The sequence below is a fragment of the Xylocopa sonorina genome, chromosome 9 (assembly GCF_050948175.1).
Source record: "Xylocopa sonorina isolate GNS202 chromosome 9, iyXylSono1_principal, whole genome shotgun sequence".
Taxonomy (NCBI): Eukaryota; Metazoa; Arthropoda; class Insecta; order Hymenoptera; family Apidae; genus Xylocopa; species Xylocopa sonorina.
Window position 1 is genome coordinate 2,993,508 of NC_135201.1, and position 114,491 is coordinate 3,107,998.

At 37.9% G+C, this 114,491-nt stretch overlaps 22 protein-coding genes, 2 long non-coding RNA genes and 1 other non-coding gene across 42 annotated transcripts; 11 read left to right on the forward strand and 14 right to left on the reverse strand.

The window, feature by feature from the left end:
- The first annotated feature begins 1,261 nt into the window (after nucleotides 1–1,261).
- Nucleotides 1,262–3,016, forward strand: Not11 (CCR4-NOT transcription complex subunit 11). The gene has a single exon (XM_076900647.1). The coding sequence runs from the start codon at nucleotides 1,540–1,542 to the stop codon at nucleotides 2,899–2,901; it is 1,362 nt and encodes a 453-aa protein (XP_076756762.1). The 5' UTR covers nucleotides 1,262–1,539; the 3' UTR covers nucleotides 2,902–3,016.
- Nucleotides 3,017–4,948: 1,932 nt separating this feature from the next.
- LOC143427105 (carboxypeptidase D) lies at nucleotides 4,949–10,182 on the reverse strand. Of its 2 annotated transcripts, none has more exons than XM_076901005.1 (9): nucleotides 10,036–10,182; nucleotides 8,331–8,575; nucleotides 7,600–7,733; nucleotides 7,275–7,411; nucleotides 6,888–7,075; nucleotides 6,152–6,447; nucleotides 5,856–6,032; nucleotides 5,622–5,714; nucleotides 4,949–5,406 (listed from the first exon to the last, which is right to left on the reverse strand). In XM_076901005.1, the coding sequence occupies exons 2-9, from the start codon at nucleotides 8,572–8,574 to the stop codon at nucleotides 5,221–5,223; spliced, it is 1,455 nt and encodes a 484-aa protein (XP_076757120.1). In that variant the 5' UTR covers nucleotide 8,575; nucleotides 10,036–10,182; the 3' UTR covers nucleotides 4,949–5,220. The 2 variants fall into 2 exon arrangements, with proteins under 2 accessions (XP_076757120.1, XP_076757121.1); XM_076901006.1 differs by lacking the exon at nucleotides 10,036–10,182 and adding an exon at nucleotides 9,069–9,194.
- Nucleotides 10,183–17,708: 7,526 nt separating this feature from the next.
- LOC143426944 (uncharacterized) lies at nucleotides 17,709–19,581 on the reverse strand. 3 transcript variants are annotated; one of them, XR_013102224.1, is made up of 3 exons: nucleotides 19,479–19,581; nucleotides 18,710–18,896; nucleotides 17,709–17,963 (listed from the first exon to the last, which is right to left on the reverse strand). It is a non-coding gene; the product is annotated as an uncharacterized LOC143426944 (long non-coding RNA). The 3 variants fall into 3 exon arrangements; XR_013102222.1 differs by lacking the exon at nucleotides 17,709–17,963 and having other exon boundaries at nucleotides 18,581–18,896; XR_013102223.1 differs by lacking the exon at nucleotides 17,709–17,963 and having other exon boundaries at nucleotides 18,581–18,896; nucleotides 19,411–19,575.
- Nucleotides 18,688–30,238, forward strand: LOC143426943 (uncharacterized). The gene is made up of 3 exons (XM_076900697.1): nucleotides 18,688–18,833; nucleotides 25,535–25,731; nucleotides 27,269–30,238. The coding sequence occupies exons 1-3, from the start codon at nucleotides 18,812–18,814 to the stop codon at nucleotides 29,177–29,179; spliced, it is 2,130 nt and encodes a 709-aa protein (XP_076756812.1). The 5' UTR covers nucleotides 18,688–18,811; the 3' UTR covers nucleotides 29,180–30,238.
- On the reverse strand, nucleotides 23,359–24,268 carry LOC143427272 (uncharacterized). The gene is made up of 2 exons (XM_076901221.1): nucleotides 23,914–24,268; nucleotides 23,359–23,582 (listed from the first exon to the last, which is right to left on the reverse strand). The coding sequence occupies exons 1-2, from the start codon at nucleotides 24,243–24,245 to the stop codon at nucleotides 23,570–23,572; spliced, it is 345 nt and encodes a 114-aa protein (XP_076757336.1). The 5' UTR covers nucleotides 24,246–24,268; the 3' UTR covers nucleotides 23,359–23,569.
- Nucleotides 24,598–27,037, reverse strand: LOC143426945 (uncharacterized). Of its 2 annotated transcripts, XR_013102226.1 has the most exons (5): nucleotides 26,751–27,037; nucleotides 26,433–26,576; nucleotides 26,007–26,349; nucleotides 24,861–25,888; nucleotides 24,598–24,707 (listed from the first exon to the last, which is right to left on the reverse strand). It is a non-coding gene; the product is annotated as an uncharacterized LOC143426945 (long non-coding RNA). The 2 variants fall into 2 exon arrangements; XR_013102225.1 differs by having other exon boundaries at nucleotides 24,622–25,888.
- Nucleotides 30,239–31,225: 987 nt separating the features above from the next.
- Nucleotides 31,226–34,254, forward strand: LOC143426805 (uncharacterized). Its single transcript, XM_076900457.1, has 4 exons — nucleotides 31,226–31,377; nucleotides 32,271–32,516; nucleotides 33,746–33,888; nucleotides 34,005–34,254. Exons 1-4 carry the CDS (start codon nucleotides 31,300–31,302, stop codon nucleotides 34,090–34,092), a joined length of 555 nt encoding a protein of 184 aa, XP_076756572.1. The 5' UTR covers nucleotides 31,226–31,299; the 3' UTR covers nucleotides 34,093–34,254.
- Nucleotides 34,255–34,496: 242 nt separating this feature from the next.
- On the reverse strand, nucleotides 34,497–36,732 carry LOC143427189 (uncharacterized). The gene is made up of 5 exons (XM_076901117.1): nucleotides 36,709–36,732; nucleotides 36,442–36,639; nucleotides 35,922–36,311; nucleotides 34,767–35,048; nucleotides 34,497–34,633 (listed from the first exon to the last, which is right to left on the reverse strand). The coding sequence occupies exons 1-5, from the start codon at nucleotides 36,730–36,732 to the stop codon at nucleotides 34,520–34,522; spliced, it is 1,008 nt and encodes a 335-aa protein (XP_076757232.1). The 3' UTR covers nucleotides 34,497–34,519.
- Nucleotides 36,733–40,857: 4,125 nt separating this feature from the next.
- Nucleotides 40,858–41,867, forward strand: LOC143427518 (large ribosomal subunit protein eL34). The gene is made up of 4 exons (XM_076901733.1): nucleotides 40,858–40,930; nucleotides 41,092–41,163; nucleotides 41,443–41,640; nucleotides 41,716–41,867. The coding sequence occupies exons 2-4, from the start codon at nucleotides 41,099–41,101 to the stop codon at nucleotides 41,807–41,809; spliced, it is 357 nt and encodes a 118-aa protein (XP_076757848.1). The 5' UTR covers nucleotides 40,858–40,930; nucleotides 41,092–41,098; the 3' UTR covers nucleotides 41,810–41,867.
- Nucleotides 41,868–42,601: 734 nt separating this feature from the next.
- Nucleotides 42,602–45,420, reverse strand: LOC143427516 (protein APCDD1). Of its 2 annotated transcripts, XM_076901730.1 has the most exons (6): nucleotides 45,263–45,420; nucleotides 45,040–45,131; nucleotides 44,507–44,648; nucleotides 44,189–44,420; nucleotides 43,680–44,102; nucleotides 42,602–43,564 (listed from the first exon to the last, which is right to left on the reverse strand). In XM_076901730.1, exons 2-6 carry the CDS (start codon nucleotides 45,080–45,082, stop codon nucleotides 42,614–42,616), a joined length of 1,791 nt encoding a protein of 596 aa, XP_076757845.1. In that variant the 5' UTR covers nucleotides 45,083–45,131; nucleotides 45,263–45,420; the 3' UTR covers nucleotides 42,602–42,613. The 2 variants fall into 2 exon arrangements, with proteins under 2 accessions (XP_076757845.1, XP_076757846.1); XM_076901731.1 differs by lacking the exon at nucleotides 45,040–45,131 and having other exon boundaries at nucleotides 45,263–45,274.
- Nucleotides 45,421–45,658: 238 nt separating this feature from the next.
- Nucleotides 45,659–48,192, forward strand: LOC143427515 (nucleolar protein 11). Its single transcript, XM_076901729.1, has 4 exons — nucleotides 45,659–46,093; nucleotides 46,178–46,709; nucleotides 46,786–47,822; nucleotides 47,909–48,192. Exons 1-4 carry the CDS (start codon nucleotides 45,962–45,964, stop codon nucleotides 48,035–48,037), a joined length of 1,830 nt encoding a protein of 609 aa, XP_076757844.1. The 5' UTR covers nucleotides 45,659–45,961; the 3' UTR covers nucleotides 48,038–48,192.
- Nucleotides 48,168–50,541, reverse strand: Uqcr-c2 (Ubiquinol-cytochrome c reductase core protein 2). The gene is made up of 7 exons (XM_076901732.1): nucleotides 50,385–50,541; nucleotides 49,903–50,039; nucleotides 49,635–49,826; nucleotides 49,342–49,558; nucleotides 48,825–49,256; nucleotides 48,519–48,740; nucleotides 48,168–48,445 (listed from the first exon to the last, which is right to left on the reverse strand). The coding sequence occupies exons 1-7, from the start codon at nucleotides 50,427–50,429 to the stop codon at nucleotides 48,359–48,361; spliced, it is 1,332 nt and encodes a 443-aa protein (XP_076757847.1). The 5' UTR covers nucleotides 50,430–50,541; the 3' UTR covers nucleotides 48,168–48,358.
- Nucleotides 50,542–50,751: 210 nt separating this feature from the next.
- Nucleotides 50,752–58,916, reverse strand: LOC143426581 (uncharacterized). Of its 3 annotated transcripts, XM_076900142.1 has the most exons (9): nucleotides 58,306–58,377; nucleotides 57,934–57,999; nucleotides 56,118–57,747; nucleotides 55,759–55,993; nucleotides 55,569–55,678; nucleotides 55,239–55,485; nucleotides 54,971–55,175; nucleotides 54,580–54,781; nucleotides 50,753–54,491 (listed from the first exon to the last, which is right to left on the reverse strand). In XM_076900142.1, the coding sequence occupies exons 3-9, from the start codon at nucleotides 57,708–57,710 to the stop codon at nucleotides 52,722–52,724; spliced, it is 4,362 nt and encodes a 1,453-aa protein (XP_076756257.1). In that variant the 5' UTR covers nucleotides 57,711–57,747; nucleotides 57,934–57,999; nucleotides 58,306–58,377; the 3' UTR covers nucleotides 50,753–52,721. The 3 variants fall into 3 exon arrangements, with proteins under 3 accessions (XP_076756255.1, XP_076756257.1, XP_076756256.1); XM_076900140.1 differs by lacking the exon at nucleotides 57,934–57,999 and having other exon boundaries at nucleotides 50,752–54,491; nucleotides 58,306–58,916; XM_076900141.1 differs by lacking the exon at nucleotides 58,306–58,377 and having other exon boundaries at nucleotides 57,934–58,302.
- Nucleotides 58,917–59,712: 796 nt separating this feature from the next.
- Nucleotides 59,713–60,911, forward strand: LOC143427406 (ATP synthase subunit d, mitochondrial). The gene is made up of 3 exons (XM_076901505.1): nucleotides 59,713–59,884; nucleotides 60,258–60,426; nucleotides 60,515–60,911. The coding sequence occupies exons 1-3, from the start codon at nucleotides 59,769–59,771 to the stop codon at nucleotides 60,746–60,748; spliced, it is 519 nt and encodes a 172-aa protein (XP_076757620.1). The 5' UTR covers nucleotides 59,713–59,768; the 3' UTR covers nucleotides 60,749–60,911.
- A 671-nt stretch (nucleotides 60,912–61,582) lies between these two features.
- On the forward strand, nucleotides 61,583–75,430 carry Nonc (serine/threonine-protein kinase Smg1). Of its 9 annotated transcripts, none has more exons than XM_076901461.1 (16): nucleotides 61,583–61,663; nucleotides 62,723–62,987; nucleotides 63,071–63,294; nucleotides 63,375–63,627; nucleotides 63,722–63,851; nucleotides 64,025–65,351; nucleotides 65,422–65,578; nucleotides 65,657–66,185; nucleotides 66,251–66,438; nucleotides 66,555–70,538; nucleotides 70,648–70,921; nucleotides 71,017–71,279; nucleotides 71,411–71,687; nucleotides 71,757–73,650; nucleotides 73,734–74,762; nucleotides 74,830–75,430. In XM_076901461.1, exons 2-16 carry the CDS (start codon nucleotides 62,752–62,754, stop codon nucleotides 75,012–75,014), a joined length of 10,950 nt encoding a protein of 3,649 aa, XP_076757576.1. In that variant the 5' UTR covers nucleotides 61,583–61,663; nucleotides 62,723–62,751; the 3' UTR covers nucleotides 75,015–75,430. The 9 variants fall into 9 exon arrangements, with proteins under 9 accessions (XP_076757576.1, XP_076757580.1, XP_076757581.1 ...); XM_076901465.1 differs by having other exon boundaries at nucleotides 61,599–61,606; XM_076901466.1 differs by having other exon boundaries at nucleotides 61,605–61,663; nucleotides 62,781–62,987.
- A 938-nt stretch (nucleotides 75,431–76,368) lies between these two features.
- On the reverse strand, nucleotides 76,369–83,257 carry Tmf (TATA element modulatory factor). 3 transcript variants are annotated; one of them, XM_076901475.1, is made up of 11 exons: nucleotides 82,724–83,257; nucleotides 80,181–82,195; nucleotides 80,017–80,124; nucleotides 79,606–79,884; nucleotides 79,195–79,533; nucleotides 78,888–79,100; nucleotides 78,671–78,817; nucleotides 78,182–78,574; nucleotides 77,873–78,110; nucleotides 77,670–77,793; nucleotides 76,369–77,589 (listed from the first exon to the last, which is right to left on the reverse strand). In XM_076901475.1, the coding sequence occupies exons 2-11, from the start codon at nucleotides 82,181–82,183 to the stop codon at nucleotides 77,303–77,305; spliced, it is 4,131 nt and encodes a 1,376-aa protein (XP_076757590.1). In that variant the 5' UTR covers nucleotides 82,184–82,195; nucleotides 82,724–83,257; the 3' UTR covers nucleotides 76,369–77,302. The 3 variants fall into 3 exon arrangements, with proteins under 3 accessions (XP_076757590.1, XP_076757592.1, XP_076757591.1); XM_076901477.1 differs by having other exon boundaries at nucleotides 80,023–80,124; nucleotides 82,724–83,256; XM_076901476.1 differs by lacking the exon at nucleotides 82,724–83,257 and adding an exon at nucleotides 82,493–82,628.
- A 122-nt stretch (nucleotides 83,258–83,379) lies between these two features.
- Nucleotides 83,380–83,472, forward strand: Trnai-uau (transfer RNA isoleucine (anticodon UAU)). The gene is given in 2 exon segments: nucleotides 83,380–83,417; nucleotides 83,437–83,472. It is a non-coding gene; the product is annotated as a tRNA-Ile (tRNA).
- A 161-nt stretch (nucleotides 83,473–83,633) lies between these two features.
- LOC143427405 (uncharacterized) lies at nucleotides 83,634–84,673 on the reverse strand. The gene is made up of 2 exons (XM_076901504.1): nucleotides 84,221–84,673; nucleotides 83,634–84,132 (listed from the first exon to the last, which is right to left on the reverse strand). The coding sequence occupies exons 1-2, from the start codon at nucleotides 84,345–84,347 to the stop codon at nucleotides 83,915–83,917; spliced, it is 345 nt and encodes a 114-aa protein (XP_076757619.1). The 5' UTR covers nucleotides 84,348–84,673; the 3' UTR covers nucleotides 83,634–83,914.
- Nucleotides 84,674–84,994: 321 nt separating this feature from the next.
- Nucleotides 84,995–85,853, forward strand: LOC143427400 (IQ domain-containing protein K). The gene is made up of 4 exons (XM_076901500.1): nucleotides 84,995–85,270; nucleotides 85,333–85,469; nucleotides 85,541–85,670; nucleotides 85,773–85,853. The coding sequence occupies exons 1-4, from the start codon at nucleotides 85,001–85,003 to the stop codon at nucleotides 85,851–85,853; spliced, it is 618 nt and encodes a 205-aa protein (XP_076757615.1). The 5' UTR covers nucleotides 84,995–85,000.
- A 257-nt stretch (nucleotides 85,854–86,110) lies between these two features.
- On the reverse strand, nucleotides 86,111–86,846 carry Mrps34 (mitochondrial ribosomal protein S34). The gene is made up of 2 exons (XM_076901501.1): nucleotides 86,593–86,846; nucleotides 86,111–86,515 (listed from the first exon to the last, which is right to left on the reverse strand). The coding sequence occupies exons 1-2, from the start codon at nucleotides 86,779–86,781 to the stop codon at nucleotides 86,114–86,116; spliced, it is 591 nt and encodes a 196-aa protein (XP_076757616.1). The 5' UTR covers nucleotides 86,782–86,846; the 3' UTR covers nucleotides 86,111–86,113.
- Nucleotides 86,847–88,524: 1,678 nt separating this feature from the next.
- LOC143426651 (uncharacterized) lies at nucleotides 88,525–92,845 on the reverse strand. The gene is made up of 7 exons (XM_076900241.1): nucleotides 92,639–92,845; nucleotides 92,387–92,557; nucleotides 91,034–92,317; nucleotides 90,019–90,711; nucleotides 89,695–89,866; nucleotides 89,256–89,613; nucleotides 88,525–88,885 (listed from the first exon to the last, which is right to left on the reverse strand). The coding sequence occupies exons 1-7, from the start codon at nucleotides 92,843–92,845 to the stop codon at nucleotides 88,525–88,527; spliced, it is 3,246 nt and encodes a 1,081-aa protein (XP_076756356.1).
- Nucleotides 92,846–100,357: 7,512 nt separating this feature from the next.
- On the reverse strand, nucleotides 100,358–102,265 carry LOC143427392 (tubulin beta chain). The gene is made up of 5 exons (XM_076901483.1): nucleotides 102,209–102,265; nucleotides 101,667–102,131; nucleotides 101,295–101,599; nucleotides 100,708–101,005; nucleotides 100,358–100,642 (listed from the first exon to the last, which is right to left on the reverse strand). The coding sequence occupies exons 1-5, from the start codon at nucleotides 102,263–102,265 to the stop codon at nucleotides 100,424–100,426; spliced, it is 1,344 nt and encodes a 447-aa protein (XP_076757598.1). The 3' UTR covers nucleotides 100,358–100,423.
- Nucleotides 102,266–102,679: 414 nt separating this feature from the next.
- LOC143427402 (uncharacterized) lies at nucleotides 102,680–103,463 on the reverse strand. Its single transcript, XM_076901502.1, has 2 exons — nucleotides 103,329–103,463; nucleotides 102,680–103,222 (listed from the first exon to the last, which is right to left on the reverse strand). Exons 1-2 carry the CDS (start codon nucleotides 103,410–103,412, stop codon nucleotides 102,992–102,994), a joined length of 315 nt encoding a protein of 104 aa, XP_076757617.1. The 5' UTR covers nucleotides 103,413–103,463; the 3' UTR covers nucleotides 102,680–102,991.
- A 3,932-nt stretch (nucleotides 103,464–107,395) lies between these two features.
- LOC143427404 (uncharacterized) lies at nucleotides 107,396–107,940 on the forward strand. The gene is made up of 2 exons (XM_076901503.1): nucleotides 107,396–107,442; nucleotides 107,548–107,940. The coding sequence occupies exons 1-2, from the start codon at nucleotides 107,431–107,433 to the stop codon at nucleotides 107,776–107,778; spliced, it is 243 nt and encodes an 80-aa protein (XP_076757618.1). The 5' UTR covers nucleotides 107,396–107,430; the 3' UTR covers nucleotides 107,779–107,940.
- A 2,877-nt stretch (nucleotides 107,941–110,817) lies between these two features.
- Nucleotides 110,818–111,667, forward strand: LOC143426866 (uncharacterized). Its single transcript, XM_076900565.1, has one exon. The coding sequence runs from the start codon at nucleotides 110,905–110,907 to the stop codon at nucleotides 111,598–111,600; it is 696 nt and encodes a 231-aa protein (XP_076756680.1). The 5' UTR covers nucleotides 110,818–110,904; the 3' UTR covers nucleotides 111,601–111,667.
- Nucleotides 111,668–114,491: the final 2,824 nt, after the last annotated feature.

The following is a 114,491-nucleotide window of genomic DNA, read 5'->3' on the forward strand; positions in this document are numbered from 1 at the left end:
AGTTATCTTACTCTAGTTTACTTATTCTAACTTAGTCTAGATGTCACCCTATGTGACTTCCGTTTGCTGGTTGCCACAAAGTTGTGGATTTTTTGTCTTGTCCACAATATTTTCTTCTAATTAACTTTCACTGAGGATGGCTTTTATATAACAAGTTTATTTATCAACAATAAGTCTTTACAATTAAGGTAATTTGAATTAGAAACTAAGAAATACAAATCTAGATTTGGCAAAGGCAAATTGTGATGTGTACTCTTTGATGGCGTAGAAATAAGTGAATAATTTGAAAAGCGTAGAAATTTGAAAGACGTCGCAAACGAGAGTCTCTTGTTTATAGATGACGTGAATTAATTTTGAAACAATTTCCTAATAAAAATGTACCCTCCGAGGAGCGGAAGTAGATGGCTGTGAATGTGTCTGCTTATATGAGGAAGTCGGTAACGTCGGTAACGTCGGTAACGCCACAAAGTTGTGGAGGTCCTTGATTACTATATTTTCTTCTAATTAACTTTCACGTCGGTTGCTTTTATATAACAATTTTATTTAACAAATAACAAGTCTTTAACAAATTAGATAAACTGAAGTAGAAGCTTAGAAATATAAATTTAGATTTTATAAAGGAAAATTTTGATGTGTTGTCTTTGATGGCGCAGAAATAAGTGAATAATAAATTTGAAAAACGTAGCGAACGAGAGTCTCTTTTTTATAGATGGCGTGAATTAATTTTGAAACAATTTCCTATCGAGAATGTACCTTCCGAGTGGCGAAAGTAGATGGCAGTGAATGTATTTGCTGAGATGCGGAAGTCTATAACGCCACAACTTTGTTATTTATATTTCTAAGCTTCTACTTCAATTTATCTAATTTGTTAAAGATTTGTTATTTGTTAAATAAAAATTGTTATATAAAAGCAAGCAACGTGAAAGTTAATTAGAAGAAATCATAGTAGCAAGGACCTTCACAAAGTAGTTTACTTCGCTGTCGGTAACGCTGTGCGATCAGTTTGAGCACTTTTTGGAGAGATGGCGTCACTAATCGCTTTATTTTAACTAAAATTTTTCCTTCATTTTTCTGAAAAATTGATAATTTTTTAATTGATTTATAATAATAAACTTTACAATAAAATTACCGTAAAATTATATTTCTTCTATAATGATAGATGTTTCTATAATAAATGTGGTGGTATAATCGACGGCACATAATATCGTCTTGTTGATGAGAGTGAAATTTTTTGTAGTCCTCGATCACGCTAATACAAGAGTGGGGTTAACAGGATTACTGTGTATCAATATAGTAGAATTTGTAAATTGCGATTAATGATTTTGTTCTAATTCTAGTCATAACCTGTAAAGTAACAACTGAAAAATGTAACGAAAATAAATATACTTCTACCAAGACGCTGTGCGTAAATGTTGCACGTAATTGTTCAATTTAAAGATCTAATCGCTCTATTTGAATCTCGATATTCATGAATATAATCGTACAGAGAAAACGTAATCGAGGTGCTATAACCTAGTTAAATCTGCAGAACCTATCATCATGACGCTAACTCCAAAAAATTTAACAAAATTATTAGATATCCTCGAAGAAGAGAACTTGGATACAAGTTTAGAAAACCTCTGCAATCAGTTGCATCAAGTGTTCTCAAAAGAAGACCGATTCAAAGTAGGGATGACGTTGGTTCTCCTGTTACAGCATATAGACTTATTGCCAAAAAATGTTCAACGTATAATAGCAGTGGCGTTGTTATTCGATCTTTATAGAGGAGAACCGCTGGCCTCGACACCGTTCGCATCTGTTTTTGTTCAGGTTTTGAAGCCCCAGGATGATACGAACGGAGTGCAGAAGACCAACTTTTCTGGACATATACCGGTTTTGTCGCAATGCGAGAAAAATCTTTTGATTAATCTATTGGGGTACAATCAAAAGGATATTTTAAAGAAAACACCAAGACAAATTATGGACGAGTTGTACTTTGTTTCTGTACCACCTGTTGATTTGAGTAATTTACAAGTACAATTGGCAGAACGTCATTCAGAATTACCATCTATAGCCAAATGTGGAAATCCAGTTATAATACCTGACATGGATCATTCGAAAGTGACAGAGATTGATAAAAATGCAATGAAAAGTATGACAGAACTTTTAATTTCCAACGATTCACCTTTATGCAGTCAAAGTTATCAGCCAGAGTTTTTAAGATTGGCACCGCCTCTCTATCGTTCGGTTGATGAATTACCATGGTTCAATGTTACGGAACCATCTCAGTTCACAATTGAATATGATACTAACATGTGTGTGTCGAATTGTGCTGGTGCAGAAGCTCGTAGATTAATGGGCAAGGCATTTAAAAGTGTATTAACGTTACAACAGCAACAGCATCTTGTTAACGAATTGGAGAGAGATCCAAAATTGGTATATCACATTGGCCTTACTCCGGGCAAGCTACCGGATTTAGTAGAGAACAATCCATTGATTGCGATCGAAGTTCTACTGAAGTTGATGCAATCAAGCCAAATAACGGAATATTTTAGTGTATTAGTAAATATGGAAATGTCCCTTCATTCAATGGAAGTGGTTAATAGATTGACCACCACCGTGGATTTGCCAACAGAATTTGTTCACTTATACATTAGTAACTGCATTTCTACCTGTGAAACTATAAAAGATCGTTATATGCAGAATCGTTTGGTACGGTTGGTTTGCGTTTTTCTACAGTCCTTAATTAGAAATAAAATCATAAACGTGAAGGAGCTTTTTATCGAAGTACAAGCATTTTGTATAGAGTTTAGCCGCATTAGGGAAGCAGCAGCTCTCTTCCGACTTCTTAAGCAACTTGAATCTGGTGATATTGGTGGATTAAATGCACCACCTGCTAACAACAAATTGGACATGTGTTAATGGAATTAATATTATATTTTTCAACTATTTTATATGGAAATTAAATACTGTCCTTGTCTAAAATGTCCTATTTCACAATTTTATGCCAATGCGATTAAAAATAGTTAGAGTCACAGGTGCTTTTTTATTCCTTATATCTCTCTATCTCCAATAAGAAAGGAAAACAGGAAAAGCACAAAGAAAAAAAATCTCATTTTTTTTCATTAAGATAATTGAATTAAGCAGGGCAGAATAATTAAATTTTTAATTATTTTTATAATAATTCGATTTCAATTAAAGTATATATAGGTCATAAATTCAATTAAATTTTATCTATATAATTTTGATAGTTGAAAATAAATTATTGGCTATAATACGTTTATTTTTAATTAATTATAGAAATACCGGCACGATAATTTCATTTCAAGAATCAAAAGAAGAAATGTTTTTATAGTAATATATGTATAAAGTGTATTTATTTACGCGACGTAATTTTTTTGTTACTAAAGCTACATGAGAAATACATGTGTACTATTATTGTGGGTGTATTACACTTGTCATGAAGAATAATGTAAATTATTTTCTAAAAATAATAAATTGTAAAAAATTGTTCTTAGAAAAGAATAAAATATACTATTTGGATTCAAATGAAATGTTCTTTGCGACATTAGTATTGTGAAACTTTTTCTTATGCTTTGTTTATATATTTTTCTGAAGTAACATATATTTTTACAAACTCTATATATATTTTGTATTCAAAGAACGAAGATAAAAAATAAATAAGATGTTTCATATGTATTTTAAACACAACATTCAGAGTTATCAATAAAAATAATAATTATTTCGAAACTAAAGCATTTTATATATATATATTTTATTATTACTTTATACATTTTTTGAACACATTCTTTATTTGTCACGATTATATTAATCTTGTTCAATATTTCAATGTGCAAAACTAATTTTTAGAAACGCGTTACAGGATTGTTTCTTTGGAAACCATATATTATAGGTGACTCTTATTAAATTTAAGATCTACGTATGCATTGCAATTATGAACAACTGTATTGAACACATGTTATTTCTCATTAATATATATATTCGATAATTTTCTAAACTAATTTTATGTTAAAAACTTTAGCATACTTTTACGTCGTATAATTATGGGCCCTTGGTTTGTGTATACAAGTGGTTGTGTATACTTAAATTTTAATTTTATAATTACTGTATACACTAAATGTTCTACAAAAATATTATTTCTGTACACGCAAAAACGTTGAATACTTTTTTTTTAGAATATATGTTTTCCTACACCTATAACGCAATAATTTTTCGTTTTGCATTAATTACGTCTTGCTATAAAATTAAACATTTTCGCTTTTGATACAAGTGTATATATGGTTTCTATAATAAAATATTTTATACCATGTGTGTATGTGTGTAACTATATCTATACCGTTTAAAATTCTCTCATTTAATATGTTTGTGTATTTTCTTTTAAATATTATTTATGTATGTAATTCGTGCAAAGAAAAATATATAGCAACTTCCTTGATTACGCGGATTCTTAATTCTCTAGATATTTTAATTTTATTCGTTCGGATTGTATATTGTTCGAAATTTTACACGTGGGCAACAAAGAATGTAATTGGAATAAGAAAAAATAATTTTTCTTCTTGTAATGAAAAACTACCACATAATTTTTAAGACTATTTTATGTTATCCTTAAGTTTCGAGATTGACGATGACTTTTATAAATTTTAGGCACAATATTCTAGGCACACTTTCTATGCCAGAAAAGTTTAAATAAATATGTTTTTGATATATTCAAATAATATATAGACTAACTGATCATTTTTCCTTTTTGAAATTTCATATTATAATAAACGATTCAAGTGTCCGTCAGAAGTTTATGTTAGTGTCAGACGGCACATTAAAATCGTTAGTATAGTCTTTCAGTATCTACTTATGTATACATATATACGCAAAGATAAAAAAATTATTTTAAAAATAATATAAATAAGTATTTAAATATATATAAATATATCGAGCGTGAGAATTAGAGTTAAACAAAATAAAATCACTTGTTCTTTTATAATAGTCGTTGAACTAATAATATCTACATGTCCAAATTATATACACTTAAATTTTTTAATAGAAAATAATTCTATTTTCTCATCGATATCTACTGCGATAATATATATCGTCAATTTATGGAAAAATAAAATAGCAAGTAATAATCAGCAGTTTTAGCAGCATATCATCGTTTCCATTCGCGAGTATGAGATTAGCGCGAAAGAACAGTGTTGAGAAACTAGCTGTTCGCTAACTTATATTTAATCACCCAAACCAATTACTGACGAAAGAATTGAATCCGTTACTAAGAGATGAGAAAATTCCGTTGTTCGCTTCGGCCGCAGCATTTGCACCAGAGTGAGGCCGAAAATGTATCACGTGATCCCGATTAACGTGGTCCCTGTTTCCGTTATAAAAATTGGATCCAGCTTCATCCGCGCCTGGATGTCTCTGTTAGCGAAATAAGTATTAGTTGTGTCCACATCTGCATGGGTGAATCGTATTGAATTGCAGTTGATATTATGTTTGCCTGGACTCGTTTTTTTTTATTAATCCTTCAATGTTTTTACACCTTACATGATTATTTGATTTACGTGGTATTTTCATGCAGCTAAAGAAGCGAGTACTTGCAAATGCCCAAAATAATTTTAAACAATTATACTTACAGATGCTCTGTACAAAGTTACATTGATATAAGTTGGATGTTGTTCCACTACTCTAAATTCAATATCACGTGGCAGATATCCATTTGCGTATACCTATAATATATAATCGTAATCTTAGTTGTTTCTTTCTTAATTATATACATATACTTACGTGTATTAAATTGTTATAAATCTAACGAAAAACCTATAGTAATGTAAGAGGTGTTACTACTATTTCGTTTTTTACAAAGTTACCTCTAATTTGTACATTCCTGGCAGTAAAATTCTCCAAAATTCACCGTACTTCGTAGTAAGGAAGCTAACATCTCGGGATTTCACTTTAATAGATGCCCTCTCTATGGCATTGCCATTTTCGTCAATAACAAATCCACGAATTCCCCTATGTGCTTCCGCCAAGAATTTAATGAGAGCCTAATGAAACCAAAATATACAGACATGACATCTTTAATTTAATTACAATAAATATTAATTGTTACATGCTTATTATTTACTGTAACTTCAAGAGGCATTAAATACTTAAGCACGCTTACCACGCGATTTTCATCCCAGTAAAACTGTAAATCAGACGCAGGTGGATATTTACAGCATGAAAGTTCTAATGTAATTTCCATACATCCGTTCCACACGTAATTGAAGTCTTGCATTCCCCCGGTTAGCGGATACCATTGTGCCCCATTAGTAATGCCATTTTTGAATCCTGGCTGGGATGGCGAACACGGCAAACCTTGGTACATAGATCCGTGATTCCGGGAATATATTAGCGACAGGTGTTGAAACACGTCATCGTCTGGGGAAATACTAGGCGCTGACGTATAACTCTGAAACACTAAATTGTTTGTAGAAATCTTGCATCAGTCTTGTATATAGACATAAAGACATTTTAATTGCTATAAAAATTGCATTTTCTCCTGAACACATAACATATTCTCACCCTTCTGTCACTAAAGGATATTTCCGCTCTATTCCCACGAAAATAATACGCATTGTAAAAAACACCGGTGCAGATCGTTTTCTGATTAATAAATATACTATACCTGCACACAGTGGAGCTGACCGGCATATTCCTGACAGCGTGAAAGGTTACACAATACGATCAGATTGCTTTCAGTAATGTTAATTACGTAAATAGGTACAATTCATACCGTGGTAAAAGCAATCTATTCATATATAATTACGTCAAATCATTGTATGCGCAGTTGTACTATGATGCTTTGAACAATTTATATAACGAACATAATACTTTGTAAATGCAAAAAACAAACATACGCGAGTTAGGAGTATTGTCGAATGGATAACTAGCAACCAGTGCGCCTCCGTGTAAGCTTCCAGACAAAACGAATTGTATTTTAGAAACCCACTCCTTCACAGCCTCTGTTTCCGGTTGGCTCTTCTTGTTGTTCTGTTTGAAATAATCGGGGAAATTTCGATTCAGATCGAAGCCACGTGCGTTGTATCTAGAAACGAGAATACACGTAATTATAAAAGTAAAAATCACCGTGCAATAAAATGTGATAAATACACAATTGTTAATGTTAACATAATTTTAGAAAAGATCAAATATTTTCTATATCTAAAACTATATAGTTTTATTTAAAAACATTGTTTACCCCAAGCTTTTTTTTGTTATTTAAAGTACGTTTTGAAAAATCTCACCTGCCCTGGCCACCCTCGCAATATCCCTCCTTTGAAACTTCAAATCCATCAGGATTCATTGACGGGAGTATGTGAATTCTAGTATTGTCTAAAAGCCACGTAATGTACGGATCCGACCCGTAGTTTGTAACGAGAAACTAAAAATAAGAAGCAAAAGATGATCCAACAGGAATATTACCATTTACTTAATTTTTAGACATGTGTAGAAAAATTCTATATATGGATTACAAGTGTTTTGTATGTAAATGTGTAACGCCTCTTCTTGGGGATGTTTAAAAATTCGGGATTAATGAAGTTGTGACGTGCATCATTCGAAGCTACTTACGTGAATCAGATGTAACATTAATTCACGGCCTACAGCTTCATTCCCGTGTATATTGGCTACATATTTCACATCTGGTTTACCGATCATATGTTCATAAGGTGAAGAAGAAACGACCATTACCCACAGATCACGACCTGCGAAACGAAACTCTCAAGTTATTCTATTTTACTGTAACTGAAATAAATTAAGTTTATAATATTAGTCTAAAGTCGTACTCTCATTCATCTTATCAATTATTATATACGATCCTGCATAGTAGAAATATCTTTTATATCATAACTCATTCCTAAAAATCTCGAAATTACATTTCAGGCTGTAGATGTTCTTTGTTTTTCAAGCATCTTGTTAAGCTCTAAAAATAGTTTAATTCATTTCTCTTGGCCGTTTTATAGATCGCCTCATTAATCCTAGTTTATTCAACGTGGAAGTTAAAAAATGTTGATCCGTAGAGTAGATTAAAGTTAAGGAGGGTGGTTAAGCCCTAGCGAGTGGAACTAAAAAATATTCGTACGTTACGAACATATTTGAGGAATGAAAAAAGTAGGCCAAGTGCAGCAGGTTTGAAAAACATGAATTATACAAACAAATCGTTGCTTAAGAATTGCATAATTAAGGCTATGAATGTCACGCTGCAATGCCAATGCTCCCTCAATTTGCGGCCGTTGCAATTTAACGGTCTTTTAATGAAAATGTATAACTAGAACGCGGAGAAACTTGTTAAGGACGCATACCTTTCACAGACTTCCCTATGGAATATAAGGCAGTAAGGTTTTGAAAGCGAAGAGACGTTGTCCGCAAGAAACGGCTCATTTGTTCGTAATTATGATACGTGAAGTCGATACTGTACGGCTCTTCGTAAACGTGAAAACGGGCATTGTACTGATTCGAGAGATCTTTGTTAATGTGTTGCGAGGCGGCGGTGGTTTCGTGAAACGCTCCGAGAATGGAAACGACGAGGAGAATCGGTCCATACATTCTGTGAATTAAACAAGAGAATACATTAGAAACTAAATTCCAGAACGATTGATTATATGTAGAGCATAGTAAATTGGTCTACTTATTTAGTAATCAAATAATATTATTAAGAATATTCTCCACTGTGCCTACTACATTCAGTGCTTGTAATAAAACTATTATGAATCAGCCTTAGTTTATATAAATCGCAATTTTCAATTAAATAGCTGAGTGGTGAAGAGATGAAAAGGTCAAATAAAATAATAAATAATAAAGATATTGAATTAGTTTCATACAAATCAATTCGTGCAATTCGTGTGATTGTAAATTGTGTGGCCACGTTTTAAAAAATTATGCTTTATTACTTTAGTAGTAGGTAATAGATAAAATGATTGCAAAATGGTATCATTTCACGCTCACACGATGCATAAAATCAGATCAAGGCTTTGTGTCCCTCCATGTAAATTGTAACGAACCACTAGGAACTGAAGAAAATTACAACATGTTATTTATACCTCAGCTATTTAAATTTCCTACATCTGGTTTTAACTTTTTCGTTCGCTATTTCGCCTCCTATTATCGCGTCGGGATCGATTTACGTCGAAAGGTTTAATAATTACGTATTAAATGGAGTCGTCGAGTATCTAAAGATACGCGACTTGGTAGAAAAAAAATTGGGTTACAATTATTGGACCGGGACGAAATTAGTCGTCGATCAATCAGAAAATATTTCTATCAAATCTTAGTTAAGATTGGTAGGCAGGAATATACATATACAGAGACTAAAATATACACTCTGATAAAATGTATAAAATAATGCTAAAGTTCTATTACAATTATGTTTTAAGCTCTATTATAATTATTTTAATATATAAAACCTTATCTAGAACGTTCATTACATAATATAAATTACAATTAATAGTATGTGCATACAACAATATAGTTGTTTTATTTTCTATTATATATAGATCATAGTATTTTTAGACAGAATTCTGTGCTTAAAAATATACTATAATTTAATTCTAGTAACTTTAACATTTGTCCACCATAAATTCGTAATTAAAGAAGAAACTATCAGAAATATAGCAGAGTATTAAAATAGTGTCCTCTAGAGAGCTGTCCTCACGTTTCAACTTGACCGTGTATTTTCTCCTGCAGGTACTTTTAAAACCCAAAGTGTGCTACGCGCGTAACGCTTTTCATAAAAGTATTTCCATTTTCAAACTAAAGAAAAATACATCTTTTTTATACATCTTTAAATAAAAATAATTTTAACAAAGCGATCGAATACACAAATCAATGATCAAAAGATAGGATCTTATGTTCTCGTTAATTTTTTGACAATATTGTAGAAGATAAGAAAAATAAGATATAAATTATAGATATTAATTGCATTCTTATTAATTTTTCTACAAATTTCTAAACATAAAATTGGAATGATAAATGTGGCGAATACATCTTCTTGGAGAAAATAGTGATTACCTGGTTTGCTAGTTAGGTAGGCGCAGAAATAGCACAGAAGGAACTGGCCGGACCGGTGAAACGCGCGCTTGGAGGGTCGGAAGAATTGTGAAAAATCCGAAAGATGGTAAGAAGCATGTGGCAGAAAGAAAGCTGGCGCAGGGAAATCCAATTTGCCTCGCACGTTCAGACAGCTCCTCTCAATGGCATAGTACACTGGTAACAGTAGCAAGGCCGAGGCCGTCTCTCGCGGTTGAACACATTGGATCCTCTATAAACACAGTGGTTACACGGAAATAACAGTCATACGATGAGGCAAAAACAAGAAAAGAAAGATAAATGGAGACTAATTTCGCGGTTACACGAAGAAATAGAGAGATACACTTAGATACGAAACGAAGGAGGAACAATTCACGTTTCACCTGCGAGAGTAACCCGAGGTGCGTGGTACTGTGAGAACTTACAAAAGAGAAGCGCGAAGTGTGCCGCGCGTTCACTACCACCACCTCCACCACTACTAATGAAAGCCACTTCCTTCGTCGCTAGCATCTGACACGTTCCAACACCGGCCACTACTACACTTTCGACGTTTAGTAAATACGCAGTTAACACCATTGCGCCCTACTACTACCAGTTTCGGCAAAACAATGAGTAACACATGAACGGTGTCATTCTGACCCCTTCTCTTCTTTTCTCTTCTCTCCTCTCTTCACCTCGCCATCTCCTACTCTCCACCCCCTCCCCTTCAACGCTCTCCGTCTCTTCGGACATCTCATCAACTCCTCATCCTAGCCTCCCACTTCTACCTGCCTATATCACGGTTGTTCTCCACAAAATTTTGGGAAGCTGGTCCTGCAAATATTTAGAAATACCCTTCCCTTAATTTTTACATGCCGTTGTGTGTGTAGATATACGCTAGGGAGCTTAACTTCTAAATGCATAGCGTTATTATTATATTTAGTAACATATTAATTTTCAATTTGTAACAGAATATGTTCTTGTATTATGTTTCCAAGGAAATAAATGTTTTAAATACTTTTTTCATATTCTAGTTTGTAAATTTCACTGGCGTTACGCTGATAAAAAATTGTTGAATCACTTTGACAATATTCTTTTCAATACTGCGAATCAACAGCGGTACATTTTCAATAGCACACATTGTATGCTACACGCGCTTTCTTCTACTTCCTGTATCGTGTTGGCTCCTGTGTTTCTGTGCATTCGTTTCGAATAGCAATTGAGTCCTTTGAAAAGCATACGCCAAATAAATTTTTTATTTTCTGCTCGGTATACTAGATTATTTTCATGTGTAAATTTCTTCCTATCCGTTATTTACATTATTTTTTTACACCCTAGAAAGTAATATAATAATTTAGGATTAATCTATCATTTTTCAATTTCAAAAAATGTTTATATACTTTTCCATTGAAAATTGCCCAAATTCAACTTGACCCACTGTACATACTTTCATCGTAGTATATACCTGAAAGATTAAGATCATCTACTTGTAATTTGAATGGTCGATCAATGCCTATGGATGTGTTATACTTATGAATTCCCTTTCATTAAAAATTGTTCGCTAAAGAGCCTGTTTCTTTCCCGTTTGAATTCGTTTCCGCGCGAAATGCGGTTATCCACGGTACCGTTGCTTTCCTCTTTCTCCCTTTCTCTTTCTCTTCCACTTCTTCTTCTTCATTTAGGTTCTCATGACATGGAATAAAAAAAAAAGAGATCGTGAGCATTCAGCCCTCTTTCTACGCAAGCATGTACGCGCAACGTGTTTTGGAGCATCATTCTTTAATTTTTGTAAACGGAGGCATTTCCGTTAAAATCCGGTTTCCGTATCTTAGGTAGCTTGAATATAACTTTTTTTCCACGCACATGACCGTATATACGACAAGAACTGTGGCCTAAAATAAAAAACCTACTCTACAAAATAATATGAAAATAGAGCACAACATACAAGAGACGCTTGTATGTACAAGTATGCTTCTTTTAAATAACGGTGTCGTAGGAATATATGTATGTACGGAAGAGGTATCGATTTAACGAAAGCGTTTCTTAACACTTTCATTGGAAATTTGAAAATCTCAGTGAAATCGAAGAATAAATATAGATGGTTGACCTTGTTCCAACAGTGAATGAGTACTTTTTATGTACTTATATGATTTGAACGTTGTTCCCACTTCGTTTCCTTTTCATTTCACTTTATCGCTCTTTAAATATCTACGTGCATAATATCAAAAAATTGTGAATAACATTTTATGCTATAAAAACTATATTTCCTATATAAATTCTAAATTGCTATTTTCTATACAAAACTATTTACCTTCATGCGTAATCATAAATAATGGACTGCGAAAAGGAGTCTGGTGTTCTATGATATTGGAGTCTGGATATTTCGCATATTTGCAGACATTTACACGTTATATATATTTCACGCTTCTCTACAAAAAGCATAAAAGTTCGTAGTTTAAAAACTGCATTTCAATTACCATTTGTGCAATAATTATTAGTGTACTAGCAACAATGAATTATTAAAGATTGCATCGATATATAAGCGCCGACTGTAACTGTAACTGTGATTGCAGCGCCATCGCAATGTATCGTTAACGATAAGTGGAAATCGAAAAATTGGCGGGCTACTAGGAGGAGCAGACGTTACTTTCGAAGCAGTCCTTGTACACGTTCCAAGTGCTATCGAGACCAGTGTCCTACTAGCAGTGCTTACCGAGTAACAGATCATACTCTTGGATGGATCGTTGAACCCTGAAGTGTGGAACACGTTTGAAGAAAATTCCAGTCAGAAGTGTGTCACAGCGGTGTATGATACTGACTGCTCTGAGCTGAAGTGGGAGGAAATGGGGGTGATGGCAACCTGGATAGAGTGGGGAGACAGAAGAAGAAAAACTTCTCACGGTCGATGATCTACCTTGAGATGAGATGACCACGGGACCTCATTCTTAAAGGTCAGTAGATATTTTCAGTTTCTAATTATAACGTACAGTTATTTTGTCAACTCCAATTGAAGGGTTCGATACGAAATCCAGCCGGTTTGCAAAAGTCGATGAAATATGTAACCAATGATTAAATTATATTCATTTAAAGAGGATTGATTTACGAACCAAGAAGTGGAATCCTGTTATTAACAAATATTCGTATTGCTCGATAAAAAGAGTGTCGTTTGTTAGCAAGGTAAGTTTGAGCTTTATATCGACTGAAAATTAACAAATATTGTTGTGTACTGAGAGAGATACTCTAATCAATCTATGTAACTTACAGAACTATGTATCATTTTATTATTAATCACTCTTGTTGCCATGAAACTCTTTTAGTGATAAAAATGGAATAAATCAATGCTCTGCAAAAATTGCTTAGAGATAGTCAAGGAATTATCGGATTATAGATGACACGAAAAGTATTAATTAAATATTAAATCTAAATAATTATATCGACTTTACATTGCTTTTAAACTTCGCGACTTCACTGATGAACCAATAAAACAGTCATGTAGCACGCATGCCTGGTTTAAAACGGATCACAGTTTAAAGTCGTGTAAGAAACCAATAAATGGATACAAATTAATTTAACAATTTAGTTATGAAATTAAGAATAAAAAATGATGAATAATACTATTTCAGATATCGTATTAGATTTGATCATTAATGGAATATACCTATCATCTTATAAAACTCCGTATCAGACTGAAATGTCGGTAACTCTGGAATACCGATCTGGGATACTGTACGTCCTGTTATGCCCTCTTTACTTCAGAACGGAGAATTTAGGAATTACACATACCTAAATCTGAGGTTGGTAAAGTCGAATAAAATTTTTTACAAGTATTGTGTAACATTTTCACGCTTAAGTTTTTTTACAAATATCATAAAATTAAAGTAATTCCTAAAAATTACATCATTTTTATCAACGATGTTAAATTGCTTTGTTTTAAAATCTATAATCCAACGGCAAATATAAAAATGAACTTAAATTGTATCATACCATTTGTAATTCAACATAAAGTTCTCAAATTCGGAAAAGAACTTGAAAAATTTCAAATGGATTGTAAATGACTTAAATCTAACACATAGTTCTTAGCTTGATATCGTTTCCGAGAGACCGATCTCTCGAAGACGTTACCAAGAACCTAGGTCCACCAACGGGGAGGTGACTACGCAGGGATCCACCTCTAGAACCCTAATCCCATCCACCCTTCATTACATCTATGTGTTCTCGGTACAGAAGGTACTGAGGACTGTCTCTACTTGTGAATTTAAAACCGGAATTCATAATACATTTTTCAAAAATTTTAGAAATTGCAGTATGGACTTTGGAAAAAGGATAATAAGAAATACTATTATCTTACCAGAAGTGAAATTTCTAAAATGACTCTATTAATTATATTATACTTTAGAAAAATTAAAGTGTTTTGGAAAAGGGAATACGATACGATATTCTACATTCTATTATTCTATTATAAGAAAATTTGATAAGAATTTTGATGAAAGTGGAAACAAAGTTAAATTAAAATAAAGTTAAGAAGAGAAACTGAGTTGAAACAAAAATATATAAAATTGGCGAACAAAGTTAAATTAAAATAAAGTTAAGAAGAGAAACTGAGTTGAAACAAAAATATATAAAATTGGCGATGCGAGCGAAACGAACAAATACCAATAAACCTGCATTACATTCTCACGAGAGCATTCTAACCCGATGGTTCGGCTACTAGCCACTAGGCGAACTGTACCCGACGCGAATCGCGAACAAGTTATGCCACGTCTTACGCTAAAACTGTCGAAACCACGCTCTCCCCGATGGTGAATGCGGGTACCATCAAGATCTCAGCGAGGCTTAGCAATAGGACGCGTAGCTCGTGCGTGAAGGCGAACCGTATAGACCATCTGAATCCGTTTTACAGCAGGCCCGAAGACCCTAGCGCATTGGGGTAGGAGCTATAGGGCGCGACAACACCCACGTGCGCGTCCACTGTGCTAAGCCTATACCCTGGCCGAGTACCCAACGAGCGTATCATCGAACAGGGCTGTGAAATCTCAATGGGCACCGAAAACTACATCAGTTTGATTGAGTCCCGATTGTTTCACTGTGTGATGATGGAAGACGAAATCTCGAACGAATAGAAAAAAAACAAACTGCGTGGAGCGATTTCTCGCAGCAGAAAATTAGAATGCTCAAGCGAGTATGTAATGCATTTTCATCAGTACTGACTAAACGCGAATCGACTTAAGTGAGAACAATTTATTCTATTTTAATAGACGAACGGTAACGGATTGGTGAAGTAGTTATTTCTCACTTCGGATAAGAAAATGTATTCCTTTACAATTTTATTACATAGATGAATAGGGGGAAAGGGAATAAGTAAATTACATATAACATATAAAAGTACACAAAAACACACGCATCCCTCGGTAATCTTGCAATCCAACGACAATCCAACGGCAATCCAACGGCGATCCAGTCGAGAGAACCTAGACTTAACATAATTTATATTATAACTTAACTAATAATATAATTTACAGTCTAACTAAAAGTTTAAAAGTCGTGAAAAGAACCTCTGCATCCTCCTCCACCACTGCCTCTTTTACGGTTCATCAACCTCTACTGCATTAGGCATCTCTTCTCCGCGACGGCCATCAGGCAAAATGACTGATGCTGGGACTGCGTGATCTTTATATACCGATCATCCCCACTCCCAACCACAAGTCTGCACCCCCTCTTGAAAGTCGTACTGGTTACTGTAATTGTTGTATGATTGCCTTTGCATACTAATTTATTAATTTTTATATTTTTCATGTAAATTTATGTTTTTAACAATTTCTTACAATAATGTACATACATTTTATAAAAATTAAAACCATATCTACAGTTTTATCTGATATCTATTTGTTCATTATCGAATTTTTTTACTAAAACATTACTGGTTTTACTCGATCCTCACAAAAATTGAACTAATATTGAACATATATAATTCACTTAATATCAAGAAATTGAGAAATGTACTAAAATAGGCCTTGATACATATATTGCATCTTATTTATTACAATACAAATCCTATATGGAATCATTTAGATGCGATATTCAGTGGTAACAAAATCCAGAATAGAAGAAATGGAATAAGAGAATAAAATTTAACGTTTCTTGTCACTTAATCATTTTTTAACATTTACTGATAATTTTTCTAATTTTAAAACATTGTCATCAGCACTTTCTTGCGTTTAATTCTTAATATATTCTAAATTTCTATTCATATTTTCTACCATTAGATGAAATACACATATCGAATGCAACGCCAAGAGACTATGAACATAAATTTCTATGCGCCGATTGAGTTGCAGTCTTACAGGCGTTTAGACAGCCATGCTTCAAACATAAGCTTATCACTTTAACTGAAGATAGATTTATGAAATAAATCTTCTGTAAAGACATTTCACATTGCGGTTAAATACGATATTCTATTTGTACAAATTTTTCTCCTTTTTGTTATTCTTAACAATTTATGCGAAGTATTTCTAACATGAACTCAGTTACTTTTTGTGATAAGCTTTTATAATTTGTACTACAGAACAATATGCTCTACTGTTTTATATTGCATCTAACAAAATGCATCCCACAAAGGAAACAAAATTCTATCACGAAGATAATGAATCAGTCTTTTAATATGATTTACTTAGCATATATGCAAACGTATCATTTTATCCACCCAATATTAAATGTTTGCAAATCAAAGTGATATAAATAAGAAAATAATATGATACATTTATAAACCAAATTGATAAATTAAATTTTTCTATCCTGACTGAATTATTAATTTCAATTAGTAATGCAAAGAGGTTGTTACGCGTTCACGAGGATCCAACGAATTTATATGAAAATAAGCTTTTTGGGCCTAGTAAGCATAGTTTCCGTCGCAAAATTATTTAGATCATAAAACAGGAGATTGAAAGCGAATGCCGCCCTGTACACATGTATACGCCTAGCCTGCTTTTCTTCTGACCGATTACCTTTCCCACGGCGGCTTACAGGAACATAACCGCGTTTATATTGCACTATGTCGTGCGCACTTAGTCACAGGCGAGCGTGCGCACATACACGGGTAAACTTAACATACGGTTCGCTATGAGAAATTCTCACTGCGAGGGCGATTGTCTGTTGCAATCGTAAAACATCGGCAGTGATCCAGTTTGAAAATCGAACGTGTAGAATCTCTATGCGTCACGTTAGATCATCGAAGTAACTTTCATTACGTTACGCGCATAATACACACGTGTCTGTTTCCATTCCGACGGACAATTTTCGTGTAATTAACTTAGATCCGTTTACGTAACTAAAAGGTATCGGTATCGTTAGCAATTCTAACAAGGTACGTATCCTTACAATGTTTTACACGTACTGCCTACCCTCAGAACCTTTCCACGTTATCCGGTTTTCACTGTCCGGCTTCCATCTTCCGAATGTCGACAGATCGCGAATAAGTAACCAGCGGTCGTGAAGGTGTCGCTAACAGCCTAAAGGCTCTCACGGTACGATATACTTATTGTGAGAATAAAAACGATGCAAGTTCATTACTAATTAAGAAAAGTTATTCGATAATAAATCCTAATTATAATAAAAATTCGTACTTTTTTTCGGTGGTGAGTCGGTCCCCAATGTTTACCATTACTTCTCTAATTGTTTCCTAAAAATCAGAAACGTTAATCTCAAGTTTACGAGTCGAAACGTTTGTTACTGCGAAAAAGTTTATGGTAACGTTTCGAATACTTGACGTTTATAGATTTGGAGTGTGCAAGGATTTTGATACAGTTCTGACACGTTTTCGAACGGTGGTCCAAGTCTGGGTAGTCCAATGATTGCTCTCGAATTTCTTACATTCACCATACTGCGCTCACCTGAGCACACGGAACGTCATGCTTTCCTTTCGATCAACTGTTCAGCTATATGTAACACGTACACGTTGTATATGCTACATATATATTTGCATCAATTATAGAAGTGCTTTTATCGAAAGAAGAATTCCTTGTAATAGACGACAGTATAATTAATCGATTGTATAATAAATAATATACGTAAATTGAAACACAAAGTGACCACAAAATGAAAGGCTGAGGATCACAGCTGTGTAAGTAACGAAAATACAAAATTGAGTTACGCTATGCTTTCATATTATTTCAAGTCACTGGATACAAGTTATTTCAAGATACTGTAGATACAATTTAAAGCCTGCATAATACTAAAATAAGAAAAGAGTAACTAAGCTGATTTTTGTCTAACTATTGAACTCGAGAAATAAGTTTCTCAGCACGTGTCTCATGTAGATCACTATAATTCATAGTACCAGATGTGGAGGTATTTCGGAGGCCTCAGAGATTTCAAGGTCACTCATTTCATTTCTTACAATAAAAAATTGAACAAAATTGAAAAAGAGGGAATAAAACAAAAGCCAATGAATTGACAAAAGCAAATAATTGATTCAATGAAATTTAAACCAATATGAGCAATATAAATTGTTTTTAATCGATCGAATGATAACTTAAATTGTTCATTTTACCTCCAAATTTATTGAATCAGACGCGAAATGTTCAATTGTGCATTTGCGTTAATGTCTTTGTCTTCTGCACTTCGTGTACCGGCGATGTGCACTTGGAAACAGTTCATCGCGGAAAAGTGGTAACAACCCCACCTGGTTCGCCCGGGTGCGGCCTTTCCCCTTCGTCTATAAAGCCACTTGGAGTCTACTTCTGCCGAACATTCACTCGACGCTTCGTCACTCATTTGTTGCACCATGTGGCTGTTTATCCTCGCAGGTGAGTGTGCTACATCACGCTTTTCATGGGACAAGGACGAGTATCCTGGGTGCTCATTCCGGCCTGTGATCCGTTAATACGTTTATTGGTGGAGATTAATTAAAAACTTCCGAAGAAAAAAGGAAACAGTGTACGCGCGCCAAGAAATCATGTGTGACAACATGTATCGTACGGATATTAAATCTATTAGGTACTCACAAGTGTATTTGATAATTTGGCACGTGAAAAGCATTATAAATGATTGTTCGACTGGTATTCGTTATCACCAGCAATTGCTTTGCAAATATTATCAGTAGAAAAATTAATTTTATTACAAAAGACAGAGTTTTTTTAATATATTCGAATTCGACGCAGCTCGAGTCTATTTTATATAAATTTTATGACGAAAAGTGAAATTTGAGATCCTTTAAATCATGAATAAACATTGTTTCCATTTTTCTGCTAGACTTCCGCTAACAGATAGATCCAAACGTGAAATCTTTGCATATGCGAGGCACGAGCCTGAACTGCACTTTAAAATCAAGAGCATGCGTTCGCACTTTCCTTGATTCCCCGGATAAACCGAGCACGTACGTACACAGCGTCGCATTCGTATTAGAAACTTGCTTCCCGAATAACTCGGTTCACTTTCGCGTTTCAACTTACACAAATATGTAGACTGGCCGTCGTTTACATGGAGAGATCGAAAAGTGTATTTCCTACGGAATTGCACTTCCACTATAAAGTTTCAAAATAAATCAACTCAGACGTACCTGGGGCTCACATAAATTAATTTGCGGAAATGTAATATATTCACCACAATGCGGTTTCAATCTTCCACGGCCTTCGAATTATTTTTGAGCCACTCGTGTTCACCGATTTCTGAAAAATCATTAGTATTGTCATTATATCATGAAAACTCATATCCAAAAGCATTATTGAAATTATTTTGTACAATTTTCATTGGTTTATGATAGAGAATTTAACGTAATTGCAAAAAGAGGAAGTAAACTAGGAAATTAGTGCAGCTCTGCAAAATTGAACTAATTACTACTAATTTTCAACCTTGACCTTTTGTTTGAATGAAAAGTTCTCATCCACGAATATTTTTGTAAATATTCTAGATTATCTAAGCCTAAATGACAATTGTATCATTATTCTAAAATTTAATCATGAATAAATATAACTTTCTCTATTTAGAGCAACGTAATAATTGCACTCGACGTTAGTGAAATCTATTGTGGGAATAATCCGAAAAATGGGATGGCGTTATTGTGTACGCGTGTGAATCTAATTAATAAGTTCCAAGGCGTGAGAAAAATTCCATTTCCGAATCGTTAGGTACGCGTTCAAATGAAATTTTATTAAAATCTTATTCTACCTAATTAAATGTTAAGAATATTTTGGTTGATACAACAAATGCAGTTTACATAATTCTTTTAGCGAAACATCATACCGTGTTAGAGTTTTATATTGCTCTAAAAGAATTTAAATGCAACTATGAAGACATTATAATGAAATACGTTGAAATAATATGTTTATTGCGTGTAACAAACTTTACGCTATATCATTTTGTATAATGATATAAAATGTTTCATTGGTTCGTACTTTTATATTGAGATTTGAAGTTAATCACGGGAGGACGTTCAGTAACATCAAGTAAATTGTATGTTCTCGTAAGTGCTCACCAATTTGCGTTCGAGGCTGAATCATGATGACACTTTCTATCGTCGATCGTTTCATAAGAAATGAAATCGAAATCTTTAACAAGGAACTCAGTGAATTATTTCGGTACAAAGATATTACGATGCAGCATACAGTAAATCTGAAAATTATTACATCAAATTACTCCATTGGGCACATTTTCTAAATTATTTTAATCCACTTCAGTTCATAAAAGTAACGTTTATAATTCGATTTTAAGATGCGTGAATAATAAGAGAACAAAGTCAATTAATGTTAATAATGAGAGGTAAGGATGTACAAAGCGCGTCGGATCGACAGGTTTCATTGACTTTGCAAGTCATCTTCCGATTGCATTGGCTTCCGGTAAAGCGTTTGCAACGATTGTGCAAGATTATTATTTTTCCTCATTTTGCAATGCACATAGAATTCGTATCAATTTCCATCTTAAATAATTAAATAAAACGTTCATAAGGAGATCAAATACTCGTTCAGTAACTCCTTTCGGCCCTTTCATTTGTTCAGCGATGGATAAAACTGTTAGAAGCAATTCTCTGTCCAGACAAGGTCTCGCCCCAGAAATATTTCAAATGTCCGCGACTTTTTTGAAGTCATTGTTCGCAGGCAGGACAGCGTTACCATTTTTTATGAGTTTTTTTGTTCGAACACTAGCAACTGTAACACAAATAACTTATTTCGTAAAGACGGTTTCCTAGTATTTAATTAGACAAATCTACGGTTCAAATTAATTGTTACAATTAATTATTAATAAATTCAAATTATATACTATAACTCAGCAATGTAACTAGCAAGGGATGATTTTACGTGAAACGTTTAATTCATTTTTTCTAAAATTGAACATTGTTTAAAAGCCAGAAATATTCATGCAACACATGGTGCTAATTCGCATTCTTTTTTAGATCTAAATCGATTGTAAATATAACTGCAGTCTTGGCTATTTTGCCCGTTAGAAAGGTGATATCGTACAACGTACACATATATAATGTCCGCTTATTTTACTTTCCAACGTGGATTTCCCAATCCGAAGTGACATAGACTAACAAGATTTTATACGTTCAACCTATTTTAATTCGTTCTCTTCTGAGTACTATCCTGTTAGAATAATAATCTAGAATAATATGTAGCCAATAGTAAAATTGACAAGGGGATGATTCTGTACAAAAATTAACTGCGTATGTAATAAAACATTAGCATAAAATGCAATGCAGTCATGGATCATTTTGAGAAATTCGAAGCACTTCGAGAAACCGATTTACAAGAAATTACATATGGTCGAAAACAGCAAGGATGTATCATTTTCTATATCTAAATAAAGTTAACGCTCGTTCGTTAAAAAAGCCAAGGAAGTGGCATTAGGTGAAGGAAGAAATACATTTGAGTAATGACGTTAAATGTAATCAATGTTTACGTGGCCAACTGATGCTATGATTAAAGGAAGTAATGGCGTTTCAAAACCCGGCAACACAATTTGCAGGGAGAAATCGATTCGAAGTTAATTATTATAGAACGAACTGCGAGTTCAATCAAAGGTTAAATGCAAGAGCCGGATCTTTCAAAATTACGTTACCATTCAGTACGAGAGATTCTAGCATTCGAGTAAACAATGTTCGTCTATATCGTTGACTGATTCCACTTCTGATTTTACTCTCTGATGGAAAGTTCTATCTGATTTTAAGTAACGGTAAAATTCACCACAAAAGACATCTTTTCCTGTATTATTGCTATGCAAAATCTCTTGGTAGCTGTCTACGGTCCATTGCTATTTTCCTCGTAGTTTTTCTTTACACCAAGCACAAGTAAATTTGCGCAATCGTAGCTTTGACGTTAGAGGGGCGATACTATGGTGACAATTCTTGTAATACTCTAAAAATGACGATTGTATAACATTATTTTGTTATATAAAAAACAATGTTTATATAATAAAACAGTTATACATACGTAAAAAAGTTTTACATGCGAATAGTAAATGGTGGAGCAAATTTTCGGGTGGCGTACATGTAAATATCGAGTATTGAACGCCGGCAATCAACGATATAATTAAAATTTTACAAACGCGGCAGTGTGGAAACAGAAGGCGTTAATTAAATAAGATTTGTTAACCGGAGGTTGTTACTTCACTGTCTTGCAGTTGAAGACGCTCGGCTCATTACTCAACGCGAGCAAATTGCTCGTATCCGTGTAGTTTCTTGCGTGGTAAAAAAAGGACACAAAGACTCAATGCTCAGGCTTCTTTTTCCCTTCTTAGGCGAAACAAAGATTTTCCAGGAAGGAAAAGCGTTTCAAGATCGATCTAAGGTGTACGCAAACTATGCTCACGGTTTAGCAACGTTTTCTCACCGTAGACACTAGATTGCTCATAGTTTTGCACTTTTTTTAGTACGCTCATAACTTTATGCTTTGTGGCAATATATAGATTCAGATTTTACGCCTCAGCCTCTCTTGTATATTTCATTTCTCACAAAATCATTTTCTTATGCGGCATTCAGTGGAACAGCCCAACGACTTAGCCAATGGAAGTAGATTCCAGCTAGGCGCAGCGCCTGGTCGGCCGTTCTCCTACGGATTTTTCGAGTCTGTCCGTCAACCGCGCGACTGAATCTACTTACAAATTAGCCGAGTCGCCGTATCTCCGCGTTGCACAGTAAAACCTTTGTATGGAGTACCACAAAAAGTTCTGACTGAAATGCACCGTGTCAATAGATTCATTATTTGTTCAGTTTTAACAACGGCTACGCTGTTCTATTGTTACATGGATTTTAAACACGATGCAGAGAATGTTATTCTCTTGCATGACTAATCAAATTAGGAGAATTATCAAAAATGCTTATCTTACTAACATTAATTTACGTTTCTTTACACACAATACTTGTGCTGAAGGGTATCCTATAATTGTATTCAATGGTAGACTTTCCAGTTTCCAAACTGTATCGTGCATCGTCCTTGTAATTCAATATGCAGAGAAAGTTATGATTGTAAAAACTGATATTTCTCCAGAAGTGAAAAGACCTGCATTATTCCCTTGCAAGCTTTACTTACAAGAAATTATTGTCCTTTTATACGTGCAATCTAAAAGAGAAATTATTTGTATTATATAAGATAGTCGGACAAGACGACATTGATTTAACAAGAATTAAATCACCTTGAAATTAAATGTGATAATTAAACTAGTCAAAATTATTGAATCACCCTATACAGTTTAGGGTGAGCTAGCTTAAAATGTAGTATTGGATGCATTATTGCAATTGATACGTCCTTTTGCGATAAAATTAACAATTCCTCGTATTCTTTTAATTAACAAATTTTAAGTCTTCATTGTATTATGTGTGACCATTACTGTTTAAGACAGCATGAAATAATTAAAAGAGCATCAATCTATCTACACTTGTTATAAACACACAGAATGTCTTGCAGGACTCTCATCTCCTTTCTCCTCTCCCATTTTCCCTTTTTAATTACACTTTTGTAATTATATGTCCAGCTAGTGTACCGCCATCTCCTGTTCGATATAATTATCTTTAATAGGTAGTGCGACATACATTTATAGAATAAGACCGGTTTACAGGTGCAACTATATTTTATGCGATCATTATCGTTACATTTTTCTGCACGGAAAAGGAGAAGCGTAAGAGAAACTGTTCGCAGTTTCACTTTCACAATTGTTTGACACTGATCGTTAAAACTAAGGTCATTCTTTATGTAATGACTATTCAAATGCAACGATCGCTTCATTCAGTGTCACGAACAAATAATCCAAGATCTAAAATAATTATAAAATATTAATTTGGTATTAGCAAATGTTACATTGGTCCATCTAATTTCAGATATGTTCAATTCGTAACTTTTGTCTTGATACTACTTTATGTAGAATCAGTTAACCATTCGTTTGACTGCTTCATAGACTTTCGACTCTGTTTTGTGTATTTAAATCTACTTAGGTACAATTAGCCGAATCGTTGTACCGTAGTCGTTATACGATCTTCCATAATCGCTATTTTGGAATGCCTGGAATTTTTAGTCTAGAATATTTATTGAAACATCGTGTATATGTGTTTCAGTTTATTGTGAATACATACACACCTTGAAATACTTGCATAATTCTGTTACATAATGTTATTCAGAACACGTAAGTGTAAAATGATCGCTGCACAAGGCTTTTCTTACATGTATATTGTTTCGTTGGAGATTGTTCAGCTGTAGGATTGGTTCAAAAATAGAACTATCAAGCTGGTATAGCATAGTACATATATAAAACTACATTGAAGCAAGTTTATTAATATAATATTCAGGTGTATGTAAGCACACGCATTTATATTAATGCAAATATCACACGTGGCAAATTTTTACCTGAGAAAATTTTTAACATTCTTATAACGCATCTAAAAACATCGCATAGAATCCAATCAGGCATTATAAGGATGAACGTGCTATCACGTTAATTATCCTAGCTTTTTCCCCTTTTTCGTTCAAATTAGCAGTGATGGAAGGTTTTATTAAAGACGTCGAAAGTGAATCTCGTGGGAAAAGTTTCTCAAGAGCGCGTAACTTTCTCTGCGTTAGACTGCTTTCCCAACTCATTTCCGCCTTCGTACTATACACTCTCAGTCAAGCAGAACGACATAAAAGTCACCTGCGAATTCGTCTTCCGCAATTCTATTGAATCGCATTAAAAGTGGGTCAAATAATTTTATCTGCCCTTCTTTTGCTACGGTTTTACGGATTACTGTTGTGAAATACTTTATCCAATCCTCATACACAATAAAACTGTACAACTATAATAACTGTATAATTGTCCATTTGTTATAGTTAAGCATTTGAAAAGAAACATTTCTTACTGCAATTAGAAAATGGACAAGTAATTATAAATTTCTTATTGAACTTTGTAACCAATCTCATAATTGAATGAAGCAATTGACAAATGTCTAAATATTTTCATACCTTTGCGAGCTTAATATTGCACCCAATAAAAATCACACTTATTTGTAATTGGAATTTGTATGTTACGAATTGCTTTCTGGCAGGTCTTTTAGCGGTTTCCGTGGGTGAGGAGACAATTTCAGATGCAGCTGAAAAAGCGAAAATCTCCTCAGACAATGCAGGCGACATTGTCATGCTGGAAATTGATGTCAAGGAACCTGTGAAGAGATCACCTATTTCAGCCGAGTACGGTGTCCCATCCAATCAATACATTCTTCAATCCGCCGATGGTACACAAGAGGTAATATAATTGATTATTAATAATTCATACTTCTAGCAAAGTCTTTGGAAAACGTTCGAAACAATCTTTCTGAATTCAAATAACTTGGATAATGTACGTATGTAGGTTGAAAATGAAAGTATTTGCGGATGGTAAACGGAAAGCATTAAGTAGATTCCTGTAGATAGCGAAATATAAGGTAAATCCGTTCAAGGATTTCACTTTGTGAACGATCACATAAAATAACATCAGTGTGCCTGTCCCCTTTGTTACACTTAAAGAATAAATGTAGGTACCTGGAAACAGGCAACATCATTGCTCTCGGTCAACCGTGACTATTGGCCGCCAATCACCGACGAATGTAGCGACCGGCTACACACTCTGCACAGGCATGGAACAGTACACATTTTTCCTTCCTATTCGAACGGAGGGTCCGCCTTCACGAACTAGATATTGTGTTGCAACAACAATTGCAATTGGTCTAATTCCATTAATGTCGTCACCCAGCGGTTACCATTTTTGTTCAATTCGCCGTTTCAGCGTATATTTATCAGACAATCGTCCGATCCTTACAATCAGAGAAATCGTTTCAAATATGGTAACGTTAACGTTTAATCAGATTCAGTGCACAATCCAAACCTTAGAACATACTTGTAGTTAGTTATAAATATTTATAGTTGGAAATCAGATTTTTCTGTGCAATAAAAATTGTGACAACCTACCAAACGAGCTACTGTTAGATTTCTACCATAAATTCTAGACTTGAAGTAAATGAACTGCTGAAAATTCACAAAGCTTATAGAAAAGACTGGTATTTCATGTTACTATCACGGATACGTTGATCGAATCATTCTTGGTACACATTGCTGAAACAGAGATAGGGTAAATGTACGTGGAAAGAAAAAATGGGAGAATGAATCACTGATCCGTAATGATTTTTTTATTCCTGGAGGGGAACCTTAGGTCTCCTCAACATCTACACCCACTCATGATCGTTTCGTCGTGCTAAACGCGATCATTCTCTCTTGCATAACTTTTACCTTCTAATCGGTTCGACCAGACAAAACCGGTAATACCACACCCAACGATAGAGAGTATATCCGTCTACAGTACCGCGGCAGCCAGATAGACATTCTCCGTACGATGAACACACGGCCTTGTGTGTTGCTACTATGATAAGTCGCTTTGAATGGATCTCTTTACGCTCATTTACAGATTATCCGATCATCTACAATCTTAACGATTCATTCACAGAAAAATCATTTCCAACGATTTATTCATTTCATGAGATTGCATAAAGATTAGATACATACTTATCACACTGTTTTTATCGGCTATGCATCGTGTCGTTGCCCTTTTGTGAACTATGTATAGAGTGGTGCAAAGTCACGCGTTCACTTCTTGAAAATTTCTTGCCATGTAGACTTCAATAATTCATTGCATTCGTTTGATGGTCTGTGTGTTAAAAATTGCTATCCCTCTGAAAGTATGTTAAGAAAATAATTTAGTACATGTTAAATTATTACGTTTTTACATAAGAAACTACATGAATTTTTAGCTGCCACCGGAGTACTTATCTGTATTGCAACAGTACGAAGCACCACAACCACAAGCACCGCCACCCCAACGAAGAGTACAGCCAGCATACGCAAAGCAGCAACAGGCATTGCAACAAGCTTACTACAACTACCGAAAACCGACAGTGGTTCCACCCAGGCCTCGTCCGCAGCTGCATCCTCAGGCTTTGGCTCAAGCTGAGGTAGCTGCGGAGCTCAAGGCTCAAGCTGACGCTCAATCTCGCGCGGAGGCTCTTCGAAACGCTCGTTTAGGCTCGTCATCCTATTCCCAACCAAAGTTGGGAACGTTCGAGCAAGAGTTACTGCAACTGGTCTCGGCTAATCAAGCTCAAGAATTTAAATTACTCCCAACCCAACCTAGAGGAAGCACGTCTGCTTATTCGCAACAATTAGTCAGTTACCCCGCTCAATACGCGAAACAAACCGTGGAGGCACCTCAACTGCCTGAACAATATCATATCGAAACGTCTCCGCCGAGATATCAGCAACAACAACAACAACAACAACCGATAGCCTCTTACCAATCTGTCGAGGAGCCTGTTCAATATCAAGCGGTCCAGCCTGCTAAAGCCTACAGTCCACAGCAGCAACAGCAGCAATACGATTACCTCGACGATAATGCACATCTGAAAGCACTCGAACAGGCTCAAGCTCAACTTCAGGCCCAAACGGAACAAGAAGCTTTGGCCTTCCAGAAAATCGCGCAAGCTGCCTATAAGAAACATCAACAAGATGCTTTAGAGCAGTTAAGGCTCACGAACGAACGTCACAAGCTCCAGCAGCAACAGTCCGCTCTGGAACAGATTCAGCAGGGTTCTCAAGTGAGCGATGCTGGACGTGAACATTTGGAGGAGCAGTTGAATCCGAAGAGCGCGGAAGCCGCTTATAGGGCGAAGATTAAGGCCCAAATAGCCGCTGAGGCAGCTGAAGCAAGGAAGCTGCAACAAGCCCAGGAATTTAAAGCACACGCTGATGCTATTCGTAAACACGAAGCACAACAACGGGCTCACCTGAAAGTGCAGGAACAGGTTCACAATTATGCCTTGAATTTTGAGAAAAATCAGGCGCGCGCCCAAGCCCTGGCGCAAGCTCAGGCAGAAGCTCTCTACAAGGCGCAGCAACAGGCTCGTAATCAGGTCAACAATGAGATTCTAGCCATTTCTAAGGGTCAAGTACAAGGAAAGAAAGTCGATTCCGAATCACCTGTGTATCATTACACTCTTTCAACCACTACTCCACTTCCTTTGCTCAATAGTTACTTCACCAGCGATCAACTCCAAAAATACCAAGCATCCGGCTCCTCCCACGTCCCAAGATCAGTCCCAAAGCCTGATGATGTGGGCCCTGCTGTTGAAACGGTACAAGCTCAGAAACAATCTATCATCACGCAACCCAGACAAACCCACAAGTTAAAGATTCCTTCTCCTTCTCAATCTATTTATGTATCTGAGTCAGGTTTGCTGAAGAAATCACCTATCAAGTCGATAACCATCGAAGAGGTAACGATTGAACCGGATCACGTAGGTAGTCGTCCTTTAGTGCAATCAGCTACACCCAAGGCACACGCATTAACAGAGGAAGATCTGTCGGCGTTAATCAACGCTGGATACACTGTTACCCCTGTGTCGCAACCGGCCAAGACCATTCAACAAGTATACTCAGCTGACAATGGGTTCACTGGTTACTATACAAAGAAACAAAAGGCTTCCATTCCTGAGTACGTCACTTACGAAGAAGTGATCCAGCGTCCACGTAAATTGACTAGAAAAAATAGGCCGGTTTTAAAACACGAGGAAAAGGAAGGAGCAGATGCAAGCGAAAAAATTACTTACTTGGTACCTCTCGAGCCGGCATTCGGAACGAGACAACCTTTGCTCAAACACGAAGAATAATCTGGCTCAAACTTGGCTTCCCTTTGTCATCACTGCGTCAAGTTTAAAGTAATATGACACATAGTTTAAATACTGCTTTTACCACTGTTTCACAAACAGTTCTGATCATTTCTATAGTAAATACGTAACAGAAGTGAAGCCAATATGACATCAGAAGAAGTAAGACGTACCTTCTATTTGTTATAGGTACCTTTAAAGGAAAGTTTATCAATAAGCAATTTTAGATCTTGCGAAATCCATTAATTTATTTAACTCCTTTTTGGTGAATCTTTATGCTTCTCAATACTCTAATCTTCATTTCTTCCGACGTCATATTACTTCCCAAACTAAAGTGACCGGACCTGTTTATAAGACTGTAGTTTTGCAGTTTGTCTTTCTTAAGTACTTAACTCTTCAGCTTGCAGCGCATTGCATTAAAATTTTTATGATTCTTGGATGTTATTTCATGACTTCTTCGCGGAAGCTAAAAGCATACGAATAGAACATTATTTTTTGGAACCTATTAACATAAGGTGACATTATTAGCAGAACTGAAAAATTGAATCTGTTTTAATTAAGAAACATACCGATAATATAAATATATTGACTACATGTTTCTTTTGCGAAGCACAAAAATAACAATAGCAATCTTAGATCGTAGCCATGACTTAATTTCTAGATGCAATGTGAACAGTTCTTCGTATTCCTCAACCTTTAGTTTTTCAGGTTTATATATATTGCTTTATGCATGATATTAAACCGCATCAGACACATAGACTCACTATTCTAAGCATATTAATGTTTTGCTGGTACATCATTCATTATTGAAAATTCTTAAATAATTAGTCTAAGGTCATTAAATGTACGAACATATAAATTGGGTCAAAACTGTCGAAACATGAACACTGATAGATCGTTGCAGCGTAAACGAGTACACAGAATCTGAATAGAATACTCTTTGTATGCAATATCATTTCTACACGGCGTGTGCGACGGTGCTGAGTCGGATATTCTTAATTTATACTTAATATTTGTATATATTAGATATTGACTTAATAAAATAATTCAAAACTTTTGCCCTGTCACGTACGATACCTTCTTTCTGTCTCTTAACCATTTTACAATTTCCCCATTCCTATTAGTATTCATTTTTATGGATATTTGTAATTGGTGAGTATAAAAATGAACAAAGAGACTTCATATGTCGAATAAAGTGCCAGTTTTTCCATAAAATTAACTCAAACAAATATTAATTTACAAATAATCTTATAGAAAGAAACATTGAAGATTATTGTTCATTATAGAATATTTAAAATATATCAAAGAATGTAAAAAATGTAATAGGTACTACTTAACTTTAAATTGTTCTTTTTCTATAACTATTAAAGTCAGTACACATATATATAAAGTACAAACTAAATATAGGTATATTTAAGTACAGTGCTCTGTTTGGAATGTTTAGTTGCCAGAACATTAGGAGAAAATGTTTTTAAGTAACAATGCTTCTATAATGTATAGATTATCAGAAACACATTATACAGATTATACACTGCATCCTCGCAGACATTTGCTATTCTCAAATACTGTATGATTTTGCAAATAATTTACCCTTTCACTTTCCTCTAACAATTACTTAAAAGTGTAGATCACGATTTTAAGAATTGAAATTTAAAAATTTCGTTGCTATTCTTCAATGATGGATTCTACTACTACTTATATATTAAATTAATATAACATAACATAATACCATACTATATGATATATACTTAATTATGGTTTATATTGTTGCACGTATTCGTAAAGAATGCTGGCCCTTAAATTTGGAATTTTTCGGCAGGTTTTTCTCAGTGGTTCCAGTTTGATTGATGAATTCATTGCGGTAATACCATTCATGTAATAACTGAAAGAAAGAAATAGAGGACAATACAATTGGCTTGTGAAAGTACATGTATAAAACGATATTTCGCGTAAAAGTTAAATGGTTTGTACACGTAAAATCGGAATAGTCCTTGCTCGAGTTATGTACTGCAAGACTTTCTCTCTCACGTCGTGACATAATCTTTTGAGCAGCCAGAGAGTTGGGACTGGGCTGAACATTGAAAACTAGACTAGTTTCATTTATTATTACGTACAGTACAGACATGTCAAGAAACTGTTGCAACCTCGCTATACTGCTGTTGACCATTTTTTCGGTAACAACAAACACGACCCCTATACTGGTAAGAATTATTGTTCTTTTGACATCTCTTTTAATACTGCTTATTATTAATAGTTTTCTTATTAAAATGCGATTTAGTTGTGAATTCCACGTGTTTTAACTTAGCTTCAATTTACTGCCTCGTTTAAGTTACCATTTTAGCAGAGTTTCGATACGTACTTTTATTTTCATAGAAATATCAACTGCAATTTCCTAACTAGCACCTATTTGCAAAAATTAACAGATTAAGAGCTTTTAAATGTTGCAACAATTAATGTGAATAAATTTTTTAGATTTCATAATAGTTTTAATCTGTACATATTTCTACAAAAGAAATCTACTTTACTTTTATACTGTTGCTGAAGTGAATGTGTATTATTCATTTTGTAATTCGCAAGTTAACGCACAAGTGCATGACGTTCACGAACCATGGCAGTGACATGTGAAAGATTGTTTTAGAAAATAAATTGTCTTCCGATGACTATGTAGCTTGAGATTAAATGATCCGAATCGTGAGAGTCTAAGTGCCAACTGAACTATATCAATTGCAAAATTACAATGACCATGAAATCTGCCAAAAAAGTTGGCCTTGAGGTGATTTCCTTGCCACTCAAATCAATTTAACTTCGCTTTAAACAGTTTCTTCATATAGCTTTCTTCGTGCCGTTTTTTCGTAATTAACAGAAATTAGGTGTACTCATTTACGTGCCTCTCTGAATAACATTGCGTAGAATATTTATACATATTATACATCTGAAAATATATATGCACAAAATTAATATTGTACAATAACATTACTGTTACTTATAAATGATGTTATATAATTGCAAATACTTTTTATGTGTGTAAAATAGAATTAATCAGCAATTAAGCAAAATAAATTACTTTCTTAACGATTACCTCGAATTTGTTTAGATTAAAGTAGGGGTTGAAGATTACAATCAGAATGAACACCAGAATTACCAACCAGTAATAAAATTCGATAGACCAATCGTTGTGAAAGCCATCGAGAAGCCAAAGGATCAGCAAGATTTCAGTAAAATTCCTGGTGTTCCCGGTGTAGACTATCCTTTGTATCATACCGTACCTCGAACAAGTTTTTCTTGCGCACACGTTCCATTCGTACCAGGAATGTACGCGAATGTAGAAACCGGTTGCCAGGTAATCTATTTTATTCTAATTTGGCTTACATATTGTCCAAATATTTATATTGCTTAATATGAAAATAGTAACATAATTAACATACAATTGTCATTGTGAAGAATCGTCCATCTTCAACCCAAGGCTTCAAAGTCGCCATTCCTCGTACAATTTTATTTGCCATTTTCAGTTGTGCAACAGTTAAGCTGCCTGAATGACTATACGTCAGGGATTTGTATGTCAACGCGCATTGCATACAACTAATGCAACCACGCGCTGCTCCTAACCCCTGATAGTCATTTAAGCAATTAAATTATTGAGCAACTGATAATTGCGAGTGAGTCTAGCCTTTAGAAGATTTCTCGCGCGTTCAGCATCTGCACAGCGAATCATCTGCATTGCCATTACGTCAAGATCAGTTTCTCTTTCCCTCTGAATATTTTGCGGCTGTTGGATATTTTAATGAGATATTAGATATTTCAAATATGAATGAATTGTACAATTTCTATCCTCTTTCTCCATTTGAACTATAATATTAATCTTCAACATACATATTACCTATTTATTACATAGACAATGGTACTGCACCTTATTTTAGTCAGCCAATTTGAGAATTTCTAAATGGTATGTTTGGAATGCGTTGAGTAAAACACAGGTCCTGTTCCGCATTTTTGACTTTCTCGTTCAGCGGACTTAATATTAGCAGACTTATTTCTTTGGAAAACAGTTAAAGAAACGGTTTACAATTCGGGCAAACCGTTTACATTCGTGCTACAATGGAAATATAAAATAAAAGAGCATTTTCACAGACCCCAATAAAGATCGGTTCTGTACGAAAAAAGTTCATAAGAAGTTAGAAATCAGATTACAGGAATGATTACGCAATATTGGCGACTACATAGAAGCACGTGCATAGACACGCTAGTTAAGAAATATTCATCAGAATGCTGTTATTCTATGGGTTCTAAAGAAATAGAAAGTGAAGAAATTAAATTAGAACAAATTACAAACATAATATTAAAATAAAATTTTAAAAAAGCACAAAAAAATCGATTCAATTTTTATTTTGCCATGGTATTCAAGATCATCTTGTGAATTTTTTTAAGAAAAAGTTGGAATTGCAACACATGATTCCTTTCGTTCTTTTTACCCCTGTAATAAGTACATTGCAATAAAATAAAAAAATTATTTTTTTGATTATAATACCTGTAATAAATAAGAATGGTAAATAAAACTTATTTATCTTTTAGGCTTATCACGTTTGTCACGATGGTCGCGAAGGTCATCAGGGTGCATCTTTTCTTTGCACCAATGGAACCCTCTTCAATCAACGAGAGTTTGCTTGCGATTGGTGGTATAATGTGAACTGTGCTGATGCAATATCTCTCTATAGGTATATATTTATATTTACTTCAATAAATATATATGAATTTGATTTTAACAAATTTTCGTGAAATCTCACTACTTTATTTCTACGAGTCGACGTTAATAATAATTTATTTGTTGTAGAGTAAATTTAGACCCTTTGAAGAATCCTTATATACAAAAGGAAAAACACGCGGAACTGCGAAAAAATCTGAGGATCGTTATTTTCTAAAATTTGCAATGTACGTTCAGAGCATGAACTTCCGAAAGGCCAATTGTATTTATGTAAAAATGAACTGTCGACTCGCTACTAAATGTTTCGCTGCATTTGATGAAAACTAATTTTCATGACACTCATTATGTTAACATAATGTTTTATAATAAAAAAATTACTTTTTTAAATATTATTTTATTATTTCTATGCGATGACTTTAGAAGATAAATGTATATGAAGGATATAGGTTCAAAGGAACCTCTAAGTGACTCACATCTACGTAATGGTTGAAGTTTCAATCAGTCTTTCTAAGATTAATGCACTAATCAAACAGTAACCACGGTTTCTCTCTTTCTATCACGGTTTATAATAATAAAAAACATGAACTTATTATACTGTAATTTGCGAAACTTTAGTAAAAATTAAACCACTTGTTTATTATTTTTTATTTGCAATGTACTGTAGTCCACCATTCACAACGCTTCATAACTTCACTGAATGCAGTGCCTGACGGGCAAAGAAAGGAAGTTTTTGACCAACCAGAGCAATTGTGGAAAACCTAAAATTGAAAAACAATACAATTTACCATACGATGTTCATGTGATATCTATACGATCGATTACAAAATTTATTACATCTTATACTACAAGCCACATTTTTGGAATGAAGGATGCAGAGAAACATGTACTCACTTGGCATTTGGTTTGAACATCAGAAAACATGCCTTTTCTACCATTGCATGTAAAACCAGTTTCCGGTATTCTGGTAAGATTTGTATAGCTAGAAATTGTACTGTCTACGTTTAATTTCATATTCTGATACGATGTCGCTCTCGAACTTTGACCACTATTTCTCAGTTCTTGTTTTCGAGATCGAGGAGGAAAATTCTGATTTCTATTTACAGTATGGGGTTCAATATGTCTTGAAGAGCGGTCACGGAACTTGTTCAGAAAACCTTGATAATCAGTAATGATCTACAAATAAAACAATTGGTTTTTCACATATTTTTATGCTAATAAATTGAAATATTCTGTTTTACTGCTATAGAACCAGTCCACAGTAAATTATACGTTTGTGAATAGCTTAGTACTGCAATTAATTCAAATAATGATTTTGTTAATCATCTTATATGCACAGTCAACAATTTAGATTTATAAATAAAACAGGAAATTGTGCAAGGGAGGACTCTTTAAATATAGACAGATATAGATGTAATGCAAGTGAGAGTAACGGGATTTAATAACTGTTACAGCGAAAGATGTTTACGATACTTTCCACATACGAAGATAAAGTCTATCAAGAAAGGAAAGGATGTGATAGTGCGTTATAGCGTTATTAGTAATAGTACGCCATCATTACTCCGTTAGCAATTTGCATACCACGGATGCAAGCGAGCGTGTACACAGTAGTAAATGTATTCCCTAGTGGTACTTTCATTCGCGTTTCAAATTCAAGACGACTAGATGATCTATCTTCTTGCAGCAGGTAACCCTAGAAAATTGCGGTCACCTTTAACGAAGTAGGCAAACTAGAATCTCGTGTGTCGATAGCGTTTTTCTTTTATAGACTGCGGTTTACAGTTTAGAAAGAAATAGATCATTTTATGTTTTGCTACTAGATTAGTGCTATAACAAGACATGGGTATTTGCCCTTTTCCTGTGGTGAAGTGCTTAAAGTAGTATACAAGACAGGCACGTACAAACGTTTAGCTAATTATTTAGAACACTCGTGAAATTGGAGTGTTCGTTATCAATACATTCTCCCATGTACCCATAATGATACAAGCTATTTCAAGCATGCAACAGTGGATAGACATTTTTAGGACGTCCATATTGAACTATGTATACCTGATGAGAGTTAAAAAGCGCTACGTTGTCGATGATGTAATCGCTCAGTGGTTGATAAACAGAATCCCAATCGTAATGAATGTTCCACGTTGGTATGTAAGTTTCTTCCAACAAATCGGCATTAGCAGGAATTATTAGAGGCGTTATAATAGGTTTGTATATGCCAGGCTTTGATGGTGGCATTATAGGCGCGAATTTTCTGAAACTTGTGTAGGCCTGTGATTTCAAAAAATCACGGTATTGATTATTGAAAAGATTGTTTGAATGTTTACGACCATTAAATCGAGAATGCGGCGCGCGAATAACGTAGGTGGTGTCGATTGCTTTCGCATGGTCGTAATGATATCGCCCTTCCGGTGGAACGTAACGTCCATCTGGAGTTAGGTACACCTTTAAGAACAAGACAACTTTAGTTACTTATTTCTCATTTACCATTGATGGATATGTTTTTAACTGTAATCATATTCTTATTTTTTCAGTCACATTTTCGTACGATCTAAGCTACTTCTCGCAGATGTACCTTTAATATTTCTGGCACTGTTTGAACGGGTTGAGCATGTTTATGTACATTACGAGCATGTAAAACTACACCATCAGGTATTGAAATGCCTTCTTTATTTAACCGATTTAATGCTAAACGATCGCTCCTGAAAGCTTCTTCTGGAATTTTACCACCCAGTGCTGGTAATACTTGTTCTCTAAATATTTGTCGTTTTTGCTATAATTAAAAAATAAATAGTATATAATAATTTATGGTTGCAACGTATATAGCAGCTACATCTTACACTTTACCTTTTTTGCAACAACGCATGTCAAAAATATTACAATGAATAGTAAGCGAAACCAATTTGATGTTCCAGTTTTCGTCATTATAGTAGGAATGTAGATATTTTTTTATATTAATATAATCAAAGACATCCTTCGTGTGCATACATTTATCTGAAATATTTAAGGTAAATTAATTGAATTAAAAAAGAAAATATAGTTTAGAGCTATATATAGTTCTATATATATATACAGAACTATCTAAGAGTCTATATATATATATAGTTCTATATATATATATATAACTATCAAGAGGCGTGGAAGTAATGAAGTATTTTAAGCGTCACTAATTCAAGCATAGGTGCAGCCAATAGGCATAATTATTTTCCACTGAACTTGATTCACTTTATTTAAGCAACGTAGAGCAACATACAAAGTAACATGCAATTTGCCCGCGTGGGCATGAAACGCGTGTTCAACCCTACACACGCAATTGCATGTTGCGTTACGGGTTGCATTACACTCGCCTGGTCGCGCCCTAGTGATCACTGCGTTCCTTCGCAAAGTAGTCTTTTTATAATAAATAATCGGTGCTGGCATTTGCTTAAATGCCGAGACATGTCGCTATTTATATTCTAATCATTCTATTAATTGTATTTTTAAAAATATTAATCTCGCATAACACTGTATAAAATATGCTAATTATCTAATACAAATGACTTGATTTTGCAATTTAAAAAATAAATGCACTATGTTACAAGTTTTAGATGGTAGGTGCGCACATAAAATAAAACAAAATTCGGATAAATAAAATATTTGTAGGACCGCAGAAGATCCGTTCATTCGGTACTTACTTTAATCTTCAATATATCCAAAACGAATACTGCAACACAAAATGCACAAAACAGTTAAAAAATATTAGAAAAAAAAATATTGTGATTATATATAATCGGTTAATTGTCACATAAGTATTGTTCTAGCAATTCGTTTAGTAACGCGTACACTACAACTTTCATGTACACTGCAATGGCTTAATCGAGAAGACTGAATCGAATAATCGAAGGATAGTGAAGATGATACTGAACCAGTCTATAAGAACTCATCTGGTGATATACCTGTGCGAACTGAAGCACGTGATTCGGGTTCAAAGTACTTTCACTACTCGACTGAGATAGTTCTACATCTTGCCTCTGTTCTTTCCCTTCTTCCTAAGTCGCTTCTTTCCTAGGCTCGTGGGTGTATAATAGCCTGAAACCGAGATGTTCAACGTATATAAGATCAATATTGTAGCTCAATGATAATTAACGAATTTATTTAACTATCTCGAAGAAAGACGAAGTTAATGATGATATAACAATAAAAATGGTACTAGGAGAAGATCGTGATGTTGACTCGCATAGCAAGTTATTAACCAACTTTCACCCCTTTCACATGATAAATTATATAACGATACACATCCTCATAACGGAAATACACAAGATTATCCAGAAGTATTGGAATACTTCAAAAACATTTTTAATAAATTAGTATTGTTATTATTATAATTATTATTTATCTAAACTCCTGTAGAACTTTTTTGTTGATAATTAAATAATATAATTGAAGAAATATAGAAGCAGTATAGATGAAAAATTTTAAAATATCTTTGATCTCCATGATAAGGATTGAAACAAGTAGATTAAAAGGTACGAAAGTTTTCCTTGCTACTAATAAAATTTTAATCGTTACTTGGTTGTATCCAAAAACATTGAAACGGGTGGATACGCACAGATGTTAATTTTTCCATATCGGGCATAGAATACGACGTAAATTTACAATGTTAAGAAAACATGTATACTACTATTCTCCACCTAGTTTGCGTTTTCTCACGGTTTTCACTTTCTGTGAAAGGTATTCGTGGAAACTGATACGCAAATTCGATTTCATAACGGTCCGTAACTGCAAAGTAAGAAACCATTTAGACATTGGTAATTTTATATGATGTGCAAATGATCCATGATAGTGTCAATAACGTAATACTTCAGTTTCACACTATACTATTTGATGTATTACGCCGTTTTGTAAAAGAATTAAATTTGTTTTGTGTATTATTAGTAGTTATTATTAACAACATGTTCATTACTAATATGATTTTAAATTAAATTGCTTTTAAATTGATAAAATTGCGTTTTGAAAAATGGACTTATAAATATATAATACATAATAATGTAAAATATAATAATAAGATCGTTCTATCTCGCTCTATCTTAAAAGTAACGATCATAACAGTAGATACATTAGTAATAGACAAGTTTATCAGCAAGATCTATAATGCAGTATAAAATTAACACTTGTCTTGAATTCGTGACCGTATTCTAAACGAATCGTGATCATTAAAATGTGCAATAGAACGTATATAATATACGTATATATAGTACGTGAATCTTACGAAACTAGAGCATCTACATTTTTGTTTTCCCACGGGTTGTACTACCGTACGTCTGTACCACCAGTTCCGTCGTACCTTAATCTTAATTATCTATCTCTCGATATCTGAAAAATTATTCTGAATTAAATATTAATCACTTTGACTTGAATAAATATTTATCTTTGTAACAAAAATAAATTCTCCGCATGAATCATTATCATTAATATTAATATATCATATTAACATACGATATACATTTTATTTAGAGCATATTACAATAATATACATGTATAATTTTCATAATGACTACCTGTTTCTTGAAGTATACCAAATGTGAAGAAATTATGTTTCGAGATAACCTCAATTAAAAGAAGAAAGAAGAACGAGACAATTACCCTCACTTCATAAAAGGTTATTCAACGAATGAAATTAGTTATATCAAATAGAATAGCAATGATCTCTTCCGCGCCGTTAATACATCGCGTAATTAACAGATTCAACTAATTAACTGAAAAATGTTGGAAATTTTCCCATAATATTGTATAATTAGGTTACAAAATAAATAACAATTATAGATGAAACGGTACCGTTTAGATTAAGTTATTTGAATTTAAGTCACTTGGAATAATTTATGAATGCAAAATTGTTGGTTTGCTTGACTACAGATATTTGTATATGTTTAACTTAAGAATAAATTCATTAAATTAATTTCGAGAAGAAATCGAGACAGTCAATAATTAAATTGTAGCTACAAAAGATCGTTACATTTTGTATTGCGTTAAATAAAAATGCTGAACTAATTTTATATCGAATGAAAAGACAAACGCAAAAACCAAGTATTCGAACGTGTGAAACATTAAAAAAAAAGTATTTACATACATGCTGTCACTTCCGTAATTATATAAAAAGATCCAGACAACAACAATGTCCGTTATACCTGATTTGAAGAATTGCCACATCCTGGTGAAACTAGGAAGTAAACGAACCTAGCCAGATGGCCTATTGTATAGAAGAAGATAGCCTTATGTGAAGATATGCATTCAAACTTTCATTACTGCAGTGTAATTAACAAAATTAACTACATCAGCTGATACATTTTTAGAACACCACACAAAATTGTTCTTTCGTGCAAAAACTAGAATTTCAGAGCCTTAAATTATGAAACAAAAAAGTATTACAAATAAAGTTAATGTACAAACTACTAAACAACTGGTAGCGTCATCTCTCCAAAAAGTGTTGAAACTATTCGTCGAATAGTTTCTATGCTCGCGGAAGAGATGGTAGTCGAAAAGTAGTTTACTTTGTTGTCGATAACGCTATGCGACCAGTTTGAGCACTTTACGGAGAGATGGCGCCACAAAGAATTTTTCGAAAATTAAATTTTTAAAAGTTGTATATTGTTTATTCTAACAAGTTATCCTAACATTACCTCATAACCTATAATTCGTCAGTCTACCGTCACTCTGTCCTTAATGATGCTATGATGCTGTGATAATTCATGAATGTAATTATTGATTCAATTAGCAGATCAAGTAGGTGTCCTATTACCAATTACTAGAATAGATTGCAATTGGTAGTAACAACAGAATTGACAACTATTACTGTAAAATAGAATTGCAGTAGTAACTTAATTTTAAAGTGATAATTTAAAAAATTCAAAGGGGATTCTGAAATTGCTTTCACAGCACACAGTTTCTAATGCACTTGTAGTTTATGGAGAAATGTTTTAACCTCTTCACCGCTACGAGACGTTACTGCTCGCGCCGTGACCCTACGCTTGCGTAAAATACAGTTTTTCCATTCTAGTTACTTCCTTTTCCGTTTGGCTTTACAAAAGGTTCGTCCGTATTTTATGCAATTTTTCATTATCAGAATTATTCGGCTTGATCGTCAAAGCTGAAAATGTTTTCATGATTGTTCCGAGATCTGCACCTTTTTCCGATGTAATTTATTATAATATGGATGAGTTTTCCCTTAACGAACGATTTTATATTTCAGAACCAAAATGGTACAGCGACTAACCTATCGACGACGATTGTCATATAATACCAAAAGTAACAGGAGACGCGTGTAAGTATTTTGTTTTCATAAGAACAATTGTGAAATGTCCCTGCACTTTATACTTCGATATTTGTATACACAAATTGATGCATAAGTGTTTCTATAAAATGTAAAAAGTATAAGTTCATATATTATAGAAGGTTATGTTTTGGTTTACTTTTCATACATATTACACTCACGTGTGCTTAATATTGGAAACAATTTTCTCATATTTGAATTGTACGTGTATTAGTATTGCAGTTTGTTTGCTTGTCAATATAATCTGCTTTAAAAAAATATATTTTACAGTGTTCGTACTCCTGGTGGAAAATTAGTATATCAATATCTTAAGAAACCGAAGAAGATTCCTAGATGTGGTCAGTGCAAGGAAAAGTTAAGGGGTATTCAGCCAGCTAGACCTATGGAGAGGTCACGTATGTGTAGGCGCAAGAAGACAGTGAAACGTGTATATGGTGGTGTTCTCTGTCACAAATGCGTCAAAGAAAGGTAGATTTCTGTTTTCCCATATTTTTGTAAAACGAACGCAAAATTCATCATTTCCATGAATTTTTACATTTATAGGATTGTCCGTGCTTTCCTGATCGAAGAACAAAAGATTGTTGTGAAAGTGATGAAAGCACAAGCATCTGCAAAATCGAAGAAAGCAGAAAAATAATCGTTTGCTTTTTTTATTAATTAAATAAAATATTTTTAAAAACAAAATACGACACAAAGTTTCTTTTTTGAACTATAATTATTATTGCAATATGCTTTTTGTTATAGCTCACTGCATTCATACAGGTGTTGTCCAGATTAGGGTTTGTAATTTTTCTAATATATTCCAACCATAATTTAATACATAAATGACCAGTGATCCAGATTTGGTTTGGATTACTATAAAAAAAATATAGTTGCGAACACTTCTGATCAATGAATTTTTGACTAGTTACTGAAAATATGAAAATGTAGTAAATAATTGCATATCTATTTTCAGCATATTTAAATATTTGTCTACATACTGTATAATTAATACGTACCTCTTTATTAAAAGAAATGCAGTATGTAGATACATGATAAAAGGACAAATTATTCAATATACGAAAATGTATAACTACATATGAACTACATTAAAAATCTGTAAAAGTATAAAAAACCATTAAATTTTTGTTGCAACCATTTTTTATATCAACTATTACTATAAAACTATATAGAAGGAAATAGAGTAATCCCTATTTACCTTTAAGAGATGCTTTTACACAAGAAATATCAATTTTTAAGATATCAAAGTTCTCTTATAAGTTGAAGCTACTATTGATTGCACTAAAAGACCTTTATGTGTTTGAAATTTAATTTAATAATAATTACTTTTTCAAAAAACTAAAATTATTAAATATTTTCCGTCCATACTCTAAAACACTAACTTTAATAAGTATTATTTACAGTAAAAATTAAAACAGTCTATTTTTTGTCAATTTTTTTACTACAATTCATTACAAACAAAATGTAGCCAATAAAGTAGAAGTAAAATAGTAGAATATATAAGAAAAGAATTTCTCGAAAAATAAATATTGGCTGAAGAAGGAAACCAATGCCGTCTATATCGAGTAAATCGATCGTACAGAATGCTTTTTCGAGGAAGAGACATATATCTGTGCCAGGATTCTTTAAAATGACTTTGCGAAGTTGTTATGGAACACCGACGAAGAGGGGCTTCCCAGAGATCGTTTTTCCATGATGCTAAAAGTAAAATATAATCCCCCTTCCAGTCCAGACCAATTCTTGCTTTGTATTTAAAAATTGCAGGCGCCTTGATAATCCGATGTATACAGTTTTGTGACCACAGATCCGCTCCGTTTCTTCTTATACGTCTTATTCCTCTTACTCCACTTAGAGTTGATTCGCAACTAGTTGGAACTATTTTATTAACAGGAATTAATAGGCTTTCAAGAACACGTAGATCCAATTCGGTTGTTCCGGAAGGTGGCATAGTATAATCTTTTGGGACCAAAAAAGGAATGATTCGATCAATGGATTCTAAGCCGATTTTCATCTTCTGCCGTCGATTTTCTCGTAACATAATTAAATCTTCCAAGTTATTTTGAACATTGTTCTCGAATGTCTTGATATTTGGTTGTTCAGCATCACGCGTTTGTCGAACAGCTCGCTGTATGTAAATCCCAGCTGCGTGCACTGTATACAAAGGATTCGCACACTTAGAATCGGCATAGTAAGTCCATCGCGCTGTCCACCTATTATCATGCGAGTAAATCTGGAAAAATCTCTTGGACCAAGCCCCTCCGTCAACGCTTTCGCATCTAATACTCATCCAGAAACCATTGATCACTGCTGGAAGCGATGGTGCTTGATGAAACAAGGGTGGACTATACTCAGTGGCGCGATACACGCTACCACAAATTGGACAGTCGATAGCCTACGACAATTAAACGAGAGTACAAAATGTTGGAAATTAAAATAATATTAATATGATAATAAAGATATGCAATTATGCAATGCTTAACAATTTGGTATCTGAAATGCATTTTTACCGTATCTCCACGTATTAATGGTGTAGATTGCAAACGATTCGGTCTTGATTGTGTTTTTTGGGAATGAACGTTTCGTGCAAGTCCACCAAATAATAGTTCAACCCTTTCGCGCGTCTTATTTGTGTTGCTCGTATTATGTCTCGACAAGTTTGTAGCGAAATTAAATCGTTTTATTTCGATTCGAAGTAATCTAAGTTCCGTGAAGTCAATGTCGAAGGTTTCGAGGCAATCCAACGTGTGTCGTTTTCTTGATCGCAGCAGGCGGCTTTGGAGAGAATTAGAATTCAAGTCGTGCATTTGCAAGTTTGCGTTCGATGAAAAATCTATAGGTCGTTCGTAGATAAGTTGCGGTAGGTAAGGCCGCCACTTGGACTCGATACCGCCGCAACTTACGTTCATTCTACGCCCAAATTTATGGGCAACCTGATATAGAGATAATTACGTGAAATATATTCAAATGAAGTATTCAAATGAACTATTCAAATATTACACAATAATAATATATTTACCTGTCTATTGAGTGGTATCAAATGAACCGAATCCAATTGTACCTTAGTTTCTCTAGCACCAGGAACAGTGACGGACGATGACAAAATTTCGATTGAACCTCGTGCCGTAATAGTATAAGTTGCGATACTGCATGATTCTTCGGCATAATGATATTGCAGAAGAAGGAACGTATCATTTTTAAAAAAACTATACTTCCTTATAATATATTTCGGTCCGGCTCGTACCTCGCACCTACATACAATTACAATTATGCATTCGATATCCTCCGTTCATAACGAATCTTACCATGGGAAAGAAAAGTAAAAACTGCAACTTACTCTTGCGATACCCACGTTGAATGTAATCTAACCGGTGTATTGTCCGCTAGAGTAGCTCTGTCATCGGAATCAATTCTTCTCATCATCGTCTCGCAATGATCATCCTCTTTTTCCGCTTTTAAACAAATCATATAATCAAACCCTGTAAACAAATAGGATAAAGTAACAATTAGAATTAAAGAGTGACTCCGATCGTTTCTCTGATCACGGTGAAGTCACGATCTCGTGGGAAAGGGGAGATAAAAAACGAAAGTTAAATTTTATATTCTATCGCATTCTCTTGTTTCCACACCCATCTTTTTCTGTTTGTACTTTTGCTGCCTTTTCGATTGGTATTCCAATCGAATCGACAGCAAGATGCGATAGACTTCGTGATGTTATGCAGTCACTCAAGGAACGTGTATCAATCAGAAGTAGAAGGATAGTGGGCAACATTTGAAAAAGACCGCGACGAAATAAAGCTGAACTCTTTATAATAAAAATAATGAAAATACTACAATTTACAGGCACAAAACGTACTTCAATTAACTTACCCGTGATTAGACACAAAATAGTGACCGCGACCAGTATTTTCATCCTTGATAATTATATCGAAATATTAAAATACAGGATACACAATTTATCCCTGTAAATGAATTCTGTTAGAACGAAAGCTTTTTTTACACTATACTAAATGATAGTAAAAATGAAAGTTTATTGTATCGTTTCCTTGGAACTGTGAATGATCTGGACAGACTCAACTACTGTTCAAGTTACCCTCGACGTATATAGCTTTATCCCTTCCCGATCTTCTTTCTCTCAACAGTGGTGGATGCGATGATATATCCATGGTGTAAAGTATCTAGTTTACAGTCGAAGTCGCAATAAGCAATTCCATTTAAACCGTACAATTTCGATTCGAATATCATTGACAAGATATTATCAAACATTAATATGAAATCAGTGAGACAGTTTAACGACACCAGACATAGGGGGTATTGGATAGATTTAGAACCTTATAAGAATTTGTACCTGATGAACTTAAATACCGACCGTGTCGTACGCTCTATTTTAAATAAAATATAATTAAATAGAGCATAGCTTTTTAAATTAGAAATTAGGCCTACATTTCAGAGGCGAGAGGGCGCTACAATTTGTTTCCTGTACATTTCGTGTGAATGTACTCGTAAATGCGTGGTAAAAGGAACTAACCCCATTTGAATTTCGTAGTTTACTTATCGCGATATATAAGTATTAAATTTCACTCTTTTTTTATCGTTCATCGTTGACCTAGTATAAGCATTTTAATATAAAAATAAAAATCGCGCGATATCGTTGGAAAAATATAAACAAATGTCGTCGATGAAGGTGTTAAAATTGAAACCTTCGAAGAAAAATGCCAATTATCAATGAACTATTCCATTTCGTAAATAGAGATTACACGTGACTAAAACGAGTTTGTTTGATGTGCTCGAAATGGCAAAACTTTATTCGTATTACACATTATGCCCGCTTATCGACCAACAAAATTTGTTAGGCGTCGAAAGGGATTCAGAAAGTGGATGTGCAATTGTAACATTAGGAAGAAATATTGTAATTCGATATAAGGTAAACTGTTCAACTTGTGATATTCATTCACAGTGCAAACAATAAAAATTTCCATTACTTATAGCAACGTAATTCTGTTCGCAGCTGCAAGATTTGAAGCAATTGAGCAGTTGGACAAGTAAGGATCGATTAACAACACAAGTTATTTACGATGAAACCACAGGACAATATGCTGCAATTTTTAACGAGAAAAAGATACGCCTTTGGTCTGCTGAAGAAACAGATTTAAATAGCATTAAGGGATATAAGTTTCAATGCGACTTGCATACCATTCTTACACTCGAAGGCTGTCCTCCTGTATTGGTGTGCAAAAATGGAGCTACTGCTTCACTAAGAGGAGCTATAGAAAATAGGAAAACTTGGTCTAAAGATGGAATATTAAAGATCAATGAAAAAATTTTAGATTGCCAGTTGATTCGTATTGGTGATAAAATAAGTTTGTGTATAATGACTGAAATTGAAGGAGTTAACAACTGTGTTGTAGTTAAACTTAACAATGAGACTTATTCTGAAGAGATAAGTTCTCTTAAAAGAATGGAATTAAAGAGAAGATCAGAAGAATTAGTTGGTCATACAGTATTGCAAGCAAAAAATAAAGCTTGCCTATTAACGTTATGTAAGTTAATTTTGTTTTTGAAATTTTGATTTTCTCTAGAATAATTTCTGTTTTGTCCTTTTTATCTATTTATCAGGGTCACATGGAAGATTGTACAGTCATCCTTTGATGGAAATTAATAGAGAAACTAACTTAAGTACATTAATTGGTATTATTAATAATATGAATACCAAACACCCAGTGGTTATGACATCGTTAAATGAAGCCACTGTGGCAATGTATGGAGCTGATGTCTCTGAAGAAGGGGCTGTGTTAATGATTTATAATGTACAATTTAAACTAATACAAGATGCACAAAAATTAAAATTGTATACAAAAGGTGCAAAATTATGGAAAATTGAGGACAAATTATTGCTTGCTGCCAATAGACACTTAGCAATTGCACCCTATCGACTTGCACCTCAAAAAATAGCAACATTACTTGGATCTTCGTTACGTTTTAAAAATAATGATGAGAATACAGAAGACAATGAGATCGTTGTAATACAAGAGTCAACAGTAGCTCAGTGGGAAAAGAACGGAGCAAATTTCGTTAAACAAGAAATGCAAAAACCTCCTGTAAAACTTTCGAAACAAATATCGTCTTATATAAATGAAGGATTAAGTGATGCTGCGATACAAGAAATATTGATTCCAGAATTAATAGAATCGAAAGATGTTGAAGCAATTATATGGTGCTTGAATAACTTAAAAGATTTATCGGAAAAGTTACTGATCGATCTTTTAATCTTTTCACTAAGGAGTCCTGACGAAATATTTTTACCGTTACAAAATGGTGTAACCGGTGATAATCTTCTAACTACAGAAAATTTGTATTCAAGGAATTATTTTCTTGATAAAATTTTTAGTCTTACTTATTCTGATATTTCTTTATCGTTATATCTAAAACGTGGTTTGAATTTCGATGAAATACTTAGATTATTGCAATATTTAATACAAAAATTAGATGAACAAGAAGATATTTCTCACAATATTGTACAGCAACCAAGTGATAAACAACTATATGAATGGTCTAGTCTTTTGTTAGAATCTCACTATCAACATTACATATTATCGCGAGATCCACAAGTATCGACATTACTTAATAAACTTAATTACATTTTAAACGATCATGTAAGTTTTTATACTAAACAGCGATACATTATTTTTAATAATTTTTTAAGCTTTTTCATTTGTATATTAATCATTTTTCTTTTCAGCTACAAGTATTTAAAGATATGGAAAATTTGAGGCCTATCTTAAAAAGAACAATCAATGGCAAATCGTCGAAACTGTTGCAAAAAAATCGTAATAAGTTTTATACAATAGAAGAAATAAAACTCTATTAAATTGTATTAGCTTCTATTTGTAATGCAAGCGTATAATTGCAAACACTTTCAATGTCATTTCTTTTAATATATAAGTAAAACTGTAAAGTAAGTTTTATATATATAAAAAAATGTGTAATATAGGAAAAAATTCCTGGAAATAAAGATACTTTATTTTTATTCATATCTACAGAGTTATGTTCACTGCGATGAAATGCACATAACTATTAAATATGTTGCGGCAATTTGGATTCATATACCTTAGTCTCAATTTTCATATGATAGGAGAGACCTAGTATCGAGTTCTCGCTACTTGCCATTCCAAGAAAAAGCTTATGAAACCTACTTCAGTTCATCTATGTATGGTACAGTTTTCAAATTACCAATAGCAGCCATGGATAACTTTCCTTTGGCAAGTTTATTGGCAACCTAGAGGACATTTATAATATATTATAATCTATATACTACCTAAAACATATTATAATCTACAAATGATACGTACAGCTTTAACGTCAGATGCGGAAAGTTTGTCGATGTCATTAACTAATGATGCTGGTGTAGAAACTTGACCTTTTAATATAGCTTGCTGTTGCATACTTTCTAACAAGCAAAGTTCATTATCCGCTGCATCCAAAACTTCAATTTTCAATATACTCTTGCCACGAGCGATATCATTATCAGATACATTTAATGATTTCAACCACTTGCTGGCTGCTTTTGTCACCTAAAATAAAATTGGAATTGACACTAAAATATATGGAAATAATACCTATATTACAATTACATATATAGAATTATGTTTACTGACAGGTCCACTTATATTAGGTGGTGAACATAAAACAACTCCAAAAAGTCCTGAATCAGTATAGTTAGCATTAAAAGTTTGTGCACCAAATGGTTCTGTTCCAGCAGCATTTGAAATTTCTTTATATAGCGGACTTGTACCACATCCCCACTTAACTCTTGGTACAGTACCGGATGCTCTTTGTAATACTGCACATGCTAAAGCATCTTTCTCATTTTTCAAGCTAACACCTTCAACAGCTATTACAACATTAGTTAAACTTGAGTTGGTCTCCATGCGAAGTTCTCCACCATGATATTTTGAGGCTTTATTTGCATTATCTGCTGATCCAATGGTTAAATTTGATCCTAAAGCAGCAAGTTCTGCTAATGAAACCCCAGTACCAACAACTGCGCATCTAGGTGCGGTACACCAACTGTTAAAAAAATGTTGCAACTACAAATAGACAAAATAAAATATTACTTGAACCATAAGAACATATTATTATTTATCAAAATCATTCGAGGAAGATTATACTTACAGTTTCTGAACCAATTTTACCTAATTGATGTTCTGGACAGAAAAGGGAATATCCAAGTCCATTACGGAAAGCTGCTTTGTGCAAAAGTTCGATTAATAAAGTTGTATCTGACAGACAGGTCAAATCATACTTCACTCTCTGTAATTCATCAGTTATTTCCCATGGTTTATACAGTGGCTTAGTAACAGCTGCTTCAAAATACTGAAGAACATCTGTTCTGTTGAAACAGATGGATTAATTTGTAAAAAATGTTCTTTAATGCTGCTGATACAGAATCATGAAAAGATATTTACAAATTATTTCTTGTGATTTGCAATGTGTAAGCTATACTTTCACGGTCAAGAGTAGTTAATAAACATCCACCAAGCTGTTGGATGTTTCTTGTTATGGCAAAGGAAGAGAAAGAAGATGTACTTAATCCTGCTGCTATCCTTAAATAATGTGCTGTACCTTGTGTATCATATGTTTCATTGCGTGACCCAGCTCTAGAAATAAAATACTCATATATAATAGAAATACTATCATTGGTCCTCATAAGTTAATTATTTAACTATTGATTACCTGAAAACGATGGACACCTGTGCAATTGGAGAATTAGTATCATGAGCAGCTATGGTGATTTTGTTAGCCAAAACTTTTGTTTCTGGAGCTGAAGAAGCAGAACTTTGTGCTGCCGCTGCAACCGCATAATGTCTAACCTGGTACACAATAAAAAATATTTTCAATTTTAACACATATTCGTCCCTATTTTTCCTTAAATCATCAATAGACAACTTTGAATTGTTATCACTAAATTGTCCTCAAAATGTATTTATAATGGAAGAAAAGCTTTGTAAAGAGAAAACGATGCCAGAAAACGATGTTTCATTGCAAAAAGGAGACAATTACTTAATATAAGTCAGCGTATGTAACCAATGCGATAGACATTGACAAACCGAAAAGTATCTAATCGTTTACATAACACCCAAGTAAATCATCCTTTTTTGTGAATAACAAGCGACAGTTTTTAATAATTAAAGAAAAGAAGAAAAGATAACTATTACCACAGGGTTGCGTAGCAAGGACGACCGCATAACCGACTTCACCATCTTTTCGTCTCTCGATGATTGAAAAAGCTCTTAAGAGCAGAATGCGAAACGGCACCGACGAACAACCGAAAGCCTATAGATTTTAGATAGCACAGCATATACATACGTTTCGACCAGCAGAAACAAACTCTTTCGTAACTTTGATTGAGGTCACTGCGTTGAGAGGGCGCGAAAATTTGAATTTGTTGTATACAACTGGTGCAAATAATATTCTAATTCCTATTCTCTTTTCCATAAGCTAATTCCTTTCTTTTTTATTATGATAAATACAAGAAAGGAATAGACTCGTTGTGATCTTATTATTTTTATATTTTATTCTATTAACTTCTTTTGCCATATTAAGAAATCCAATACAAATGTATTTCGTGTCATATTTGTACTTGTGAACATTGTTTAAAGTTTTGTATATATAATTATAGCTAACAATATATAAATACATAAATCAGAGGAGAATTTGTTCTTTTTCTTCACTATTTTTGCTGTTGCCTTTTTTTAAGAGAAGTAAGGTGTGTTGAAAACTAATTAAATGAGAATAGGAAGCCCTAATGATTGCGAAAATGCAATATATAATTGTTTAAAACAATAGAATAACAATGTGGATAATTTAAAAAAGTAGAAAATTAATAGAAATTTTAAAAATTAAAACTTATCGTTACGTTATCTAAAAAAGACGTGCAACATACACGTATCTATCCAATTATGTACATACTTGCATATACATATATATACATACGTACACATACGCTTGCATACATCACGCATACATACGTACACCTGTATATTTATATACCTACCGGTTATTAATGAATGCTACGAGTATTTTTATTTAATACAAAATAATCGGTAAGTTTATATTAAAAATGAACATAGAATGATAAATGTTTTATAGATTTGGCACAAGGGTTACACGATCTCTCTTTGGTTCTCACAAATGATTAATGAAGTACAATTTAGATACTGCAAATTGCGCGCACCTCAGTACATACTCTGTAAATGAGTTTGAATATGTTATCGTCGCCGACTTTAAAACGCGTCTATTTACTGAAATAATACTTTAGAGATAAACAAGTATCTTTGTGCTAATTAAACGATAATCAATTTTTGATATCAAATAATTCATTCCCAGCGCTCGACATTATAAACTAACATTTCTCTAATACGAATACAATATGACTAGAACAAAAATGAACGTTTAAGTTTCATTATCACCATGCAAATACGCTTACAACTATGTTAGGCAACTTGATTGATTTATTTTGCATACTGTAAATTGTCACGATTGACGGAAATTACGATACACAATATTTCTCGAGAGATAAACATTTGTCGTGCATTAACAATATCGCAGCTCTTTGTTCATTAATTTATCCAATTCTATGAATTTTGTTATCTAAATTTGAAGACAATGATCTATTGACTAATCGCCCGAAAAATACTATTGAAAAAATTGATAGTGATCACCATTACGCCTAACAAATTCTTGTCTACGAATAAGAAGTACAAGAATATATGAAAAAAGTTAAGTATTCACTTTGGGTGAAGTAACAGCTAGTTCAATCAAATTTACCATCAGTTAACAAAAAGCATGATCACTGCACGTGTTTCACTTTTACAAAAATGAATACGTATAGCATAAATGTGTAATCTGACAATTGTCATAACTGAAAAACTAACTAGTTTTTTTCTCCTAATCATGCGTTGCATTTCTAATTGCATAACGAATTTCTACAATTTTGCCTATATAAATAGTTTAAAAAAATAACATTCACTCCAAAAATAATAGATACATATCACTTTTTACTATACAATTTTACCACGGTCACGTTTGACCGGTTGACTAATCTGACCGTGTGCTTTTTAAATCTTTCAAAAACTAGACGGTCTAACATAACAAATTTTGTTACATTTGTGCGCATCTCTGTCCCAGAGTTGTACTTTAATTTGAAAGGTAAATTCTATAAATTCTTAAACGTGTCTAACTTTGACTTTCAATTACGTGTGTGCAATAGAGACCAAATGAATTTGACTGACATTTTCCTAAATGGTCTTCGTAGTTGATCGTATAAACGAAATTTTTTACTTCGAGTAGCTCACGGTCTTAAATGTATGGAATTCTAAATAGACGAAACTAATAATCAACGATGCAATCGATGGTTTCATGTTACGTCGCAATACTGACAAGTCACATACCGTAATCTTTGATTACTCACGACTAAGATTTCTTTATAGAAAAAAGTTACGTTAAAGGAGGATATTCAATGGACACTAAAAGGTACTGAAACTGTCTGCCAGTTAATAGTAGCCAGAATAATGGTGGTATCCTGATCTCGGTGGATGATATGGAGCAGGACTTACAGGATAACTTGGGTTGTATCCTGACAAAGAAGGTGGTGGTGGAGGAGATGATAAAATCCGTCCATCCACCGCGTCAGGTACGATATGTGGATTACCGGAACCTGCAGGTTGGGGACTCGTTATTACACGAGCACCAGAACCGTGCAAGTGGTGAGGTCTTGAAAGAGTGAGATCCACGGTATGTCGTCCGCCGGGAGTAAGATCTAAACTTACGACTCTCAAAACGTCGCTATGAGGATATGGTGGAGGAGGTGGTGGAGGCGGAGGAGGTGGCGGCGGAGGCGGAGGCGGAGGGGGTGGAGGAGCTGGAGGAGGTGGCGGAGGAGGAGGTGGTGGTGGTGGAGGTGGTGGCGGTGGTACAGCTACTGTTATTGAAGAACCGGATGATACTTGAGAGGCTACCGATAAAGGCGTGGGTGATATTGAATAACTCCCAGTTCTGCTAAGATCCACACTTTGCCTTTCTGCAATTTCGTACAAATGATGATGGTGATACCGTGGATTTTGTATTTGTACACCAAAACCATGATGAAATCCCCTGGCAGACATATCCAAACCTTGAAGCTCACCATTGAGAACCAAAGGCTCGAAACTTGATCTTTCTCTAGCAAAATCTTGCTCGAGCGAATCGTATTTATATGGTGTTGAAAGATCTAACTGCATTGATTTCTCTTTCACGGAAAGACTGAGATTTTGAGCAACCGAATCGCCTTCATCACTAGATAAATTGTCGGCGGACAGCGGATGATGGTGATGATGATGGTGATGATGATGATGGTGATGCACGTCTTGATATCGAGGATTTGGTGTTGCTGAAGGTGATACTAGATCCTCTTGCTGAATGTGCATATAACTGTTTGGCGAAGAAACACGTGGCATTTCCTCGTGATGTAAATACTGTTCGATGTTATGCGTTCTGGGTGTGCCGATGTAATCGACCGGCCGATGTAGTTGATAATCAACGTGCAAATGCGTGGGTGGTGTACTTCGACTATCCGGTGTAGGTGCAGGAGATATTAGTTCCTCTTGTTGCTGCATATAGGAATCTAAATGACTTGGTGATCTTTGAGGTAACGGAGATTGTAGCTGACTGGAAATTGAATAGAGATTTGTATCGCGATCATTGTCCTCTAATATTGGACTAGTTACCGCTCCTATATCCCTCTCGGCAGCATCAAGAGCAGCTTCGACTAATAAGCTAGCATTCGCACTTTCTGTTCTTCTATAAACACTAAGTCCCAATTTAGTATTTTCCATAATGCCTTGTGCCCTGGTATTACTACTTGTCGATGATGATACCTTTTCATCAATTTCTTTTCTAGTGTCTTCAAATTCATAAGTACTTCCGGTAACGACGTTTGTTAAATGAGGAATTGTATTAGATACTACAGTTACATCTGCAGTAATTGGAGGGTTGTATTCACCAAGCCACTTTTTACTTCCTTTACTTTGCAATCTGGAAGTACTATATATATCCGTTTCTGTGCGGACAGTTTCCATCGCCGGTTCAAGACTGCTTGATATTGATGCACCCATTGGAAGCGACGGTGTTGAAATTCGTGGATTATGCTCAACTTTATACTTGGACGTGGGACTTGTTCCAAACTCAATTATAGTTGAATGTGTAGAGTTTTTTGGCATTTCAATTTTTAACTCATTTTTAAAATTGTCATCATCTATAGATGTTTCATTACTATTATCCTCTTGCTGAAAATACAGTAGATAAAAATAAATACAAAATAATTTGATCCTATTAGTGTATGCGAAATAAAATATATTTTGTTTGAAAACTAACCTGAGATGTTTTTCTACTAGATCGTGGAGTCTTGCCGCGACCAACGTCTTCAACAAGTCCACCACTATATGCATCAAAAGTGTAAGCAACAGATCGTTCGATTTTTGGCATCATTTCTTCCGTAAGGCCATGCACTTTTTTGTAATGAAATTGCAGACATTGTTTAGTTGTAAAAGCTGCTTTGCAACCATTTTCTTTACATCTATAATTGAAGCAAACACTTATTACTAAAAATGTAGAATAAATCATATTACCTGTGCAACTGATTTTCAATGAAAATTCTTTGTATACGTTTCTGTGTATAAAATCCCATTTGGTGTGGTTTTTATTAGTATAAAACATACACGCTCCAGTTGCACAGGGCTGATATAGAAGAACATTACAATCTTACTTGAATGGTTTTACACCACTATGTGTTAACATATGTATTTTCAGATTACTCTTATTTTGGAACATTTTTCCACATCGGTCACAAGTTGCTGCACCGACTACGTCTTTATGATGAACTTCTTTCATATGACGTTGAAGTGCAGCACGTGAACCTAATAGTTTTAAACATAACTTACACTGAAACTCTCGGAGCACTTCTGACATATCTAAAAATTCATTTAAACAGTGTTAGAAACAAACTTTATTGATTATGTTACATAAGTACTTACCGCTATGCATTCTTTTAATATGCACTTTCAATTTTTGTGGTTGACAAAATTTACGGCCGCAAAAATCACATAATGGTCTTGAACGTTGTGGATTTTGCGCACATCCATAGGTACGATGCATTTCGAGATAATTGAGACGCAAAAAGAATTTCTTGCAGTATTGACATTGATATGCACCTCGACCTGCGTGCAATTCTGCTGCATGTTTCATAATATTATCTTTACCCAAAACGGCAGCTCCACATACCTAAAAGAATAAAATGTGTATAGTTTACTCGCTATAAAACGCAAAATACAATAACAAGTGATTAGTAGTAGAATATATCGTACCTTACAATGATATTTTCTTATAGTCAAACTGTAATTAGTGTCATGGAAGATGCAACAATGTAAACGATAATATATTGGATGGGCAAAATTTAAATTACATCCTCCACAGTCTAGGCAGAGCAAAAAAAGGAAATGAATGAAATGAAATAAACTTTTACTTGGTTTATAATGAAAAGAATCGATACTATACTCGTTTTGTCTACTTTATTCTTTCGTGTCCATGCAGAAGACTGTGAATCTGCCCAATAAGTCAGTTCCATTCCTAACTCAATATTTTGTGTAGTAACAAGATGTAATTCTCCATGCTTTGTTATTACAGCTACACTTCTTTCTTCTTTCGTCTCAGCTGGTCTAATATAACGGATCCAATTACTTTTTAGTGGATTAGTGGTACTTATATACGAAGTTTTACCATTATTATCTATCTAAAAAAAAAAAATAAAGAAAGAATATCATTTCATCATGGAAACTCTTAGGTGTAAAACTTATAATAATTAAAATAAATGTAACTTATACATACAAAGATTATAAATATTGCATTGATTTTACCTCCCAAATATGTCTCATGGGAAAGTCATCAGGAATGTCCATTTCTCGAACTGGTCGTCCAACGAGAGGACCTAATTTAACACGCATTGGGATAGAACTTTTTGCATATACTCCAAGACCATGTTCTGAATTGGCAATCTTTAACTCAAAACATTCAGGTAAAGATTCTCTTGCATATAATGGTCGATCTACATCTATAATTAATTGTTTTTCCTCTTTCTGAGATTTTATTTTTGTTTTACATTGATCACTTAATAAAGAATCATCATCCGATTCATTATTATCTTCTGTTACTTTTCCATATCCCTCAGACATAGGATCATCTGATTTTACGGCTTTTAAAACTTCGGAATTTTCTATATGCTTATTTAACCAATCTTCATATGACATGAAATCTGGAATAGTGTACTGAGGTGTGGTTAATGGGCAAGCATCCTGCAAATGGCGACTATTACATTCCTGACAAAGTTTTATTTTAATGGCTAATCTTTGAGGCTCGGACATTAGATTTTCAATATTTGTTTTATTTTGAAACTTTTCGACTGTAATTGAAGACGCGTCATCTACTGCAGAACAAGAATTTTTGTCTTCTTGCATAATTATTCCATCCTGCGGTGCTTTCCGTACATCATGATGTTTACGATTTTTATGTTCATTAGTATGTTTATGTTTCTTTTTCCTATGTTTGTGTATAGAATCATCTACATCTTCAGATGAATCCTCTTTTACATTCTCATCATCTTCTTCTTCAGCATTGTACTTCAATCGTTTCCGTTTCTTTTTCAATTTTCGATCTTCAATTTCTTGAACTGAGTTTACACTTGTATTCGAACAATTGGAATTTGTATTGACACCATAGTGGATATTACTCGAGATATTCTTGTAATCCTTCATATCATTTGATTGAATATGAGAAGCCATATTGTCCTTGGATGTTGAATCTGTTGTATTTGAAATTTGTTCTGCCACACTTTCATTAGTATTCTTATTAACTGAAGATGATGCTAAACTATTAGACCTTGATTGCTCGCTTTTATCACTAGTCATCATAATCCTTTCCATATCAACATCTTCTATATCATGATAAAGTACATTTTTATTAATATTTACATTTTCTATATATTCTATGCTATCTAACTGTTCAGTCTTTGTCATAACAGATTCAATTGTCTTCGTAGTAATATGAAGACTATTTTTTAAATTCGACTTGTTGTCTATCCCAGTGACCAATCTAGAGTCATCCTTTTTGATGGAAATTTGTTCCTCCTCTTCTGATTCTGCATCATTAGAAGATTGCTTCATTGATTCTAATGGTGAAATGATATTTTCAGTTTTAAGGTGCCTTTTCTTTTTCCGCTTATCTTTGTGATGTTTAGCTTTATTCTTATGATGTTTGGATCTTGAGCTGCGTCGAACATATGTTTCAACATCATTGGACAGTTTGGTTTGTGCTTTATCAACAGAAACTGTTTCAGATTCTAAAACTTTACTATTGTTTTGGTTTCTTAAACTCCGTCGAACAGAATCCCCTGCATCTTCTATCAAGTCTTCAGTCTGCATCGCTTCTTCTTTGCTCTTTTTATCCTGACCCATTTCCCTTTCTTCTTCTCCATTGCACTTAGTATTGTGTCTATAGAACAGAAACATGTAAGTGAGCAACACTAATTGAACAATATAAAATGTAGATACAAAAAGTTATTAAATCAATAGCATAAATTATTTGTTTTTAAAGATAAATAAAAGGGAATCAATTTAAAATAAGAGACGGACAACGGATACTATCATTTTTATAAATATTAGATGGAAATTGATTTACCTGAATGCATTTCGTATTTGGAGTTAAATAAAATAGACATTTCTTCTGTATTGGTCGATCCGTGTTCTCAAATAAAATCAAAATCAATGAAAATCAGTGAAATCGATAAAATTCAAGATTGTATTTTTAACGAATAAAAAATTATCGATTATTTTCACCCTCTAGCATCAACCTCACACAAGATGGCGATTTGAGGGAAAATTTGGACACGACAGAGGGGAAGTCCCGCTTCCGAATATGTACGTTCAAGTATCGATTAAAAGTTTTTACAGCATAAACAAAACAATAATGTCAGTCTAAATAATCTTTAATTAAAAATCAAAGAAAGAGGTGTGTTTATAAACTGTCAGAAGCCATCTATCGTGATCCTACCTGGAAGCAGATTCGGCAAGGTCCAGTAAATAAACTGCAACATCTTCATCTGTTGACAGACCTAAGCGTTTTTTAAGAGAAAGCCAACGTTTACCGTTGGTAAGACCAATCCGAACGCTTCGAAAGTGTTTCGTTTTTGGTTCCGGTGTCGTACCAAGATTATTGCTTTTATAATGAGAACTTTTCGTTAACCCCGACTCTCTCACATGCCTAGTACTTTTCTTCGGCATAACTACATCGTAGATCTGCCGGTATTAAAGCGGCGAACTTGAAGCTACTGCGGAGGTCGCGCACCGATATTATCCTATCCTCTTTATGCTCGCCGCCTGACCATTGCCGCCCGCTCCGCCCTCTCCGTCCATCCTCGTCACTCACCACCGGGGCAACCACGCAACTATTCGCACCCACCAAATGTCTATTTCACTCTCTCTACTCCTTCGCTATTCTACTTTCCTTTTCATACTCCATGTACCCCGTGATAACGATCTTTCTCTTCTATCGATCTTGTCGTCTGCGCTTCATTACTATGTACAAGCCTACGTGCAGTACACACAAACGTTTTACCTATGTGTTGCTGTTCTAATGCAACTTAAGCTTGCGTAGAACAAAAATATACATCTGCAAAAGCATATATATATATATATGTACACATATTAGACAATGCATATCCTTATTTGAATGTGTACAAAACAATTTCTACACACAAAGATAATTCTTTGTACGGACAAAAGCAGTGATCCTGTCATTACTATCTTACTAATACAAACGGGTTACAACGTTCGACCAATAAGAAATGATTTGCGCAAAAGGCATGCGTTCCCATCATTTTCATACAGACTTTTGAATAGTATGCATCTTACTGTGTACACTAAATATGTTGTTTCGACTATTTCGATCTCTGTCACCAATTTGTTTTATTGTCTTCAAGTTTACAGATGTACATAATGTACCAAGTCCATACAAGTTGCTACTCGATTCTTCCTATTGTAAATTTAAATTTATAGCAAATTTGAAGCAAAATAAAATGAAAACTTAATTATTTTCTTATTTTTTAATACACGTATTACTCACTTAATTGTTCTTCTGTAACATGGTATTCATTCTAGTTCAAACTATTACATTCAAAGTTAATCGAACTATTTAAAGGATTATATTAATATAATAGCAAAAATATACAGTCTACATACATCTTTTTACTTAAATATCCGTCTACGTTTGCTTTTTTAGTTATTCATTACGATATCTCGCAATTATGCGATATTTAAGTTTTGCAAAAAATAGGTATCGATAAAAGATACTTGTAAATCGAATATCATTTACAATCGATATCTCGTTTCGAGTTGAAACGACGTAGAATTCGATTAATCGATAATACTGGCAAAGTAGTACATACTGTAGTATCTGTCGGAGTCTGGGGCTGTAAAGGTTTGTGTTTCGTTTATCGGAGAAATTGTCACAAAGAAATGTCACGAAGAGCGATTAAAGCGATTAACTGGAGCGCTCTTGCTGAGCGACTCCCAGAATCCGAGAGAGCCACTTTCTCGGCTTTTAAATCTAACTCCGATAAATATTTACAGCGGTTAGTAAAATTCAGATTCGAAATTATCACTCGAACATTTATCTTGTTACATAATATTTCCACATGTACAGGTTAAATATCCCTATTAAAATGATTGTGTAAACTAACAAATACGTTATTCTGCTTTTACATACGAATATTAGTTGAATTTAGTTCTGTTTTAGTCGACTTTTGCATAAATCGATACAAAGACAAATTGTCATAACCTCCTCAGAGTTATTTCAAAGACAGTCGTGTACACGGTAGAATGGTAATCTGTTACGAAATTATTAAGAATTAACATTAATAATGATTTAATTATATTAATATATGTAAGTAATATTCAAATAGATATAAAACATCCAAGTGATTTAGTGAAAAATTTGTTTTACAGTATGATGGCTAATCCAGAAACTATGCCACAAATTGATTGGGCATATTACAGAAAAGCTGTTATAACTCCTGGCTTAGTAGATAAATTTCAAAAAGAATACGAAGCATTATCTATTCCATATCCACAAGACAAATATACAGAGAAGATTGATATTGAACAACAAGAAATGGTAATGCTATTTTGTTTTCTCTTAAGTTTTCAATATTTTATATTTAAAATTTGCATGTACTAATAATACTGTTGTGTTACTATTATAGGCTAAAAAGATAGAATCATTCAATCAACAAGCAAATGAAGCAATTGCAAAAATGAAGACTGGTTTAGATGAAGTAGCAGGTATGATACCGTTCGCAGAAATGACAATGGAGGATTATAGGGATGCATACCCAGAAGGATTCATGAGAACCGATATAGCAACAACGTGGCCACATACTGAGGAATCTCAGGAAGATCTGGATGATGATAGTCCGGATGATGAGGATGGCCATTAAGTGGATTTAACTTTGAAATGTACTATAGTGCCACTGTAACATTTATCATATTTGCTACTGAGTTATTATACTATCAGTTGTAATTTAATTACTGGTAGTAATTTCAATTTAGTAAAATTTTGAAACTATCGTAAAATATTAAATATACATGAACATAATTATATTTTGTGTTTATGGCTTTTAACCAAAAATATGTATAATGTATAAGTAAATCAAGATCATGGAAATTCATTAAACAATGAATTGTTATTTACATGATGTAAACGTTAAAATTTTGTTGAGAAAAATTGTAGTTGAACATATTCTTCATTGAAATGCGCCACCTACCGTAAAATTTCTTCCGTTGTAAAAATCCGCCTTAAAAAAGTTACAATTCTTGAAAAAACGTGTAAACTACAAGTGATATATTACATAGATAATTACAAATATTATATTGAAATTATTGAAAATAATTTTATTATTTATATTATTTATTAGTTTATTCATAATAGTAACTATATATAACTTTAAACAAAAAATCTTCCAAATGTTAAACGATATATAAGTAAATTGAGGTTACTATGAAATATACTAAGAGAATATATGTACCTACGCATATATAATACTGCTAAGAAAACACCAGTAAATATATTTACGTGTAACTTTAAACTGCAGGAGTGCAACATATCCTTTTATGAATTTTATAGGGTATACCTTTCGATAACCTCATCGATGATTCTTCGTAATGATTTTGTTGGTATTGGTCAATGCAGGCCAATGGGATATCGGAATCGTTCAGAATATTGTTCCAATGATATTTTGCATTGGTTCAAGTTTTCTTTAGTTGCTTCATCATTTCATTGACATTGTTTCATTGCAGTATGTGCAGGAGTGTATCGTAATTACACGTAATTGTAATTAACATTCTTGGCTTATGTATGTAGATATAAAACAGTTGTCCCAAATAATTTCTCCTATATGTGTAGTGCCTGTTTGCTTCGTTAAGCAATTCGTTATTGTTTAGAACGTACATAGCGTATTCATTAGCTGGTCCATAAATTTTGTTTTCTTTTACTTCTTTTATTCTTATTTCTCTTCCTTTATGTTCTATTACATACGTATGCATTATCTTTTTTCATGGTACAGCTTCCCTCAAATTTAGGAAAAAATGTTCGACTCGTAAAGATAATATCAAAATTAACTATAGATGTTTACAGAAAGAATGTCAACGAATAGTGTAGAAGGTACCATTCGTAAATGGTGTTTAACTTGTTTTAATTACGTGATGGGTTCTTGTATATCCACCTAAATTTATTCTCATAAACGGATACACGTATACATATGATTTTTGAGAAACTTAGGGGACTTTTAGTATTCGCATCAGTACAGGAATAAGATCGTTATACTATTTAATTTTTACCGATTTATAAGATCTTGAATGTACTATTTTCTTAGTGTGTTGATCGGTTGTTGTCGATACGGTGTGTATCTATAGATCGAACGCGTGTAGAATCGGTTACGATACCGTTTTACCGTTCGATACTTCTTTTCGATTATTATTAGTACGAATTATATCCCACGAGAAATCGCAGTGTGTTCCATGCGTTTACGATATTGCTTTTCGAAGCAAGCAATACTTACATGAACTGAAGTAGATATTGCGATAGTTAATCAATCTACGAATTATCGTATTTTTTACACATAAATAACTTGAACGTCGTTTTTTCAGAAATTTTCTAATTGATTTTCCATAATATTCTAAAATCTATCCCATTTCCAAATTATTAATTTTCATTTATTTCATAATCACTGGACATTTTTGTGCAACAAAAATGTGGGTGCAAATAATGTAACCTTAACAATATACGAGAGTTATGATTCAGATTTAACTATAACGTATTATTTACGACTTCGTATATATGTTTTTTTTTATTGTTCATTGATAAAAAGTATTATTCTTAGTAGTGATTAGTAAATCATTGATGCAAAGTGTAGGTCATGCAGATAGTCTGCAGAGTAATGTAATGAATAGCTGTGGGAACTCTAATATTAGCACAAAGCTACGTGGATCTAAGTGTTCGGAGATACAGGAAGAATCAGTTAGTAATAATCGAGCTGGTGTGCTGGAGAAAGGCGATGTCAATGTTTTAAGTGGATACAACTCAAATGATTTTAATGCTCCGAGAGATACTTTGGTCATTTGCCCAAGAAGCTCAAACAACTACTCATCCGATCATAACTTTTCTAGATTTAAACCGAGGTAACTTGTTCTCTTCATTGTCTTACTGAAGTGCCTGTGTTACAATTGAGGATTTTTACAATAAAACGTTTGAATTATTGCAGAATTGGTGGTGTTCCACGCAATGAATTTCGAATGGCTCGTGGAGGTAGCTCTGGAGATCGCACCAGAGGCGCTGTACGGGGTAGGGCTTTCAAAAAGACACCAATCGAACATGATTCCAATACAGAAATTAGCTACTACACTACAACTAGATCAAAATTTCAAGAATCGCTGAAAAATCAAGAAAATGCACAGGGAAAATATTACGACGACAAAAGAATAAATGGTCAGAATTTCTTTTATTTCTAAAACATCCTACATGTAAAATGTGCTTATTTCCTTTTTCGCAATTTTTATCTGTTACAGAAGATTCTAGAATTTCAAAACTTTTAAGAAGATTGTGCCGGGAAGATGATTGTGATCATTTTATAGTGCTATGCAAACAAGCACAGGAAAGTATAATAGCTCCTGAAAATCAAAGATATATAAGACGAAATTTGGATGTTATCTGTGAAAGTCTGCTAGATGTATTACATACTGGTCCAGGGCTGGATGCAAAACAGCAAGTCGTAAAATGTTTAGGTCGTGTCGGATATGCTGCTGAGCAAGATTTTAAACGGTAAACGCGTGATCTGACACAGCGTGCCGCGTTTGTAAAATGATAAATTTTCTTTCGATATAAACGAATTTTAAATATTTATAAATTCTCACAGATACATGGATTGGGTCTTTAGTAAGTGTTCATTGGAACGAAAAGATGATATAAAGTGCCTTTTGATTAAATCATTCGTTGAAGCTTTTAAATTGGACACAGAGGCACCGCGTCTAAAAGAATTTTCAATGGTACTTAAATTTTCTTTTCTGATTTTTTAATTTATATTTACGAACATTTAATATATTATGGATACGTGATTTTATCTCAATCAGTTTGGAACGAATTACATATTAAATATTTTTCATTGATTTTTTTTTACAATCAGCAATACAGAGGATACAATAAATAACATTTTTTTTAGCTAATGATGTCACAATTGCAATCGACACTAGAGAATGTTGATCGTTCGGATTTATTGGTAGCAACGGTGGATGCGATATTGCTAATAATGGAATCTTATCCTGAAACATTTTCAAATCATTTTCATGATACAGTTGACATATTAGTTGGCTGGCATATCGATTCGACTCAACAAAAAGCAGTTGCAACCTATGCTAGTCGTAGTTTGCAAAGATTGCGATCCTTTTGGATAGCGGATCTACAATTTACTTTGACGTTATTAGGTCAATTCCTAGAAGATATGGAGAGCTATGACGAAGAACTGTCTTTACCTGAGTCTGGTAGAAGTTCTCCTGGAGATGAAACATCACCAACACCTAGGGAATGTATCCGGCGTATTACATCTCTAATTTCGGTATTCAATACGGTTACGAAAAGCATATCCGAGCATCTAAATCCCAATGTTACACCAAATGTGCAATGGTCGTTTTTATCCGATTGTCTGTCAAAAATGCTGAAAACAGTTGTCAAAGCAATCGAATTAGACGACGATAATGAAGTCTGGCTTTCACATTTTACTCTTACACACGAGTATGCCGAGCAATTACTGAAACACATTAAAAATGTAGGCGTTGTTCCACCAAAAAATTCCAGTAAATCTGAAGTAAACGAAGAAGATTTTATTAACATGTTCAAATCCTTGAATCTGAACAAAAATGAATTAAAGAATTTAAAACAGAACATCGAGAAAGAAACTTCATTGAAAGAAAAGGAATCATTATTAAATATCGTACGGTGGATGGAATTAAGAGGAAAGAAAGATTTGGATCTAACTGAAGAGAAAGAGGAGCTAATAGTTGTAGCGAATGAGTGCGCATTTTTATTGTTAGGACATCTTCAAAGTCGTATAACGAAGAATCATGAGTTACTTTATAAGTTTATCGATCTCCAATTAAAAAGGATCAACGTCTTCTGGGATGATACGATAATATCCATGTTGAATACTATTTCGAAAATAATAAAAGAGGTCTCCGCAAATCTACCCTTGGAACTGGTCCACAAATTGCTTGGGAAGGACTCCGCGTTACTCAAATTGAGATTTCGTGATTCGATTTCTATTCAGAACGCCAGTCTCGGAGTGTACCATAGTCTCCTTAGTCTAAAAAATATTCCATTATTACAGGAATCGTACCGCTACATACTGTCCGATTTGGAGATCGCTTATAAACTTATCTTAGCAGATATCGAAAGTTTAGTGGCAGATAATCCATTACTGAATGATATTAAATACAAAAAGAACGACGCAGAAATTGTAGTTACTTTTCTGCTAAGAGCTCTTTCTGATATAGGTAAATACATGAATGCACTGTAAGATGAGATCAAAGATTATTAATAACTATTTTATCGCAATGTTTTTAGCGAATGCGAGCAATTCAATTATTGGCATGTGGGCATTAAAACCGAGCATTTTAGAGCTGTTAGCAGTCAAGTTAAAACCTTACGACAACAATTTATCATCAACTAGTCCGTTTTTGCAGTATAGTATTTTATATTTACTGTACGCGCATTGTTCTAGGTAGGGCTGAAGATAAATGGAGCATCCCAGGAATAATTACTTAGTAGTAGTTTATGATTGTACCTTTTTTTTCTTCAGGTATAATCATTTTGTGCCAAGTTCAAGTTTAATAACTGGAACTACTGCTTGTCGTCCGATAGATATGTTTCCAGGGGCATTAGATGTTCCAACGACATCGCCTACTAGTGGCCATCTCTCTATCATTCTAAACTTAATAGCTAAAAGTTATAACGAGCACACACCAGAGCAAACATTGTTGCTTCTATCAACGTGGATGCAAGAAATTTGTGTACAGTCCGAAAATTATATTGATATTCTGAGCAAAACGAAAGAGTACGAAAATGTTCTTGCAAGTCTTATCACTTGCGGAGCATCCATCGATCGAGATATTTCCGTTGCCGTTTGCAATCTCTTCGAAATATTAATGAACGCGAAAAATGTCACTTGGAAAGAGGAAATTTATTCCAGTATCGTTGATTTGGTGATGTTACATTTAACTTCGCGAGATGAAATTATACGAGAGAAGTATGGCTCACTATTAACACGAGTGCCTCTAAACATAGTTATACCGAAATTGAACAAAGAGTGTTTATTATCAGAAACGAAGGTAAGTTTAAAAGATTTTGCTTTTAAACTAGCGGACGATTCTTCATAGCTTTTTATTTCTTTTAGAAATATCAGGGAATCAAAAGCTATTCGACCGAATCTTTAATTCTTGCGCAAAGATTACATATGCGGGGAAACAATAACGGAGAGATGCAAGCGCAGCACTTCAGAACTTACATGGCCTTTTTGTTGCACGAGCAGTACTTAGATACTTCTGGTCTATCAGAAATATTCACATTATGTTGGCCAATTGTGTAAGTGTAACTAGTGTCTAATCATAAATGTGACACTGAAGAAATTGTATGGTTCTGTATGAACGAAAGTAGCAAATACATAATACTTTTTATTTATTTTTTCTTCACATTTATAGATCTGACAGTGAAACTACAAAAAAAATGTATCGTTTGGCACTCGCAAATCGATCCTTCTTATTCTTTTGGGCTGGCTTCGAGGCAGCTCAACACTGTGTAACAAATAAACTCCGTACCTCATTGGGAAAACCGCAGGAAACATTTACATCAATTGAGAGTGCTCTGAAAACATTAGCACGCGAGATATCGTACAACTTTGAGACAACGAAGAAAGAAAAACGAAGCTTGGATCATTTATTGAGCGAGCATACTCGTGTGCGACTATTCATTGAGTTTCTCGAACACCTTGAGAGAGTAATACATAACGCGGCAGAAGGTTGCGCGATCGCTTTGTTACCATTATCGAAACCAGTTAGAACATTTTTCCATACGAACAAGTCTACGTGTAAGGAATGGTTGAATCGCATTCGATTGGCATTGTGTGTAGTATCGTTGCATTCTGGATTAGCTAGTAGCGCATTGAGAAATAGTCAGAGGCTGTTGGAAGATTTAAGTAACAGCGATAATACACAGGGTATTGAATTTGAAAGGGCAACACTTTGTACGGCGCAAGCAATGGTAATGTTGGGCGAAGCAGAGGCATTGCAAGGTCTTTATGTTTACACCAAGGAAAAAGATCGGAAATTTCCATGGTTGAAAGCTGCCATGGAAGAAGCTGCAAATCGCTATGAATCTGCTGCTGAGGCTTACAAATTAATCATTGATGATTATATGCGTGTTGCGAACAGTCGACTAGGAAAAGATTCAGAACAAGAGGAAGAAGGAGAAGATGAAAGTGACGGTAGTTGTGCCATTGCTGTTGAAAACACTAGTGGAACTGTGGAAGTTGCTTCCGATGGAAAAGGTAAGAGCTTCAAATCAGAAGGAGATAATCAAGTTCTTTGTTTTTGTATGCAACGACTGTCTCATTGCTATGAAGCTGTAAGTGATTGGTCCCGATTAGAGGCTTGGAAGCAGCAACAGGCTGAAATTCTTGCGCGAGATAAAAACGCTGTCCTCAAAAAGGACTTCTCGATAGAAATCAGTGCTTCTCGACGAGCAAAGTGTTTGAAAAAGTTCGAGAATGATGAAAACATATGTTTAGACGATCTAACTGATTGGAACTTGTTAGATGGAAGAACAGACAAGACGGGAAATTGGAATTGCTCGAAAACGCTGGTCGAATGCAGTAACACGTTAACGAATATCGCACTTAGGATTCACGTCAATGATTACAAAGATTACTTTGACGAAGAAATCGAACGTTGCAGAAGAGTGGCCGCTAAGACTATGGAGGAGGGTCTAAGAAATGTGCCATCGGAATACTTAAATGAATCGATACTAGTACGATTTTCTGCAGACGGTTTAAAGAATTTACTGTCCGGTAGAGAAGAGAACGTGTTCGAATTGTATAAAAGCGAGAAAGTCGATCACATGGATTCGAGCGTACTAACGCGAACTTTATGGTGGTCCGAATACTTTGGTAAAACAAGAAAGAATAATAGCTCTGAAATGCGATTAGATAACAACAAAGTAACTGATTTACGATTGCATATCGTTCGAACTGCCAGGAAAGAAGGTAATTTTGAACTAGCCAAACGCGAACTTTTCAATTACTTGAGATCCGAACGAGAAATTTGTCGATTTGAACACCGCAAAGGGGGCGAACGAGATTTTATTAATCTCGATTTTGATCAAATAACGGACGATGTCCTTAATAACGTGATGCACGTGAAATGGTCAAAGAATAATATACGCGCGTTCCGTGAGTACTCAAAGTTATTACACGACATGGAACGTGCCGACAAAGCGTTGAAATTGTGCAGCGCAACTGCGCTCGGTATATCGCGAACTATTGTTGATGGAGACCAGTCGGCTGATCTGCGAGAGAACGGTACAATTCTTCTTCTCACTCTGAGTAAATGGATACAGCAAGAAGTCGGCGGAAACGAGAATGGTCAATTGAAGCAATTGCTCGAATTCGAAGCTGCTCATAACGATGGCTTGATGAACAAGCTATTCGGTCCGACTACGAATTCAATACCAATCTCGGATATGATAATCGGTAGACTGACACAGCTGGGTGTAAACCAATGTCCAGACCTGCCGCTTGCATGGTGTAGCTTCGCAAGTTGGTGTTATAAATGGGGACGTAAGATCGTGGATAGTTCGAATTCAGGACAATTGACCGACGCAGACAGGACAGCGATACGGGACTTGTTACCATTCGATACAAGTGAATCTGACTTGAACGCGATCTTCTCCATTTTGTCTCAAAGTAAAACTATCCCCGAAGACGAAGGCGAAATAGCAGACACTTCCAACGATGTCAATACTTCGGATATGATAGAGAATCAGTTGCGAAGCGTACCGATACTCAACCGTGTTAGTGTCGATCGTCTCGGAATGCTCGTAGACATTTGGAGGCAATCACAGAAGAGAATTTACTCGTATTACGAGCTATCCGCGAATGCGTATTTTAAATACTTGCAACTTGCCGCTATCAAAGAGACCAACGATTGCGCTACTATCACAGCTACGCTTAGATTACTACGACTTGTCGTGAAACACGCTCTTGAATTACAAAACGTTTTAGAATCTGGCCTCTCCTCGACACCAACTGCCCCTTGGAAAGAGATAATACCGCAGTTGTTTTCCAGACTCAGTCATCCTGAATCTTATGTACGGACACGAGTATCCGAATTGTTGTGCAGAGTCGCAGAGAATTCACCACATTTGATTACGTTCCCGGCAGTGGTTGGGGCCGTTTCCGGGCAGAAGAAGAATTGCGACAAAGTTCTGTACGAGAAAGCCGAAACCGATTCATCTCAGACCGACTTAGATTTCATCGAAGAAGAAGAAGAGATAGGCCCAGAAAGTTCTGCTGCGGCTTATCAAGACGAGCAAGAAAAGTTTATGGACTGCTATTTCGCGCAGTTGGTAGATTGCCTGTCGAACAGAATTCAGGATTCCATTGAACAGGTAAAAATACTTGTTAAGGAGTTACGTCGAATTACGTTGCTGTGGGACGAGCTGTGGTTAGCAACCCTGTGTCAGCATCATACTGAAATCTCTAAGCGGTTCGAGCAATTGGAAATGGAAGTGCAAAAAGTACAGGACAATGCTTGGTTGAGTCCTGAAGAAAAGGAAAAACTAATCGCAGAAAAACATCGAATTATATTGAAACCGATAGTTTTTATATTGGAGAACCTCTGGGCTATGACCTCTGTCCCAGCCGAGACACCGCATGAGAAGAACTTTCAAGAGAAGTTTGGCCCTTCGATAGAAGAAGCAATCAATAAACTTAACAATCCTAAGAATCCTGCAAAACCACAAATAGCTAGTATGTGTTTGAAACAGGTGGAGGGCAAGTTAGCCCAAAGAGTGCACAGACGTGCTGCTTATTCCCTTTCAATGAACGATATCAGTCCTGTATTAGCAAACCTACGAAATACATGTATCGCTATGCCAGGTGTTGCAGCAAATGATAATAGAATCGTTACTATAGAATCTGTGGATAACAATGTTCAAATATTGCCAACTAAAACAAAGCCCAAGAAGCTCGTTTTCCATGGTTCCGATGGACATGTTTACACTTACCTGTTTAAAGGCCTGGAAGATCTCCATCTTGATGAAAGAATTATGCAATTCCTAAACATATGCAACACTATGATGTCAAAAAAAGGCGATTCGAAGAAAGTGTACAGGGCGCGCCATTATTCGGTCATACCATTGGGGCCACGGTCTGGTTTAATACAATGGGTCGACGGTGTGACACCCTTGTTTGTACTGTACAAAAGGTGGCAACAGAGGGAAAGCGCAATGCTTAATAAAACTGGTAGCTCAGCAGTATTAAGACCATCTGAATTATTTTACAATAAATTAACACCGTTATTAAAAGAACGGGGAATCGGTTTGGAGAATAGGAAAGAATGGCCTATTCAAGTGTTAAAACAAGTTTTAGCCGATTTAATGGCCGAAACACCAAAGGATTTGTTAGCAAAGTTAGTTCTGTTATTTAACCAATTTTTCTCCCCACATTCTCAATTCTTATCTCTCTTTTCCATAGGAAACTTAGTAACAACATTTTCTAATCTTATTTTATCGTCACAGAGAGATTTGGTGCAACAGCATAAACGCTGGAAGTTGGTGGCAAGCAACCAAGAATTATTCCTACTCTGTCGCCGTAATGTCGATTATTGGCTACATTATTGGTCTTGGTGATAGACATTTGGACAATGTATTAGTCGATCTTAATACAGGCGAAGTTGTTCACATTGACTACAATGTTTGCTTTGAGAAAGGCAAAACTTTACGAGTCCCAGAAAAGGTGCCATTTAGAATGACTCCGAACATCAGAACAGCATTAGGAGTAACTGGAGTCGAAGTGAGACGATAACTCCTTACATCATACTTATATTGTCATATATCATTGCTATAAGCACTTTTATACAATCATAAAACGTGATGGTTTCTTCTTAGGGAATATTTCGTTTAGCCTGTGAACATACGCTCCGAGTGATGCGACGAGGAAGAGAAACATTACTCACTTTACTTGAGGCGTTTATATATGATCCGCTGGTTGACTGGCGAGCTGGCGCAGATAATAGCATTGCCAGTTATGGGGCCTGTCAAGCTAGAGCACGGTGCACAGGGATCGGAAGGAAACAATTGGAACAAGAATTGACGCGAGCAATGTTCGCTGTTCGAACAGCAGAAATGCGTGCTGAATGGTTGGCTAATAGGTTGGTTAATCAGCGATTAAACTTTATTCGTGTAAATGCTCTCGGTGCTGATATTATTCTGCAATGACGAGTCAAGTGTAGTGCAATGTCACTATATTCTTATTATATCGATCGATTTTTTTAATTTGCAGAGATGAGCTGATGAAGATTTTCCCATCCTTGTGCCATCACTTAAATTGTTGGGTAGAAGCAACTGATGCTACGCGTCAGTGTCAGGAATTATTACAAGATAGACACCAACAGCTAGCTTTAGTTAAAGAAGCACAAGCAATGGGACGCAATCATCCGTTATATACAGTCATAAAGCGTTATAACTCGTTCAAGAGAGCACGGGATGCACACGAGAAAGCAAAAGCTGGATTAAAAGAAAAGATTGAGGATTGCGAAAAACAGATAAACATGCACAACGTAAGCACTGTTTAATCTTTATATATTTCTATCAATTTAAAGAAATTTATTAATATTTTATGGTTTTAGATGGCACTCTTGGCAGTAAGAGGACCGCAATTAGGGCAATGGTTGACAGAATTGGGAACATCTACGAATCAAGAGGATCATGTAGTCTTTGATCTTGTCAAAGAATTCCTACAGAATGCCGGCCAGAGTCAAATGATTCTTCAATGCGAACAGTCAGAGAATGAGTTGACTCAGTTAGCTACGCAGCAGTCAATTTTAATACGAAGCTGTTTGGATCTCTTAAGTCAATATTCAGCGATTTGCAGTCTATATCCTTTGAGCAATATGTCACAACATCGTACGGTGCTTTATCATGATTGGGCTAACAAGCTTCTGAATTCTGGGAGCGTCGAAGCTTGTCGCGAAGTTCTGATGCAATTTGAAAATACTTTCGATCCGATAAAAAGTTCCAACAGTCAACAAGTTCAACAAATAATAAGATTTTCCTGTCAGATGCAATCCATATTAAACAAATCGAATGAAAGATTTAAGAAAGCGTATGAAAGAATGGTCTCTGAAGGTTTGCCGGAATCAATTAACAGAATAGAGAAGACATATGGGGAATCGAGGGCACAGATTCAAAACTTCTTGAGACGAGAGAAGGGAGCAGAAAAGGCACTCGAATGCGTTAATATAACTGCACTTTGTGCTCTAAATAAGAGGTATCTGATGATGGAAGGTGCCGCCAAATGTGCGGGAGACTGTCTAGTAGATCTTACATCCAGAGAAGGTGACTGGTTTCTGGATGAAATGCGTTTGATGTCATCGTTAATCGCCGAATTGGTCAGCTTGATACCCGAATGTCATAAAACGAGTAATGATTCCAAGATATCTCTTGTACTGAAGTGTTTAAGAGGATCCGATTGTATCTATAAAGGATTACAAGAGCTTAATTATAATTTCCATACCATTATTTTGCCTGAAGCTATGAAAACAATCATAACAGAAGAGCCGACTGTGATCAGAATGATTGGAGAATTAACCGAGATAATTGTATCATCTGGTATACCGCTTGGAGAGATTCTAGGCCAATTGGAGATGCATCTCAGATTTACTATTATGGAAATGAATAGTCCTCATGCAATGATACAAAGCGTTGTAAACAATATGAGATTACGATTCGAGGCGTTGTTATCTAGACCAGCCGAAAGTCAAAGCCAAGAGTCAAACCAAGATGAAGCACTGACACCTGGTCAAATGCTTTTGATGGGTTTCAATGGATTGTTCGAAAAGCTTCAAATGGAAGGTAACGCGTTGATTGCTACTTTAAGTACGCTCGATATTCCGCCATCGTGGAGGAAAATCGATCAAATCAAAGAAGCAAAGGAAATGTCAGCGCCGATATTCAATAAGACAGCTTGTCAGGTTCTAGAGGACATATTTCTAGTTAAACGTTTGCACACTATACAGGAATTTTTCATGATGTGTAGAGATATTGCAACTGCATTTAAGGGCGGTTTGGCAAATGTTTACAACGATGAGAGTCTTAACAAGCCAATTAGAATCTTTACAGCGGATTATGTGTCGAGACAACTACTCGGTGTTACTTCTCAAACGCTGGCTATCGCGCTTTGCTTCTTACTACAGAGAATGGGGCTGAGCGTTACCACAGAGATCGAGCAAAGAGATATTGGAGCTGAGAGCAAAGTTTCCATAGAAGAATTATGTCGGAAGATAGTCAATCTTTGTTTGAAGAGAGACCTCTTCTCTGAATCTGTTCTTGCTCAAGCCAGCGCGCTCAGTAGTACTCTCGAGAGTGCTTGGCGAAGAAAGCAGAGTGCCAGATTTGCTCAACAATGCGTCGAAGTTGCCAGAGCAAGTATGCAGAGGCTCCAACTGCAACTAACGGCTCACCATTGGTTGCACGAGGACAGCATAATGATGACACCAAACATCAATCTTATGAATCCTTTAAGTAAGTTGGTTTTTTAGTATTTTTCTCATTTAGATCGAGTAACACGATTTATAAACATCTATATGCGCATATTTTCGTTTTAGATCGTTCTGTATTCATGCTGGAACTCCGAAAAATAGCTGCAAAGCTTTCTACTCTACAATCTCGAGTATGCGAGGCACGAGATCAACAACAAAATCTTGTTTCTAGCGCGGTACAACGATTGAAATGGGCTGCTGGAGCAAACCCAGCACTTGGAGAAGTTATGTCTGCGTTTGATAACGCGGTACTCTCCTCTTGTGAAAAATTAACCCGGCAGCATAATCTCGCTGCCAACGTAATCAATACTTGCAACTCTATCTTGCACTACGAGGCTCTAAGGACCAGAACATCCGAAAGTGTGACACACGACACGAATTTCGTCAAACTAATCAAACATTGGGAAGAGAGCTGTATCTTGACGATAAATCTAAACATAACGGTAACAGCGATCGAGGAAAGCCTCGTTGAATTGTTGCAAATGGAAAGCAACGTTGATATGAATTGGTTAAAACAGGCCGAAAGATTCATCTCCGAGGCAATATTGGATGTTCAGAAAAGATTGCAGGAAAAACAAGAAGGTTTACTTTCGGCGCAAGAACGTTTAAGAGAACAGGTGTCAAATTTGCAAAGCGTATTAACCGAGCACCACAGATTAATGTCGGATATTAGAATTTTATTGCGAACCATGGTGAAGCAAGAGAACATCGATGGGCTCCAAGAATTTCTCTCCTCGTATAGATCTTTCACTGAAAGTATATCAGCGATTGTCAAGGAACTTGAGTCCGACAATTTGGATGCAAATAGGGGTAGAGCAATTAAAGACGAATTGGAGAATATGGTGATTACAGCACCAAATTTGTATAACGAACTGTTAGAGTTCGCCAATGAAAGGAAAACTAATTCAATAAAGGCGTTTGAGAAGGAAAAAGAGATAGATAAAGAAAAAGAAAGGGAACGAGAAAGAGAGAGTGAAAGTGAAACATCACTAGGTGGTTCGATGAAGAAGAAAGGAAAGTTGATTAGGCAGGAGGGTGTGTGTTACAGTCCTAGAAAGGAAATTCCACCGACTCGAGATCCAACTACGGGCAAAGGTAAATCTGGTTTAACGTGTCATTTTAATGGAATTATGTAAATAATTTGTTTTTATTCTCACTACAGCTGTTCAAGAGCGAAACGCGTACGCGTTGAATGTTTGGCATCGCGTACGAATGAAGTTGGAAGGATGCGATCCTCATCCGACGCGCAAGTATACAACAGCCGAACAAGTGGAATACGTGATACGCGAAGCTCAGAGCACCGACAATTTAGCCCTTCTGTATGAGGGTTGGACACCATGGGTCTGAACGAAAGGAGACTGACGCAGTTGCGTCGATGGTTCAATGCTCGTTACACACGGTACTCGAGTTCGTACCGTTCTTCGCTCTACGCTCGACGGGGCTAGCTCTCTGTCCGACCAGGTGTGAAGCACATCTTGGTTGTCACCTGGAAGAGAAAGTTCATGTCCGCAAGGATGCCGTTTAAGTTCGGCAGCGCGCAATGCACTTGCATACAAGGAAATTTTCCGCGCAATTCGCGATCGAACTTCGATTCTGGCACCGATTCTATGATTATCTCAAAAATCTCACGTTAACAACGCGTACCGTGCGATCTATCAAGATTTCTTCTTTCCTATTTTCCGTCTATGTAATCTACGTCCGTTTTCTTTCGTAAAACAATTTTGTTCACAGTAGAACGACGTGCAATAGCCATGGGACGAAAAGAAAAGCAGAATTTAAAGGAAAAGAACACGTTAATTGTTATTGTGGATAGATCGACAGTGAATGCTTCGATAAGAATCAGATTCGACGGTCTCATTACGTATAATTGCTTGTATATTTACATTTGGGAAAAACATAGAATCTGTCGCATCTTTGGTATGATGGGAAGCAATGACGGAAAATTTGGACGATGATGCGGAGGAGCTCGATGACGATTAACGCGTCGATGGTGACACGTTAACTGCCACAGATATTCGTTCGAAGGAAGAACTGTTCTTTTATCAATTTACCTTTCATTTTTTTATTTCAGCAACGTATCGGTCGGTCGAATTTTATGACCGTAAATTGATCTCGGACGAACGTATGTATGCTGTTCGTGAATGGTTCAAGATCCATTTGAAAATTTAAAGCGGGACCAAGAACGATGATGTCACTATCGAATCGCGTCTAATGTAACCGAGATTCATTATCGGGATGCTCGAAGAAAAAGCGAACGTATTTTGCGTATTCGTTATTCGGTATTATCTTAAACCATTATAATCAACGCTTTTATTTTTTTCTTTTCTAAAGTGGGAGTACATGTTTTTCCGAATTTTCAGTCGAGAATTATCAAAATTATACCAAATTTACGTGCAATTTATCGTAAGTGTAATATTTTATATTTGAAAGAATCTATATAATTCTATAATTTTGTTCTAAATATACAACGGTCGTAACAGTCGATCACCGATCTGCAGTAGTTAAAAAAAAAAGACATCAGGAAAAATATGGTAATTGCAAATCCACTAGAAAAAGATATTTGTTCCTTTTCGTATTAAAAATAAATGTATGACGGTCAAAAATGGTGCTTGAATATAGCGTTTTACTTTTTAGTTTTTTGTGAGGGAAAGGGGGGAGGGAGAGAAGGTCGCACTTTATAATCAATAAAATTTATGCTATATATAAAAATTATGAAAAAGATGTATTCCCTTCGGTTTAATTACAATTTTGAGAAACAATCGTGTCTTTCATTTTAAACCTCTATTATGGACCACCGATTGTGCTTTCCTATTCTACCTTTCCTAATTAGATAGATCACAGTCGTCTTTGGCGCCTTCTCAGAACTATTCTTTCACATTTTTATACGTTTTCCAATTTATCTTAATTACCATTGATAATTCAAGATTTGGATTATATTCAAAGTCCTCACCCCCATTTCTCTTATTTCGATCAATATTGTAAAACATCATTGTACAAGTGAAACCATAAAAAAAGACACCTTTCAATAAACGAACGTAATTTTTTTTAATAAATTACATTGTAATTCAATTCTATATTACAATATCGAAAACTTTAAAATTATATTACATTTTATATCACGTTGCTTCTCTTACTCTACTTGTATACAGTGTATGTGTACGCGTAAATACACGCATTATTATTTATGTGAATAATTAACCAGACAACCGCCCATTAGTGAACACTGCAATGTAAATAAAAATTTGCATTGCACATTTTACAATTTTACACAGAATTAAATGTTTGAGTGTGAACTAACGCGGTTCCCAACTGTCTATAATCAAGAGGTGTAAATTATCTGCAAATTTGTGGAAATAACAATTTTTAATTTCCGGAACATATATAAGCAAAACTGCACTGTTTTACTTTGTTAGGTCTGAAACTTTAAACAGCTAAATTGAAATAATTTCACATCAGTCTCTTCCATTTGTTATTATTTATCTTGTTTTAAATAACTTCGGCAAGATTGTCGCAATTACGCGGTGTATCGCCGGTAAACTTCTCCGATGTCTGTTTTCATAGATTGTTAACTTTTTCGCGGTTCTACGTCTATTGTATTGCATTAACCAATAAATAACTTTTATCCACAAAAGGTTTCAAGTATCTCGTTTTAAAAGTTGATCAATTTGTGTTTTGTACATTTCTTTCACGTCCTGGAGATCTAAACGTAACTCTTGATTTTCTTCCATTTTCTCACCGTACATTTGCAATAACGCATCATATCTAGTTTGTATTTCTCGTAAACTTTCATTTAAAACAGCAACATCCATAACTTTAGTATTCAATTCTTCAATTTTTAAAGTTAATGTGGATAATTCTGAGTTTAGCGCATCTCTTTCTATATTACGTCGTGATAATTCCCATTGAAGTTGTTGTATTTCACCTAATAATACGAACGATTAATTAATTGTCAAGTGATCGAAACGAATGTAATTTATCTTTGATGAAGATTTAAACACGTACCATCTTTTTGCTTTAATTGAGCTTGCAAATTCTCAAATATAGAAGTACTGCTAGATCCTGTTCTAATACTGTCGAATGCCATCGCATATCTTTCAGGGTTGTTCTCAGTAACAGATTTGTACAGCTAAAATAATAAAATTAAAATCTTTTAATTTACTTCCTATCAAAAAATATCGACGACAATTATCTTGTACACTTATTACCGGCCAAATGCTATCTATAGTGTTTATAGGATCTTGTTCTGTGGTAGTGTTAGGACTAAGTCGTTCATTATCTTCAATACTCTGTTGTTGCTCTGACATTGCACTATTTTTTCTCCTCTCTGCATCTGTAGCTGCTTTCTCTACGGCTAACTTATTTTCTAACGCAACAATTTCTCTTTTTAATTCCGTTACTTCTGAAGAATGAGACTGTTCAAGTGTTTCTATAGTTTGACGCTGCCTAGAAATATTTGACCATAAACTTTTTCACTTAAACCAAAATATTTCGAAAGCAAAATTAAATTCTTTTACCGTGCGTTTTGTTCAGCAAGTTTTTCTTTTTGTACCATCAACCCATCGTGCAACTCCTGTAATCGTATCTTTTCATTTTCCTTGGCAGTAAGTTTTGCTTCTAATTGAGATATTTTCGATTTTAAATTAACATTTTCTTCCTTAAGGTAACGATCTGTTTCAAGTAAATTTTCTATCTTTGTCTGCAATTCAATATTCTTTTCTGACAACAACTTTTCCTGTTTCATGAAGTTATTAGATTTATGTAGTAAATTCGCTTGAAGCTGTTCCAATTGTCTCAGTAATGGTTTCGTGGCCATAGATACAGATTCTGATAGTTCTTCGCTCCTAGCTTCGGCAGCTTCTAAGCGTTTTAATAATTCACTATTTTCATGCTTCAGAAATTCTTCCTTTCTATACAAAACAAAGGAAAGGCAAATGAACAGAGCGTTAAAATTTGTTCGAAATTAATTATCGCTTGAAGATGTTTCTAACGCTATGAATATTTACTTGACATGCGTTTCTTCGGATTCTCTCAATTTAATTTTTAATTCTTCCATTTGCGCAAGTAATTGACACGATTCACCAGCATTAGTTGTTGCTTCCTTCAATTCTGCTTCTGTCGCAGTTAGAATTTGTTTTGTTTCAGTTAATTCTCTGAAAAATAATAATAGTACAGTTGTACGATGTACTAAATGTTTATACAACAGTTAAGCATTTTGCTAACATTTTTGTAGTATCCAAGCTTTTTTTATACGTATCCGCATTTTGCACGGCATGCTCCAATTGTGTTTGCAATGTTGCTATTTCTTTTTCTAATGTTTTTGTTCGTGCGGTTAACGAGTAAACAGCATCTATCTGAGAAAGTTCAACTTCCTCTTTCGCGCGTAATGATCTTTTTAAACGTTCCAATTCTAAAGTTTGTTCTTCTATTCGTTCTCTATAAAAATGTCGTGTGAAATCTCCAGGTTATTTAATTTTTGTATTTTTCTATTGGTAGAAAACAAAAAGAAGAACGAATATTACTTACGTACTTTTGACTTTTTATCAAAGTATCATTTTCTTTTTCTTTAACGCGTAATTTTTTAATAATGTTACTATGTTGAAGTTGTTGCTTGCTCAATTTTTCTCCCTCTTCTCTAAGTTCCTTAATAATTTCATCTTTCTCGGCATTCAAAGTGGACATCTCTTGAGATGACAAACGTGTAGCTGCTTCCACTTTTAACTGTTCTAAATTCTTCCTTAACGAGTCCCGTTCGCGTATCGCTTGTTGAAATTTTCGTTCTAAGGCAGACAGCCGTTGCGTGTATTCATCGGTGATTTGATTCAAGCTTTGGCTTTGTTCTGCATGTTTCTCAAAGTTATCAAGCTGCCTATGCAAAGAATAAAAGTAAAAATATAATAACATAACAAAAGATTCTTTCAGCATCAATTATAAATCTTACTTCTGCAAGTTGCTATTTTGTTCATGCAATTCCATGTTCATTCTACTGACATCAATGAGTTTTGATTCTCTGGCTTCCAATATTTCAGTCATTTCTTGTATACGTTTTAATAATTTCTCTATTTCAACATTAGCATCATCAGACCCTACGCTGATTTCGCTCAGTTCTCTTGAATGTCCTTTAGTTTTTAATGTTCTCGACAAAAGATCACCGCCTTTCGTTGATTGCAATTTTCCTACACTTTGTCGTGATTGCGTAGAACTCGAATCGCCATTTGGACTTTTTTATAACAAAAAATAATTTACTATTAAGTTTGGAAAATATTATTTGCAAACATAAACTATATAGTACGTATTGCACATATGTAAAGTTCAATTACACATGACCGCTATGTTACTTTTACAATCGTACCTATACCTGGATATGACTTCAATATCGCTGGAAGTAGTGGTTTCTATTTCATCACCGCTAGTGTGCCCACTGGTCTGGTCAGACTCAATTTTAACCAGATCGGATCGACTGTAAGATAAATAGTATGAAATGTACATAGTACCGAATTTTTTTTGGTGTAGTACCTTTCCGACGAAATAGGAGAGTTTTCTCGTGGCATCTCTGTGCTTTGCACCTCCGCCTCGACAATCTCACCGCTCTTTTCACTCATCGCATCTTCTAACATTGTCTTCACGTAGGAACTAGCATTTAAGGGAGCTTCTGCCGCTTTTTTCTCCGTTTTATGAACCAATTGTGGATTTTCTTCCGAGCTACTTTCTATCAAGGTTCCTTCGCAACTTGAATCTGTTAAGATCAAATGCTGATCCGTCATTTCTGTTGTCTCTGACTTAAATGGATGTGTAATCTCGCTATCGGGGTAATGTTCTGGTTCTGCTGGTTCAATAGTGGAATTTATCAGCCGGTCAAAGCTTTTTCGATCGGTCTCAGACATTTTTCCAGTTCCATCGAGATACTCTGGCTTACGAATGGGCTGAGTTGTAATTGCTTCAATTGGCAAATGCAAATTATGTTTTTCATTTAGGGAGTCTAGGCTCAAATTCAATCGCTGATCTCCGCTGGTCTTTTTCAACGTCAGTTTACCATCTGGACACGAATCATGCATTTTTCCACTGGACGCAATAGTGAAGGGAATTTCCATTTTACTCTTAGGCTGCTCTTTCTGTTGAAAGGTTTCTAATATTGTCATAACAGTAGTCTCCGAAGTAGAAGTGTAAGAATCTTCAGCTAAACTTGGTTCATCTGGCTCGTCACTATAGGGTAATACTTCTACGCTTTCTGGTGAAACTTTTATCGAATGTTCACTGGTAAGGCTCTTGTATAAGTGTGATCCTGTACCTGGATATGTTCCTGTCGACGGTGTGCTATCCACGCTGCTGGTACATGAATTTTCATGCGACATTTTTGCTTCTTCCAATGGAGATTCGTACGGCGAAATATCAGAAGATGATGGATTTGTCGGATTTTCCTTACTTATGACCTGTGGGATACTGGTATCATCCCAATAAGGGGTCGCCGAATCATCTCTATCTACAATAGATGACGAATCAGAATGCCTATGATCTATTGGAGATAAATAAGGACTGATATCACTTCTCCAATTGCCTAAAACTTCCACAGAACTTGGAGATGTAACTAGACTGTCTGGTAATATTTCTACTGAGTCAGAAGTAACTTCGGTAGCTGCAGAAGGACTTGCAAGATTACTAACAGAACTGCTGTTATCCGATTCGGGTGTAGTGGTACAAGCAGTACTAGAACGAGAACCAAGAACTTCAACGCTCTCTGAACTTTTCTTGTCATTGTCTGGTGATACAAAGGATTGTCTATTTGATATAGAAGTGGTAGAATCTGAATCATGATCGCCAGTTTCTTTCTTTTCAGATTCAGACTTGTCATCTTCCTCTCTAACATCTGCAATTCCCTTTTCTGGAGAGCATTCAATTATCTTGGGATTTTCTATGTTACTTGTTGAACAACAATCGTCGATCTTGCTATCTTTATTAACAGTCGTATTTGTATCAATTGTTTCAGATGAATCCATCTGTTTTGAGTCGCTAAAAGTGGATGTATCAGCAACATCTTCGCTACATACATCCTGAACCTGATCGCGAATATCCTTATCCTTGAAATCTTCTGCTACTTTGGATTCTTTCCAAAGACTGGACATGCTACCTTTATAATCCTCCGAAAATGATGACGAAGATACAAGTTTCTTTCCACATTCCATAGTGGTACTTTGTAAAGACTTGGAGTGGGTAGCTTTTGATATTGCACGTTCCGCATCGCTGAATTTCGGTGATTCAAAAAATGATCCTGTAAAACTACCCCATATACTGCTCGCTGCTTCTTGTTTGGATTCTTTGGTCTTTTCACTATGATGTACATCAGGATGTACATCACTTTTCAATCCCCAAGATGCGAAAAAGTCAGACGTATCTTCTGTAAGATTTTCCACTGGTTTCTGATCCTCATCTTTGATATCCAATGCTTTATCAATTGTCTTTTGAGCTTCTTTTAGAGCAGATTTGGCCAAATTGGCAAATCCAGTGGCATCGAACCAACTCATTCTTTATTATACCTGGAAGTGTGATCAACGTGTAGTATCAATAAAATCATATGCTTGTTAAGAAATACTGATTAAAATATATACGTTTCATATTAACATCAAACTCGCAGAAAGAGACTACTTTTATCAAGAACTAAACTAGATAATACTTAAAGGTTAGGTTGCTTCTGACAATGTTTATGAACGTAACATATTTTTCATATAATTCCGAGTGATGTTTCGTTCGCAGATAATCGTTTTAGAAGACTGTAGGAACAGTATTGAAAGGAGAGAACCTGAACGAAATTATTCGTTGTTATTGACACTTACATATTCGCATTAAAGAATTATTATTACGATAGAAGTGCAATAAAAATCTGAATTTATTTAAATCTTCTTTATCTTGATGTACATTATATTCGAAACTAAATTGAAGCTATTAACGTCAAAGTATTAATAATGCGTGCATGAATAAAACATATTTAATCTTCGTAAATGACAGTAGCACCGATTGGGTGAAGAAAAACATAATCTATATACTTAGGTATGCGTAGTACTTACAGACATATCGCTTCGAAAGTTCTTTTTAGAAGATACAAAACTAGCGATTCACCAGGAAACAGAAAGTCATGTGTAAAATAATTTTGACCCGTCTCTCCCGTAAACTCGTATCAAACTATTTATATATATTGGAACGAAGCTATACGCGCATTCTGTAGCTACATATTATGTAAATGTTCTTCTCGCAACGAATTACAACAATGGTTAAGCATAATTAAGGATATTAAACAATTTATCTATGACAAAGTATAATAAACAGGAAAGATACAGTTTATCGTACACTTAACTACGATCGCACGATTACATTCTATTCCCTGTCTTTATATTGCAATCCGTTGTCTTTTTACAATGATGTTAACTACCAACTGGTTGTTCAGGTTGGTTGTACAAATTTTGACGCGTCAACAAGCTGATCGCTACAGTATATGCTTTCTGCACGTTATATACAAGCGTGCTGTACAGACTCATGTTTTTCCTCCGTAAAAACTAATTATTTTCATGGAAATATGTTGTATTACTGGGATTTTTCCTTTCAGTAACTCGTTCTTATCGATAGGCTGTCATTAAATCGATGCGATACTTTATAATGTAATATTTTTTTTTCCATTAATGGAACTGCCACTGAAAACTGTTCTTGGAGAGAACTATTTCCAATAGCTCCAGTGGCGCAATAGGTTAGCGCACGGTACTTATAAGACAGTGAATCGTGAGCAATGCCGGGGTTGTGAGTTCGAGCCTCACCTGGAGCAGTTTTTTTTTCTCTTTGAGTTGCATAGTCTATCGTAAGATAATCGATAGAGTGTCAATGGTTATTATAGGTTTACCTTCGATTAAATTGAGTTTTAAGATATATATATATATACGTAAATGTAGGACGAAAATAAAATCAACATAGGCAATGCTTATTAAATCTGTTCGTTATTTTGATTTCGTTTTATTAAAGTCGAACGGGCAAATACCACGCGTCTAATTCCGAGCAAAGTTTTAATCCAAGGGTGAATACTATGGCAGACGTTAATATGCTTTGAACGAAAGAATCGTGGCTTAAAGCCCGAACGACACAGGCAAGGGAACAAGTACAGACGTCTTCGAAGTAACCAGTGCCCTTATTCAACAAATAAGAATCTACGATTCTTTGCCTCTCCTCAAGTTTCCGTATTCTAGCCTCTACAGAAATCATAATCGATTATTTCAACATCTGAGATCAATCAGGACAATGGATAACAGGATATACTTGCTTCGCGGAATACGTCGAGGACAAGACGAATCGCATTCGTCTCGAGACATCGCGATATCTTCTCTCTCGTCTTTGTCCACTTTTTTTATCGCTTTCTTCTTTTCACCTTCCGAATCTCCCATGTATTTAGCACTTTCGTCTAGAGTATCGGTTTCTACCGATTGATCGCGATCTAAGTTGTTAATCGTCAAAGAGTATAGGCATTTTACATTTAGTCAACGATTGCATAATACATTTTAAACTTTACATGGCTCAATTACCTTGGAGACTAACGCTCCATTGCGTTGCAGTTTCTGTTTTATCATCCGAAGCCATTGTAATCTGACTTTTCACGACATCCTTCGTCGTGTCGATTGTTTTAATTGTGTGTAGCGGTTTCGTAGCCATATCTCTGGGAAAGCGACGATAACCGAATCCAGGAACCTTTGAAATTTCTATCACTTTTCCATCGTCATCGCGTCTAGCGTCCGATATCGCGCTCACAAATTTCTCATCTTCGATGCCCGATGCTGCGTCCGATATCGCGCTCACAAATTTCTCATCTTCGATGGCCGATGCTGCGTCCGATAACGCGCTCACAAATTTCTCATCTTCGATGCCCGATGCTGCATCCGATATTGCGCTTACAAATCTTTCATCCTCGATGTCCGATGCTACGTCACGTTTTTTATCGACTTTGTTCAAGATCCACGGCGCTTCGGTGGCTGCAAGCTTCGTCGATTATTCTCGAGCAGTTGGGAGAAACGTAAATGTTTTAAGAAGACTAACAGATGCAACCAGTACCTATTTTCTTCAGCTGAGCCTTTACCAAAGGACACCATGGTTCGCATGCGGGCATTTAGATCAGCTTCGGGAATCTTCTCAGAAATTATAGCGGTTTCACCAAAAATTCCATAATCAGACTTTCGATCGAGAAATCGATCTTGTTTACTGTTTGACGGGTTGCTTTCCTGTCGTTGCAGGTTGACAAATGATTGTTACGTATTCAATTATCCTACAGCGCCTTTCTACTTTTATATCGTACAATGTTTTTTAAGGAAATGTGCTCTGTATCGTTGAAAGAGGTAGAGTATCTAAATGGGATGTCCAAGACGTTGAGCTCAGTTACTTGTCCAATATCAAGTAATTCCAATTGTCCCGATTATTGCCGCAAAGATGTTACAAAAAGTGAGAAGATAGAAATCAATACAGTTATCCAAGAAGACGAAGACTTATCGCTTTCGAATTATCTTGATAAAAATATTTTTGGGTTGCTAATACCCGCGCTGAAAGAAACACTCAGTGAAGCGTCCAAGTGGGACGCTTTACGGGTATTATATACTTTCTCCAGATTTGATATTAATGTAAAAAACTCATGAAAGAATTATCGTAGGTTCAAAAATGTCGTTTCAATGGTCTCGATTACATTGCGCAAATTTTATGGAATCGCAATCCTCGTCGTTCGAAAACATATTCACCACCTTTAGATGTATTCGATATACCGCCATTTAAGGAATATTTGCGTTTACAGTAATCAATTTACTTCAGCCTGATCACGTCGTACTGAATGAATGCACACACGTTCAACTTAATTTATTTAGTCCTAGGCCTTATTATCCAAAGTCTTGGTTGTGGTCCAAAGATGAGGCAGCATTACGTATACAAAAATATGTTCGTGGTTGGCTAGTGAGAAAACGTGCGGATATCCAGGAGATGAGGCAGTTTTGGAAGGTTTGTGATGGAAATGTTGCAATGTATTATACACTAAATTTTGCCATTATTGTTCTTTACATTATCTTACACAACTTATATTACGTTTATGTGTATTTACAGAAGGTCGCAGGCAAAAGTCTTTTTGTTAAAAAGGAGAGTTGCATCTTGCAACTGCCAAAAGTCTTAGGTATGTTTCATTAGAAATATGTTACATAAATAGTGTTAATGCATTTAATGTACTTACAGATGAAATACAAGATGATGTAACATACAAAGTAACGGACAAACAATTGGATCGTTGCAAACAGTATCGGTCGATGATTTATGCATACAAGAGGATGCAGCAAACAAATCGAAGCACACTTTAAAACAAAGATTGTACCATGATTGTTAATAAATATTTAATTTATTAACTTCAATGAATTACAAAACTCTACTGTACACATAAAGTAAACATATATTCACGATACACTCCCTGTTTTAATATTTGCATATAAACTTGGACTTGCTGGTTTTCCTAACTTCACACTTACAGTCTCTGTAGGAGTCTCGCCTTCTTCCGCTATCTTATAACTCTTAAAACCACTAAGATTGTATACAAGCTTTAGTTTTAGATCAGGAACCTCCTGATTTTCTAGTTTCATATTACGAGTCAATATTAATTTTAGAAGGGGTGGAAAGTCTGTTGTTTGTGGCATAATTCTTATAGCAGGTTGTTCAGTTGAATTTAAATACTTTGCCTCTTCATCTTTTGGGACTAACATATAATCCGTTTTGCAGCTAGTTGAGTCAATTTGAAAAGGTTCAGAAAGCGTTTTACCTCTGAATGTTTTCTGTACCAATGCCATCACCTGTCGTGGGTTCTGAAATGCGAAATTACATACGTAACAATTTCTTTCTATCATTGTAGTTACATATGTAACTGAATAAAAAACTATACGTGTATATGTGTGGAAGTATCTGGTAATCCAACAACTTTTAGTATCCTCATATATGATGCTTCCGGATACTTTTGTTCGTTGTTTCGTATGACCATCCTACCTACGCCATGGTTCTTTAAATTTCCTACTATTTCCCATAATGCTTTTCCCACTTGATCATGCGTCCGACCAATATAAATTACCGGCATATTTTTTACAATTTCGATTTATTCACTTGTAAATGCACGGTCAGAACGCCTTGTTTTCCTTAAAATAACACTGTAACCTTTTTTAGGTTAAGCTTGTGTACTTTAAGCAGTCAACAATAAGCATCATGATGCCATCTTGACGAAAAGTGCTCAAACTGGTTGTACAGCGTTATCGACAGCAATATAAACTGCTTAACGACTAGTTACGTCATCTCTTCGACAAGTATTGGAACTACTCGCCGAATGGTTTCCGCGCTCGTCGCACAGATGGCGCCACTAGTCGGTAAATTGTGGCGTTATCGACATTACCGACTTCCACATTTCAGCAGACACATTCACAGCCACCTACTTCCGCTCCTCGGAAGGTACGTTTTCTTTAGGAAATTGATTCAAAATTAATTCGCTCCATCAATAAAAAAGAGACTCTCGTTTGCTACGCCTATCAAATTTCTACGTTTTTCAAATTTATTATTCACTTATTTCTGCGCCATCAAAGAGTACACATCACAATTGTCCTTTGCCAAATCTAGATTCATATTTCTAAGCTTCAACTTCAGTTTACCTTATTTGTTAAAGACTTGTTGCTGTTAAGTAAAATTGTTATATAAAAGCGATCCAACGTGAAAGTTAATTAGAAGAAAATATCGTAGTCAACGACCTCCACAAAGTAGTTTACTTCGCTGTCGGTAACGCTGTGCGACCAGTTTGAGTACTTTTTGGAGAGATGGTGCCACAAGTCGAAAAGTCGTTCACTTCGCTGTCGGTAACGCTGTGCGATCAGTTTGAACATTTTTTAGAGAGATGGTGCCAGGAGTAAAAAATTAATTTTTAAAAGTAATTATAAAATTTATTAGAACAATATAATTTAAAACATAAATATGCATCGATACGATTGGAAATATTTAATAAGCATTAGAAGTTAACTCACAATCACCTCGCTATTGACTTTCTATAGCGTAATCCTTTAATACAAGGAATGAATTTATGAAGGAATACACTTCTTAAAATAGAATTTTCCTGATTTCTCGTACGACATAGCGTAACGCGAGTATTACTCGTTCATTCAAGGTCCTCCTCTTGTCTTCCTTCAACTCTTATAAACGAGAGAAGTAACGATTAGCTAATCGTCACAGTCACTGTACTGAATCCGGACAGTGCGTAACAAGAAATCTGGTTTTGGCACGGTGAGACACAGGGTTCCATAAACGAGGCACACCATCTGTTCTATAACTATTACCGTTACGTTTAATTTTAATTGATATCATTTCCGTGCTAAATCGAGGACACCGCCAAAGTCCCGTAGCCGTTGGGCTCATAAAACTGCGCCTCGCGTCTCATCGACGGTACCGACGTGCACACGCGTATGCGCGTAACACCTGTAATCAATGACAAAATCACCGGTAAATAAAGACTATTAATGAGATTACATAACGTTTATTACATATAGAACGGGATTGCGTAACAAATAAATAGCGAATTAAATGCATTACTTAACGATTCGTACATACTTCGCATCACATTCAACGAGGACAACGATTTACCCTATCGTTCGCGTTATTTCCAACCGATGATCACAATTAATTTACTCAACAATCTATGTATATCTATTCTTACGCTAGACGATAAATAATATACGATTAAATCTCAGAGCCTTGTCCATCCACGATCAACGATCTTGCGTCGCGATGGGGATCGTGATCGGGTTAATACTATTCGAAATTAATCAATTTCTCTCCTGATCGATCAGTATCGATTGATAACTTGATGGATCCAGTCGAGATAATGCGAGACACGAGAGTAGACTCCGGGAACGCCGGATTGTCCACAACCGATGCCCCAGGACACGACACCGGCTAATTGCCATCGTCCGTGACGCTCGCAGACCATTGGTCCACCGCCGTCGCCCTTGCACGCGTCCTTTCCTTCCTCTCCGCCTGCGCATATGAATCCTGGATGCAGATTGAAACCTGGCCCTAATCTCGTTCGCCTCATCTGTTGCTCGCACACTTGGTTGCTCACTACAGGCACGTCGACTTCCTTCAGGATGTTCTGGTACTTCCCAAAGTCTCCAAAAGCGTCCTTGCCCCAGCCGGTGGTCCAACACCTGTATTTTAAATGGCTAATTAATTTGGAAGATCGCAGAGACCTATTGGCGAGCAGATCACGGTAGAAATGTGACGTTTAATTTGAAATTTCGAAGGAAAGTGCAATTGCAGTTGCAAAATATCTTGACTCAAAGATTTTGGAATTAACCGAAGAGGTTAAAAAAACCCTCTATAATATAACTGAATGAATCTAAAAACAGAATGTTAAATTTATGACTTCTAAGTTGCACTTTCTTTTGGAGGAAGAGGCCCCAAAATTATTATTACTTGGACACCCTGTTTGTCCTGATCCACCCCTAGTTGGACATCGTTATTAAAGTTTCTAGGGTTACCGTAGCAACATCTGTGTTCGCCATGACGAGCACTCACCTGTTCCTAGCGAAGTCCTCCCGTTTCTCCGGCAGACAAGCAGGGCTGATGTGCGGGTTCTTCTGGAAGTCCACTTCGTGATCGATCCTTAGTATCGCGATGTCGTTGTAAAGAGTGCCGGCGTAGAACTCTGGATGCACGTAGACGTTGCCCACGTCGCGTTCAATGTATGGATAGAACTCTACGTCGTGGTTCACGTCCCATTCGCCCAGTCGAACCCTAAGGTCCCTCGCCGCGTAGGTCTTCACGCAGTGCGCGGCTGTGAGGATGTGTCGCGGCGAGACGAGGGTGCCACCGCATACGTACACGCTTTCAGTCGGGTCCTTCTTCAGTATCGCTACTTGCCAAGGATATTCACCTATCGAGACAGATCGAGCCTGTTAATTAGTCGTGCGACGAACTCAAACGCGAGAGAAACAAGAAAATCTAGATCTCTCACCGAATTCAGCGTCACCATCGACGTAAGAAGGTGTCTTGATTCTACCATTGATTCCCTGAGTGTACCTGATTCCGCACTGGCCAGGTCGCGGCTTCTTGGACGATTGCCTTCGTGGACAGCAAACGTAACCGGGACCGCATATTCGTGGCGAATTGACGCCTGGATACTGTCTCTGTTTAAAAAAAAGGAAAACCAAGATTTTTATTGTATTACAAATTCGATCACGATCGACGTAGCTTCGCAGGTGGGTAATCCGTGTCCCTCCAGATGTTGTCGCCCGGTTCGAGTCTCCACTGACGATGGTTACGCACCCCCGATACTTACCCCCGTTTCGTATTTCGGTAATTGCAACCGCGATGATTCTAGTCGCGGCTGCGACTGCGTGTCACGCTTCCTTCTGTTTGGAAACGATACTTTCCCGGCGGTTCCCCCTCTCGGAACCGTTTGTCCGCTTCGATCAGCAGCGGCCGTTTCTTTACCATTATTGCGCGCGACGCCGTGGTACCGGTACCCGTCGTAATCGTAATCGTAATCGTCATCGCCGTCTCGATCGTAATCCGGGTACTCGTTGGGATAAGGGGGCTGGTAATAAGCGGCGTGGTGATGGGCAGGATGGTGGGGTATCTCGTGAAGGTGGAACGGCTTCGAGGGTTGGTAATGGGGCGCGTAGATCGGCTCGTTACTTTCGAACAACGCCTGCTTCTTGCTAGAGAGCAGATGGCCGAGTTTCTGCACGATATTTCGGTTGGGCGTCACGTGGAAATTGACAAACGGTTTTACCACCTTCTCCCCGTACTCATCTTTGGTGAATTGCACGGCTAGCAGAGGGTTCACGGAAACCAGGCCTAAATTAATGCCCTGATCGGAGGCGCCGTAACCTTTGTACGGGTTTACCAGGACATTGCCACCGTGAGGCCCGATCGGGTACGGGCCGTTGGCCTGTGGCAGACCGAAACTTATCCCCCAGGTAGGCTTGAAGTTTAATTTCGACGAGTCCAGATCGCTAGCGTCGAGTCTCTGCAACCAGAGAGTCGAACAGTCACGCGGATAGAGACCCAGCTTCCGTACTTATGTTTCGTGTGATTGTGACCATCTAAACCCGGCCCCCTGCCCTCCGACTTTGGCTACTCGAAACGAAACGACGATGACAATGCGTACGATGATCCCGTGGCTATTTCTATGTATACGAGTACAATTAACCCTCTCGTAACACGGTGGTGAAATTGCAATAGCGATTTAAGATGAACTCGAATAAACTTCGTTGGTAACATTCGCTTGATACACGAATAAACCGTATTACGAGAGGGTTGATTGTACCAAGCGTCTATTTTATCCTTACCCCTTCTCCGTTTGTAGCTTTTCTGCCCTCGATGCTCGCGGATTTGTCAGTGGCCGCTTCTCTCTTGCCCCTGGTGTTCGCTTCCGATTGCTGCGGTTGTTGGTCGCCGTTCTCAGCGGAGATCTTCGAGTCGCCAGCGGTGGCTTCGCTGGTGATCGGTACTTGCACGATCGTAGACGTTCCGTTCACGTTTTGCTCCACCAGTATGGTAGTTCCCTCTAGATTCTCAGCCTCGATGTTCTTCTGCAGATTGCGAGGGTCGATGGGGAGGTACAGATCGTCCTTGCGACCGGCGTGCTCGTTCGTACACTGCTCGTACGGGACACAGACGCAATCGTTCGAGTAACCCGCGGTGAAGTCGTTTTCGAACTCCTCGTTGTTACCATAATTATAGTTGTTCGTCGACCCCGAGACGACGTAGTCGTTGGAAGACGAATGGACCGCATTTGGAGACACGTAGTTGCCCGCGGTGTAGTACTTGCCGGTTTTCTGGCTGTCCGCTTTCCCGTAGACGGTGTCCCGCGCCGGTTTCTCGTAAACGGGATACCGGTCAGCATAATTGCTCGACGACGCAGAACCGGTGAACCCGTTCAGTTCGTTGCCGTTCCCTTTCACTTTGAACGCTTTCTTGTAGTCGTCGAGGTCTTGGAAGCCGGCGCCAAGAACGCCGGGGCTGGGGATATCGTAGCTGGTGCCAATGTTCCCGTAACTGGATCCATAACCAACCGATGAGCCGCCTTGGACGATGGAACCGGCATTGAAAGAGCCCCCAGCGAGGGTGGAACCAGCGGCAGCGCCCTCTCCGTGATGATAGTGATGGTGAACGTGTTGTTGGACCGGGTCGGAGATCCCTGATGGTCGTAACGCGATTTGCTTCTTGTCGATGAATTGACTGTTGCTACCGAATTCGAAATTTCCGCTCAGTCCACTTGTCTCGTAGATTGGTTTCGATGGGTACAACGACGGAGGGCCTGGCTTTTTATATCCTGGATAAGGACCGACTATACTTGACGCGAATGAGGGGGGATGGGGTGCACCACCGGCTCCGTAGATCACTTCAGGTGGTGGCCCTGAAGAGACGAAGCTGGATGGCGGTGGTCCTGAGGAGACGAAGCTGGATGGCGGTGGCCCTGGTCTCGTCGAACCATAGGGTCGTTTCACTGGAATGGCTGGCAGAGGTCTTCCGACTGGTTTAATAGTCACTGGTTGGGCGTAAATTATGTCTTGGGGATATATACCGCGATGAGGAGAATAGAATGGTCGACGTCCCTCGGAGTCATCGCACTGTCGGAAATTTGAATATTTTTTTATCGAACAATCACATCGTGTCAGGTATTACATCGAGGTACTTACGTTCATTAATCCAAGAGAACATAATTTATCTCTGATGTACGACCGGGCGATCGTGTCATTTCCCAGCTGAAGCGCGTTCTTCACGTCTGGATCCGCGTACAGTTGGTCGAAACCTTCGATGTTGCGACCCTGTCGGTTGGAAACAAGAATTTCATCGACCACGGATTCCACCTGCAAGACAAGCAGTTGATCCAGTAATCAGATATCTGTTTCTAGAATTTTGTTTCACTCTTCGATTTCACGTTCACTTACCGATCGTTGAGCGTTGGGTGCTTCGACGACTTCGATGTTCGCATTCGTCTCAATCCTCGTTTCTTGGCCAGCCTCCCCTTTGTCGGTTTCACCGTTCGATATCGAATCACCGTCCTTCTGCCATGACCAATCTGAATTGTCCACTGGTACTCGCGTCGCGTAACTATGAACGACTATACCGAGCAACCAAACGAGACACAGCTTCATTCTAAAAAGAAATAACTAATTTTAGAAATTGCCTATTTTTGTTATTGTTATTTTCGAATTTGATCGCGAAGAACGATCGAGCTCGATTCTACACTTGCATCGAAGTTCTGGACGGATTCAGGAGCGATCGAGGAAAGCCGCTAATGCGAGGAGAGCCGCGGGAAAAGTGGCTGCCGCTCGAATCGTTCGAGGAGTTCGAACAATAACGTGGGGCCACCGACAATCGAAGCAACGAAAGCGAGAGGAGGTTGGGAGAAAGTCGATAAACTGGTCTTCGCGCGGGTATATTTCTCGCACGCCTACAATGGACGCGCGTCTTCTAAGTAGTCGTTTCGAAAATTTCAACCGCGGTGAAAGTTGTTGCGTAATATTTGTCGCGATATAAACGAATCCGTCTCTCGTCGGTCGAATGCTAAACAGAGTACCAAGAAGGTAAAAAGGAAACTGGATAAGTACGACGGCGTTAATTAAAAGTATACCGGATCCGCGGTTTAAATGGCGTCGGGGAAAAACGGAGAAAGTTGAGGATAAATCAAACTGAAAGAATAAAAGAGAAAATGAACGGATAAGTGAGTAGCTAACTTGGTTCTTACCTTGGTCGTTATCTCAAATGTCACGTTGCGATAAAAGCCTCTCTCGACGCTGTTGAAAAATCTTAGTAACTAACTTTGCCACGGCTGATGTCTGCGATGCGTCGAGTTTCGCTCTCTAACCAAACGCTTTCTCCATGAACGAGGTTACTCTGGCGTTCACCGATGCCATTCGTATCTTATATAGACGTCCCTTTCGGAGATGCTGAGACACAGCACAAAAACTAACGAGTGGGGTGTAATCGTGACTCATACCTGTCGGACATCCGTTTTGGATCGGTTCCTCGAACCGCCAAGCGCTTTGGTATTTACGAAACTCGCGCCAGTACCACGTGGTTGGCGATTTAAACCGGTACTGTGCACCGCTATGACTGGAGTTCATTTCTCATGCAACTTTTGATCATTTTATTAATGAAATGTTACACAACCGACGAAGACGTCACGTCGAATCGATGCATAAGATGGAAAATTAACCATTCATTCATCTGTTGACGTTTATTTTTTTTGGAGGCGTGTGAACGATATTTAGGGAGAGTGCGTCAACAAAAGTTTGTTTTGGAGATAAACATAGCTCGTAAATGTTAATTCAGCGATCGATTTGGGGTCACTGTAACGAAATGCGGATGACGCGACGTAGGCGACGAAGGTGCGTACAGGTCTACGCAAACAGATTGTGTAACCCGGGATTTTCGTTAATAGAGTTACGTAACGGCAACCACCAAGCGTCCTCGTTTAAAAATACAGGATTCTTAGATCCACGCCCGGCCCTAACGAATGAACGAAAGTAAAAACGAAGAGGTTCTACTTCGAGCACGATCGCCACAAGAAGCGATACTGAGCACCTCAAAAATGTTACATTGCCGCAGGTCTGACAATATTTGATTTAAATTTAACGCTGTTGCTTCGATAAAATCAACGACTGTTATGAATCGATGGGAAAGCTTGGATGTGGTTATAAGAAAGTGGCTGGTTTCTCCTCCATTGCCACGACAGCGGGAAAGTAGACGAAACGTTGGTCCAGCTAACAGAGCGGTCCCTGTTTGGAAACTTTGCATTTTCGGATACGTTCGCAGCGCAGAAATTCTCAAAGTCGATCCCCAAACGCCTCCTCAGCGACCATTTCCGTAGCGGGCCGTACACGCTTTCAAGATCCGGGAGAAAGCGCTCCTCTGCCCGTCATAGCGTCCCGTCAATTCTAAAATGCCTATTAATGAAAGAAATTCCTCGGCATTGTTCCGCCGTGTTGGTTTTTGTGGATCGAACGATGCAGCGAGCGCTGGATCCGGGTTGGGAACGTCGAGAGCGAACGCGAACTCGGCTACTGCATAGCAATAGCTCGCGTGCGGTTGCATAATCTGGATTTTCCACCCTCTCTCGTAACCCTTCGGGTTTTACGCGACCTCGCGTCGCGGTGAAATCGCCGTCGAATTATTGTTTCGAAAGTAGCTCGGGAAAGCTGATAAAAGTCTTAAGAATATCTAAATTGAATAAAAAAATGCTCTTTAACATCGTTTCCTCGTTAGCATATCTCGCTTGTGATACGGATTACGCGGTGCAAATTACGTGTTTCGATTAAAACGAGTTATTATTCGTCGCGTGTCACCCAACGACAACAGCGTGAGGTGGCACCCGTCAGCGTGGAGAAAGTAGAACCGTTTTTTCACTTTCGATTTCGATTCACGATTAAGGAAGCCGAGCGGAAGAGGTGGAGGGGCCGGTGTATCCGGATAGAGTATCGAGGTTATGAAAAGATGTGTATTTGTGTTCGATTACTGTTACATTGTTAGCCGTACGAATTTATCGATGCGCGATACATGGGGATGAATGGTGAGAAGAGAAGCCGCTGTCCGCACTTGTTCCTCAGCTGCGTCGTTGTGACCTTCCGAATCGTAAAGGATTGTCGACTCGCGATAGAGCGTCAAGTCAGTAGATAATGCGATAACCGTGCTGCTCGATCGAGTAAGTGGAAGGTGCTGCTGCCAGTTCAATGGAGGGCAGACTTGGCAAGGCGTAAGTGTACGCGGGTATCTGAAAATTGAAACGAAGCGTTACCTCGAGCGCGCGAGAGGGACTTGGAACGACTCGGTCGGACGCGAAGTTGGTTTGGCGCCTTACAGGCTGCAACGGCGAGAGGATAGGCGCGGCGGCTAGCGGTGTCGCTAGGGGCGCTGCGACCAATTGCGTCAGTTTTGTGGTCGATGCTGGTGTTTTTATTTCGGTTACCGTCGAGAGAGCTTTTGCAAACGTGGGAGATCGCGCTGAGCGTGATTCCGAGCCTTGAAGCGCCACCACACCCGGTACCAGAGGTGGCACCAGACCTGGCAACTGAGGCGGCAACACATCCGGCACTGGCTTTGGTAAAACAGTAGAATCTTGGATAGATGCTGTTTTAGCTTCCGAGGGGGCTGCTGGTGCGGCGGTAGTCGCAGCAACCGCGATAATAGCGAGAGTTATCTGGAAAAATGAAGCAGAAAGCGCGACAATTGTACGGAAGCTTGTTGGCGGTAAATTGGAAATTATGTCGGATGGGTTTACTCACGAATTTAAGCATGATGAATCTGGGTTCCCTACGTACACGCTCCGCGATGCTCCTTTATTTCTGGTCGAGGATCGACTCGAGCCTCTGGTACTTATAGAGAACCAGGGGGTGCCATAAAAAGGAAACCTGTCCTCGTTCGCGAATAGGGACCGCGAATTCCTACACATCGTTGCATTCCTCTCGGACCTTAGGGGGCGGGACTTATCCTGTAACTTCGCCTTACCTTGAGTCGATGCGTATGAAAAATGTTAGGGAGGTTCGATTGTACGAGGGATCTTTTTACGGTATACCATATAGCGGGTGGCGGCGGATTTCCGAGAATACAATTATCAGTTTGAAATATGTTACGTTATAAGCGGATGAAGTATGATCCGCGTAACATCTAATTTTGCACCGAATGAAAAGTTTTTCAGAGGGAGATTAACGAGGAATAGAATTGTTAGGGCATAATCGTTGAAACGTAAGCTCGGAGATAATGACTGGTAGTCGTGTATCGGATTGGCCGGCGCAAACTGACGAAAGCCTGTGATGTAATGTATTGTCATCTAGATACAATGTAAATTGTCTTTCACGATTATCAGTTTAATGTCAATCGATACCTGGAATATTCTGTACCTATATGCGGATTTCGCGTTTAACGAGCATTTCCCGATCGTTTGAGGATAAAGTTCCGAAGGCACTTTATAGTAGCTATATTCTTCTCCGAATCCATTTAATGTGTATTGATAATTACAGCCCAAAATAAAAGAAAAGAAAAAAGAGGAGAATAAGGTACTGTAACTAAGCTTTGTCGTAAAACCTTTGCGTCGAGTGCTTCAGGAGAAGAAGGGGCAAGGGCGTGCCTGCTCGGACGACAAAAATCGAGTTCATGATTGTAACCGGTTCGCGGGTCGATCTAGGTAGCACTTTGTCCGCCCTTAAACCTTAAGAACCAAGCAGGCAAACTTCTCGAACCTTCACGAGAGATCCTCCGACGCTTTTCACCTTCTCCAAATTCAATCTATTCAATTCGAGCGTAAACTTGTTAGTTTCAACATTTTTTTCTGGCGCATCTAATGCTCCTGAGAATAACAAATTCTAAAGTTTTCATAAAATTGCTCTATCGATATATATATACATTATCGTTAGCAACATTTGCGAATAAACTGAAATCCAGATGAAGGAGCGAAGAGAGGAAAGCTATGAGGGTTACAAAAAATGCACAATCGTTTCAGTTGAAAATTAGTGAAAATTTATTCTTGATAATTAACCAACAGCGCCATTTCTCGAGTCATATCCGACGCCAGATAGAATGATCCCGGAAACAACGGAGAAGAGCACGGTCGACTAGAGCGGCTGAAGAAGTGGACCCGTTGATCGACGATGGGGGACAGATCAGTATGTGTATCCGGCAACGACCGGGGTGTGAGCGTATACGGTTGCGGCTGGGGCTGCTGCGACGATCGGTGCGGCGGTCTTGACGACTGCGGCGGTGGCCACTGGGGCGGCGATGTAGGGTGCGACTACTGGGCTCTTCACGGAGACCTTGTAGGTGTTGGCGTAGCTGGTGGCCACGGGTACGGCGTGCGCGACCGCGAGCGGTGCCGCGGCGACGACTGGTGCCGCATGGATGGCGGCTGCCGGTGCCAGGAAGCCTGGTGCTGGTTCCGGCGCTGGGGCGGCCAGGGCGCAGGCGAACAGGGCGAAGAGAGCGACGAATTTGTACATGGTTGCGAAGGTTGGTTGTGTCGTTACTTGACGTAGACGGTTCACACGGTTCGTGCTTAAACAGCTGAGATCGCTGAGGAACGAATGATGCCTGACTACCGGAGCCAGGGCCCTTTTATTCCGACAAGCTGACCTCTCCCACCAGGAGTCGCGTTCCTCGATCACACGCTCCGCTCTACGGCGATTCGACAAGGCTCGTCCTGAATGAGACGTATCCTACCACTTCCCACCACCTTCGTGCTGGACGCGTTCAGGGTCTCCGCGCGTTTCTTTTCGCGAGCTACGCGTTGGGAGGAACATTGCCAAGGACTGTGCGTCTCGATTTGGATCTGGATCCGCGAGCAACGTACCCGAAAGGCCCTGTCGATTCTTTTTTATTTTTACTTGCGCCTCGATGATCGAATCGTCGATACCATCGACCTTAAGTCGGTTCGCTCACGTGCACGCTGCACGGAATCGTTATCGCTCGCCCTTCGTCGACTAGACGAGCGGAGTCGCTCGCGCGAAACAGAGTGACCGGCTCGACTGATTACAGGATCCAACGGGAGTATCTATAACTGGCAACCGTCATTTGTATTTCGAGACAACTTCAATTAGTTAACCGGCCGTTCGCTAATTAATATACGTGAATCCGATCCCGTAATCCATTCTCTATTTCTACGCTAACGTAACGCGGCTGTGCTGGTGGAAGTTAATGCCGCCGCCGGTAACGTTACGTTGTACAGCGTGTTTACATCGGGCAGCGGAGCGATTGAGTAACAAGTAGCAATTGGTAAACCGTATTTGAACCGCCCACACCCATGGCGTACAGAGACGCGTCGCGACGCATATTAACGGCGCGTCGTTCGGGGAGGTCGCCCGTGGACGAAAGAAACGGGGTGTTGTGACATCGTTTTGCGAAAGCGCACGAACGCCGTGCTCTCGTAATTCATATGGCGCTTGTACTTTCCGGAACCAGTCCACCTCATCTAAATCTTCTCCCTCCTTTCCCCTCTTTCTTCATCGCCAATGACAGGTCGTGTATTTCATGGCAAGGTCGCGTTTCGCAAATCCCCGCTTTGTACAACTGGTGAACGCCGTTGTCCGATGACGTACGTCCTCAACAGCCGCCTGTTTGTTCGTTCTTTTTCGTTTGCTCTGGTCTCAACCTTCGTCGCGGCGCCCGTGGAGGGTACGACCGTCAAGAACAGTCGATCGTCGGAGATTTGGTACGAGATCGACGATAGCCGTGAGCCTAGCAACGCCCAAATCCGGAAGACCTTGGCCCCACGTCAGACGTTGACTCAAAGGCTTTCTGATTACGGCACTGGACAGGACTTTCAGGCCAACTCCCAATTGTCGTCGTCAAGAGGCGACCAGTTGCTCCAGATGGGGGATGCTCGGTTATAAAAGTGGCTGGCATCGTGCGGAATCGGATCACTCGAGGTTCCGAGCGTTTTCGAGTACCGTGTCGCGGCGTATTCCTGATTTGAAATTTGCGATTATCGTCCACTGGAATAAGGCGGCGCGTCGATAGAGACTTCATTGCGTTTTCATTATTATCGTTGATTAAAGATCGTCGAGGTTTAATTGAGTCTGCGCCTCGGAACGAAGGTCAACGTATTTTACTCGCGACGAGAATCAAAACTGCGAAACGAGTCGCATCGACCGCGTCGGTTATGGTATAAATATCGAAATTTCTCATAAATGTATTAATATCCGCGTCCCCTCTACCGGCGATATCGATTCCGATGGAGCGCTCGTTTCTTTTCTATAAATTCACGCTTGTGTTATAATAGAATTAATTCCTTTCCGCCTCGCCAAACAGATGCCGAGTAATCGATAACTGTAGTGTATTTCCGTCTCTGCTTATGTTATGTTCGTACAGAACCCGTGAACGATGCTTGTCACCACCTGTTCGATGCATTACTTACGGTTACATATTATATTCGTATTCAGACACGGTTTCGCGGTCGATTTACGGCCGGGTTACCGAAGAAAGGTACAGAAATGGAACGTGTTGCGACACAAAAGTCGGTGGGAAGGTGATCGCGGACGAAACGGCCGAAAAGATGAATAGACGCGATAAATAAGTTACAAAGCGAGGTCCTGGACCGACGCGATACCGATGTTGCCGGTCCGTTCGTGCCTGGCTACCCGCGAATGTAGTAATCTCGAGGCCTCGACCGATCGAATGTAGAACGCCGCAGCCTGTGGAAGAATCACCTCGAGTACAATGCTGTGCCGTTGACAATGCTATCGTTTTATTTTCTCGCAGGACACGCTCGATGGTTCATGGTCCATCGTCGAGGGTTTCCAATACGCGGGGGCGCGTATTGGCGCGTGAGAGAACTATTATACTTTTCTAAACGGATCAACGGGAACAAGATTCATCAAGATAGATTATTTCAAGTCCTTTAATGATTACTGTCGTCCGATCGTTCGCAGAGAACAATATAATTTCAGGAGGACAATTAGCCAACAAAAAGAGAAAGTGGAAGTGAGAAAAAAAAAGAGATGCTTCGTCTTATTGTACTAGATTTTACATGTGGTATATTAAATGAAAATAGCGTTTATCTAGTTTTAAAGGTACAATGGGTGGATAGATGAACAGTTAAGCATAGGGGCGGAAGTGTCGGAACTTGAATAAGAGAATGAAATCTATTTTAAACAGAATAACGTGTTCGCGTGGTACATGCACATTTTCGTAAGGAACAAAACTTTTACTACATATATATACTTTTTTTGGGGGATAAATCAACCTCACGGTTGTTCACCCTCGCCCTCCTCTTCTTCGTCGAATTCACCCTCTTCCTCGGCGGTGGCTTCCTGGTACTGTTGGTATTCAGAAACCAGGTCGTTCATGTTGCTTTCAGCCTCGGTGAATTCCATTTCGTCCATGCCCTCTCCCGTGTACCAATGCAGGAAGGCTTTCCGCCTGAACATGGCGGTGAACTGCTCGGATACTCTTTTAAACAGTTCCTAAATTTGTCAAAATCAAGGTTAGTACATTCGTTTGCCTTCGCCTTTATCTAGAACAGACGTACTTGAATCGCTGTCGAATTGCCGATGAAAGTTGCCGACATTTTTAATCCACGTGGAGGGATATCGCAAACGGCAGTTTTAACGTTACTGGGTATCCATTCGACGAAGTAACTGCTGTTCTTATTCTGGATGTTGAGCATTTGTTCGTCCACCTCTTTCATCGACATTCTGCCTCGGAACACGGCAGCCACGGTCAGGTAACGACCATGGCGGGGATCGCACGCAGCCATCATGTTCTTCGCGTCGAACATTTGCTGCGTTAGTTCAGGGACCGTGAGGGCTCTGTACTGCTGTGAACCTCTGTCTCCGAAGAAATTGCAAGTGCGAAACAATAAATTTTAACCAAACGGTCGCTGGTATAGTAGGTGGAAACGATATAATACGATTGTAAATTATCTATCTACAACCGAAACCATCTACGCTCTGAGCCTACACTCGAGTCTTTCTGATATAGAAACACTTTGCTGAGAATTTTATTTGTGAAATCATACTTTTCTTTTAAATTCGATACGGTGTCTTTCTTTCCTCTGACAAAGTTTACGACCGTGTTACATCGTTTCCATTCAGATTATATTACGTAACACCGCACCTGGACGTCAAGGGTGCGAAACCAGGAATAAAGAAGTGCAGCCTGGGGAATGGTACCATATTTACAGCGAGTTTGCGCAGGTCGGCGTTCAGTTGTCCAGGAAATCTCAGGCACGTGGTGACACCGCTAAGCGTTGCGCTCACCAGGTGATTCAGGTCACCGTAGGTCGGGGTGGTTAATTTCAAAGTGCGAAAGCAAATGTCGTACAGAGCTTCGTTGTCGATGCAATAGGACTCGTCCGTGTTCTCCACCAATTGGTGAACCGACAGGGTGCAATTGTAAGGTTCAACCACGGTGTCGGACACCTGCGAACGTACGAGATTCATTTCCGTTTTATGTCGCAACGAAGGAAAATAAAACGAACGCGAATACCTTCGGAGAAGGAACCACGCTGAACGTCATCATGATTCTATCCGGATACTCTTCGCGAATCTTCGAAATGAGAAGCGTCCCCATTCCAGCCCCCGTCCCTCCGCCAAGCGAGTGAGTTAATTGAAAGCCTTGCAGACAGTCGCAGCTTTCCGCTTCTTTTCGTACGACGTCGAGAACGGAATCGACGAGTTCAGCCCCCTCGGTGTAGTGCCCTTTGGCCCAATTATTTCCGGCACCGCTCTGACCGAAAACAAAATTGTCCGGTCGAAATATCTGACCGAACGGTCCAGAGCGTACAGCGTCCATTGTACCAGGCTCCAGGTCGACCAGGATCGCTCTAGGTACGTATTTCCCGCCCGATGCCTCGTTGTAATAAACATTTATGCGTTCCAGCTGGAGATCGGAGTCGCCATGATAGGTACCGGTGGGATCGATACCGTGCTCGTCGGAGATCACTTCCCAAAACTGTCAGAGACGTATATACAGTATGTTTTATTGAGATCCACCACGTGAAATCGGAACGGAATACTTTATTGTTCTACCTTAGCTCCTATTTGATTGCCGCATTGGCCGGCTTGCAGATGGGCGATTTCGCGCATTCTTTCGACCTTCTCTTTCTACACCTTTTTTATACCCGGTTTCCGATGATCGTTACGCTCACTGTCCACTTCTTGGCTGTATCCACGTTGCTATGGGTCCTGACTTTTACGGAATACACGAGAAATTACTTGAATGTGGCAAGTTCGTTCTGAGAACGCGTACAAACGGGGAAAAGATCGAAATCGGCGACAGTAATCAACGAGTTGTCGTTTGTTTCACGGTTACCTGGGATCCTTTCGTCTCCAGTCATTTGTTCCGACAACTTCAGACTCGAAACCGTGATCGAGGGATTTCTCGATTTTTTCCGGCTCGCTACAATTTTCACGTAGCAGAAAAAAAAAGACTAGCAACGTTTAATATAATAAAGCGAGGTGGAGTAACAAGAATCGTTTTAAGAGGAATTGACATTTTTTTTATTGCTTTTGCAGTATGAAAAACGAAAGGTTTGTCGATCAACGGCGAGAAAAATAGAGGAGGCGAGGACGGACGGTGGGAACATCCTGATACGTTCCTCTCCTTATCCACTTGTACGTATATTCCAGATCATTGACATTCACCGAGGTTCCAGGATCTCCGATCGACGGTGGGCAGGGGGTGGGGGGATGGCGTGGTATCGAAGGTTGTGCAGTTGTTTCACGGTTGTTCGGATGGCCATTGCGTTCGTACGCAACCGGATGTTTCCACGTTTCTGTCCTCAAATGGTGAAGCGGGTTGGTATAGAGTCTTCAGCGTCTGCCGGCGATCAGAGTCGCGGCGGGGAGGCTGGAATAGGCGAGCGGAGCGGCGGCGTGGGCGACTAAGGGGCTGGCGATGTACGGTGCAGCGACCGCGTGATTAATCGCGTGCGCGTTGTAACTGGACGCGTAAGTTCCGACCGTCAAAGCTGCTGGTACCGCCGCTGGTGCCGCTGGTACCAGAAAAGCTGAACTGGCAGCGATCAATCCAGCGAAGAGAACCTATGACACAAAGGAAGTAACAAATGAAAATCGATGTTTAACTATTATTATCAGTACTGTTCACTTCCCATGAACTTCTTGTTCGCTCTTCTATTGGTTAACTTACCAAGAATTTCATGGCGAACATTTTTGCTTTTCGAAGGTCTCGAGAGTGTATCGAGTGGATAGCAATGGAGAACTGTACTGCCATGTAGAATAGTTAGGGCTCTTTTATAGTCAGTTTTGTCCGGGTACGTACTCCCACTACGAGCATGTTCGTAATACTGGTTCGGGGCACGATGCGACAAGAACACGCTTCTGCATACCTGATTACTTTTGTTCGTTTTAGGCCACGCCTGTCATCACGGTAACTGTTTCTACAGCCTATTCTAACCTTCCTTTTTGCTTTACCAGGATGAAAAATGTTTCAATTTTTTTTTATCTCGTGTTCCCTGATTACAGTAAGGCGCCACGATGTCGTTCACCGCGGATCCGTCACCTTCGAACCTTCTTTTGTTTCGAATGTTACCCGTTTCCCTTCACCGCAGTCGCGTCCGGTATCTCGTCGAGTCAGAAGTAGGAAGCTTTAAACGATGAAAAGCATTAGCATTTTCTTGAAGTTTCGAGACGTTCGTGATTTTAAAACGGACGAAATATGCTTCCATCGCCCCTTAATATTTTCCATATCTCTTCACTGAAATCGCAAGTGTCATGTCAGAAGTACGGGGATTTGTACGAACATCAAGGCAGACAATGAAGAGGATCGTAAGGATTTTCTGCTGTCAAGAGTGGCGGTAATTCTGGCTTGAGTTACTTCACTTGGAGATGCGTTACTTCGCTCTCGCCAAAGCCTCGAATCGGACTTCCTGGATATTAGCTGTTGCAGAATCGACGTAGCATACTTCCAGCATCTCTCAATATTTTCTGTATTCTGTCACTTTAGTCACAGCTTGCGAGTTCCGTGTCAGAAGCGTAAGGATTTACACGGACATTACGATGAAAAGGATTTGAAGGCTTTCCTCTGTTGAACTGGAGTTACTTCACCGGAGGATGCGCTCATTTGTTATTCCGTTCTCACAAAGAGATCGAATTGAATTTCCGAAACATTCGCGGCTATAAAATTGGCGCAACTATAATGAAGACATTGATGTCGCTTCAGGCTCAGTTTCAACAACTGATATATATGTTAGGGTGCGGCTCATGCTCGTTCTAAATACGAAACGTGGCCGTACGCTCTGCGTCTATAACGAAGATTGGGACATCGCAAGTTTCGAAGATCGTTCATCGAACGTGATTCGAATTTCCGACTGGAACGGCCGTCTTCATCAACCTGTTCTCCGTAACTTTCCCTTAGCTCATCGATACCGTGTCGACCTCGAATCTGGATCATCCATGGCAATCCTATTTTAATCGCATCCTACCTCAATTATTTTCTTCCGTCCAATTACGAAATCTTTAAGACTAAACGGTTTGTCAGTAACAAAAGACTTATTCGCAGGCACTTTATTATTTCAACGCGTTCGCGTACTACTGACCGGAATAGCGATATATAGTTTTTCTTCAGGGTATATAAGTACGCATAAAAAATTGAAATCGCTAGGTGTACAGAGTCAGTAATTATGGTATTATCAGGATCGGTAATTATGGTAATAACCGTCGAATCCATGTATCATAGTTCCATATACTTGGTCGCACCTTTGGCTGGTTCGAACAATGGTACGGAGGATGCACATGTTTCCGACTAGACTTCCATGGACTGTAGAGATCGCAAATAGATTGTAAACAGTTAGAATTTCCACTGTATAATTTCTATCTTCCGCGGTTTCACGTAACAACATTTGTTCTATTTCTTATCCTACGAAAACCTTGTTGTTCGTGCAACTCAGCTTGTTTCAATATCGTTACATTTCTAAAACCACAAACTACAAATCAAGGTGGAATTATCGGACATATTGGTACAAATTAGGAAAAAATATTGGGTAAGGTGTCCAAAAATCGAGGAGAATCGTTTCGTTTTAATTTGCGGTTTATTGCATAGAAAACGAGAGAAGGTAAAAGTAACAGTTCGAAGGGGTGGTTGCGTTAAGGTGATCAAAGCGTGTAGGTGAGGGCGGCGTATGGCAGCGGTGCGGCAGGTGCAGCTGCAGCCAGGGTGATGGGTGCCGATGCAGCCGGAATAGTTGCGTGCACAGCTGCTGGTACGGCGGCTGCGTATGCAGCGAGCGGTGCAGCAGCGAACGTGTTGTAGTTCCTGGCGATGACTTGGCTGCTTCTAGCGGTGACGATGGGCGCTGGGACGGCAGCCACAGCCGCTGGGGCGGCTACCAAGGGTGCCGCTGAGAGTATCCCGGCGGACGCCACGGCTGCCATAAAGAGAACGATGCACTGGAAATAGACGAGAAAATCAGTTTGCGTTAAGACGTCACCGATTTTTCATTCGGACAACGGAGAATAGAGACTAGGTATCGTTGGTCGAGGGCACTTACCGCGATCTTGATCATGTTGGGACTTGTGTGGTTGTTTCGGCTCTTCAACGATGAGTGCAGAACCGTCGAAGCGTTCACGTTTTATACCAATGTCCACCACCGTCGGGGCGGACAGCTTACGAAAAGTGGATGCGCGGCTTGCGAAAGTCCTGGCCTCCTCGGTGTAGTCACCTTCGTATCAGTTTCGTTGGTCAAGCCTCGCATTGGAATGCAGGGCGCGAGGCGTCCACGCGTTTTCATGCGCTGCCTCGATTGTATTTCCAAACCGACCGCGTACGGGTAGCTAACGATGGATCGATCGATTTCGATGACCTTGATCGAAAGAGAAGCACAGGGCGGACAGTTCCACGAGTATCGTGGTATTACGTAAGCAACAATGCCCAGCAATTGTATAATCCTCTCGACTACGTGCTTGTCCGGTTGGAACGCATAACAAGGTTATAACGCGGACTGACTGATTACGCGGATCGCTTCCCACGCGATCTATCTGCAACTTCAGTATGTTTTTCATCGCGTTCGATTTGATCCTTTTTCCCCTCCCCTCTCTACACCAGCCTGTCTGTCTATTCGTCGATCTTCGTTGCTTCATTCCTATTTTTTCTATCCTAGCTAATTCGTTGAAAAACGTTAACGCGTGTTTGCCTGGAACGTTTTTCTCGCCCCGTTTCTATCTCGTTTCCACCGATTCCCACTTACGTCTCTCACTCGTTGGTATCTGGTCATTCACATACCCTTCTCTGTCTCGCGCCTCTCCCTCTCCCTCTTTCGTTCATTCCATCTGTATCTTTTCCTTCTCCACCGCAAGGCCGCGCAACTTCAAGGCAAAGCGAACGCTTTTTTTTCAAGTTCAAGTTCGTCGAGTCCGCCGAGATCGGTGGACGTCGTTTCACCTTTAATGGGTGTGTCTCGTATCTCAGCTTCGAGGGGATTTCTCGCGCTCTCCTTACGCGCGCCAATTTCATCGCACGTCCTTTCGATTCCCGATTCGTAAATCGACGCGAAAAACTTTCACGAAATTTGTATGGTCCTCGCCTCCTCGACGTTTTCCCTTCTCTACCCTAGGTCAGGCAGGACGAGCGAGAGAAAGCTTGCCGCGAGCACGAGCTAAGCTTCCTAGACCCGGCGTGTTACAGGTTATAAGGACAAAGGGTCCTGCGTTCTTAATTCCGTCCAGCAAGTTCGAGGACTTCCTTTGTGCTCGGTTAACGAGCGATCGAACGATTTCTGGATCCGTCAATCGTTTTTCGAACCGGCAAGGACAACTCGACGCGGCGGAGAAACGTGGAAAACCTGTTTGCGCTTCGCGGGGAAAAAAAGCTTGTAGAAACGCGAAAGACGCGAAAAGGAAGGAAATAACGCTTATTGTTGGGGGCTCGTGTGTAACTAACAGCCTTGAAGGAATCCGCGATTCGTTGGTAGCTGGTCGGTAGACGAGAAAACTTTTCTCGGGAGCTACAAAGGGAGAAGTCGATTGGCCGGGTAGCCGAAAAAAATTCTACGTACCAACAAGAAGGAAGCAAGTATCTCGCTCATGGTCTGCTACGGGGACCGGCTGTTGCCCTTCGTGGAACACACCGGAGATGGGTAAAAGGAACGAGATGTAGGGAGATGGGTAAAAGGTAGGGGGATGCAGAAAGATGAGAATCTTTGTCGCGGTTTCCCCTATATAAGCTGCGATCCTTCGGGATTTCAAGTATAATCGTCTCAACTTGCACCTAGTGTACCAGTACGTTCGAAGTAATCATGTTCAAGACGGTAAGCTCGATTAGATACGGCTCAGTGTCCGCTGGACGAAGTTGGCGAACGGTAAGTTAGAAAGGAATATTTGTCTAATCCGATTTCTTTTTTCGAACAACACAGTTGTTGTTCGCCGGCTTGTTAGCGGTTGCCTTGGCTGCACCAGCTCCAGCTCCAGCGCCAGCTCCGGCACCGTCACCGATTGGATCGGCAGCCCTGATCACGGGATCATTATCCCCTGCTCCGTTACCAGCCATCCTCCCGAACATCGGCGCACCGCTTCTCTATCCGGCGCCTCTTCCTCTCAATTACGCGCCAGCGTCGCCCTACATCTACAAGAGTTACATCCTTTAATGATCGACGGGGAGGCATCGATCGATCGCACGACTGAATCTTCAACGCTCGAATAATCAACAGATCGACTCATCTTCTCATCTCAATTGAAAAATCAGTAACCACCCATCTCTGTACTATTAATTTTTTTTTTTTTTTTGGTTTTTCGAAGCATCACTTCGATTCTCCGACAATGTTCTGTACTTTTAGACTCGGCATCAATAAAACCATTTAAACGCAATCGTTGCCGTCACCATCCCATTTTCGCGCGCGTTTCCCGACGTCCCGCGTCTAACGTTTCGACAATTATTCGCCCGCTCATTAATGAGAACCCATCAGGTAGAGCCTGTTACGCGATTCATCGTTACTCTATAAATCCAATTATATAAGAGTGTACATAGGCGTGACCACACTCTGAATAATCGCTCTCCACCCACTTATGTCATGGAGATATGTGCGCGCGTACGCGCGTTGCACAAACAAAAACGCATGAGACGTGTGCGACGTTCGATATATGTACAACCTGCACAACAAACACAATGCACTCGTTTCTATTATAGTTATCGGATAAGATGGATAAGATGGAAAATGGTTCTTGCGCAGCGTTCGGTCAACCAGACAGACTTATGCCGGTACTCTCCAGTCGGCACTTTTCAACCAGAGATACTATCATTTTCGTATGATAAAGTGCCACGTAGTAAATGCTGAGAAGAATCAAGTGGATTGAGACAGTTCTAATCTTCTCAGGTAGAAGCCAGAACGATGATTCGCCATCGTTGACGGCGGATGAATTCCGTTTAGTGGAAAATCGGAAAAGGCCATTGGTGACAGTGCAGAGGGTAACCGGGGCACTCGCAGTTGTGCAGTGCGCCACGGTAGTTTTTGTTTTTATGTATGAAACGACAAATCAATTATGCAGCCGGGGACAACAATACCGGATCATTACGTAAAGCTAAACACAACGTCCACGCAGTCATGTATGTCGTGCAGAGGGATGGATACCACTGGATACCATCCATGTATCGTTGCTGCCGCTCCAACTAATCCGCGTTAATTCGCAATCGGAAGATCCGGCAAGTAGACGAAATCGACGCGGTTCAGTTTGATCCATTCGTTCAAGTATCCGTCGCGAATATGTGCCGCGTCACGTTGCATTTTCGTACACCAACGTGTTCCGCATCATAATATTCTTGGCACCGTGACACGTGTCACACGATAATACCGTGACTTTTTCTTATCTCGACGACGATTATCGTTATTATCGCATGCGCTAAGTCCATTAGCCGGGGAAGGAGAATTTATAATTGTATAGTCTGATACTGTCATAACGAGCCTGTCGTAACGCCGTTTCTATATTAAGATGTGACTGCGACAAAACGATCAGAGTACAACGCACGTTTGACAATATCGTTTATTTTATATACAGTTCGGCTGCCCGTGGGAGAAATTTCAAGGGATGATTCTGGGGTCCGAATTAGAAATAGCAAAGGATAGATGAATGACTTGAATGACTGATCGTGTTGGATTTTAGCAAGCATTGACTTATGGACTTTCAAAAAGCAGTATCCATCCACGAAACGCGTTTGTAAAATCAAATTTTCCATCCTGTGCATCTCTATATTCGTCTTCGAAATTTAGTTTTTGGAATACTATTAAGTTCTCTCGTCAAATTACGGATATCAGTGACGTATAAAAGTCTTCATGCCGCTCGAAAAAGCTAAAAATCGCTAAAGGTTACGTGTGATGAACAGCCAGAGAGATCTAATTAGGTTATCGATTTTTTAGTCGGAAAGTCGCTTTCGAAGCAACCAGTTCGTGTACCATCTAAAACATATGTAAAGTTTACGATTACACACGTTGTTACAATCAAATCACTGAAGGAGTGATATTGATGACCATTCCGGTAATTAAATTGTCGCATCTCATATGCAGCGTCTTCTCACCAAAATCGTACTCGCGTTCGCATTTACGAATTTATTGATTGTCTGGCTGCATCTAGTGCATGCAACGATACGATCCGACTGGATGGTGCATCCACCCCTTGGCATCGATCGCTGCGTCGAGTTCACCGACCTCTCCGCTTCGAGACGCGATACAATACTTCTGCTGTCCCCATTACCACCCTCTTCTGTTCTTATCTGCTATCTCCTCGGCCGTTCGCTTCCTAACCACTCTTTCAGCTTGTCATCCGTTAAATCTACGGCATTGCTAAATTTAACGAACTCGTTTTATCGAGTGCATTCGAGGTATCGATCGTCCGCGAAATGCTCGCGGTGTGACGTTCCCTTTTTGTTACGTCATAAAAAACGTATAGCCCAGCTTTGTACGAAATGGATCATTTGCATATTCGAGTGAGCGAAGTATCCAGGGACTTGGTCATCGATAACGAATAGCGTCCAATATAGGGGAGGTACCTATATTGGTCGACGTACAGAGGAATCAGAGTTGAGGTGGGACGTTTCGGTGAAAATAATGAAGGTTACACTGACCGATGACTAGGTATTCGGTAGCAGCATCCAGAAACAAGTTGGTCGCATTCGTCGCGATACCGCGTCCTCGCGGATGCCGCTCGAACCCTCACGTGGCGGAAGGGACATGCGCGCACCCTCAGCGAAGCCGCGAGACTATATAAATGAAGACCGCGAATATCCGAGATTCAGTCCACCCTCGAGAGCGCGCCAAATACACTAACAGCAGATCGAACTGAAGCAGATTGAACCGCGCATTATACAAAACGATCGTCTGCGAACTGGAAGCAGAAGCAACCGGGTAGATAAAACCAAAGAAACTGATCGAGATAGCCGGAAGTAACACCGGCAGTAGTCCCGATACAGAAATAACTCAACGAAAGACCGACAACGAGGTTTAATTAGTTTTAAATAACCCCGAATCTGTTGCCTGAAACACAAGTGTGAATACAGTGAAAGAGGTGTGAAATTGATTAATCGCACGCGTGGTAAAGCGGGTGGAAGATTATCACCGCGTACACGGTAGAGCGTCGCAGAAGATTAATCGCGGCAGTGATTAACCGAGCTAATCGATCGATACTAGGCGAGTACTAAACGAGGCTGCGAGCTGGCTAACCGAACGGTGCAGATTTTAGTCCGTGATCTCGATCGAATCGGTGGCATTCGTCCATCGTCAGAAATGGAGGACAGAACAAGGTTGACAAACCCTGAGGTGGATCATCGTAGGGAGAGCCAGAAGGGTGACGTCAAGCGAAGAACCGGCCCTGTCAGAGGCCCGAGCTCGTCGAAACAAGAGTTTGGGGATGACGAGAGCAGCACTGACAGTGGTTGTAGCAGCGGTGGCAGTTCCGAAAGCGCGGAGAGGCTGTCGCGTCGCGGAAGCAGCGAGCGATTGTGCCGTGCTACCAGATCGCCAAGGACCCATTGCTACTTGGACAGACTCCGCGGCAGACCAACTCGCTCTCAAGAGCGACAGTCCACCAGCGTTCAAAGAAGTTCCGAACGGGTACGTGCGAAATCATCCCGCTCTTGGAGTCCCAGAGATGTCAGAGATGTCACGAGGACTACCGAGTCGCTCTCTTACTCCTCCAGCCCGTCGGACGCTCACAGTAGCACCGACAGCGATTCTTTAAAAAGATCCAGCACCGCGGACACTCTTCGAAGAGCTCTACAAACTCTGAAGATATCATCCAAGTGGGAGGGTAAGGAGAACAAGCATACGAAAAAGAGTCCGAAAAGAATTCTACGCAGCCCTGTCTCCTACACCTACGTGAGGGGCCTCTCAGGTTTACCGACGCAGAGGGTCCCGAGGGACGTGGCCCAACAATTCACGATGCCCTGTTCGTGTCAAGATCCCGTCGGTCGTTATCGATAGAAAGCAACCACCACCGATGAATCGCTTGTTTCAATCGATTCAATTATCTCTCATTCCATTTCATTACGCGGCCCTTTCGCCATGGATCGTGACCGATCCAATAACACGAACTCTCTACTCTTGGACCATTTTTGCGACTAATGATAAGACTTTCGTTATACACCTAACGCTTCCGTTTCGTATTCTCCACTTTAATGAAAGGCGGCCGTTTTTCCTCGCCGCTGGCTTTTTAAACCACGACCAAATGAATGGATCAAAACGTATACGAGTCTAGAATGAAACGAAACTAACCAGCCAAAGACACACGAGCGAAGCGAATGTTTTTCCATTCTGCCGAAAAACTTCCTTTCTTTTTTCTTACCAAAGTGACATGTGCTTTGAGAAAAAAAGAGAGAGAGAGAAAAAAAAACATAGTCGTGCAAGTATGTATGTACCTTTTGTAGAAACGGTTAGTACAACACGGTAAAGCATATACATTAGCGATACTAGTTACGTTACGCACGAGCGAATAAAATAGTTTCGATCAGGAATGCAAAGGACGAGCAAACCTGGAAGGTAAAAATGGAAGAGCTAAGGGACGATCGATCACCAATCGATACGATCGGTTGGCGATATTTTTTACACGCGTATCCGATTATCATCGAATTCGCACACTCTGAACGTGCTCCAATCGAAATAAAGGGTAAAGGGTAATACGTCGCGGAACCAAGATTGATTGTCGCGATATAAGAGTCAATTAACGTGGATGCGTTTAGATCGCGCAATGTTTGCGCTTTTTCTATCGTGAACGATGAACAACATTAATCGTTCCACGCCTAATGGACGAAAAATGAAGGGGAGGGAAAAAAAAGAGAGAAACGCTCGCAATGTCGCGCGATCTTCATCACTGACCGTCCGAATGTGACGCTCGGTCGTGCGTATTCCAAATAGGATTATAATTACGTGTTTGTTAAGGATATTTTTAAAACATATCACGATTCATAAAATCGTAACGCGATTTTCGTACGACACAACCTCTCAACTAAATATTAATATCGTAGCATGAAACGAGTTTTTGATGTTTGTGTTCCTTCTTTCGCAAGGTCCTGTGTGCTAACAACCATTTCGCGAGTGTCGCCAATGAAAACCGAACAGATCGCTGTTCTCGACCTCGTTTTCATTCCCGAGTTCTTCACGCACAGACACACGCTTGCGAGGGAAAGGATAACGATATGGTAAAGGGGCCGTATGTTCGAGCTGTTGTGTCGAATCGATCGAACGTGGCAAAGGAAATCTCTTTCCTCAAAACTATCGTCGAAAGTTCTCATCTACGTGAAAGCGAACGTAATCGTGAAACGTATACGCGATCTTTCAGTGCCTTGTAAATATCTTTATTGCGTAGCTCCACAGTATGTCGCGAAACAAAATAGGCACACGGTAAACAAAGCTACAATGCGGTGAGGTGGAGGAAAAGATGAAACGCCTAATGGTTACTTGTGCCAGTACGCAAGAACGCATGGAAGAAAGAGAATGCGAGAGACACTGATTCTCAGGACTGAATGTTTTATATTAAGTATTACCTATGTCGATATTGCTCGTAGTTTACGTTTCAAATAAACGTTTTTCATTCAAAATAGTCACTTGCGTTTGATATTCTCCCTGTACTACCTTCTCAGTCCCTATAAATAGAAATTATATTTATAGTTCCATTCAACTTCCTTCTTTGTCCCGTTTCTTCTGCGTTTTCGTCAAAGGGCTTTGACGTTTCCCAAACGAGCCGAAGGATCCGGTAAACTTCGCTACGCTACACACGTCGCGCCGATGGAAGGGTTGATCTGCATGCAAGGTGTCCCGTACCGGAACACGATCCGCGTAAAGACGTGGAAACGTGGAAGGACGTCCCTGGTCCGTTTATAGGTACGGCCATGGCAGAATCAACGAGTGACCCACTTGCAGGGGTTTGCACCCCTGTGACGTCACCCAAGCGACGCCATTCATGACCCTTCTTTGATCCAGATCACGGGATAGTGTCGTCCCTACGAAATACCATAGTTCATTCAGAAATCACGTTCACGTCTAGCCTGGATACCGCTGCATTATCCGGACGCGTGCGTTTCCGGCTGATACTTCCTCATCCGTTCCACATATGTCCGATTCAATCGTTTTCTCGATTGAATTTCTCCCTTATTCATCCACCGGCCTGTCTCTGGATCGCGTACACTTCCTCAGGCATAGAAAATCACGGACGACGATGAATGTTAAAGTTACAATACGTATCGTACGTTTAAATTGTGTATAAGTCGGTGTAAAACATGGCACGATTTCTTCGAGACTGGGAGCTGGTTGATCGCAGACAGGGCGACGATCGCTAGACCCGCGACTCGTTCCTTTTCCTCGGTCCGTTTGTCCTAGTTTTCCTTTCAAACTAGTGACGTCATCGACGTCATTGAGAAGGCCGTCGACGACGCGTCCCAATTCCCAGTTCGCGATTGAACGAACCCGGTCGCGGCTCGTCCGCAGCCTCCGGACTTGGAGTATGTCTTGCAACCCCTCCGTCTGATCAATCCGTACGTTACGTATGTCTTTTATAACTACGCAGAATGGTGACTGTGCAGGCGGAATTTGGACGATGAGAGGCAGAAATCTTTTCTCTCCTTGTCCTTTGTCAGAGCTCTCGGAGCATTGTCAAAAAAAAAAAAAAAAAAAAAAAATGATAAACGGCTGCATTTAATTGGAGAACAAAAGCGTATGGCAAACGCGTTGCAATGGGTCCCTTTTCAGCGAGAATGGACCGCTGCTGCGAATCAATCGAAACGGGGACAATCGGAAATTCACCGCTGCGCTACCCCATTCAGCCTCCTTAACCGAGAAACGTACGTCCAGGTCGTTGCGCTCTGCTGATGACGTGGATG

Excerpts from the sequence above, each read along its gene's own strand:
- Tmf (XM_076901475.1), bottom strand. The coding sequence starts at position 82,183 with ATGAGTTGGTTCGATGCCACTGGATTTGCCAATTTGGCCAAATCTGCT. Across the intron at positions 79,101-79,194 it reads ACTTTGATAAAAAGTCAAAA|AGAACGAATAGAAGAACAAA; the intron begins GTACGTAAGTAA and ends ACATTTTTATAG. Across the intron at positions 78,818-78,887 it reads AGCTTGGATACTACAAAAAT|AGAATTAACTGAAACAAAAC; the intron begins GTTAGCAAAATG and ends ATTATTTTTCAG.
- LOC143427400 (XM_076901500.1), top strand. The coding sequence starts at position 85,001 with ATGTGCTCTGTATCGTTGAAAGAGGTAGAGTATCTAAATGGGATGTCC. Across the intron at positions 85,470-85,540 it reads AAGGAATATTTGCGTTTACA|TCCTAGGCCTTATTATCCAA; the intron begins GTAATCAATTTA and ends TAATTTATTTAG. Across the intron at positions 85,671-85,772 it reads AGATGAGGCAGTTTTGGAAG|AAGGTCGCAGGCAAAAGTCT; the intron begins GTTTGTGATGGA and ends GTGTATTTACAG.
- LOC143427405 (XM_076901504.1), bottom strand. The coding sequence starts at position 84,347 with ATGGCTACGAAACCGCTACACACAATTAAAACAATCGACACGACGAAG. Across the intron at positions 84,133-84,220 it reads ATGGAGCGTTAGTCTCCAAG|ATCGCGATCAATCGGTAGAA; the intron begins GTAATTGAGCCA and ends TTAACAACTTAG.
- LOC143426805 (XM_076900457.1), top strand. The coding sequence starts at position 31,300 with ATGTCAAGAAACTGTTGCAACCTCGCTATACTGCTGTTGACCATTTTT. Across the intron at positions 31,378-32,270 it reads CAAACACGACCCCTATACTG|ATTAAAGTAGGGGTTGAAGA; the intron begins GTAAGAATTATT and ends GAATTTGTTTAG. Across the intron at positions 33,889-34,004 it reads GATGCAATATCTCTCTATAG|AGTAAATTTAGACCCTTTGA; the intron begins GTATATATTTAT and ends TATTTGTTGTAG.
- LOC143427518 (XM_076901733.1), top strand. The coding sequence starts at position 41,099 with ATGGTACAGCGACTAACCTATCGACGACGATTGTCATATAATACCAAA. Across the intron at positions 41,164-41,442 it reads AAAAGTAACAGGAGACGCGT|TGTTCGTACTCCTGGTGGAA; the intron begins GTAAGTATTTTG and ends TATATTTTACAG. Across the intron at positions 41,641-41,715 it reads CACAAATGCGTCAAAGAAAG|GATTGTCCGTGCTTTCCTGA; the intron begins GTAGATTTCTGT and ends TTACATTTATAG.
- LOC143427516 (XM_076901730.1), bottom strand. The coding sequence starts at position 45,082 with ATGAAAATACTGGTCGCGGTCACTATTTTGTGTCTAATCACGG. Across the intron at positions 44,649-45,039 it reads TATTTTGTGTCTAATCACGG|GGTTTGATTATATGATTTGT; the intron begins GTAAGTTAATTG and ends ATTTGTTTACAG. Across the intron at positions 44,103-44,188 it reads TGATACCACTCAATAGACAG|GTTGCCCATAAATTTGGGCG; the intron begins GTAAATATATTA and ends TCTCTATATCAG.
- LOC143427515 (XM_076901729.1), top strand. The coding sequence starts at position 45,962 with ATGGCAAAACTTTATTCGTATTACACATTATGCCCGCTTATCGACCAA. Across the intron at positions 46,094-46,177 it reads ATATTGTAATTCGATATAAG|CTGCAAGATTTGAAGCAATT; the intron begins GTAAACTGTTCA and ends TTCTGTTCGCAG. Across the intron at positions 47,823-47,908 it reads ATTACATTTTAAACGATCAT|CTACAAGTATTTAAAGATAT; the intron begins GTAAGTTTTTAT and ends TTTTCTTTTCAG.
- LOC143426651 (XM_076900241.1), bottom strand. The coding sequence starts at position 92,845 with ATGAAGCTGTGTCTCGTTTGGTTGCTCGGTATAGTCGTTCATAGTTAC. Across the intron at positions 92,558-92,638 it reads CACCCAACGCTCAACGATCG|GTGGAATCCGTGGTCGATGA; the intron begins GTAAGTGAACGT and ends CTTGTCTTGCAG. Across the intron at positions 88,886-89,255 it reads GAGGACTTCGCTAGGAACAG|GTGTTGGACCACCGGCTGGG; the intron begins GTGAGTGCTCGT and ends TTTAAAATACAG.
- Nonc (XM_076901458.1), top strand. The coding sequence starts at position 62,166 with ATGTACTATTTTCTTAGTGTGTTGATCGGTTGTTGTCGATACG. Across the intron at positions 62,209-62,722 it reads GATCGGTTGTTGTCGATACG|GTCATGCAGATAGTCTGCAG; the intron begins GTGTGTATCTAT and ends TGCAAAGTGTAG. Across the intron at positions 63,628-63,721 it reads GCTGAGCAAGATTTTAAACG|ATACATGGATTGGGTCTTTA; the intron begins GTAAACGCGTGA and ends AAATTCTCACAG.
- Uqcr-c2 (XM_076901732.1), bottom strand. The coding sequence starts at position 50,429 with ATGGTGAAGTCGGTTATGCGGTCGTCCTTGCTACGCAACCCTGTG. Across the intron at positions 50,040-50,384 it reads CCTTGCTACGCAACCCTGTG|GTTAGACATTATGCGGTTGC; the intron begins GTAATAGTTATC and ends ATTGTGTACCAG. Across the intron at positions 49,827-49,902 it reads CAGGTGTCCATCGTTTTCAG|AGCTGGGTCACGCAATGAAA; the intron begins GTAATCAATAGT and ends TTTTATTTCTAG.
- LOC143426866 (XM_076900565.1), top strand. The coding sequence starts at position 110,905 with ATGGAGGACAGAACAAGGTTGACAAACCCTGAGGTGGATCATCGTAGG.
- Not11 (XM_076900647.1), top strand. The coding sequence starts at position 1,540 with ATGACGCTAACTCCAAAAAATTTAACAAAATTATTAGATATCCTCGAA.
- LOC143427189 (XM_076901117.1), bottom strand. The coding sequence starts at position 36,732 with ATGCGTTGTTGCAAAAAAGGTAAA. Across the intron at positions 35,049-35,921 it reads CGCTTTTTAACTCTCATCAG|ATCATTACTGATTATCAAGG; the intron begins GTATACATAGTT and ends TTTTATTTGTAG. Across the intron at positions 34,634-34,766 it reads ATGTTCAAACCAAATGCCAA|GTTTTCCACAATTGCTCTGG; the intron begins GTGAGTACATGT and ends TTTCAATTTTAG.
- LOC143427406 (XM_076901505.1), top strand. The coding sequence starts at position 59,769 with ATGTCACGAAGAGCGATTAAAGCGATTAACTGGAGCGCTCTTGCTGAG. Across the intron at positions 59,885-60,257 it reads TCCGATAAATATTTACAGCG|TATGATGGCTAATCCAGAAA; the intron begins GTTAGTAAAATT and ends TTTGTTTTACAG. Across the intron at positions 60,427-60,514 it reads ATATTGAACAACAAGAAATG|GCTAAAAAGATAGAATCATT; the intron begins GTAATGCTATTT and ends TTACTATTATAG.
- Mrps34 (XM_076901501.1), bottom strand. The coding sequence starts at position 86,781 with ATGCCGGTAATTTATATTGGTCGGACGCATGATCAAGTGGGAAAAGCA. Across the intron at positions 86,516-86,592 it reads ATACTTCCACACATATACAC|AACCCACGACAGGTGATGGC; the intron begins GTATAGTTTTTT and ends TTCGCATTTCAG.
- LOC143427105 (XM_076901005.1), bottom strand. The coding sequence starts at position 8,574 with ATGTATGGACCGATTCTCCTCGTCGTTTCCATTCTCGGAGCGTTTCAC. Across the intron at positions 7,734-8,330 it reads CATAGGGAAGTCTGTGAAAG|GTCGTGATCTGTGGGTAATG; the intron begins GTATGCGTCCTT and ends TTCGTTTCGCAG. Across the intron at positions 7,076-7,274 it reads TGCGAGGGTGGCCAGGGCAG|ATACAACGCACGTGGCTTCG; the intron begins GTGAGATTTTTC and ends TCTCGTTTCTAG.
- LOC143426943 (XM_076900697.1), top strand. The coding sequence starts at position 18,812 with ATGTGGCTGTTTATCCTCGCAG. Across the intron at positions 18,834-25,534 it reads GTGGCTGTTTATCCTCGCAG|GTCTTTTAGCGGTTTCCGTG; the intron begins GTGAGTGTGCTA and ends GCTTTCTGGCAG. Across the intron at positions 25,732-27,268 it reads CCGCCGATGGTACACAAGAG|CTGCCACCGGAGTACTTATC; the intron begins GTAATATAATTG and ends ATGAATTTTTAG.
- LOC143427402 (XM_076901502.1), bottom strand. The coding sequence starts at position 103,412 with ATGGCAGTACAGTTCTCCATTGCTATCCACTCGATACACTCTCGAGAC. Across the intron at positions 103,223-103,328 it reads TGTTCGCCATGAAATTCTTG|GTTCTCTTCGCTGGATTGAT; the intron begins GTAAGTTAACCA and ends TTTGTGTCATAG.
- LOC143426581 (XM_076900140.1), bottom strand. The coding sequence starts at position 58,535 with ATGCCGAAGAAAAGTACTAGGCATGTGAGAGAGTCGGGGTTAACGAAA. Across the intron at positions 55,679-55,758 it reads GAATAAAGTAGACAAAACGA|ACTGTGGAGGATGTAATTTA; the intron begins GTATAGTATCGA and ends TGCTCTGCCTAG. Across the intron at positions 54,782-54,970 it reads AGTGGTGTAAAACCATTCAA|ATGTAAAGAAAATGGTTGCA; the intron begins GTAAGATTGTAA and ends CTTCAATTATAG.
- LOC143427272 (XM_076901221.1), bottom strand. The coding sequence starts at position 24,245 with ATGAAGCGATCGTTGCATTTGAATAGTCATTACATAAAGAATGACCTT.
- LOC143427392 (XM_076901483.1), bottom strand. The coding sequence starts at position 102,265 with ATGCGCGAAATCGCCCATCTGCAAGCCGGCCAATGCGGCAATCAAATA. Across the intron at positions 101,600-101,666 it reads GCGTGGTTCCTTCTCCGAAG|GTGTCCGACACCGTGGTTGA; the intron begins GTATTCGCGTTC and ends GTACGTTCGCAG. Across the intron at positions 101,006-101,294 it reads TTCGCACCCTTGACGTCCAG|AGGTTCACAGCAGTACAGAG; the intron begins GTGCGGTGTTAC and ends CTTCGGAGACAG.